Source organism: Pangasianodon hypophthalmus, chromosome 28 (assembly GCF_027358585.1).
Source record: "Pangasianodon hypophthalmus isolate fPanHyp1 chromosome 28, fPanHyp1.pri, whole genome shotgun sequence".
NCBI lineage: Eukaryota > Metazoa > Chordata > Actinopteri > Siluriformes > Pangasiidae > Pangasianodon > Pangasianodon hypophthalmus.
The window spans coordinates 13,741,311-13,856,550 of NC_069737.1; the positions used below are offsets into that span (position 1 = coordinate 13,741,311).

General features: G+C 40.1%; 4 protein-coding genes and 2 pseudogenes across 5 annotated transcripts; 3 read left to right on the forward strand and 3 right to left on the reverse strand.

Annotated features, from left to right (window-relative positions):
• Positions 1-963: 963 nt before the first annotated feature.
• LOC113544322 (CD209 antigen-like protein C) lies at positions 964-8,764 on the forward strand. The gene is made up of 5 exons (XM_034302531.2): positions 964-1,651; positions 5,417-5,767; positions 6,184-6,326; positions 6,436-6,542; positions 6,688-8,764. The coding sequence occupies exons 1-5, from the start codon at positions 1,495-1,497 to the stop codon at positions 6,827-6,829; spliced, it is 900 nt and encodes a 299-aa protein (XP_034158422.1). The 5' UTR covers positions 964-1,494; the 3' UTR covers positions 6,830-8,764.
• Positions 8,765-22,970: 14,206 nt separating this feature from the next.
• Positions 22,971-27,686, reverse strand: LOC117596660 (C-type lectin domain family 4 member E-like). Its single transcript, XM_034302295.2, has 5 exons — positions 27,537-27,686; positions 26,424-26,597; positions 24,143-24,285; positions 23,603-23,715; positions 22,971-23,510 (listed from the first exon to the last, which is right to left on the reverse strand). Exons 1-5 carry the CDS (start codon positions 27,673-27,675, stop codon positions 23,348-23,350), a joined length of 732 nt encoding a protein of 243 aa, XP_034158186.1. The 5' UTR covers positions 27,676-27,686; the 3' UTR covers positions 22,971-23,347.
• A 5,924-nt stretch (positions 27,687-33,610) lies between these two features.
• Positions 33,611-114,388, reverse strand: LOC117596657 (C-type lectin domain family 10 member A-like; annotated as a pseudogene).
• LOC117596659 (CD209 antigen-like) lies at positions 46,830-56,053 on the forward strand (annotated as a pseudogene).
• Positions 73,163-83,944, forward strand: LOC128317641 (CD209 antigen-like). The gene is made up of 5 exons (XM_053230855.1): positions 73,163-73,319; positions 81,626-82,201; positions 83,308-83,432; positions 83,555-83,667; positions 83,779-83,944. Exons 1-5 carry the CDS (start codon positions 73,163-73,165, stop codon positions 83,897-83,899), a joined length of 1,092 nt encoding a protein of 363 aa, XP_053086830.1. The 3' UTR covers positions 83,900-83,944.
• Positions 95,236-100,691, reverse strand: LOC113547337 (CD209 antigen-like protein E). 2 transcript variants are annotated; one of them, XM_026947617.3, is made up of 5 exons: positions 100,175-100,691; positions 97,374-97,535; positions 97,100-97,239; positions 96,909-97,015; positions 95,236-96,702 (listed from the first exon to the last, which is right to left on the reverse strand). In XM_026947617.3, exons 1-5 carry the CDS (start codon positions 100,314-100,316, stop codon positions 96,546-96,548), a joined length of 708 nt encoding a protein of 235 aa, XP_026803418.3. In that variant the 5' UTR covers positions 100,317-100,691; the 3' UTR covers positions 95,236-96,545. The 2 variants fall into 2 exon arrangements, with proteins under 2 accessions (XP_026803418.3, XP_053086841.1); XM_053230866.1 differs by having other exon boundaries at positions 95,237-96,696; positions 100,175-100,689.
• Positions 114,389-115,240: the final 852 nt, after the last annotated feature.

Here is a 115,240-nt window from a genome sequence, read left to right on the forward strand (position 1 = left end):
CGAAGCTTTTATGCAGCTTTACTGTGAAGTTCCACTGATCTAAGATCAGCATTAAACACTGCTCTCTTTCACACATCAGTACAGGAAAAACGCTCACACCAACAGAACACACACACACGGTGTGTGAACACTGACACAGACTCACACACACAGGCATGCAGTATGGAAGGAGTTTCCCATGTCTGCACTTTGGAACAGAAAGTTTCCCTCATGGGAGAGTCTTCAGGACAGAGGAGTTTGTACTATGCTTTCTCTTTTTTTTAAATTTTTTTTATAGAGCATGTGCGAATGCCTACACTTCCTTACTAGTGTACACTGAATTCAATGTGCTGCTGTCAGTAAAGGAAGTTACAACAGAGGACGGTGCGTCAGTGGCTTCTTGTGGTCAAAGTGTGAAGACATTTGAGCTTCATTTGTGAGACATTTGTGCCCTGACCATGACGGCTTGTCTGACTGAGTAAATACATAAAACTAATGTCTAATATTTGGCATCTCACACATCAGTGACACAGTTTGCTTCAGTGTCAGACAGGGACTTCTATAAACAACCTGCACTGGCTTTGTAAGCTATAGCTGAAGAGGGTGTGGAATCTTTTGGATGATGGAAAGACATAGCACATTTACCTCTGCCCCTGTGTAGAGCTTCAATTTTAATGAAACACTTATTTTGGCTGTATACCATGCACGATCCTTTTGATGGCTCAGGTTATTCACTGCAGCATGTACAACTGTTCCTATGCATAACAGGCTCTCTTCACTTATTGACATTCAAATGATTGCTTTTGATGCATTTGTGACATAGTGCTACAAAAGCTGGGCACTGGTGCAGTCCATGTTTTTTTCCTTACACTTTTTGCAGTGGCTTGCACTGTTTGCAATCTCTTTTGCCAGCTTTTGCCAAGGCTAAAAACTCGGGAAGTTTTCTGAATTGACTTGAACTTGTCTCAGACTTACTAGTGTTTGTATCGCTCAATATGGTCTTGGTCTCTTGGTCTTGAACTTGGGTTTTATTGAGATGGATATTTTAATGACAATGCTGCAAATAAATCCTAATGATATAGCTCCCCAGGGGGAGTCTGAGAGTCATATGAATATGTAGTATCATGTGTAGGCCTATACAAGTTTGTAATTTCAAACATCATTGTTGCTGCACTTAATAGTTGTAAACAGGCCCCAAATGTAAAAAATCTCAAAAATGAAGTGTAGAGGGCACACTAAAAAGGTCTTCTGGTCATGAGGCCTTACTGCTTAAAGTATCTTGACATTTTGTCTGATCTGCACCCAGGAGTCACACATTATTCACACATGTTGCTGGTTGTGAAAAACCTAAGCAAAAATAGTCACACAGGAAATATGCCCACAATATAACACCAATGCACAGACACATAGGCAGTGTTTCTTCAGACAGCCACTCTGAGTGTAGCTTTAGACAAATAAATACCGGTACAACTGCGTCTGTTCGTCTGAAAGCTCAGGATTACTGCAAAGAGAAGAATGGAGATGATTGAGGAGATTTATGCAAATGCAGGTGTTACTCCAGACAACGGAGCTGATTCCAGTGACAGTAACAATTCATATGAAGAAATTGATGTGAACGAGGACAATTTGGAGACCCAGCGGACCGGAAGACTCAAGCAGTCTGAGACCTCAGGTAAAATATACTCACACTTAAAAATACATGTTTATGAAATAGATAGTTTCTGTTTTAAAATCTGATTGGACAAGCTGTGTTCAAAGCTGTTGAACAACCTCAATGTACGCACAGCTGTAATCACATCACAGTAATTTTTATTATTAATGCACCAGGCTTTCAACCAATAAAACTGTTACACTAATGCCTCGTGAACACTACACAGTTGTCTGACTCTGGAAAATTTCTCACACGTAGCAGTGTGCAAACTACATGACTGATTGCAGATAAGGCTCACACACTACCATGATACCACATCATCTTATTTCCAGTTAACAAACCTTTTTTAAGAGTATTATTTTTAATTTTTTGTGAAGCCGAGTGCAACAGCACCACAAGCAGTTGTATTAAGAAGACACAGTATGATAAGAAATGAGGCTGTGGGCTAACTGTAACGAGCACAGTGCTGTAGACTCACGATCGTGTCTATTTATTACACAGAGTGCCACACTCTCCTAGTTTTTATCCATATAGGCTAATATATTTTGGCCTGTTTTGGTGATGCTTCCATTATAAGTCATCAGTAGGCATGTAATGTACTCAGTTGTGGGTGTAATGAATGTGAATGAGGTGGATTATGTAGGTCTCATCATTTTTAAGCTTTTTTTCATTCCGCTTCCGGTGAGAGTACGCTGTGCTCGTTTTTGCTGCCGCTTCTTGCTGGAACTTTTTGTTTGTTTGTTTTGTCCTGTCGTGTTTCGCGTCTATCGTTTCATCTCCTCTCCTGCTCTTCCGGACACCTGACTTTACTGGTTTATAGTTTGGACTTTACTGTTGTCATTTTACTGTGGATTATAACTCTGATTGGATAACCCGTACTCATCGCTGGCTATTCATCCAAATCACACCACTCTGCTGTTGTCTGTCGATCTTCGTGCTCCATTGGGCCTTCTACATAGCTGGCGGGTGAGTCTCCACTCCCTCATTTTTCTATCGTGGACAGTATTTTGGATGGTGGGGCACCCCCTGCCATCTAATTTGACTGACAAGGTCTCCATACTGTGTTGATCGTCAGCGACGTGAGTGCTGCGGCTCTCTTGCGTACTATTGCAAGAGATGTGTGTTCTTCAATCACCAGTGATGTTGTGCCTTCCCATTTAACCATGTCTATCACCGCTCGCAACGTACTAGTACCTACTCTGCTTACAGTTATAACTCTGGGCTTATTATTCAGGATCGTTGTTGATATGGCGCTCAACTACTCGCTATCTCAGCTGCATAGCCTGAAATCGCACCCTCGTCTAGACACGACTACATACTAGCTACTGTGGCTACTGTGCTTTCCACGTTACTAACTGAGAAAGACCTAGACTTTCTGCTGCTTACTGAAACATGGCAAATTCCTAATGACTATTTCCACGTAAATCTCCTCACTCCCTCTGGATACAGCTACCTGGTCAAACCTCGTTTGACATCTAGGGGTGGTGGTCTGGCAGTCTACCATAATAACATCCCAGTCAATACCATCGACTTTCATGTGACTTCAACATTTGAATATCTAGTTCTCAAAATCTCTGGTACATCTCCCATGATTGCAATTCTCTTGTATCGTCCACCTAAATCAATGTCAAATTTTTTCACTGAACTGCATGAACTGTTAACCCTTTCCTGCGCTATGTCTTCTTCTGTTATCTTACTTGGTGATTTCAACATACATGTTAATATTGATTGTGCAGATTCCTGCGAACTCATGTCAGTTTTTGAATGTTTCAATCTTGTACAGCATATTGACTTTCCTACACACTTAAAAGGCCACACACTTGATTTGGTTTGTACTACTGGCCTATGTAATATTTCTGTACTTGGCTCTCAGATTGGACTTTCTGATCACCTCTTCATCGAACTAAACTGTGAAATGCCTCTCCCTCGCCTTAGGGTGAAATCTACCATTACTTTCCGTAACCTCAATTCTGTCAATCCATTACTGTTTACTGAATCTGTACAAACATATCTTTCTGACATTACTGAACACACTAGTGCCCTTGATATCCTTGCCAAATATAATTCCTCTATTTCTACTGCCCTTAATATACACGCCCCCCCTTAAATGCAGACTTGTACCTTCTTCACATACATCTCCCTGGTTTACCCCTGCACTTCGCAAACTGAAAACTACTGGTCGTCGCCTTGAATGCCTCTACAGGAAAACTGGCTTGAACGTGCATCTTATTGCTTACAAGGACCATATCCAACGATATAAATCTGCTTTAAAGCACGCTCCAGTTACTATTCTGCCCTCATTACCAATGCATCCTCCTGTCCTAAAACACTGTTTTCTGTAGTCAATAAACTCACCAACCCTCCTGCACCTGTCATGAATAACTCAGTAGACCTTTGTGAGCCATTCTTACACTTCTTCCAAAATAAAATTAATAGCATATATAATCTCTTTCCAACAATGAACTCCCTATCCACTCACATGACTTCCCCTTTGATTTTGCACCTGGTACTTTTACTGATTTTGACCCTCCAACTCCTGCTTATATCTCTGAGCTACTCAAAAAATCTAATCCATCTTTCTGTCATCTTGATCCTTCTCCTACTGCTCTACTCAAAAACACTGCACGTTATTTCGTGACCTATTTCACTTCTCATTTCTCACCTACTCAGCACTGGTGTTGTTCCTCTTGAATTAAAAACTGCAGCTGTCACACCAGTGTTAAAGAAACCCGGCCTTGACCTCTCTGATATGGCCAATTACAGACCAATTTCAAATCTTCCGCTTCTCTCAAAGCTACTTGAAAAAGTTGTTGCTGCTCAACTTCAGTCATATTTGTCATCTCATAACCTCTATGAATGTTTCCAGTCCGAAAGTGGATTCTTTCTTTTTCAAGACATTTTTCATCAATTTTTCCCTCTTGTCTCAGATTCAAAATGGCTTGCTTTTCTCCCATACACAGCTCTCTGGTCTTGATGTTGGTTTATCCTTTTAACAACAAATGCAGTCTTCATAGGCAAAACCCAAGGCACAAACCAAGAGAAGACATTCAGAGATATTAATTGTTTAAATAATCAATCTACCAGGGCACACCTGGGCAACAGGAAACTCCTGTCAGTCACACGTTCCAGTATTTTTGATCACTTGAAAAATGGGTGCGTTCAAACCAAAGGTGCCATGTTCTAAGCTGTGTAACACATCTAGATATAAATATCAGGAAATGAAAGCTGAAATTCTGATCTATTGTCTCATGTTCATCTTTTCACCTCAAACCAAAACCAGACCTGAAGCTCTTACTTCGATTACAGCCCAGCCAACTGAATTTAACATCTTTAAAACCTTGTAGGTTTACAGTGTTGACATCTTTGCCAGTTCTGTAGCAAAGCCATGTCTTATTCTTTGGTTAGCTGGTAGCTGTAACAGACCCTCAGCAAGTGGTTCTTTGCAGTTTTTTTGTATGTTGCTCATTTTGATGTCTAAACAAATGAATTTACTGATATTATAACTAGCAAAACAACATGAGTGAACAAGTGGAGTGACAGATTCAGTTTTGTTGAAATGAAATTTTCAGCCTGTAGAGGGAACTTGAGCCAATTAATAATAAATGTTATAAATACATTTATTAACGTTATACATTTTAGGGTTTTTTTGTTGATTGTTTTTGCCCATTTTCATGAAGATCTATAGCTATAATTTCTCTGCTGTAAATCTCACTACTCTTCTCAGTTTGGCTTCTGAACAATTGATGTACCAATGTTAAGTTGTTACATTGCCTAATTTCCTTCTAGATACAGGAAACAGCCATGCAGGGAATAAATGTTACAGATTGACTGCAGTGTGTCTGCTGCTGCTGTGTGTTCTCCTGCTGACTGCCGTCACAGTGCTGTGGATCAAAATCAACACCCTGAATACAGAAAACAACCAGCTACAGACCAGATACAGCAACCTGACTATAGAGAGAGACCAGTTGCAGTCCACTAATTATGACTTGAATAGGGAGAAAGATCAACAAGAAGCCAAACTGAAAGAACTGACAAATAAAATGATCAATTTACAAGCCAGTTATACTGACACGAAAGACAAGAGTGAGAAGTTACAGATGGAAAAAGACGCCCTTCAGAAGAAGCTAACTGCTATAGGTGAGCAAATCGATCAAAACAACTGTAAATGGCAAACCTATATTTGAAACTTTTGACTGCTGAATTCTCGATTCTGATTGGTCAGAAGGTATTGATTCATTTCCTAACTTTCTAACGTTAGAGTTTCTATGGAATAATTATAAATGGATAAAATAATTGTTTATTTAACAAAGAAAAATGCTTTATAGTTGATCTTATCTGTGCGGAGAAGCGTATTTAACATTTATCTTTAAGACAGTCAGGAAGCAGGTGTTTCAGCAGGTGTTCCATTACCTTAAAGGTAAAGAAAACATTATTGGCAAATTGCTGTAATATGAGATCACAGGTGGGGAGGTCCTGTGACACCACCACCTGATTATTTGTAATTATGTTTTATGGAAATACACTGAACATGATGTGTCCTACTGTCTGAACAGATTCACAAAGCAAAGAGGGATGGAGATGTTTCTGCTCCGGGGTTTACTACATCTCTACTGAGCAGAAAACCTGGAGTGAGAGCAGACAAGACTGTAGAAGTAGAGGAGGAGACCTGGTGATCATAAACAGCAGAGAGGAACAGGTGTGTGTGTGTGTGTGTGAGAGAGAGAGAGAGAGAGAGAGAGAATGAGAATGAGAATGAGAGAGAGAGAGCAAATCACTGTATATGCATATTGTGTTCTCAATCACAGGAGTTCATCATTAAACAGCTGGGAAACACTAAGGCTTGGATTGGTCTGAGTGACATAGACACAGAGGGGGTGTGGAAATGGGTGGATGGTACACGACTTACCACTGCGTAAGGAACAGAAATTAATTCTGTATTTATTTCCAAATATCTTATTTTAAAGGAAGCACCAGCCCAACTAACCAATGGAAGATTTTAAATGGTGTTAAACTACATGCTAATGATATAAGTCTGATTGTGATTCTGTGGGTTTCAGGTACTGGGGTGATGGAGAACCGAATAATGTAGGTGATGAGGACTGTGCTGAGATGCTGAGTTCTCATATTAGTAAGAGCTGGAACGACAGGTTATGTTCGGCTCAGCTACCATGGATCTGTGAGAAAAGTGCTTTTCAGTAATTAGAGAAAAGTACTGTAAAATGATCAAATATTCCCAATTCAAACTGCATGTACTGAGCAGTTGTAACTGTATTAGTCACTGTTCTTGTATTCTCAAGTCCTATCATGTAAAACTATCTAGTGTTCAGATCTGTGGAAAGGGAAATCCATTTCTACTTTCAAATGTCTCTTTTCAGTGTGTGATCAGTGGCTGGCCTGAATCTCATAAGTCTTGTACAGCATTTTTAATCATTTTTAAGGAAATCATGTTTTAATCATTTTTAAGGAAATGCTTGTTTAAAAATTAAATTTTCACCTTTTCCCGTTTGGCCCAAATGTGACCGAGGATCCAAAGAATGATGATAGATGATATAACAAGTTAAACTGAACCCTGTCACTGATTATTTTTGCTATAGCAGCCACAGCGCCAAGTGTTTTATTCCTTACTTAATTCACCATCTATAATGATTTTTATTGAATATATTTCAGTGTGTTTTTTCTCTAATGAACTTTATGTTTTAATTTTTTAAAAATATGTACTGTTTGTGTGTTGGACTTTGTTTCGATTACATGTATGAGATCAGGAGATTGCAGGTTCGAGTCCTGCTGGGATCGTGACTTTAGGAGCCACAAATCATCAGGTCTGAAATGACATGCTTCTCAAAGCAGTGACGTGTTTGAATCTCTGCTTGAACTGATAGTGTGGTTACAATATACCAGTATTCTTGATGTGATAAATCTGCTGTTTGGGGAAATGAAATAATGGCTTCTGTTCTAAAATGAAGCAATAAAGTTATTTACTGCTTGATGAACGTTTGAGTGGCTCACTAATTAGGACAGCTGTATAATCACTGTGTATGTAATATTTAACCTGTAGCTCTAATAGCCTCTGATATCTGACTCATTACTCTTTTACAAATTACAAAAAAGTTCTCTAATGATTTCACATGAGCGAAATATACAGTATTTCAGTTTACCCTTATTCTGGAGACAGAGGATCATACGCTTGAAACCACTAAGCACACTTTAATTAAATCACAGCATATAAAATTTTAAATACTTCAGACTCAACAACAATATTTTTGTGTCAACCACTGCAGTTGTTTTATTTACCAAACACGTAAATATACATCATAGCTCATTTTTATACTGATTACGGATTTAACATAATGCTTGAATTATGCTACTTTATTAGGAGACATAATATAATAAAACTACCGAGTGTTTGGAAAGGAGCACCTCTAGTGGCAAGACGATGACATGAATGTGTGAGGATGTGTGTCTGTGGATGTGACAGTAGAGCTGCTGACTGAAGGAGATTGTCATGGCCAAGCCAGACCAAAACATAAATCGTCACACTCTAATTCTAATCACACACATCTGTCTCTCATTTCCTTCCTCATCATCTCTCCCCTACTAAAGCTCTTCACTTCTCCCTATTCTCTGTCCGGTCTCGTCTCGGCGATAACCAAAAGAGACCCACGAAAGCCAACAACTACTATTCCTCCCTACGATTCCTCACGCTTCCTACTGTGCCCCCATTTCGTCCGTTTCTCCAGCCAGTCATCACCATCCGGTAACTTCCTTCCTCTCATCTCTTTCTCCGTTTGTTTATTAATAAACACCATTGTTCCATCTACCATCTCTGTGTCTCGAGTCCTACCTGCAGTGTGACACAAAGTAGTGGTCTACAAGCTATTGAAAATCCCCATTTCAGATGCTTTTACTGAAGAAGAATCTGGTAACCTTATTTATGTGAACTACACACAGGTAATTTGCATAATTTGAATGGCGTTCCCAGAAAATTGGTTTAAACAGGTGTGTAGACGAATCTAAATTTGGACAAATCTCCATGTGTAAATATTGATTGATATAAGTCTGAATACAGCCAATAAATTTCACAAAATTACAATGTATTTCAATAGATAAGTTGTCCCACACCATTAGCTGGTCCCAGGATTATTTATGCTTCATAAAAGTGCAGAGGTGGATTTTAAGCTTGTCCATAAAGGCGATGGGAAAGAAACATTGACAGAAAGACAGAGGTAAGAGTTTTTGAGCTTTCAGACCAAACCACTTACCCTATGAGAGCACCAGGAGTGCAATGACAGAGTGCACAATGTTTAAAGAAATAGGAGCGGTGCTGATCCTGAATGAGTGACCAGAGAATTGTTCAGAGTGGTAACTACTTATTACAATTGATTGTAAAAACCTGTGGCATGGAAGCCAATGATGATGGAGCCAGTATCAGAGGTGAGAATTCACTTTTAATATGCAGAGTGATGTTGTTTTTTCCTGTTGGGCAATCTTACTGTGCTTGAAGGTAAAGACCATTGTGTCTTAATTAAAGATGATGCGATGTGGCTTGGATCGTGTGTGGGACCAACATTTTCTGTATGATACATTCAGAACATCTCAGAAGCTGAAGAAAATGAAAAGGAAGATGGATTCCAAAGTTACAGAGACCGCTGGGGGAAAATGCTGAATGTATTGTTTGTAGATATCAGATTAGGATGTCAGTGATACTCATTGGGTGGCCCAGGATGTAAGACAGCAAAGGAAGGGTATGATGTGTAAGGATTTTAAATCGTCTTTATTAATGATGTGTATGATGGCCGAGTTATCAGAGTAGACCAAAATTACATTCCCTGTCCATTCATGCCCTTAGAAGAGGGAGGAGATTGTTATGGGATAAGGTTCCCAGAGCATGGAAGATTCGTTGTGCAAGTGAGTAAATTCAAGAGGCCATGGAGAAGCAAACCAATGATCTCCTGTATATACCAACCGAAACCAGTGGATGGAGCAGCCTCTGGGTGGAGTTGCAAGTTTTCAGTGTTCTGTGAAATAGGCATCACCCAGGGTAATGCTGTTATACAGTGAGGGAACCGATGAGGAGACACTGAAGACGCACCAAATGAAAGAGTGAACATGAGATATGATGTGCATTGCATAGTTGAGGCAGTTGAAAGAAGTTGAATTTTGGTACAATGTGGAAAATCAACAAAGCAGAACATGGCAACAATGATATGGTTGAGCACGCTTGGGGGAGGGAGAAATGGATGGATATTATGTCTAAACAAACACAGAGGAAGTTCAAAGAGGGGGAGGGTTGTAAAATTGCTTTGTATTAGAGGGAAATGTCAAAATCTCTGAGGACCAAGTCAAGAATCAAGAGGCCATGAGAAGAGGAGAGCAGGTATAGTCATGAAAGTCATAGACCATAGAATGAAAATTTCGAGCAGGGCACTAAGGTGTTGATGGAAACAACAACAAATCTTTAAAGACATAACTGTACATAATCCATGGTCTCTGTCAGTTCCTGTCCATGGATCTGTTACAAACACTGACCATCTTTAATGCATGTACTCACCCAAATCAGTCACCTTCTTCTGACATTCATTGTTTTGCTTCTGAAACTGGTCTTTCTCTATTGTCAGGATGTTGTAACTGGTCTGTAACTGGTTTCTCTCTCTAGTCAGGGTGTTGTAACTGGTCTGTAATTGGTCGTTTTCTGTAGTCATGTTGTTGAATTTGATCCACAGCACTGTGACGGCAATCAGCAGGAGAACACACAGCAGCACCACACACACTGCAGTCACTCTGTAACATTTATTCCCTGCACGGTTGATTCCTGTAACTAGAGAGAAATTAAGTAACTTAATACTTTTTAAATTTGTACATCAGTTGGTCAGGAGTCAAACTCAGAAGAGTAATGAGGGAACTCCAGGAAATATATACCACCACCATGGTGTAAGTTACAGATCTTGGTAAAATATGTAGGTTATATACAGTATAAGGGTTAACTCCCTTCAGAAAGATGGATAAAAGCAAACATATATAAAACAAATAACATGCAATTAATGGTACTCTGAGCTTAAAGGGTATGGTAACACCGAAATAAATGTTTTTTGAACTGTAAACACAAATGATTCTGCATTCTTTTTTTCCCAGTGGTTAGTTCAACTAAATATGGTTAATATTAATTAATATATGTATAATATTTTAAATATTTTGATATTTTATCAGTCAAATTATGGCTCATTCTCCCTCTTCAGGTCAATCCCAATTCATGACAAAATAGGGGGAATTTGGCATTCTATTACGCATCAAATTAGTGGTGATGACCTTTTGACTGTTGATGCCTCCAAATGATGAAGCAACTACATGCCTCGAATCTGAGTAATAAATTTACTGATAGCTCTGCACACTGAGCATAAACACACATCACGTTTAGGAAACTGTCTGTTATATTGTAGTGTTAATTAAGGGTCTAAAGAAAAGCCCATTTGAATATCAGACAATTGGTAAAACAGTCTCTGATCCACACCAATTTACAAGCCTAGATCCTGTTCAAACTGAAAAAAGGAACATGGTTAAAAACCAATGTTGCCATCAAAATCGATGCACACAACAAGCAACATATAGTATGGAGTGCCAAAATACATTGTGTCCTGTGTCCTGGATTTAAACTGGAATGGGTATGGTCTGTACCGGAAGGGGTTTTTATGTTAATCCTACCACTATGCCTTGGAAACACTGGAAAACCATCAAAAAAGTATAAAAAGTAATTTTTCATTCACAAATTATAATAACAAATAACTATTTGCAGAACATAGTTCAACTCCTCAAAAAAATTCCCTGTGGAACTTTCTGGTAAACTTTCTTTCTTCTACCTAACGTGACTGAGTAAGTAATCTAACTATTTTTCAAAGCACTGATGTCTTTCCCAAATCAAGAAACTATTATTTAGGCTACTGTTGACAACATTAACCATCTAGTAATATTTGATCAGATTTACTAGTTTGGGTTTGTTATATTCCAGAAAGATCAGAAAAAATAGCTGGACACATCAGAATCTACTGTAAAGCTGGATGCAATGCTGTTGCAAGTCAAACTGGGGTCCTTTAAACTGCATTTCATTATAATGCCTGTATGATTTATGATTGTTTGCTGATTGCCTGACCCGTGCCTGTGTTTGCTCATTCGGATTTTGGATTTGTGTTTTGAATTGTTCATATAACATAGTGTCTTTTTAAAGCAACAAACAAGTCCATTTAGTTCAATTTTACAGATTTTTGCCTTTCTTTTTTTAATGGATGGTTACATTTAACACAGATAAAGTAAATTAAGTAGATCCGTACATATAAACATATTTCTGAGTGTGAATGTATTTTACCTGAGCTCTCAGATTGCTTGAGGCGTCTGGCGTTCTGAGTCTCTAAATTGTCCTCATGCACATAAACATCTTCATAGGAGTTCTCATCGTCACTGGATTCAGCTCCATTGTCTGCTGTAGGTTCCACATTTGCATAAATCTCCTCACTCATCTCCATTGTTCTCTTTGCAGTCCTTATAGATGCACTTGTACCGGTATTTAATTGTCTAAAACTACACTCAGAGTGGTTGTTACTTTGAAAGCCTACTTCCTGGTTTATTCATTTTAAACATTCAACGAGCAGCAAATGTGGTGACTGTCTTATTTTTGGGTGTGAAACTGACACTGTGTGAAGACACTTTATGCAGGAAGTCCTTAATGCAGCAGTGACTCATGTCACTACACAGTCATGTGACTAACAGACTCCCCCTGAGGAGTTTCTGTACATTTTATCAGTATGAAGTTAATCACAGATGATGATCCTAAATGTTTTTCACTGACCTGCATGGATTAATGGGTCCATGCAGTGAGTCCATAAGTGAAGGCAAATCACATTTCTATATTAATGCACTCCTTCTAATAAGTTATTTTTTCTATAGTGTCTTCACACTTTGACCACAGGAAGCTACTGCAGTTTGGCCTCTTCTTTTACTGGCAGTCAATAGTCTTTATCTGCATGCTGAAGCTTATCATTATTAGGAAAGCCATGACCTTACAAGACTAGATTAAATTTAGATTAGATTCAACTTTATTGTCATTGTGCAGCGTATGAGTACAGAGCCAATAAAATGCAGTTTAGCATCTAACCAGAAGTGCAAATAGCAATATGTCTATAAATATATATGTATATATATACATATGCATGGTATGAGGTAGAGAAAGTAGAGACCAGCTCAGTGCACATATAGAAGGTGCATGCAGTAACTAGTCAGTAATGTGCAAAGAGGCAAGTTCTGAATGAGGTGTAAGGGCAAGTTATCATGGTAGTGCAAATGACAAGATACAGATGGCATTTAAGAGTGCAAGCAGCGTTAATATTGTACAGTACAGTGTTTTTTTTTTTCTCTATACAATGACTTCATAACATGGGTCAGAATATGGGTGTACACTTCAGCACCTGAGTTCAGAATTCAGAAGGCTGACAGCTGATGGGAAGAAACTGTTCCTGAGTCTGCTAGTGCGACAGCAAAGACTCCTGTAGCATTTCCCAGATGGTAGAGGAGTAAACAGACCATGGTTGGTCTGTTGAGTTCAACTGCAGTACAAGATGATGCTCTTTAAGCACTAATGTACACATTTGTAAAATGACTTTTTGAGCTGTTTCTTGTAATTTCTTATATTACAATTAAGAAATTGACTATACTTGTGTAACAGCTCATCTCTGGCCACCAGAGGCAGGCACAGGGCCACTCCAAAGTAATCAGGAACGATGAGCTACACCTGTCCTCCTGGCTACTTAAGAGTAGCATGCAGGCTGTCATGCATTCAGTCTTTGTTTCAGAGTCCTGAAAGACTTGGCCGGTAATTTCTGGTGTTTGAAAACTAGATCTATGTTCTAGTCCTTCCTCTGCGCTAGGTTGACCTTGCCTCGTCAACCTAGCCATAGTCTTGAGGTTTCCAGTTCAAGTCCGACTCAACAACGCAACTTAATTTGCAATTTTTTTTTCTGTTCGTTCTCTCAATTTGCTCTGTACTGGTTCTTTGCATGCTCTCCCTGTGTCCATGTGGGTTTACTCCAGGTTCTCCTGTTTCCTCCCACTTTCTAAAAATATGCCATTAGCTGGACTGGCTAAGATAAATGTGTGTGTGAATTTTTTTTTAATTTTGCCTGCACTGTCTCTGGGTTTGTGAGTCTCTCTATTTGCAGCTACACTGTTCTTATTTTGTTGCAGTTAAAAGAAAATGAAAAACTAGACCTGAGCAAACTTTTGGTCTTTTATGATCTGCCATGCCTACTTAGATCAAAAGGTGCAGGCTATTTGTTGGTACCTCGAATAGTGCGGGCTACAGCCGGGGGTAGAGCTTTCTCTTACATAGCCCCACAGTTATGGAACAGCCTTCCACTTAGTGTTCGGGACTCAGACACAGTCTCAGTGTTTAAGTCTATGCTGAAAACATATTTGTTTAGTCAAGCCTTTTGTGAGTAGTTCTTAGGTACAGGGGCAGGTCTGGAGGGTTCACAGGCATAGAGTGTTGTGGTGAACTGGGATGTTTGGATGCTGTCGCCCCCCCACTCTCACACGTTCACTTAGGTTTGTCGACGGTGGAGTGGCTGGCTGATTTATGTCCCAGGACTCCCTCATGTCTGTGTTAGCTTCTGGCTCTCCCTTTTAGTTATGCTGTCATAGCTAGTCTTGCCGGAGTGCCTGCTTGCAAAGTACATTGTCCTTAGCCATTAGAGGACAAAAGCTTACCTAACAATCTCTCCCTCTCTCTCCATCTCTCTCTCTCCCTCACTCTCTGTCGAGCTACACATGCTACTTCTGAGATGCCAGTGATCCTGACCCCTTCTGCTCCCCGGACCTGCCTGACCCATCCTGATGCCCTACTTCTGGTTGGAGTTCTCATTGGTTGAGTTCGCTCGCTGCTGCTGGGGGTGGCCCCATATGGACAGCCTGAAGAACCATTTGGATTGCTGGGGATGGTGCCACCTGGGGGCTGTGGAGATGGCATGGGGATCACATATGGGGAGCTGTACTGTAATGGCTTGGGACTGCCATTGCTGTAGTGGCTTTGGGGCTGCAGTTGCCACGAGCACCTTCGTACTCAGGACTCCATCAGTGGACAGTAGATAAATTTTAACCAACCGGACTTCTTGCAAAAACTGTGATGAATTTACTTGTTGCACATTTGCACTATTTGTCCATATAGTACACAATAATTGAAGGGGTTTATTTATAATTGCACTATCCGTTGCGCCCAGATGAGGATGGGTTCCCTTTTGAGCCTGGTTCCTCTCAAGGTTTCTTCCTCATATCATCTCAGGGAGTTTTTCCTTGCCACTGTCGCCTCTGACTTGCTCATTAGGGATAAAGTCACATATTTACAATATATTTTTTGTGAATCCATTTATTTCTGTAAAGCTGCTTTATGTCCATTGTTAAAAGCGCTATACAAATAAAATTGAATTGAATTGAATTGAAGTTTGTCCATCTCAGCTTGTCCTGCATATCTGATCACACAGTAAGACGTGTGCAGTAACACTCAGCAAATTTCCATACACTTTTTTTTTTTTTTTTACAAAAGCATAACACTGGGGTTTAATGGATTCTGATAAACCATATACTAAAGTAATAAGTAAAAATACCAGGCTGTAAATACTGGAATGTATCAAATGTATGTTTAAAATTCCCGAGCGTACATGGTTCTAATTTAAAGATTTTATTCGTTCATCTCTCTCCTGATGTAACTGCTTGGTTAGGTTTCTCTCTGTAATGAATTTAATCCACAGCACTGTGATGCCGGTCAGAAGGAGAACACACAGCAGCAGCACACACACACTGCAGTCAGTCTGCCCCCTGCAGTGTTGAGTCCTAGAGGGGACTTTTAGCTTTTAGTTCATGTATACATTTAAAGGTAATAATCACACTTTACATCTAGAACAGTCAAACTACTCAATCTTTAAGGATTCTCCCAAAAGGACAACATAAGACTTTCTGCCATAAAGGCAAATTGTAATGTGGATTTTCTTAAAATAGCTGCCCTGCATGACTAAAAATCTTTTAGACAAGACTGGATCCACATTTCCAGGTACTTCTGAATGAAGAATAAAGTTGTCTATCTAAGTGTGTGTGTGTGTGTGTGTGTGTGTGTGTGTGTGTGTGTGTAGCTGAGGTCATAGTTCACTTATGGCTTCTGGTCACCCAAGTCTCCAGAACGTTGAGAGCCACATAAACCACAGGGAGCGCTTTCAGAAGCCCATCTCTGTACATGCTCACTTTAGTGTCTATGTGTATTTACACTGAGGTGTGCATATGGTCTCTGTTTGAGAACGAGATTTCATTTCTCTTTACAGGTTCTGATTCTTTATGCCTGGTTGTGCATGTTCTGTTAATGTTGATGTCCTGCATCTCTGGATCACGGGCTTCATCAGTGTCACCTCATCATCTCCTCTCTTTCTGCTAGACTTCAGAATTCTCTGTTCTTCGTTATTTTAAATAAAAAAAAAGTAATGTTTCATCATATCTAAAGGAAATGTCTATATTACCAAGTAACTGATTAGATCATGAGGTAATATACTTTGTTCTCTGTCTGTGTTACTAGACTGCTGTGTTGCTGTGTTCTCTATTCTGATTGGTCAGAAGGTGTTGATTAATTTTCTATAACAGTAGCTTTGACACTAATTAAAATCTTATATGTTAGTTTCTGTAGGAGCTGCTAATTCACACTTGTATGATGGACACTAAACGTAATCTAAGACTAATAATGAACAGATTAAATAGGAAAGGAAAACATACAAACATTGGTATAGAGAAGTTTTTTTTTGTAACAAGACATTTATTTAACATTTATGGAATGAGTCACCAGTGTCAGGAAGTTTTCCACCACAAGAAAGTCTTCGGGACAAACGTTTTTTTCTTTTTTTTTTTGTCGTATTATCTTAAAGAGCGAGGAAAAAGAGAGGCCGATGATGGAGTAAGTGATAGTTTATACCTGCTGTAATGTAAATGAAAACATGAGGCTTTTTTTTTTTCACTGACGTTCCACAACATTGAATGTAACTATAAATGGATAAAAAGTATGATCAGTCTTTCTTTTATTAATTGTTGCTAAAATTGCCATTGTACAAGAAGAATAAAACACTTTAGGACATGTTGTGACAGGAAAATAATCAGATTTGGGGTGATAGCAGTAACTCTGCTTCAAATCCAGCTGCATCACATGACCTCATCATTGATTATTATTCTAAGTATTTTATTCCTAAATTACTCACTGTTTTTGTTTCTAGTTTCAGCAACAATTCAGCAACAAGTCTGCAGTTTGAATAATGATGTGCATAATTCGGGTTTTAACTCCTCACTCAAATAATTGTGCGTCTGTGTCCATTACCTCCCATAGGACTCAACGCTGCATGGAGCAGGTGCTACAGAGTGACTGCAGTGTGTGTGGTGCTGCTGTGTGTTCTCCTGCTGATTGCCGTCACAGTGCTATGGATCAAATTCAACACGCTGAATACAGAAAACAACCAGCTACAGACCAGATACGACACCCTGACTATAGAGAGAGACCAGTTACAGACCAGATACAACAAACTGACTATAGAGAGAGACCAGTTACAGACCAGATACAACACCCTGACTATAGAGAAAGACCAGCTACAGACCAGTTACAACAACATGACTATAGACAGAGACCAGTTGCAGACCAGATACAACACCTTGATTACAGAGAGAGACCAGTTACAGACCAGTTACAACAACCTGACTATAGAGAGAGACCAGTTACAGCGGGAGAGATCTGGACTGCACAGTGCACTTTTAAAACTTGGTAAGTGAATATTGTACATATGTTGAATGTTAAAAACTCACATTTACACTAAAATCTGAAGAATTATGAATAAATCATTATGTGGTATGGGTTAATATTTATGTAAATACTCCATACAAGGATGGAGATTTTTCAGCTTGAGCATTTACAACATTTCTACTGAAAAGAAGTACTGGGATGAGAGCAGAAAGTACTGCACAGACAGAGGAGCAGACCTGGTGATCATAAACAGTACAGAGGAACAGGTGAGAGAGAGAGAGAGAGAGAGAATAAGTGAGTATCTATATTCATGTCATGCTATTACAATTACAGGAGTTCATCAGTAAATATTTTGGCGGTACTGAAGCTTGACTTGACATCACTGAACTGAAATTTACTCATGATGCAGTTTTTCTCTCAGTCTGAAGCTTCAGATGTTAAATAACAGACATTCTGATTCCGTCTGTGTTTTAAGGTTCTGGCGGGACGGGGAACCCAATGATTATGGACACATTGAGGACTGTGTTATAACAGGCTATATAGGGGCTAAATCTAACATATCAACCTGGAATGATTATCCCTGTAACTTCGGTGTAGTCGGGATTTGTGAGATGAAAATATTTAACTGAGCACACAGGGGTTGAAAAGTTTTATGATTGTTTCATAATCATTCTTTCCTCAGAATCCGTATGGGAAAAAAATCTCTGAGCCAAAGTGTGGAACAGAAAGAAAGTGGAGTTTCATGCTTATGCTGGGTTAAATCTGAATTTGAATGCTGAATATTTTATGCGAATATGAGTCTCAGATTCCATTGTTCGAGTTGCATTCAGTGACCGTGACTTTGTGTAGTAATTCCAGAAGTTTTTGTTGTTGTTTTTTCCTGGGGTGTCAATTGTAGTTAAAGGGATACTCTCTTTTGAGAAAATCAAAAATCTAATATTTGATACATCAGCTGTATATATGCCCGCTTTCCTTTTACAGTGAGACACAGTGGTCTCTACAGCAAGATTTCCCAGTTTCAATAATAATAATAATAACAATAATAATAATAATAATAATGCATTTAAGTGGTGAAAGTGGGACGGGTAGTTTGAATTTGTGAGCAGCTGTTTGAATTTAGTTTATTTTTTTTTTATTTTGTTTTTTGTCTAACAGTACAGTAAGCTACTGCCACGAAGCTGAAAATCTCATTGAAATGTGAGCTGTAATTTTGCTGAGGTCGAGAGAATAAATTACTCCAGTGAAAGAAATGATATTCATAAAAATCTTTTATTTATTATTTTTTGTAATCAGCAGTTTACAACTGAATGTTTAGGGCAGAGTACACCGAACAAAAGAACCGACATTAAGAGCTTAAACGTAATCTTCACTAGAATAAAGCTGGAATACACACAGGCCTAATGAAAACACACACACACAAACACACACACACTTGTCCCGTTGTGTAAAGGATGTAAAATGTTATTGTTTATTCATATCGAGTGTTTGTGATAATGTAGGTATCAATATTTGCCTGATACCAACTAGTCTAGAGGGAAAAGAAAAAAAAAAAAGTTTGTCAGTAATAGGGATTTATCTCTAACTTTTAACACAAATTCAGTTTGGGAGTAATCCTTGTTTCCTTAGATTCCTTTTCAGCTGTATGTTATCTATTTAAATTTTAATTATTTTATATAAATCATTTATTTTATGTCAGGAAACCATGTTTCACCATCACTGGCTGAACACGATGCGTCATAAACGGGAAATATTACATCCATGATTGAGATGCATTGAGATGGAGGGAAGTGGTTAACGGCTGTCTTTTTCAGTATAATATTTACTTCTGCTTAGTTGTATTTGTGGTGTAGATAAATGAATACGTTAAAATTAGACTGTGCCTTACAATAATATGGTGACTCAACTCAATTCAGAGACACACAGAGAGAGAGAGAGAGAGAGAGAGAGAGAGAGAGAGACGCACATGTTTTTATGTTTGTGCTACATTTGTGGTTTCTGTTATGTTTGAGTTGTGTTTATGTAGAAAAAACATTAATTGAGAATCAATTGAAAAAAAAAGATGCAGTGCAAAGAATAAACAATAATAAAACTACTACTTAGAATTAGCACATTAATATAAACCTGTGATTTGTCTTACAGCTGAACTCTGTTAGAGCTGCTATAGAAAAGTAACCCTCCAATGAGATTTGAGATTTCAGCAGCTCCATGGTATAAATAATGATTAATGTGTTGTGTAAAGTGGACACACACCAGGTATGTGAAAGACACCAGTCAGCTAAATTCAGAGTAAAACAGCGATGCCTATGTAGCGGGACCAAGGTACCAATAAGAATTTAGATTACTGACCACGCCACCCAGGGGAGTTATGCCCCCCTTAGGAAAACTAACTATACAAAAACACCCACATTAAGTCCACATAAGGAACACTGGTTCGTACACAAGTGAACAGAGACAGGATTCACACTAAACAATTTCTTTATTGAATTCCTTTCAATGATTTTGTTACAACTCATAAAAAAAAAAAAGAATAGCAAACACCGCAAATATAACCAGGGTTCAGTTATTCTGTAGGCCAACAGGACAGAACACAGACATAAATTAGGATAGGGGCTTACCACAGGGAGGCGATCTGAAAGGAGGGTCCAAAAAGACCACACGTGAAGCGCACACATACACTGCACAGCACACCCAGGTGACACTACACTGCCAGAAAGGTGAAAAACACACACACACACACACACACACACACACACACACACACACACACACACACACAGGTACCCAGCCACCAGGTGCCAAGCCTCCCTGCCAGCGTCCCCCAACTCCTGAAACAGAACACACAAAAAGAAATTAATAATTGTACAAACATCACCACTCTAACGATTTTAGCGCGCGGATGATCTAATTATACAAACTGCGCAACAATTACAAAAAAAAACCTGAATACGCAGTATCACAAACAAAACAATAAAGAAATTCGCTAGAAACAAAACAGCAGCTCGCCGTCAGCAGACGGCCCCAATGGTTTGAAGTCACAGCAGCAAATCAGCAGCAGAAGTCACCTGCTAAATAAAGGACACCAAACGCACCTATAAGCTCATATATAACTAGCTAATTAAAAAAAAAAAAAAAGATAAGAATTAACATAGCGACATACCACAAGCAGCGATGCAAAGGAGCTTCTTTTAAAAAAAAAAGGGGAAACCTCCCAGTCAACCGACCACACAGCCTAATAGGGGCAGGTAACAGTGAATCAAGTGGCATACTAAAGCCAATATACTAATACAGCAAGAAAGCTACATACCGGAACGCAGGAACCGATGCAACACAACCTCAGGCTTACAACACTCACAGATGAGATATACGCACTGTAAGCGCAAACAAGCAGCAACAAACTCCTGGAGCAGGACTCCAACAACTGCACCCTTTACAATCAAGGCACAGACCTCTACAGGCTCCGACTCACAGGAGAAAACCCAGGGTAGACGAGCAAACCAACAAAAACTGCCACTTACCTTAGCATCGCCAACGCCGTGCTTTTAAAGGAGCTCCGAGGCTAACAATTGTTACAAATCAGTCGCATCTAGTGATGTCATACAGGTGCGACACAACACCGTTGCTGTGGCTTAAAGACACAGGCACCTCAACATCTATCCACTACACTTGAGTAAAGAGGTGTAGTTGTATAGTTGTGTCCTCAGAGAAACAGAGAGGAGTAATTCAGTGTTTTAGTGAGTCTTTAACAGATTAGGGATGTTTCAGTGTGTTTAGGTGTGAGTGGAGATGGTGGTAGATATCTATGAAAGTGTGAATGTTTAGAGAATATTGCTGCTATGATTTCAAAATGAAGCATCAAAAGCTTCACAAGACAGCTTCATATGTTTAAGGTGATTTAATGAGCTGTGCTTATATTATAACTAGTGACTATATGTGACATATGTGAAAAAAATAACAAAATTTTAAGTATCTAGTATGAGCCTAAAATCACAAATAACTTTGCTATTCCCACTGGAACTTCTAGGCCACAAAACCTGATGAAAAACAATCAGTAAAACATGGCAAATGTGCGCTTTAACACGTTTAACACTAGAGGGCAGTAAACATACAGATTCAATAATGAAATTTCAGCTCTAGCAGAAACTACACAGTTGTTGCTTGCTATCATGGGGGTATCCAGCTTGCTGAGAATTTTATAAAACCCTGAATTTGTGTACACTACTACTACTACTACGACTACACACACACACACACACACACACACATTAACTAATCTAATATTTTAATTTCTTTATTGCCACACAACAGGATCAGTGGTGCAGGTGTTCAACACAACTCAGTGTATACAAAAAATAGTTGAATGACAAGACAATAAGTACAAAATGAAGTGAAATTCTCTAATGTCTTTTAATAAAATAATCTTGAGTGAAATTCTATAATGTCGTACTGGGTATTTACAGACATGGACCTTTTTTGCAGATCCATCCAAACACTTTAAGGAGCAGGGCAGAGAAAATGTTGGCCATGTTAACATTAGACAACCAATTTATTAAAGGATTCTAACTAAAATAAAGGTAATGTCATGTTTTATTTTTACTGTTTACTATGCATTACTGAAGGATGCCATATACAGTGAGTAGTGACGGATGCAACTGCAGTTTAAGCAATATATACATTTCAATAATAAAAGTGCAATATACTCATGTGCAATATTTGTATATATTTTACAGTGTACTTCTTTTTACTTAATCTTAATTCACTATTTTTAAACTCTTTAATGTTAAGTGTAATGTTTGTGTCCTTTGTTGCTTTCTGAGAGTAGCCACACTAAATTACGTTGTATTGTATACAATGACAATAAAGTATCTTACTCTATTATTATTATTAAAGAGCAACGTTATACATTTGTAGTTACATTTCATGTTGTGGAATGTCCTTGAAACAAGTTACCTGGTGTTATCACTTACGTTATAAGTATATATTTATAAACAATTGTTCCTTCACCAGCATCTCTTTTTTCTTGAGCTTTAAGATAATTGATAAAAAAGCTTAGTTTATCATGTTACCCTGAAACCGGGAAATGCAATCTCCTCTGTCCTGACTGTTTTACCATGTCTGAGAGAGTGCTGACACTGGAGACTCCTTCCATAAATGCTGAATTAACGTCTCCTAACAGTTTCATCATATCAACAATTACACTTTTTTTTGTTAAACAGCAGTACATTTTTTTAATCTAATTATTATTAATCTTAGATTATAGGCAGCATCAGTGCATTACAGGGCAATTTAACACCCTCTGAGGAAGAGCTATCTACAGTACAAACTCTTCCACAAGGACATTCAGCAAGATAATCATTCATATAAGGAACATCTTTTAAGTAAAAATCCATCTAATTACTAATTTACACTGAGGCTTCAACAACTGGCCTACATGAAAATGTTTCTAGCAAACCAATTCCTGAATGAAATAGTTGTTTTTGTACACTAAATTACCATTATTTAAATTATAACAATGATTTAGTCAATCCACTTATTGGTCTGTTTTTGGGAGGAAACCTGAGAACCCTGAGGAAACATGTAAAACTCCACACAGACAGTAACCTGAGCTGAGGATCAAACCAAAGACCCTCGAGCTGTGAGGTAGATTCATTACCCACTGAACCACAGAATTACTTCTTAGTGTTTAGAAGGAGTTACCTACCAAGTCGATCTCGTTAAATTCACATGTCGATTCGGCAAATAAACTATAAATTGTGTTTATTTTTTAAACAAAGGTTAAAAAAAACACAATGCATAAAACATTTTATTTGGATGCGGGCTTTTGAGCAAAAGAAATATATTTTCAAGAGGTTCAAGAAGTTAAAATATAATTCATTGACATGTTAAGTTTAGCCAAGCTACCCTCTGTTAAAATCTTCCATCTAAATAAAAAATTTCTTTTCACATATCCAGCCATAAGGCTCACAGCATTCACCATCATTCCATGTATTTAGGAAATCTATTGTTCCACCTTGTGGAATGTAGCCAGTTATAGCGCAGTCCTCTTTTCCTCCATGATCATTGGGTTCCCTCTGGCTCCAGTACCTGAAAGCACACAGAGAATCAGCACATCTGGAGCTTCAGACTGAGAGAACTGAGAGCATCTTCAGGTCAGGTTCAGGTCAGTGATTTCTTACCCAGTGCCGTTGGTCAGTTCTGTACCGTCCACCCATTTCCACACCCCCTCAGTGTCTCTGTCACTCAGACCAATCCAAGCTGTTGCACTGAGCAGAGTTTTATTGATGAACTCCTGTTGTTTGTAGTAAAATATAAGAATAATAACATTTCAGTAAACTCCTACTGAGGTATAATAACTGGTAGTGCACTTTAGCATTTTAATACATGTAATGTGATTGTATTTTAGGCCCATGTGTAAGAAGAATTAAAAATGCTATCACTTTACTTCTGGTTGAGCTACATGCACAGGAAAACGTGTAGTTATATATAGTAGATCATGTCCAAATTTGACCCTGTAGAGTGTTTTTGCAGATATACACACATATATGCTTTGATACAACTACAAGAAATCCAGCTCATTAAAGCACAAAGTCACTGAGAAGCAGTGAATTGAGAAACAAAAGAGATAACCACTGTAAAGGCATCTTCATTTCTTTATTTTTCTTCAAATATCCCTTTTCAAACAGCACATTCTCTCTCTCTATCTCTCTCTCTCTCACCTGTTCCTCTCTGCTGTTTATGATCACCAGGTCTGCTCCTCTCTCTCTGCAGTCCCGTCTGCTCTCAGTCCAGTTCTTCTTCTCAGTAGAGTTGTAGTAAAGACTGGAGTTGAAGTAGATCCATACACCTTTAATGTCTCTCGCTGGCAGGAAGATATTTTCATAGACACAAGCGCTTTCATTAAAGTAGTGCATTAAGAGGGTAAATATACTCATCCAACAATCAGTCTGTTAAACAGTAACTCCAGTGTCCTTTTTTTTGTTGTTATACCTTTGTGGTCACACACCATCTACGACATGTTATCATAATCACTGGGGAGTGAGTCATTTATAAAGTCACTATATCTTATATATTTGCTGGTATAAGGTTATTTTCACAGCTAGAACACACAACTGACAGAATGAATCTAAAGGAGTCTTTTAATTCCCTGTGTTTCATTATGACTCGATAAAGCCTGTCGTGTTTGTGCCCTCAACAAAACATAACAGCACAACACAGCCTGTGTTGTCTCTCTCTCGCTTCTTCATTTTCACTCAACATGTGTTCTAACTGGCACAGCTTTAGTAAGCACTCATTTAAAACCAGACACATGGAAACTGTAAGATTCGAGTTTTTGATTTTTTTTTCATAAGTTCCTCTAAAAACCTTCAATTAGTCAGTGACCAAGTTCAGGAAGTCTCATCTGGAGCCCATCTCTATCATGCTCTAATTTTTTTCATTCTGTAATGAACCACACCACACCCTGATTTCTGATTACTTAATTCTCAGTCTCTCCTCATAAGTAAGTGTACCAAAAAAGCCTTTTTCACATTCTGCTTGACAGCATTAGTATTGTTTACTATGTTGTGCCAAAATCAGCTAAGCTAGCTAAATTTCTCTGAAGAAGGCAGTGAGGTTGCAGTGACTGCATATGTGACCAATTATGTGATGCGATGTGTTCCTTTTATCACGTCCTTAAGGTTTTCTTTTGTGATTTCTTGGCACCGTAGAAGCAACCAGTTTGAGCCAGTTTTATTGTGCACCTACAGTCCGGTAAACTCATGTCTTAACCCTGTGTTTACCCCTTCTTTTGTTAGATTGATGTGAATAGTTACCAGTAAGATGTAGATCCTCCTTTTCCCCATAATCAGTCATGTGTTAGAATTATAAAGTTTATGAACTGATGTATCTGTGATTTTGATTCAGTCTGTCACTTTTCGCTGAACTGTTACTCTTTGTTCTTCTTCAGGGTGGAATTTTCCCCACCACACATTGAGATATTTTTTTTTTCCAATGCATAAATCACCCGCTCAGTGACTCCCAGTGAAGCTAAGTGTCTGGCTAGGACACAAAATTTTAAAAGTGTGCTGTCCAATGAATGTTAATCTTTCCATTAAAATTAAGTTGACTTGAATCTGTCACAGGATCCCATTGATCGCATGTGTCAGTGGAGCTCAATCAGTCGTGTATCTACTGCCTTCGAGAGAAATTGAGAAATTTGTCTCAATCTCCAACACAACCCCTGGGACCTCATTTGTAAAACCTTTCCTGCATTACAGAGTGTGCAGAGTGCATGCACACAAAAAAAATGCAAATTGCCTCATACGTATCTGAACTGTGGTGAACAGAAAAGCATCTCAGAATGCACAATACATTGCCAGAAAAACTGAACAGTTGAAATTGTATGCAGGAATACATGGCAAGAGGAAGAGCACATGTGATAAAATGTTTATTTCTCAGTTTTGAGGGACTTCTGATAAGAGCATATAGTCAATAACGGACTGGAAACCACGGGATGAGGAAATATTATTATTGTATCAATATTGTTATTATGGGCACAAAGAGATTTAGAATATTTAGACCATCAGGACAAAGTTTTCAGCCTTTGTGTTTTGAAACCATCATCATTTTCCTTTTAAGTGGTAAGTATAGTGACAATAGGTCAGTGCTAAGCCTGTGAACTGACTGCTGAAATGTAATTGGTTGATGGTGGCCATGTTTTTTTAATTTTTTATTAACATTTTTGATTTTGATTGGACTTCCATCTCACTATAAAAACTTTATTATCCAGTCTCGGTGGTGAGATCAGTTATAGATGGGTTAAAGGTGAGACCAGACTAATTTACATATTAATAAAAACATCTCAGAATCCTCCTTTGAATAACAGGAAGTGTATAAAAGCTACACAGCTCAGCTTTTAGATACATTTGGAGGGAAATTATTACATAACTGAGTTGTTAAGGTACTCGACAATGATTCTTCTGAGAATATGTGACAGTTTTGCAGTGAAGTATTACTCACCTAGTTTAGAAAGCCTCTGGAGTTCCTCTCTATCCTTCTGTAACTGGTCTCTCTCTTTAGTCAGGTTGATGAATTTGATCCACAGCACTGTGATGGCAGTCAGCAGGAGAACACACAGCAGCAGCACACACACAGCAGTCACTCTGTAACATCTGCTCCATGCAGTGTCTCCTCCTAATGGGGAATGGCCACAGAGACATGTCTCTTTTCATGTTATGTACAAATTCACAACAACTTAACAGATGTCAACTGCAAAAAATGAAAATAACTGTTCTTGCAAATGTGTAAAATGAACATGCAACTCTCTGCTCATGTACTTTATGCTGACATTCTTTACCGATCGTGCTGCTGTCATTGGAAAACCTTTAAAATATCCAGCAGCTTTGATGTGTATTGGATGTTGAGACATTTCCTCAACAGCTAATAACCTAATGAGTATGTGTACACTATTTATATATAGCATAGTATACAGACTCACAGACCATGGCTACTTTATTAGTAATACATTTGTACACCTGGACTTTCATGCAATTATGTAACTAAGGAGGGTCTTAATCAGTTTCCCAGAAAGCCACGCTTTTTTAATTAAAATGTGCAAAGGTTTGGATACCCTTCCAGTGTCTTGGCAATGCTGGAATTGGCAACGAACTCCAGTTCCCAGACTGCTTCATAGCCTTCAAAAATGGCCACTTCAACACTGTCATGTTCCCATTCGACTCAATCACACACTGACATATCTACAGTATATACAGACAAAACACTCAAAAGACACAAAGTATCACTCCAAGTATCACTCCACCAATACACATTTTTGTAGACCTACTGTCAGAGCTGCAGTTAGAAAATAAACAAGTACTGAAGAATCAGCTTTGAGAATTCAACAGCACTGGGGTATACTTTTGCAAAACATTGAATATTTTTCTTGAGCTGAAAACTGGAATTTTCTCTCTTCCTTCTCTGTGTTACATCTAACAGCATCTGCACTCTCATAAACATCCCTCATCATCTCCACTCACTCAGAAACACACTGAAACGTCTTTAATCTATAAGCGCCTGAATTACTGCATCTCTGCATGTAGATACACGTTTAGCCTTGCAAACCTAAACACTTACCTGTGTGTGGATCTGTGTCTAGGTCTCTCTTTGTGTCACTGCTTTTCTTCTCTGCATCAGGGTCATGACCTCTAACAGCGTCTGCACTCTCATAGATATCTACCACAACTTCTATTCGCTCAGAAGAACGCTGATGCATCTCTAATCTATAAAAGACTCACTAAAACACTAAATTACTGTGTCTCTGCGTGAGCACGAGTGAATGGCTGCACGTCCTTACTAGTGTACACTGAATTAAATATGCTGCTGTATGTAAAGGAAGTTACGACAGAGGACGGTGCGTCAGTGGCTCTTTGTGAAGACATTTGAGCTGCAATTCTCATGCATACTGTAGATATTCATGTTTAAGTAAAGAAGTTATATAAATATCAAAATCACATTATTCTGTTATAATGATGTAGATATTGTACTTGCATCATATTTCTTGCTCATAACATCATTACACAAAGATAGATGAGGATAGATGCAAGTGATGCAGCAAAACACTGGACAATACTTCGCCCCAAACAAGGAAACACGAGGGTTATGAATACACAAATTAATCAAGGGCAAACTGAACACAGGTGAGAATGATCATGACACATAGGGGAGACAACCAATGACAAGACACGGGTAGAAACAGAACATAAACCAAAACAAAACACAAGTGGCAAAGTAAACAAAACATATGACAGTACGGAAGCATGCGCTGTCACGCTATGGGCTGCTTAAGTGCGTTGAGCGTTGAAAGGTTGGTGGTGCAGCCCGCTTTATATCGGGCTGCACCACCAACCCAGTCTCACAGAAAAAACTTCCACCTCAGCACCTACTACACGATGAACATCAACATTTAGTCACAAGCATACATTGCATATCAACATATTAGTCATTCACTCGAATGCTCCATATGCCACTTTCTCTACCAACGTAATTTAACCAATTTCGCCCACTACTATCACTATGCTATTTGAATAAGATACTATATCAATATGCAATAAAGGCTGTTATAGCAGCAAAGTGTGGACCAACTCCATATTAACGCTCATAGTTTTGGAATGGGATGTTCAACAAGCACATATGGGTGTGATGATCAGGTGTCCACATAATTTGGGCCAAATACTGTATTTCTGCATGAATAATCCTAACTGTAAATATCACATCTCAGCCAATGTAGTGTAAATTTACAACACAAATCAGGCAAAACCCCATCAATCTTGTTAAAGAACTGTGCTTTAGCTTTGGCTTCTCATGGTTAGCAAGACTAGACTAGCACCTAAATACTTAGCTACATAAATAACCCTAACCCAGAACCTTCTAGAGACAGTAACTATTATATTGACGGTATTCATTTACTGCTGTTATAAACCATTTTTGTCACTGATATGAAGCAACAGGAGCAAAGTATCCACTTGTGTTGTTTTCTGATTGTGCTACATTCATCCACAAAGGAAGGCCCTGTGGTTTAACATGTCTCTCGAGTGTCTGTCACAGAAAACCACACAGTTAAAAGCACACTCTAAAAGGAACAAGCAAGCATGGGCAAGGGAAAGTGGGCCTTTCAATAAAAATACTGGGTTTCATTCCTTCAGAAGATATCAGTTCACAAATGTGAACTGAAATGTTTGAGACAAGGGGCTTTATCCATCCATTACTGCGTAACTACATTATCAAAGCATGATAATACAAATAATATACATTCATTGGCCACAAAAGAGAGAAAGAGAGGGAGAGAGACTGGCATGTTTTGCTGTGATGAATTCTCTTTGAAAATGAGTATGTGCCACAGATCTTGATATAGGTCTGTCTGTTCCACAGATCTGAGATCAGTTTTTTCATTTTCATCATGGTTAAAATCTCAGACACAATAAATCAGCACCTGCCAAGTGGAGATGCTAGTCTAAGAGCTAAGTTTCTGAAAGACAAGCACAGCCATCACTATTCACTGTTGCTAACAGCTAGTGAAAGTTTTTTAGCTATGAAAGAGCACCACAGATATGTTCTGGTGCATCGTCCAGTATTGAGGCTAAGGAACAGACAGGTGAAGAAAGAAAATTGAGCTAGTTATTTGGAGGCAGCTTCAGGCTTTATCAACTAATTCTGTATAAGAACTGTGTGCAGGGTAAAATGTAAAGCAAAATTAATTAAAGTTGCTTGTTGTATAGCTAGAGCTCCACAGTTCCTTATTATTCTGCAATGCCAAATGGTAATAATGATACTAATCCTCATGATAGTTGAACTTGGTAACTCTAGCTGAAATTTACTCTACAGGCCACGTAGGTCCTGGGGGTGGAGCTTTGTGAACATGAACAGGAATTGGTCATGTTGGTCATGGACAACGAGTAAAAAAAATAATGATAATAATTCAAATGCTGAACCCACCCACCTAACCATCAGAGACTTAATCTTACAGCACGTGAAATTACGGCCTTTACGGGTACCAGCAGCATTAGTTAGGTGTATACCGGGAGCCAGGGCAACAGATGTACAGTACACCCCTCGATTCTCACTCAGAGAGAGTGAGAGACGCAACAAGTAATGCTAGCATTCACAGGTTTTTATTTATTTATTTATTTTCCAGAGCTCGCTACTCCAGACTTCAGCTAGTCAACGACAATAACAACAGCAATCAGTTACTTTACCTCTACAGCGTTACAGAAAATGGTGGATTCACACCCCTCGTGTTAACGTTAATGTAGCTAGTTAGTGTTAGGAATATACTGTAGTTTACATGTTCCAACAGAAAGAGAAGTGTTTGATATCGGGTGTGGTAGGACTGTTATCAGCACATTTGTTTGCTTGTGTGTGTGTGTGCGCTAAATTAGATCGAGTGGATTAAATCAAGTAGAGCAGTAAAGTAGAACAGTAAAGTAAATTAAAAGTAATTTAAAGTAAATGCAGTAGATCAGTACATATACACATATTTCTGAGTGTGAGTGTATTTTACCTGAGCTCTCAGATTGCATGAAGTTTCTGGTCCTCTGGGTCTCCAAACTGACATTCACATCTTCATATGATTTCTTATTGTCAAAGGAATCAGCTCTATTGTCTGCAGTAACTTCTATATTTGCATAAATCTGCTCACTTATCTCCATTCTTCTCTTTGCAGTAATCCTGAGCTCTCAGTGAGGTATGTATCACTGATCCAGCTTATAGAGGGCACTTGTACCGGTATTTAATGGTCTAAAACTACACTCAGAGTGGCTGTCTGAAGGAGCACTGCCTAGGTGATTGTGTGTGTTGCTGTTATGTTGAAAGCCTATTTCCTGGTTTATTCATTTTAAACATTCAGCGAGCAGAAAGTGTGATCATTGTCTTATTTCTGGGTGTGAAACTGACACTCTGTGAAGACACTTTATGCAGGAAGGCCTTAATGCAGCAGTGACTCATGTCACTACACAGTCATGTGACTACCAGACACCCCACCTGAGGAGTTTACTGAACATTTTATTAGAATGAAGTTAATCAAAGTTTATTCTAAATGTTTTGAATTGACCTGCATGGATTACTGGATCCTGAAGTGAAGCAGCTCCACCCCACCCCAGGCTGCTGCATCATCAGAGGTTACATCTGTTCATAAAGTAAAGTGAAAAAGCAGACTGCAGTTTGATAGCATTGTCATGTTCAGAAAAGTAATAAATTAGCAGATTTTTTTTTTGTTACATGAACTAATACAATTTATACTACAGCATTCCTGAATTCTTAAATCTGATTGCTCAGAAGGTACTGACTAATTTTCTGTAACAGCAGATCTGACAGTAATCAGGGTGTTCGGGGGGTCCTGAAAAAGTCTTAATTGAAATTGCATGGTCTTAAATTTAGTTTCAGACAGGTGTCTTTTATTACCTTTTTTTGTCTCGTTCATGTTTTTTAAAAAAAAAAAAAAAACCACCTGACACCATGCATTATTCTGAGTTCAGCTACCATTAACGTGCGCAGGCTCTGTCGACATGAGTAAACATAAATTTGACCCAAAGTGACAGGAGAAGAGCAAATACTCCTGCTGACGCCTGCAGACACCCTAGTAATGCTGGCTGCAAGGCAAATCACACGTTTATACACTATATTACCAAAAGTATTCGGTCACCTGCCTTGACTCACATATGAACTTAAGTGCCATCCCATTCCTAACCCATAGGGTTCAATATGATGTCGGTCCACCTTTTGCAGCTATTACAGCTTCAGCTCTTCTGGAAAGGCTGTCCACAAGGTTGAGGAGTGTGTTTATAGGAATTTTTGACCATTCTTCCAAAAGCGCATTGGTGAGGTCACACACTGATGTTGGTCGAGAAGGCCTGGCTCTCAGTCTCCGCTCTAATTCATCCCAAAGGTGTTCTATCGGGTTCAGGTCAGGACTCTGTACAGGCCAGTCAAGTTCATCCACACCAGACTCTGTCATCCATGTCTTTATGGACCTTGCTTTGTGCACTGGTGGACAGTCATGTTGGAAGAGGAAGGGGCCCGCTCCAAACTGTTCCCACAAGGTTTGGAGCATGGAATTGTCCAAAATGTTTTGGTATCCTGAAGCATTCAAAGTTCCTTTCACTGGAACTAAGGGGCCAAGCCCAACTCCTGAAAAACAACCCCACACCATAATTCCTCCTCCACCAAATTTCACACTCGGCACAATGCAGTCCGAAATGTACCGTTCTCCTGGCAACCTCCAAACCCAGACTCGTCCATCAGATTGCCAGATGGAAAAGCATGATTCATCACTCCAGAGAACGCGTCTCCACTGCTCTAGAGTCCAGTGGCGGCGTGCTTTACACCACTGCATCCAACGCTTTGCATTGCACTTGGTGATGTGTGGCTTGGATGCAGCTGCTCGGCCATGGAAACCCATTCCATGAAGCTCTCTGCGTACTGTACTTGGGCTAATCTGAAGGTCACATGAAGTTTGGAGCTCTGTAGCAATTGACTGTGAAGAAAGTCGATGACCTCTTTGCACTATACGCTTCAGCATCCGCTGACCCCTCTCCGTCAGTTTACGTGGCCTACCACTTCGTGGCTGAGTTGCTGTTGTTCCCAAACTCTTCCATTTTGTTATGATAAAGCTGACAGCTGACTGTGGAATATTTAGGAGCGAGGAAATTTCACGACTGGATTTGTTGCACAGGTGGCATCCTATGACAGTTCCACGCTGGAATTCATTGAGCTCCTGAGAGCGGCCCATTCTTTCACAAATGTTTGTAAAAACAGTCTGCATGCCTAAGTGCTTGATTTTATACACCTGTGGCCAGGCCAAGTGATTAGGACACTTTCTGATCATTTGGATGGGTGACCGAATACTTTTGGTAATATAGTGTATTTGTACACTCATTCTAATAAGTGATTGTTTCTCTAATGTTCTGCTGTCTTCACACTTTGACCACAGAAAGTTACTGCAGTTTCGTCTGTTCCTTTCCTGGCAGCCGAGCAATTAAGTCTTTATCTGCACACAGCACGCTTGAGTAAAGAGGTGCAGTTGTATAGTTGTGTCCTCAGAGAAACAGAGAGGAGTAATTCAGTGTTTTAGTGAGTCTTTAACAGATTAGGGATGTTTCAGTGTGTTTAGGTGTGAGTGGAGATGGTGGTAGATATCTATGAAAGTGTGAATGTTTAGAGAATATTGCTGCTATGATTTCAAAATGAAGCATCAAAAGCTTCACAAGACAGCTTCATATGTTTAAGGTGATTTAATGAGCTGTGCTTATATTATAACTAGTGACTATATGTGACATATGTGAAAAAAATAACAAAATTGTAAGTATCTAGTATGAGCCTAAAATCACAAATAACTTTGCTATTCCCACTGGAACTTCTAGGCCACAAAACCTGATGAAAAACAATCAGTAAAACATGGCAAATGTGCGCTTTAACACGTTTAACACTAGAGGGCAGTAAACATACAGATTCAATAATGAAATTTCAGCTCTAGCAGAAACTACACAGTTGTTGCTTGCTATCATGGGGGTATCCAGCTTGCTGAGAATTTTATAAAACCCTGAATTTGTGTACACTACTACTACTACTACTACGACTACACACACACACACCCACACACACACACACTAACTAATCTAATATTTTAATTTCTTTATTGCCACACAACAGGATCATTGGTGCAGGTGTTCAACACAGCTCAGTGTATACAAAAAATAGTTGAATGACAGGACATTAAGTACAAAATGAAGTGAAATTCTCTAATGTCTTTTAATAAAATAATCTTGAGTGAAATTCTATAATGTCGTACTGGGTATTTACAGACATGGACCTTTTTTGCAGATCCATCCAAACACTTTAAGGAGCAGGGCAGGGAAAATGTTGGCCATGTTAACATTAGACAACCAATTTATTAAAGGATTCTAACTAAAATAAAGGTAATGTCATGTTTTATTTTTACTGTTTACTATGCATTACTGAAGGATGCCATATACAGTGAGTAATGACGGATGCAACTGCAGTTTAAGCAATATATACATTTCAATAATAAAAGTGCAATATACTCATGTGCAATATTTGTATATATTTTACAGTGTACTTCTTTTTACTTAATCTTAATTCACTATTTTTAAACTCTTTAATGTTAAGTGTAATGTTTGTGTCCTTTGTTGCTTTCTGAGAGTAGCCACACTAAATTACGTTGTATTGTATACAATGACAATAAAGTATCTTACTCTATTATTATTATTAAAGAGCAACGTTATACATTTGTAGTTACATTTCATGTTGTGGAATGTCCTTGAAACAAGTTACCTGGTGTTATCACTTACGTTATAAGTATATATTTATAAACAATTGTTCCTTCACCAGCATCTCTTTTTTCTTGAGCTTTAAGATAATTGATAAAAAAGCTTAGTTTATCATGTTACCCTGAAACCGGGAAATGCAATCTCCTCTGTCCTGACTGTTTTACCATGTCTGAGAGAGTGCTGACACTGGAGACTCCTTCCATAAATGCTGAATTAACGTCTCCTAACAGTTTCATCATATCAACAATTACACTTTTTTTTGTTAAACAGCAGTACATTTTTTTAATCTAATTATTATTAATCTTAGATTATAGGCAGCATCAGTGCATTACAGGGCAATTTAACACCCTCTGAGGAAGAGCTATCTACAGTACAAACTCTTCCACGAGGACATTCAGCAAGATAATCATTCATATAAGGAACATCTTTTAAGTAAAAATCCATCTAATTACTAATTTACACTGAGGCTTCAACAACTGGCCTACATGAAAATGTTTCTAGCAAACCAATTCCTGAATGAAATAGTTGTTTTTGTACACTAAATTACCATTATTTAAATTCTAACAATGATTTAGTCAATCCACTTATTGGTCTGTTTTTGGGAGGAAACCTGAGAACCCTGAGGAAACATGTAAAACTCCACACAGACAGTAACCTGAGCTGAGGATCAAACCAAAGACCCTCGAGCTGTGAGGTAGATTCATTACCCACTGAACCACAGAATTACTTCTTAGTGCTTAGAAGGAGTTACCTACCAAGTCGATCTCGTTAAATTCACATGTCGATTCGGCAAATAAACTATAAATTGTGTTTATTTTTTAAACAAAGGTTAAAAAAACACAATGCATAAAACATTTTATTTGGATGCGGGCTTTTGAGCAAAAGAAATATATTTTCAAGAGGTTCAAGAAGTTAAAATATAATTCATTGACATGTTAAGTTTAGCCAAGCTACCCTCTGTTAAAATCTTCCATCTAAATAAAAAATTTCTTTTCACATATCCAGCCATAAGGCTCACAGCATTCACCATCATTCCATGTATTTAGGAAATCTGTTGTTCCACCTTGTGGGATGTAGCCAGTTATAGCGCAGTCCTCTTTTCCTCTATGATCATTGGGTTCCCTCTGGCTCCAGTACCTGAAAGCACACAGAGAATCAGCACATCTGCAGCTTCAGACTGAGAGAACTGAGAGCATCTTCAGGTCAGGTTCAGGTCAGTGATTTCTTACCCAGTGCCGTTGGTCAGTTCTGTACCGTCCACCCATTTCCACACCCCCTCAGTGTCTTTGTCACTCAGACCAATCCAAGCTTTTGCACTGAGCAGAGTTTTATTGATGAACTCCTGTTGTTTGTAGTAAAATATAAGAATAATAACATTTCAGTAAACTCCTACTGAGGTATAATAACTGGTAGTGCACTTTAGCATTTTAATACATGTAATGTGATTGTATTTTAGGCCCATGTGTAAGAAGAATTAAAAATGCTATCACTTTACTTCTGGTTGAGCTACATGCACAGGAAAACGTGTAGTTATATATAGTAGATCATGTCCAAATTTGACCCTGTAGAGTGTTTTTGCAGATATACACACATATATGCTTTGATACAACTACAAGAAATCCAGCTCATTAAAGCACAAAGTCACTGAGAAGCAGTGAATTGAGAAACAAAAGAGATAACCACTGTAAAGGCATCTTCATTTCTTTATTTTTCTTCAAATATCCCTTTTCAAACAGCACATTCTCTCTCTCTATCTCTCTCTCTCTCACCTGTTCCTCTCTGCTGTTTATGATCACCAGGTCTGCTCCTCTCTCTCTGCAGTCCCGTCTGCTCTCAGTCCAGTTCTTCTTCTCAGTAGAGTTGTAGTAAAGACTGGAGTTGAAGTAGATCCATACACCTTTAATGTCTCTCGCTGGCAGGAAGATATTTTCATAGACACAAGCGCTTTCATTAAAGTAGTGCATTAAGAGGGTAAATATACTCATCCAACAATCAGTCTGTTAAACAGTAACTCCAGTGTCCTTTTTTTTGTTGTTATACCTTTGTGGTCACACACCATCTACGACATGTTATCATAATCACTGGGGAGTGAGTCATTTATAAAGTCACTATATCTTATATATTTGCTGGTATAAGGTTATTTTCACAGCTAGAACACACAACTGACAGAATGAATCTAAAGGAGTCTTTTAATTCCCTGTGTTTCATTATGACTCGATAAAGCCTGTCGTGTTTGTGCCCTCAACAAAACATAACAGCACAACACAGCCTGTGTTGTCTCTCTCTCGCTTCTTCATTTTCACTCAACATGTGTTCTAACTGGCACAGCTTTAGTAAGCACTCATTTAAAACCAGACACATGGAAACTGTAAGATTCGAGTTTTTGATTTTTTTTTCATAAGTTCCTCTAAAAACCTTCAATTAGTCAGTGACCAAGTTCAGGAAGTCTCATCTGGAGCCCATCTCTATCATGCTCTAATTTTTTTCGTTCTGTAATGAACCACACCACACCCTGATTTCTGATTACTTAATTCTCAGTCTCTCCTCATAAGTAAGTGTACCAAAAAAGCCTTTTTCACATTCTGCTTGACAGCATTAGTATTGTTTACTATGTTGTGCCAAAATCAGCTAAGCTAGCTAAATTTCTCTGAAGAAGGCAGTGAGGTTGCAGTGACTGCATATGTGACCAATTATGTGATGCGATGTTTTCCTTTTATCACGTCCTTAAGGTTTTCTTTTGTGATTTCTTGGCACCGTAGAAGCAACCAGTTTGAGCCAGTTTTATTGTGCACCTACAGTCCAGTAAACTCATGTCTTAACCCTGTGTTTACCCCTTCTTTTGTTAGATTGATGTGAATAGTTACCAGTAAGATGTAGATCCTCCTTTTCCCCATAATCAGTCATGTGTTAGAATTATAAAGTTTATGAACTGATGTATCTGTGATTTTGATTCAGTCTGTCACTTTTCGCTGAACTGTTACTCTTTGTTCTTCTTCAGGGTGGAATTTTCCCCACCACACATTGAGATATTTTTTTTTTCCAATGCATAAATCACCCGCTCAGTGACTCCCAGTGAAGCTAAGTGTCTGTCTAGGACACAAAATGACATTTTAAAAGTGTGCTGTCCAATGAATGTTAATCTTTCCATTAAAATTAAGTTGACTTGAATCTGTCACAGGATCCCATTGATCGCATGTGTCAGTGGAGCTCAATCAGTTGTGTATCTACTGCCTTCTATGGACATTTGTCTCAATCTCCAACACAACCCCTGGGACCTCATTTGTAAAACCTTTCCTGCATTACAGAGTGTGCAGAGTGCATGCACACAAAAAAAAATGCAAATTACCTCATACGTATCTGAACTGTGGTGAACAGAAAAGCATCTCAGAATGCACAATACATTGCCAGAAAAACTGAACAGTTGAAATTGTATGCAGGAATACATGGCAAGAGGAAGAGCAAATGTGATAAAATGTTTATTTCTCAGTTTTGAGGGACTTCTGATAAGAGCATATAGTCAATAACGGACTGGAAACCACAGGATGAGGAAATATTATTATTGTATCAATATTTTATTATGGGCACAAAGAGATTTAGAATATTTAGACCATCAGGACAAAGTTTTCAGCCTTTGTGTTTTGAAACCATCATATAGATGGGTTAAAGGTGAGACCAGACTAATTTACATATTAATAAAAACATCTCAGAATCCTCCAGTGTTTGAATAACAGGAAGTGTATAAAAGCTACACAGCTCAGCTTTTAGATACATTTGGAGGGAAACTATTACATAACTGAGTTGTTAAGGTACTCGACACTGATTCTTCTGAGAATATGTGACAGTTTTGCAGTGAAGTATTACTCACCTAGTTTAGAAAGCCTCTGGAGTTCCTCTCTATCCTTCTGTAACTGGTCTCTCTCTTTAGTCAGGTTGTTGTATCTGGTCTGTAGCTGGCTGTTTTCTGTATTCAGGTTGATGAATTTGATCCACAGCACTGTGATGGCAGTCAGCAGGAGAACACACAGCAGCAGCACACACACAGCAGTCACTCTGTAACATCTGCTCCATGCAGTGTCTCCTCCTAATGGGGAATGGCCACAGAGACCTGTCTCTTTTCATGTTATGTACAAATTCACAACAACTTAACAGATGTCAACTGCAAAAAATGAAAATAACTGTTTTTGCAAATGTGTAAAATGAACATGCAACTCTCTGCTCATGTACTTTACGCTGACATTCTTTACCGATCGTGCTGCTGTCATTGGAAAACCTTTAAAATATCCAGCAGCTTTGATGTGTATTGGATGTTGAGACATTTCCTCAACAGCTAATAACTTAATGAGTATGTGTACACTATTTATATATAGTGTAGTATACTCACTCACAGACTCACAGACCATGGCTACTTTATTAGTAATACATCTGTACACCTGGACTTTCATGCAATTATGTAACTAAAGAGGGCCTTAATCAATTTGGATACCCTTCCAGTGTCTTGGCAATGCTGGAATTGGCACCGAATTCCAGTTCCCAGACTGCTTCATAGCCTTCAAAATGGCCACTTCAAACTTCAAACACCCAGCCTACACGCTCACTGTCATGTTCCCATTCAACTCAGTCACACACTGACATATATACAGTATACACACACACAAAACACTCACTCATATAAGGTAAAATTTCACCATATCAGTGATTACACATTTTTGTAGACCTACTGTCAGAGCTGCAGTTAGAAAATAAACAAGTTCTGACCAATCAGCTTTGAGAATTCAACAGCACTGGGGTATACTTTTGCAAAACATTGAATATTTTTCTTGAGCTGAAAACTTGAATTTTCTCTCTTCCTTCTCTGTGTTACATCTAACAGCATCTGCACTCTCATAGACATCCATCATCATCTCCACTCACTCAGAAACACACTGAAACGTCTTTAATCTATAAGCGCCTGAATTATTGCATCTCTGCATGTACACTTTTAGCCTTGCAAACCTAAACACTTACCTGTGTGTGGATCTGTGTCTTGGTCTCTCTTTGTGTCACTTCCTTTCTTCTCTGCATCTGGGTCATGACCTCTAACAGCGTCTGCAATCTCATAGATAACTATTTGCTCACAAGAATGCTGAAGCATTTCTAATCTATAAAAGACCCACTAAAACACTAAATTACTGCGTCTCTGTGTGAGCACGAGTGAATGGCTGCACTTCCTTACTAGTGTACACTGAATTCAATGTGCTGCTGTCAGTAAAGGAAGTTACAACAGAGGACGGTGCGTCAGTGGCTTCTTGAGGTCAAAGTGTGAAGACATTTGAGCTGCACTTTTCAACAATACTTTAGATGTTCTTGTTCAGCAGTTATATAAATATCAAAATCACATTGTTGTGTTATATAATGATGTATAACGTCATTACACAATGCTATTATACTTTTTACCTGCTGCTTTTAAGATTCATGCATATATTTTAGCAGTTTAAATTCTGTTGTATGAATTAGTTGACATGTTCCAACAGTAGATCTGGAGTTATTAGTGGAGACTGATGCTTTTATGCAGCTTTACTGTGAAGTTCTACTGATCTAAGATCAGCATTAACCACTGCTCTCTTTCACACATCAGTATGGGAAAAAGAAACGCTCACACCAACCGACCACACACACGTGGTGAGTGAACACTGACACAGACTCACACACACAGACATGCAGTATTGAAGGAGGTTCCTGTGTCAGCACTTTGTCCGTGTCAGATTTAAAACACTGATGCTTGCCTACAAAGCCAAAAACGGACCAGCAACCACTTATTTCAAAGCTCATATCACACCCCACACTGCACCAATTCAATTCAATTCATTTTTATTTGTATAGCGCTTTTTACAAAGGTCATTGTCTCAAAGCAGCTTTACACAAACAAAAGTAAAGTGAAGTGTGTGTGTGTGCCGTCTCTGATGAGCAAGCAGGGCGATGGTGGCAAGGAAAAACTCCCTGAGATGGTGATAGGAAGAAACCTTGAGAGGAACCAGGCTCAACAGAGAACCCATCCTCATATGGGTTTACACTGTAGTGTGCGTGTGTGTGAGCACAATGTGTGTTGGTGTAGTCCATGGAAAACAGCTGAAGCGTTTTCGTGGCAGTATGAAGCATTGCCGGTGGACAGGTCCAGAGTGAAGGGGGGGAGGTCTGGATCACCGGCAGCTCAGGAGTGTAGCTCGGCAGAAGGAGAAGGAAAGTGCACCAGTCTAGCACTGCTCGACTGGTCTCACCATCTCACAGGGTACAAGGAAGGCATGCATCGAGACTCTTCTCTGTTCTGGCACCAAGGTGGTGGAATGAACTTCCCCTAGATGTCCGAACAGCTGAGTGACTGGCAGTCTTCAAATTACGTCTAAAGACTTATCTCTTCCTAAAGTACTTAAATTAACACTTAAATTTTTTTTTTTAATTTTGTTGTCAGAGCGCTTGTCTATTACCTCCCCAACAGAGTTTTTGGACTGATGGTATTCCTAGTTTGTGACCTAGCGAGCCTGTATCAGAATCTATTTCTGATAGACTTCAAAGCACCTTTGTAAGTCATTCTGGATAACAGTGTCTGCCAAATGCCATAAATGTAAATGTAAACGTAATTTAATCAATTTAGCCCACTACTATCACTACGCTATTTGAATAACATACTATATCAATATGCAATAAATAAACATTCCCCCTCTTTTTTAAGCCTCACTAATGCTCTTGTGAGTTATCTATCATCGCCAACTTTTCCTGGACATTGGAGAACAAAGCTCAGGTGGAATAAATGATAGACTGCGGGAAGAGCTACGCGACCTCGGCCTGCTACGCGTACCAGGCCCTGAGATTGCGATATTGCCTGATGTTGCTGGCCAGGAGAGAGGGTGCTGGAAGTGGTGGGTGAGGCAGTGGAAGAGAGGTAAGCTAGCCGGCATCCATGCTAGGCTAAAGGCTAACACTAGTCGTCCGGCTTTACATTCCATTTTCCTCTCCAGCGTTCACTCTCTGGACAATAAACTGGACTTACTCGAACTACAGCTAACTACTCAGCGTGAATTCAGGGACTGTTGTGTTTTCATTTTTATGGAAACGTGGCTCAACGACAGCATTCCAGAAGCAGCCATTCAGCTAACCGCACATTGCACCGACAGAATAGCAGCACTGTGACTCGCGGCGGTGGTCTGTGTTTGTACATGAACAACGAATGGTGCAGGAAATGCCGCTGTGGTCTCAAGCTACTGTTCGTTGCTGGAGTTTATGACTGTGAAAGCCGGTCATACTACCTGCCCAGAGAGTTTAGCATCGTGCTCATTGTCGTGGTGTATATTCCACCTGGCACTAACGCAAGGGAAATGCTAAGTGAACTCTGCGGGGCTATCAGTAACCTACAGACAGTGCAACCCAATGGATCTTTTGCTGGAGACTTTAATCAGGCGGATCTGAAATCAGTGCTGCCAAAATCCCACCAGCATGTTGATTTTGCAACTCGTGGTACAACACTTTAGACCTTATTTACACTAACATTCACGGGGCTTACAAGGCTGTATCCCACCCCGACCTCGACTGCTCGGGCTGCAGAAGTGCGCTCGCTGCTGAAAACCCGAGACACTGCCTTCAGATCTGACAACAAGGCAGCCCTCCACACAGCCAGGGCCAATCTGTCCCCGGCTATCGGAGAGGCAAAGTACAACTGCTGCTTCCCAGTGCTCACCTGGGCTAGTCAAACACCTAGCCCAGTATGACTCAGTACCACTTCACACTGCATCAGACACTTTACAAAACTGCATCAGACACTTTTATATTATGGAACTCATTTTTGCTGCTACACTTGTGCTGCTACATCATACAGTAATATACAGTTTACAGCCCATGTTCTGTGTATTTATTGTCCTGTTCTTTGTGTTTATTACACTGCCTTCAGATCTGACAACAAGGCAGCCCTCCACACAGCCAGGGCCAATCTGTCCCCGGCTATCGGAGAGGCAAAGTACAACTACGCAGAAAGAATCCACAGTCACTTCATAAACACCAAGGACACAACGTGTATGTGGCAAGGCATTCAGGCCATCACAGCCTACAAAGCTACACCACTTATCTGTGATGGTGACACCTCGCTCCCAGACGCACTGAACAACTTCTATGCACGGTTTGAAACACAGAACAATATGTCAGCATGGAAGACCGCCCCAACTCCCACCAACCAAGTACTTTGTCTGTCTGCAGTAGCTGTCAGGAAAACTCTGGACAGAGTTAACCCATGGAAAGCTGCAGGTCCTTACAACATATCTGGCTAGGTACTCAGGGAATGGCTGATCAGCTTCCAGATGTCCTCACAGACATCTTCAGCATTTCCTTGCACAAAGCACTCATCCCTGTGTGCTTCAAAACAACCACCGTTATCTCTGTACCGAAGAAATCATCTGTGTCCTGCCTGGATGACTACTGGCCTGTTGCACTCACACCTACCATTATGAAGTGCTTCAAGCAGCTAGTCATGAAACACATAAAGAGCAGTCTTCCCACCACACTAGACCCATTTCAGCACACCTATCGTCCCAACCACTCAACAGAGGATGCCATATCATCCACCTTTCTCTGACCCATCTGGACAAAAAAGGACAACTATGTAAGGATGCTGTTTATGGACTTCAGTTCAGCATACAACACAATCATCCCACAACAACTGATAACAAAGCTGAGCCTGCTGGGACTGACCACCCACCTCTGCAACCGGATCCTGGGCTTTCTGACTGTGAGACCCCAGGTCATCAGGATCGGCAACTCCACCTCCAGCACCACCAAACTGAACACCACACAGCTCCCCAGGACTGTGTGCCTGGTCCACTGCTGTTTACCCTGCTGACTCATGACTGTGCTGCAAAGTTCAGTTCTAATCACATCATCCAGTTTGCTGATGACACTACAGTCATGGGCCTCATCAGCAAAAATGATGAGTCAGCGTACAGAGAGGAGGTGAACCAGCTCACAGAATGGTGTAGAGACAACAATCTATCTCTTAATGTTGATAAGACTAAAGAGATGATTGTCAACTTCAGGAGGACCCCAGTTGACCACTCACCACTGCACATCAGTGGAACAACTGTGGAGAGAGTCAAAAACTCCAAGTTTCTTGGTGTGCACATGACAGAGGACCCCTCCTGGACTCTTATCACTACCTGCCAGGCCAAGAAGGCCGAGCAGCGCCTTCACTTCCTGCGGAGGCTGAACAGAGCCAAACTCCCCACTCCCATCCTCACCTCCTTCTACAGAGGGACAATAGAGAGCGGCTTGACCAGCTATCTCACCGTGTGGTACGGGAACTGCACAGTCTCCGACCACAAGACCCTACAGCGAATTATGAGAACAGCTGAAAAGATCATCGGAGTCTCTCTATCCACCATCGACACCTCATTGAACAACCGCTGCATCCACAAAGCCACCAGTATTGCGGAGGACCCATCTTATCCCTCTCATGGACTCTTCAACCTCCTGTCATCTGGCAGAAGGTACAGGAGTATCCGTACCACCACCAACAGACTCCGCAACAGTTTCTTCCCTGAGGCAGTGAGATTACTCAACACCCTGCTGCTTCCCAGTGCTCACCTGGGCTAGTCAAACACCTAGCCCAGTATGACTCAGTACCACTTCACACTGCATCAGACACTTTACAAAACTGCATCAGACACTTTTATATTATGGAACTCATTTTTGCTGCTACACTTGTGCTGCTACATCATACAGTAATATACAGTTTACAGCCCATGTTCTGTGTATTTATTGTCCTGTTCTTTGTGTTTATTGTCTTGCATTTGTCTGACACTGTTGTGTATTTGCACTTTATGTAGTCTTGCGTACTGTTCTGTGCTGCACTATGGTCCTGAAGAAACGACATTTCATTCCAATGTATACAAGCTATGTAGAGGGTATAGCAATAAACAATAAAACCTCACTTCAGCTTGATCACTTGATCTTGAAATACTTAGCTACATAAATACCAGAAATCAAGTAACATTAGCACTAGAACCTAATACGTAAATAAAATTGAGTTGAATTTTTATTGGAAAATAATCACAAATATGACGTCGTGATATGTCCTAATGTGGAGAGGATTTACTGTTACCATTCCAAAGTGACAGCACATCTCAACGTGTTTTATTCCTTCAGTGTTTTATTATACCACAGCCACTTTTTATAGTCTTTTTTAATATTTCATATATTTAATGTTTTGGAAAGTCTGCAAAAAAGTTCTAGTTATCACTTATATCATAGCAGCTATAAATAATTGTCCTTCACTATCCTCTCTTTTTTCTCTCTCTCTCAAAGTTAAGAAGACAAAAAAATGCAGCTCGTCATGTTACTGAGAAGCCACAAAGCTTTTCCATGTTAGAAAACTTAGTTATAGCTTTACAGCTGTCACTAACACAGTGCTGACTCCTTCCATAAGTGCTTAATAAACATCTCCTCATTAAAAGCATTGCCATATCAATGAATACACATTTTGTACACCTACTGTCAGAGCTGCAGTTAGAAAATTAACATGTTCTGAAGAATCAGATTTGAGAATTCAGCAGCACTGGGGTATTTTTGTGAAACATTGAATATTGTTCTTGAGCTGAAAACTTGAATTTTCTCTCTTCCTTCTCTGTGTTACCTCTAACAGCATCTGCACTCTCATAGACATCATCATCATCTTCACTCACTTAGAAACACACTGAAACGTCTTTAATCTATAAGCGCCTGAATTACTGCATCTCTGCATGTAGATACACGTTTAGCCTTGCAAACCTAAACACTTACCTGTGTGTGGATCTGTGTCTAGGTCTCTCTTTGTGTCACTCCCTTTCTTCTCTGCATCAGGATCATGACCTCTAACAGCGTCTGCACTCTCATAGATATCTACCACAATTTCCATTCGCTCAGAAGAATGCTGATGCATCTCTAATCTATAAAAGACTCACTAAAACACTAAATTACTGCGTCTCTGTGTGAGCATGAGCAAATGGCTACACTTCCTTACTAGTGTACACTGAATTCAATGTGCTGCTGTCAGTAAAGGAAGTTACAACAGAGGACGGTGCATCAGTGGCTTCTTGAGGTCAAAGTGTGAAGACATTTGAGCTGCACTCTTCAACCATACTTTAGATGTTCTTGTTCAGCAGTTATATAAATATCAAAATCACATTGTTGTGTTATGTAATGTATACATTAGACCAGTTCATCTTATTTCTAGTGTATAACGTCATTACACAATGCTATTAAGCTTTTTACCTCTTGCATTTAAGATTCATATATATATATATATATATATATATATATATATATATATATATATATATATATATATATATATATATATACATATCAGTTTAAATTCTGTTATATGAATTAGTTGACATGTTCCTACAGTAGCTCTGGAATCATTTGTGGAGACCGAAGCTTTTATGCAGCTTTACTGTGAAGTTCCACTGATCTATGATCAGCATTAAATACTGCTCTCTTTCACACATCAGTACAGGAAAAACGCTCGCACCAACAGAACACACACACGGTGCGTGAACACTGACACAGACTCACACACACAGGCATGCAGTATGGAAGGAATTTCCCATGTCGGCACTTTGGAACAGAAAGTTTCCCTCATGGGAGAGTCGTCAGAACAGAGGAGTTTGTGCTATGCTTTCTCTTTTTTTTTTTTTTTATAGAGCATGTGCGAATGGCTACACTTCCTTGCTAGTGTACACTGAATTCAATGTGCTGCTGTCAGTAAAGGAAGTTACAACAGAGGACAGTGCATCAGTAGCTTCTTGTGGTCAAAGTGTGAAGACATTTGAGCTTCAAATGTCAGACAGGGACTTCTATAAACAACCTGCACTGGCTTTGTAAGCTATAGCTGAAGAGGGCGTGGAATCTTTTGAATGATGGAAAGACATAGCACATTTACCTCTGCCCCTGTGTAGAGCTTCAATTTTAATGAAACACTTCTTATTTTGGCTGTATACCATGCATGATCCTTCTGATGGCTCAGGTTATTCACTGCAGGATGTACAACTGTTCCTATGTATAAGAAGTCCTCTTCACTTATTGACATTCAAATGATTGCTTTTGATGCATTTGTGACATAGTGCTGCAAAAGCTGGGCACTGGTGCAGTCCATGTTTTTTTCCTTACACTTTTTGCAGTGGCTTGCAGTCTGCTTTTTGCTATTCACTGTTTGCAATCTCTTTTGCCAGCTTTTGCCAAGGCTAAAAACTCGGGAAGTTTCCTGAATTGACTTGAACTTGTCTCAGACTTACTAGTGTTTGTATCGCTCAATATGGTCTTGGTCTCTTGGTCTTGAACTTGGATTTTATTGAGATGGATATTTTAATGACATTGCTGCAAATAAATCCTAATGATATAGCTCCCCAGGGGGAGTCTGAGAGTCATATGAATATGTGGTGTCATGTGTAGGCCTATACAAGTTTGTAATTTCAAACATCATTGTTGCTGCACTTAATAGTTGTAAACAGGCCCCAAATGTAAAAAATCTCAAAAATGAAGTGTAGAGGGCACACTAAAAAGGTCTTCTGGTCATGAGGCCTTACTGCTTAAAGTATCTTGACATTTTGTCTGATCTGCACCCAGGAGTCACACATTATTCACACATGTTGCTGGTTGTGAAAAACCTAAGCAAAAATAGTCATACAGGAAATATGCCCACAATATAACACCAATGCACAGACACATAGGCAGTGTTTCTTCAGACAGCCACTCTGAGTGTAGTTTTAGACAAATAAATACAGGTACAACTGCGCCTGTTCGTTTGAAAGCTCAGGATTACTGCAAAGAGAAGAATGGAGATGAGTGAGGAGATTTATTCAAATGCAGGTGTTACTCCAGACAACGGAGCTGATTCCAGTGACAGTAACAATTCATATGAAGAAATTTATGTGAACGAGGACAATTTGGAGACCCAGCAGACCGGAAGACTCAAGCAGTCTGAGACCTCAGGTAAAATATATACACACTTATAAATACATGTTTATGAAATAGATAGTTTCAGTTCTAAAATCTGATTGGACAAGCTGTGTTCAAAGCTGTTTTAACAGCCTCAATATCCGCACAGCTCTAATCACATCACACTAATTTTTAGTATTAATGCTCCAGGCTTTCAACCAATAAAACTGGTTGCCTCGTGAACACTACATCATTTTCAGACTCTCAGAAATTTCTCACACGTAGTAGTGTCCAAACTATATGCAGATGAGGCTCACACACTACCATGATACCATATCATCTTATTTGCGGTTAACAAACCTTTTTTAAGAGTATTGTTTTTTTAATTTTTTGTGAAGCCGAGTGCAACAGCACCACAAGCTGTACTAAGAAGACACAGTATGATAAGAAATGAGGCTGTGGGCTAACTGTAATGAGCACAGTGCTGTAGACTCACGATCGTGTCTATTTATTACACATAGTGACACTTGCCCTAGTTTTTATCCATACAGGCTAATATCTTTTGGCCTGTTTTGGTGATGCTTCCGTTATAAGTCATCAGTAGGCGTGTTATGGACTCAGTTGTGGGTGTAATGAATGTGAATGAGGTGGATTATTTAGGTCTCATCATTTTTAAGATAAAATGTTTTTGGAGGAGAAGCTAAAAGTTGATAGACTGAGCACACCTGGTCTAATTGAAGTAGAAATTACTCAGTGGGACACACAACAAAAAATATTTCTGTTTACTGTGTTTGCTATTCAGGGGAAATGCAGCATGAACCCAGTAGAGCATTAGACTACTTTCTGACTGTGTGTGTGTGTGTGTGTGTGTAATAATTTCACCACCCCCCCCATTTTTTTTTTTTTTACATGTATAACATTTAACAAATGCACTTATCCAGAGAGACTTACATATTGTTGCTGCTGTTGTTGTTATTGATGTTATCATCATCATCATCATCATCAATGAGACTTCTGGATATAATATATTGGTCAACTCTAATAGTTTAATTGTCAAGCTACTGATAGCTTTTAGCCCTCCCATCTACTATCACCACCAGCTGCCACTGGACGTACATAAATAAACTGAACCTAACCCAACCAAACTCTTGGTTCTTTTGGTTAACACTAACAAACTACCTTAACATTAACTCTGGGCTGGTGAATGGGGCGATTATCCTTGCAAGTAAAGTATCTGACTGCTTTGGGTTATTGTATTTGACTGGCTAGAAGAAATTAGACTAGCATTACCTGTTGCAGCTTTGGCTGTCTCTCTGTTTCCCATGCATGCACCCGTGAAAAAATTGGGGAGTGTACATCAACTGTCTAGTTGAATTGTTATGTAAAACAGGGCATTTAAATAATTTAAAACATTACTGCATTTACACACCTGTCCAGGAGCAACGTTGCTAAGTCTGTGTCTAGCTTCATCCTCTCCACCAGTAATACACTACTCCACAATTTCAATAATACTCAAGTTCCCTATCAAAAGCTACTGTCGATGCTGCGTTTCAATAACGCTTATGAGAACATTCTTTGTTCAACCAGTTGTGAAGCAAGTGTGCCACACACGCCAAGAATTGGCTTAAATAACCTCAGTGGGTGACATCATTTGATTACGTGCACGTGCAGGTTATAAATAGACGTGAAACGGACATACCCTCAGGTTTTCTTGTCTTCAGAGACTGCATTGTGTGTGTGTGTGCATTGATTCCAGTGTTGTTTCTTTGTTTAAAAAAAAAGAAAATAAAAAAAGATCATGTCTAGTTCGTCGGTTAGGAGATGCTTGCCACTCTGTGTTCAAGTAATCCCTGATGACAATCCGCATGATTATTGCCTCGGGGAAGAGCACGCAGCTTGTGCCCTCGAGGACCCTCAGTGTGAGCACTGCGAGTTGCTTTCTATCGGAGTGCTCCGCTCGAGGTTCACTTCCTTTCAGGAGGGGCGACCTCTGCGTCCTCGTTGAGATCGTGGGGCTAGCGTGTCGAGCTCGCTGAGAGACGAGGTGGCCAGGGGGGGAGAGATCCCAACATCAATCTCTCCATTTTTTCCCAGATCTCCATGATGAGTTGTCTCATTCATGGAGTAAGCCATACTCCTCGCGCATATTTGTGCCCACGACGTCGATTTATTCCACTATCGTGGGTGCTAAGGCGCAGAGGTATGTGACGACGCCTCAGGTGGAAGAGATGCTCGCGGGCTATCTCTCCCCTGGGAGTTCATCGTCACTTAAGAAGCCAACCCGGCCCACGAAGCCTTGCAGATTAACATCCTCGCTGGTGGGGAAGGCATTTCAAGCAGCGGGTCAGGCTGCTGCTGCCCTGCACACCATGGCGGTTCTGCAGGCGTATCAGGCTGACCTGCTGAAAGGCCTGAGCACAGGTGAGAGTATTAGTGAGGAGGCGTGTTCAGAGCTGCGCCGAGCCACGGATCTGTCTCTTTGTGCGACCAAGCAGACGGCCCGCACCATTGGCCGTTCTATGGCTGCTATGGTTGCCACGGAGAGATACCTGTGGCTCAACCTCACAGGCATCAAGGATAGGGACAAGGTGTTCCTCCGGGAGGCCAAAAGACACATGGAGGCTTTTGCTAAGTTTCTCCCCCTCAGGCTTTGGGGCTGTCAGCCACCCAGCCCCGACCCAGTCCGGTTTCTCTGTGGCGAGAGTCGCAGAAGGAGAGTCTGGTGAGCCGTGTGCCCCCTCGTAGGGACTGGGGAGCGGCTGGCCGCTCTCAGCAGCCCAGCAAAAGGCCGGATCTAAGGACGATCATTTCGTCCAAAAGGAAGAAGTCCTGAGGGTCGAGCGCCCGGGACCGTGCGGGTGTGCCCCCCTGGGCAGGGGTGCGAAAAGTTCCAACAGAGAGTAGAGGCTCCTTCCTGGCACCCTCAGGGCACCGCTGTACAATCTCCGCCGCCACTGGTGTTTCAGGGAGCAGCGGCCTCCAGCTAAATGTTACGTGTTTGGTTGCCTCCTGCCACGTTTCAGGATGCCGGACATCTAACATCCCCCCAACAGAGCGAAGTGTCAAAACTAGTGCCCCTTTCAGAGAAACTGGCAGCGTGGAAGCTACTGCCAAATATCTCTCCATGGGTAGAAAGGACTGTAGGGAAGGGCTACAGGGTTCAGTTTGCATATCGTCCTCCGTGTTTCAACGGTGTGGTCTCCACTTCCGTGAAACCAGAACAAGCGCATTTGTTCACACAGGAATTGCAAGCTCTGCTGGACAAAGGGGCCATAGAACGTGTTCCCCTGCCAGACAAGAGAGTCAGGCTATTACAGCCGGTATTTTCTGGTTCCCAAGAAAGATGGGGGGTTGCGTCCAATTTTAGATCTTCGCGGGTTGAACAGCTACCTCAGAACATATAAGTTCAAAATGTTGACAATCAGGATGATTGTGTCTCAGATCCAATCAGGCGATTGGTTCGTGACGATCGATCTCAAGGACGCATATTTTCACATAGAGATCTTGCCACAACACAGGAAGTTCCTGAGGTTCGCTTTCGGGGGCGAAGCTTACTAGTATCGGGATCTTCCATTCAGCCTTACCTTGTCGCCCTGCATATACACAAAATGCATGGATGCAGCTCTGGCTCTTCTACGACTCCAGGGCATCTGCATTTTAAATTACATAGACGGCTGGCTGATTTTGGCTCAGTCTCAGGAGCTAGCGCTTTGACATCGGGATGTCGTCCTGGCTCATCTCGAATCTCTGGGGTTGAGACTCAATGCCAAGAAAAGCATTCTCTCTCCTGCTCAGAGGACAATGTATTTGGGGGTTGTACTGTATGGTATTCAATCACGATGCAGGCACAGATATCTCCTGCATGCGTCGAGTCCATTATAAACACCCTAAAGAACATCAAGGTAGGCCAGAAAGTTACAGTTCATTACTTTCAAAGGGTTCTAGGTCTCATGGCAGCTACATCCACGGTGATACCTTTGGGCCTCCTGCATATGAGATCGTTTCAGTTGTGGCTCAGAGCCAGGGGATTTCATCCAAGGGCCAATCCCCAGAGGCAAATAAGGGTTACACGCCAGGGGCTTCGTATCCTATCTATGTGGTTCAGATCGCGGTTTCTGACTTTGGGTCCCACTCTAGGCACCTGTTGTCGTCGCAAGATGCTAACGACAGACGCTTCCCTCATGGGTTGGGGTGCGGTCTTAGATGGCCCTCCAGCCCAAGGGATCTGGAGAGGTCATCTTCTCGACTGGCACATCAATTGCCTCGAAATGATGGCTCTATTTCTGGCCCTGAAATACTTCCTCCAGCAGTTAAGAGGCTACCATGTCCTAGTGCGGGTGGACAACACTGCGGTAGTCTCTGCATTCATGCTGCCTGAACAGGCTAGCGCAGAAGGTTCTGCTTTGGGCACAGGACAAGTTCCTGTCCCTCAGGGCGATTTACATCCCCGGGCATATGAATGTGGGAGCAGACTTGCTGTCTAGACAAGCTGTGACACACAGGAAATGGAAACTCCACCCCGAAGTAGTCAGTCAAATCTGGGAAAGATTTGACAAAGCAGAGGTGGACCTCTTTGCTTCACAGGAGAGAGCACAATGTCCCCTCTACTTCTCTCTGACTCCTCCAGCTCCCCTCGGTCTGGACACGATGGCCCATACGTGGCCCAGACTGCATCTTTACACAGTTCCCCCGATCGCTCTGCTCCGGGAGTCCTGGCCAAGGTCCGTCAACAAGGGTTTCGCCTCTTACTGATAGCACCCCGTTGGCTGACCAGAGTGTGGTTCTCAGATGTAATATCCCTCCTTAATGGCTCGCCATGGGCAATTCCGGTCAGGAGGGATCTTCTCTCTAAGGCACAGGGGACAGTGTTTCATCCCTGGCCCAAGCTCTGGAACCTTCATGTCTGGCCCCTGAGGGGGACCAATTAAGAGAGGCTGCCGATGTAGTAGAGACTATTCTAAGTGCTAGGGCTTCCTCCACTAGGAGAAGTTATGCCCTCAGATGGAGTGTTTTCAAAAGTTGGTGTATGGCATACCATGCAGACCCAGTTCACTGCCAAATTGTTTTAGTGCTGGGGTTTCTGCAAGAGAAACTGGCACATGTCCTGGTACTCTCAGAGTCTATGTGGCCACTATTTCGACTTGCCATGCTCTGATTGATGGGGTTTCTGTGGGAAGGCACCCTCTAGGTGCCCGCTTCATTCGTGGAGCCAAGCGGTTGAGGCTGCTCACTACAGCGACAGTCCCTTCGTGGGACTTAGCTATAGTGCTCGAGGGTCTGGTTGACACCCCTTTCGAACCACTAGAGTCAGCGCCTCTCAGGTTTCTGACCCTAAAGATGGTTTTTCTAATGGCTATTACTTCTCTGAAGAGAATTGGGGATTTGCAGGCTCTGTCAGTCTCGCCATCCTGCCTAGAATTTGCCCCTGGGCTGGTCAAAGCTATTTTGCATCCTCACCCTAATTATTTTCCGAAGGTTCCATTTTCGACCATACATCCGATCGTTCTTGAAGCCTTCTGCCCTCTGCCGTTCATGACACCGGAGCAAGAAAGACTTCACTTACTCTGTCCAGTACGTGCTCTTCAGATTTATGTCCACCGCACTAGCCAGTGGCGTAAGTCGGAGCAGCTTTTCATATGCTATTGGGGCCGCAACCGGGGGGCGGCTGCCACTAAGCAAACAATGTCACATTGGGTGAGGGATGCTATTGCCCTAGCCTATGAGGCACGTCGTCAAGCTTCGCCTCTAGGAGTAAGGGCCCATTCAACCAGGGGGGTTGCATCTTCTACGGCTTTGGCAAGAGGTGTCCCCTTGCAGCAAGTGTGTGATGCGGCAAGCTGGTCCTCTCCACACACATTTGTCAGATTCTATAGTTTGTATGTCCATGCTACTCCGGGCTCGCGTGTCCTTGAGTCAACATCCCAGAGTCATGTCTGAGACCTCTTCAACGATTGTGCGCACAGACTACACAACCTTGAGGGGTCCAGACACTTCCAGTGTGGCGGCGTTGGTATTCTCATTCCCATAAACGTTATTGACATGCAGCATTGAGAGTAGCTTTTGATAGGGAATGTCTCGGGTTACTTGACTCTAACCCTGTTCCCTGAAAAAGTGGGAACGAGATGCTGCGCCTCAATGCCGCACTGTTGGCATGACTGGGCGTCTCTTCAGACAAGGTTTAACCTGAGGGTATGTCCGTTTCACGTCTGTTTATAACCTGCAGGTACACGTAGTCAAATGATGTCACCACCGAGGTTATTTAAGCCAATTCTTGGCGTGTTTGGCACACTTGCTTCACTACCGGTCGAACAAAGAATGTTCCCCTAAAAAAAAAGGAAGACAAATTTAAACCAACATTTCAAAGTCATCTCTGACATTTATCTTAATTTTATAGATGTCAGGCTGCATATTTCAATAAAGCTGATGAAGCTTCATGATATTCGTAAGTAACAAAAAGTCTCCAAACTGTACAACAGTAGTGTATGTCCAGAAACCAGCACACAAACTCAACACAAATGGCCCTTTCCTACACATTTACTTATGAAACTTTGTATTTTTTTGTGTGTGTTTTGATTGCTTTATGAGGATTTCTAGGTATTAATCTGGACACACACATGTCTCTGTATCTGTTCTTCCATTAGGATTCAACACCACGGGAGGCAGATGGTACAGACTGACTGCAGTGTGTGTGCTGCTGCTGTGTGTTCTCCTGCTCATTGCTGTCCCAGTGCTGTGGATCAAATTCAACAACCTGAATACAGAAAACAACCAGCTACAGACCAGATACAACATTCTGACTACACAGAGAGATCAGTTACAGACCAGATACAACATCCTGACTATAGAGAGAGATCAGTTACAGGCCAGTTACAACACCCTGACTATAGAGAGAGATCAGTTACAGACCAGTTACAACACCCTGACTATAGAGAGAGACCAGTTACAGACCAGTTACAACACCCTGACTATAGAGAGAGACCAGTTACAGACCAGTTACAACACCCTAACTATAGAGAGAGACCAGTTACAGACCAGTTACAACAACCTGACTATAGAGAGAGACCAGTTACAGACCAGTTACAACAACCTAACTACAGAGAGAAACCAGTCTTGTTACATGTTGGCTATTACAGGTGAGCAAATAATTTAAATAAATTCATAGTTCATCAAAATTCATTAAAAACCCAGGGATGTACATTTAAAAATGGTTATTAAAGAAACACCCTGAGTGTTTTGTGTCCTATGTGATCAGATCAAGGATGGAGATTTGTCAATGCAAGTCTTTACTACATCTCTACTGAGAAGAAGAACTGGACTGAGAGCAGACAGGACTGCAGAGAGAGAGGAGCAGAACTGGTGATCATAAACAGCAGAGAGGAATGGGTACGTGTGTGTGTGTGTGTATGCTGGAGAAAGTCTAAACCAGTGTAATCTTTAAGGCCCAAGCACTGAAAGTGCTCAGGGCCATATTGTTTTCCTATGGATTATTAGGGCCCAAGCACTGCAAGTGTGCAGAAAAGACATATACAATATAGCTTAAATGCACCCCTTAAATGCATGTGCCCCCTACACATTACTTCACTACAATTAATTAATGGCTAATAAGGATAACAACATATATCTCTTATCTTCTTCATGTTATCTCACTAAATATGAGCTGTATGTTTGGATATGGGAGCTGTTGTAAAGCCTTAGACCTGGGCTTAACCTAAAACATCAGCGCAAAACAAGTTACTCTACAGCGCTCGCTTCACTATGCATTGTTTTCATATACCCACCGGGTGGTGATGGCACCTTAGTGATTGGGCCCATCATCGCTGCTTGCAGCTATATTTTCATATTGTGCTCTCAATCACAGGAGTTCATCATTAAACAGCTGGGCAACACCACCTGGGCTTGGATTGGTCTAAGTGACAGAGACACAGAGGGAGAGTGGAAATGGGTGGATGGTACACCACTGATGAACCGCACTGGGTAAGAGACTGAAATTAATTCTGTATCTTTGTCTATTTATCAGACTGTCTCACTTCCTGTGCACTGCAGCAGATAGATGAAGCCATGCTAACCTTTATCTCCTGTTATAGTCTTATTGGTCAGTGTTATGGAGTTGTTAAAACTGTTATAAATCTCAGTGAGTTAAATGTGTGGAATTGAAGATAACTGAACACTGATTCTGATTCTCTGGCTTTCAGATACTGGTATAAGGGGGAACCGAATGATCAAGGTAATAATGAGGACTGTGCTGAGATCTTGAAGTTTCCAGATAGGAAGGCCTGGAATGATAGACCATGTTCATTTAAAATACAGTGGATCTGTGAGAAAAATATTTTTAAGTGGTAAATTTAGAACCGACAGCAAAATTATAAAATGCTTGCAAACATATCAAATTTATGTAATGAGCAGTTGGACCCTTTGTATCGATCATGTGAAGATCATGTGACCCTCTCAGTTAACCTGCTCTCAGTGTAAATCATTTGAGATATTTCACTGCAGAATAAAAACTAGTCCACAATGTCCTTACAGGTTCCTTTGTTGTTCTTGTTTTTCTTAGAAAGAGTGTTTGGATGTTTTTTTTTTTGTTTTGGTTTTTTTTTGCTGAAGATGCTTATTGGATTTGAGATGATTCTTGTCTGCTCACACCATGCCTGTAATTCTAAATTAAACTGATCCTTGTCATTTATTGTATCTTATAGCTTGTATCTTATAGCTCTGTCATATTCACATGTTTGTGATGTATGAAACAAATGTAAATAAGACAAGTCTCCCTCTTTGTTCAGTAAGGCTAAGCTTCAGGTCAGGCTGTGTCATGCTCATGCCACATCAGATTGAAATTTATTTTCCTTACAAAAACCCAGTCTCTGTAGTGAGAGAAAAACTAAGGGCGTGTAAATAGACTTAGATCCACTTCTAGATTTTACTAGAAATGGACAATAAAAAAACTGATTGGAATAATTGATCAGATAATGTAGGGTGGGAACATAATATCAAATTACCACGAAGTGATTTCTTTTTGGTTTAAATAGGTCAGAAATAGTAAAATCTGAAACTGAACTGAAAGCTGAAACCAATGAGCCTAGAGAGAAAGAAGAATGACTTTAAAGCCTAAACTGTTTTATTGTCATGATGATGATCATAATGATGATGATGCTTAAATTTCAATGCAGTACTTATAAATAAATCTGGATCTGCTTCTGTGGCACTGTGTAAACTTTTTCAATTATTCTTATCCAAATAACCCCACATCTTATTTGGCTCCCCCACATTCAATTACCTGAAACCCAGAGAATCAGAATTAGACTTTAGCTCATTTGCCTTTACTTACACATCTTTCTATTACACAACAGTTCTATTGGAGCCCCTGAAAATGGAAGTACTTTGTTTAAAATGGCTGTAATTCCTAAATGGTAAATGCCATATTTTTTGTGGAACCTCTTAAATTAAGGCTGAAAGTGTACATTTTGGTCATATCTTGATTGTTTTATTTCAAATCCATTGTGGTGGTGTATAAATGCAAAATCACAAAAACTCCGTCACTGTCCGAATACCTCCGGACCTGACTCTGTATATATATATATATATATATATATATATATATATATATATATATATATATATATATATATATGTATATGTATGTATATTTAAATTAAAACCTTATTTAGCATTGTAATAGTACCCAAAAAGGCCAAAATCTAGAGATGAATTACAGAAAATGTGAGTTGTGTGTGAATTAAGTGGAGTGAGGAGAAAATGATTTGACATGAAAGGCGAAAAAAAAAAAAAAAAAGATGCATACTCTGTTCCCAGGTGATCATGGACACCAAGCACATCACACAGGGAAACTCTTTCTCTCTTACTTTCAGCAACCATAGGCTTACAGGTTTACAGCAAAGAGAAGATCATATTCCTTTTTTGATATTTCACATTTGTCTGGGTAATTGTAATTTAAATTTGACAGTATATTCCATACGTAAAAGTGCAGTCAATTATTAGATTACAAGATTAAAGATGATCAATCAAGTGTTACTTGATCAATTAGTTAGTCTTACGCGTAAATTCACACACACTCAGGAGCTTGAGTAGAATACAACTGTTTTTCTAAACTTACAGGATAAGATTTTCATGAATACCAAGTTTCTCCTGTAAACGTTCCTATGAAAATTTACGGGTGAATTCATTTGTACTCAGCTTCATAAATGAGGCCCATTGACAGGAAAAGAAAAAAGTCTGGGTTTACTTCTTACAAATGTTGCATGCCTAACAAAAATAAAGACATTAATTTCACAAGATATATGCATGTAACTGAAAATCCATGTGTTTTTGTAAAGAGGACGGAGTCCATGGAGACAGATGCAGGTGCATGTGAAGTTCTTTATTAAAAGAACTTCTTTAATAAAAACACAAATGAACCAGGCACACAGAAATGAACCAGGGACACAGGGAAACCAGGAACTAGGCCACATGGAGCTAGGCTAAAACTTAAATACTATGCACAGGGCTTACAGTAACAGAAACCTCCCCCTGTTGCTCTACAAGGAAGGTCAGGGTGCCCTCTAGTGGCCCAAGATGGAACTACCCCTGGGGGCCATGACAAACAATTCTTTATAGATATTTGGTTCGATTTAAGCTTCTACCTTTGACTTTTTGTATATCAAAGCTGCAAACTTACAATGAAATATTATTTTCTGTTATTAAATACATCCCAACATTTGTCTAGATTTTTTTCTTTTGTAAGCAACACAAGACCAAGTTTGCAAATATCAATATCCACAGCAAACTTTAAAGGAAAACTCCACCCTGAAACATAAACAATGACAACAAAGCTGTAAACTCTTAACTGTACATAATCCATGTTAACAATGTTTGTTGTCAGACTCAGAGTAGTTCTTGTCTGTGGATCTGTTAATCTGTTAATCTGCTAATTAGTCAAGGTGTTGGATGTGGTCTGTAACTCGTCTCTCTCTTTAGTCAGGTTGTTGTAACTGGTCTGTAACTGGTCTCTCTTTAGTCAGGGTGTTGTAACTGGTCTGTAACTGGTCTCTCTCTAGTCAGGTTGTTGTAACTGGTCTGTAACTGGTCTCTCTCTTTAGTCAGGTTATTGTAACTGGTCTGTAACTGGTCTCTCTCTATAGTCAGGGTGTTGTAACTGGTCTGTAACTGGTCTTTTTCTGAATTCAGGTTAATGAATTTGATCCACAGCACTGGGACAGCAGTCAGCAGGTGAACCCACGGCAGCAGTACCACACACACTGCAGTCAGTCCCCCTTATTCCTTGCACGGTTGATTCCTGACACTACAAAGAAATTAATAATGTTATTGTTAAATGTTAAAGCCACACTGCGAAGAGGGCAAATAAATTAAACCACCACCTTAGTGTTAGCTGTTCCACCACAACCCTGATCAAGATAACACGGTTACCAGGAGCGACTGGAAACGTCTGAGGAGACGCACTCATGTTTTATGTTTGCCTTATGTTTGTGTTTTACATTCTGTTTATGACTAAACTTTACATGTGAGTTCACTTGGTTCCTGCCTCCTCCTTGCCCATTTGTTGGAGTTTGTTACATTGGTGTCAAAATGGGCAAGGAGGAGGTGGGAACCTAGTGAACTCAAACGTAAAGTTAATCAAGTGCCAGGCATGCATCCTCCCAGCCTGGTCCCTCCGTCCTCCTCATCGCAATCCTCTGCAGCCAGAATCAGGCCTCCAGCCTGATGTACACCCCCTCCTCCCCCTTCAGGAGGAGCGGTGCTGCCCTCTCGGCTACGTCCTTCCGCTGGCCGGACCCACATTCTGGGAGCGAAAGGAGAGACAAGAGGGGGAAAAGGGGAGAGAGAAGGAGCAAGCAGGAGAGTCAGAGCAAGAGGGAGAGAGATGAGAGAGAGAAAAGGAAAAACTGACTCCCAGGTCCTCAGGCACACTGTCATCTGGTCCTCAGCCAGCCAGGAAGCAATCCCCCAAGATGCCGGGAGCTGGCACTGGACCTCCTGGTGGACGGCTGCGCCCCTCCCCCCTTTCCACTCCGCCTCCTGGTGGATGGCTACGGCTCCTCCCCTTTTCAGGTGAATGGCAGCACCTCCTCTGTCCTCCAGCAACCGCACCAGCATCACACTTCCTTGGCAGCACTATTCTCATGCAGCAGCGAGGACTCTATGACAGCACGTCCCTCCTCCCTACCTGGTTTCGGCACCAATGTAACAATCGTCAAAGACGGGCAAGGAGGAGGTGGGAACCGAGTGAACTTAAACATAACATTTAATAATAAACAGAACTCAGACATAACAGAAACAAACATAGCACAGACATAAAACCCGCTGGCATCTCTCTCTATCCCAGGCATCTACAGCCACTCCTTTATTACTCTCTCCCACTGATTAGACAACTCAGTGCCAGGCGTGCATCCTAATCACACACACACACAAACACACACACACATATATATATATATATATATATATATATACACCAATCAGCCATAACATTAAAACCAATGACAAGTGAAGTGAATAACATTGATTATCTCATTACAGTGGCACCTGTAAAGGAGTGGGATATATTAGGCAGCAAGTGAACAGTCAGTTCTTCAAGTTAATGTGTTTGGAGCAGGAAAAATTGGCAAGTGTAAAGATCTGAGCAACTTTGACAAGGGCCAAATTGTGATGGCTAGACAACTGGGTCAGAGCATCTCCAAAATGGCAGGTCTTGTGGGGTGTTTCCAGTATGCAGTGGTTAGTACCTACCAAAAGTGATCCAAGGAAGAACAGATAGTGAACCGGCGACAGGGTCATGGGCACCCAAGGCTCATTGATGGGCTTGGGGAGCAAAGACTAGCCTGTCTTGTCCGATCCCAAAGAAGAGTCACTGTAGCACAAATTGCTGAAAAGGTTAATGCTGGTTATGATAGAAAGGTGTCAGAACACACAGTGCATCACAGATTGCTGCATATAGCCACAGACTGGTCAGAGTGCCCTTGCTGACCCCTGTCCACTACCGAAAGCGCTTACAATGAGCATATGAGCAATCAAAAAAGGATGAATCACATTTTCTTTTACATCATGTGGATGGACGGATGCGTGTGTGTCGCTTACCTGGGGAAGAGATGGCAACAAGATGCACTATGGGAAGAAGGCAAGCCAGTGGAGGCAGTGTGATGCTCTGGGCAATGTTCTGCTGGGAAACCTTGGGTCCTGGCATTCATGTGGATGTTACTTTGACACGTACCACCTACTTAATCATTGTTGGAGACCAAATACACCCCTTCATGGCAATGGAAATTCCCTAATTTCAGCAGGATAATGCACACTGCCTCACTGCAAAAATTATCCAGGAATGGTTTGAGGAATATGACAAAGAGGTCAAGGTGTTGACTTGGCCTCCAAATTCCCCAGATCTCAATCTGATCGAGTATCTGTGGGATGTGCTGGACAAACAAGTCCAATCCTGTGATGGGGCAGAGCTGTTTTGGTGGCACAAGGAGGATCTACACAATAATAGGCAGGTGGTTTTAATGTTATGGCTGATCGGTGTGTATGTGTACATACAGCCACTTCTCCCCTACACACTTGGCTCTTTAGCAGGGAGCGGTGAACATAGCTTACTTTGGCCAGGTCATCCATAGGTGCAATGGTATACACCACCCCCCCTTTCATTGGTGCTCTTACCACTTGATACACCACTGGGCTTCACAGGTCCTGGATCTTATGGCAACCTTTTGCCTCATTCTCCCAAAGCTACACCAAATGACCCTCCACCAATGCAGTATCGTGGCACTGTGCTGATCATGTTGGGCCTTGTGCCTGGTCTTGTGCCTGGCCGCTATGACCTGCAACTGTTCACATGCCCCAGCAAAGGCCACCTGCAACCTGGTCTGGTGTTCGAAGACCCAATCATGCACACGTCCTCCGTTTCTTGATTTCAACAGGAAATCAATTGGCAACCACAGGTCCTGGCCAAACATCAGGAAAAGCAATGCGTCACCTGTAGCCTTGATGAGGAGTACTATTGTAACTGAAAATTATCTGAGAGAGGCAGGCCACCCAATCTTGCTTTCTAGAGACTGGCAAAGTGCGCAGCAAATTGTGCAATGTGCGGTTGAAATGCTCGCAGTGGCCATTACCAGCCAGATGGTATGGAGTAGTGCAAGACCGTAAAGCCCAAACAGTTGGCAAATCAGCAGTGACTCAAAATTCCGACCCTGATCCAAATGGAGGCGACCTGGAATGTCAAACTTATAAAACCACTTGGTCACCAGAGGCTGAGCCACCTTCTCAGCCCACTGATCCCATGTTGGAACAGCCAAAGTATACTTACTGCAAACGTTGGTCATCACCAAAACATGAGCACAGCAGCTATGCTCATAGTTACATAGGAATAACATTCATGAAATGTATCAGTCAGGATTTAGGCCTCATCATAGCACAGAGCACTGGTAAAAGTTGTAAATGACTTACTACTGGCCTCTGATCAGGTTTGTGTCTCCTTGCTTGTGCTGCTTGACCTTAGTGCAGATTTTGATAGCATCGATCATGTTATTCTCCTCGATAGACTGGAAAATGTAGTAGGCATTAAGGGAACGGCCCTTTCCTGGCTCAGGTCTTATTTGACTGATCGTTATCAGTTTGTAAACATAAATGGTGACTTCTCATACTAAGGTAAAGTTTGGTGTCCTGCAAGGCTCTGTTTTAGGCCCACTGCTCTTTTCTTTATATATGCTACCTCTGGGCAAAATTATTCGTAAACATGGTATTAGCTTCGACTGTTATGCTGATGACACACAGTTTGTTTCAGCAAAGCCAGATGACAGACACCAGCTTAATAAAGTTGAGCAATGTGTAAAAGACGTTAGAAACTGGATGCTTATTAACTTTCTCTTACTTAATTCTGACAAGACAGAAGTACTTGTACTAGGACCACATGCAGCTAGAAGTAAGCTTTCTGATTACATAATAATTCTGGATGGCCTTTCTGTTTCATCATCTGCAGCAGTAGAAGACCTTGGTGTGATTATCGACTCTAGTCTTTCTTTTGTAGCTCATGTAGATAATATCACTAGGATGGCTTTCTTTCATCTCAGAAATATTGCTATAATAAGAAATATGTTGTCACTACACAATGCAGAAAAATTAGTTCATGCTTTTGTTACCTCTAGGTTGGATTATTGTAATGCCTTACTGTCTGAATGTTCCAGTAGGTGCATAAACAAGCTCCAGTTAGTCCAGAATGCAGCAGCAAGAGTCCTTACTAGAATCAGAAGATATGACCACATCACCCATATCTTATCCACACTGCATTGGCTCCCAATCAAATTTCGCACTAAATGGACTCGCGCCACAGTACCTGAGCGAACTTTTGGTCTTTTATGATCCGCCACGCCTACTTAGATCAAAAGGTGCAGGCTATTTGTTGGTACCTCGAATAGTGCGGGCTACAGCTGGGGGTAGAGCTTTCTCTTACAAAGCCCCACAGTTATGGAACAGCCTTCCACTTAGTGTTCGGGGCTCAGACACAGTCTCAGTATTTAAGTCTAGGCTGAAAACATATTTGTTTAGTCAAGCCTTTTGTGAATAGTTTTTTCTTAGGTACAGGGGCAGGTCTGGAGGGTTCACAGGCATAGAGAGTTGTGGTGAACTGGGATGTTTGGATGCTGTCACCCCCCCACTCTCAAACGTTCACTCAGGTTTGTCGACAGTGGAGTGGCTGGCTGCTTTATGTCCCAGGACTCCCTCATGTCTGTGTTAGCTTCTGGCTCTCCCTTTTAGTTATGCTGTCATAGCTAGTCTTGCCAGAGTCCCTGCTTGCACTCTGCATGCAAAGTACATTGTGCTTAACCATTAGAGGACAAAAGCTTACCTAACAATCTCTTCCTCTCTCTCCATCTCTCTCTCTCCCTCACTCTCTGTCGAGCTACACATGCTATTTCTGAGATGCCAGTGATCCTGACCCCTTCTGCTCCTCCTCGCTGCCTGACCCATCCTGATGCCGCTTCTGCTCCTCCTCGCTGCTTGACCCATCCTGATGCCCTACGTCTGGTTGGAGTTCTCATCGGTTGAGTTCGCTCGCTGCTGCTGGGAGTGGCCCCATATGGACGGCCTGAAGAACTGTTTGGATTGCTGGGGATGGTGCACCTGGGGGCTGTGGAGATGGCTTGGGGATCACATATGGGGAGCTGTACTGTAATGGCTTGGGACTGCGATTGCTGTAGTGGCTTTGGGGCTGCGGTTGCCACGAGCAGCTTCGTACTCAGGACTCTATCAGTGGACAATGGATAGATTTTAACCAACCAGACTTCTTGCGAAAACTGTGATGAATTTATTGGTTGCACAATTGCACTATTTGTCCTTATAGTACACAATAATAGAAGGGATTTATTTATAATCGCACTATCTGTTGCACCCAGATGAGGATGGGTTCCCTTTTGAGCCTGGTTCCTCTCAAGGTTTCTTCCTCATATCATCTTGGGGAGTTTTTCCTTGCCACGGTTGCCACTGGCTTGCTCATTAGGGATAAATTCACAGTGATAAATTCAAATATTTACAATATATTTTTGTGAATCCATTTATTTCTGTAAAGCTGCTTTGTGACAATGTCCATTGTTGAAAGCGCTATACAAATAAAACTGAAATGAATTGAATTAAACAAAACATATGACAATACGGAAGCATGCGCTGTCAAGCTATGGGCTGCTTAAGTGCGTTGAGCGCTTCTTGCACTCACTGCTGAGTGTCAGGGGGAAATACCTGACAATAACAGGAATGCATTCATTTCTGCAGATATTCAACAGTATTAAAGGTGTAACTATATACAGATGATTTTGTCAATACAAAATCATTGTTGACAAACGTTGACAAATTGTTGTGGTATATGAGGAATAAAACACGGAATTCACTGTTACTGGAAAATAATCAGTAACTCCGCTTTGTATCGGGCTGCACCACCAACCCAGTCTCACAGAAAAAAACTTCCACCTCAGCACCTACTACACAATGAACATCAACATTCTGTCACAAGCATACATTGCATATCAACATATTAGTCATTCACTCGAATGCTCTGTATGCCACTTTCTCTACCAACGTGATTTAACCAATATCGCCCACTACTACCACTACCACTACTACCATACTATATCAATATACAATAAATAAATATTTCCCCTCTTTTTTTAACCTCACTAATGCTCTTTTGAGTGAATGGAGCACAACTTCTCACATCCACCTTCTAAATCTAGTGGAAATCCTTCCCAGAAGAGTGAAGGCTGTTATAGCAGCAAAGCGTGGACCAACTCCATATTAACGCTCATCATTTTGGAATGGGATGTTCAACAAGCACATATGGGTGTGATGGTCAGGTGTCCACATAATTTGGGCCAAATACTGTATTTCTGCATGAATAGTCCTAACTGTAAATATCACATCTCAGCCAATTTAGTGTAAGTTTACAACATGGCTTCCATTCTCATTATTTAACAGCACTTGATCTTTTTTTCCCCATTGTGCACTATACTGAGTTGGAGTATTAACAGAATAAAACTGATGCTTTTGTTAATTTAGTGCACAAAATGTGAGACTTTTTTCCTTATGCTAACATTTGTATCTGCATGTGAATCTTGGTATAGTATATGTGGTAATGAGGCCCTTAGTTTCACAATGTGCTTACTAGTCTTCTGAGCATAATTAATACAGTACCACAGACGAACACAAATCAGGCAAAACCCCATCAATCTTGTTAAAGAACTGTGCTTTAGCTTTGGCTTCTCGTGGTTAGCAAGACTAGACTAGCACCTAAATACTTAGCTACATAAATAACCCTAACCCAGAACCTTCTAAAGACAGTAACCATTATATTGACGGTATTCATTTATTGCTGTTGTAAACCATTTTTGTCGCTGATATGAAGCAACAGGAGCAAATTATCCAGTTGTGTTGTTTTCTGATTGTGATACATTCATCTACAAAGGAAGGCCCTGTGGTTTAACATGTCTCTCGAGTGTCTGTCACAGAAGACCACACAGTTAAAAGCACACTTTAAAAGGAACAAGCGAGCATGGGTGACTACCAGACTCCCCACTTGAGGAGTTTGCTGAACATTTTATTAGAATGAAGTTAATCAAAGTTGATTCTAAATGTTTTTCATTGACCTGCATGGAATACTGGATCCTGAATTGAAGCAGCTCCACCCCACCCCAGGCTGCTGCATCATAAGAGGTTACATCTGTTCATAAAGTAAAGTGAAAAAGCAGACTGCAGTTTGATAGCATTGTCATGTTCAGAAAAGTAATAAATTAGCAGATTTTTTTTTGTTACATGAACTAATACTATTTATACTACAGCATTGCTGAATTCTTAAATCTGATTGCTCAGAAGGTACTGACTAATTTTCTATAACAGCAGATCTGACAGTAATCAGGGTGTCCTGAAAAAGTCTTAATTGAAATTGCATGGTCTTAAATTTAGTTTCAGACAGGTGTCTTTTATTACCTTTTTTGTCTCGTTCATGTTTTTTTTAAAAAAAAAAAAACAAAACACCTGCATTATTCTGAGTTCAGCTACCGTTAACGTGCGCATGTCGACATGAGTAAACATAAATTTGACCCAAAGAGACAGGAGAAGAGCAAATACTCCTGCTGACGCCTGCAGACACCCTAGTAATGCTGGCTGCAAGGCAAATCACACGTTTATATTTGTACACTCATTCTAATAAGTGATTGTTTCTATAATGTTCTGCTGTCTTCACACTTTGACCACAGAAAGTTACTGCAGTTTCATCTGTTCCTTTACTGGCAGCCGAGCAATTAATAGTCTTTATCTGCACACAGCACGCTTGAGTAAAGAGGTGCAGTTTTATAGTCGCGTCCTCCGAGAAATAGAGAGGAGTAATTCAGTGTTTTTGTGAGTCTTTAACAGATTAGGGATGTTTCAGTGTGTTTATGTGTGAGTGGAGATGGTGGTGGATATCTATGAAAGTGCAAATGTTTAGAGATTATTGCTGCTATGATTTCAAAAAGAAGACTCAAAAGCATAACAAAACAGCTTCATATATTTAAGATGATTTAATGAGCTGTGCTTATATTATAACTAGTGACTATATGTGACATATGTGAAAAAAATACCCTTTCCCAGAACCACTGAGAAATCCAGTATGAGCCTAAACTCACAAATAACTTTGCTATTCCCACTGGAACTTCTAGGCCACAAAACCTGATGAAAAACAATCACTAAACACTAGAGGGCAGTAAACATACAGATTCAATAATGAAATTTCAGCTCTAGCAGAAACTATACAGTTGTTGCTTGCTGTCATGGGGGTATCCAGCTTGCTGAGAATTTTATAAAACCCTGAATTTGTGTACACTACTACTACTACTACTACTACTACGATACACACACACACACACACACACACACACACACACACAAAAAAAAAACACCTTAACTAATTTAATATTTTAATTTCTTTATTGCCACACAACAGGATCAGTGATAAGTACAATAAGTACAAAATGAAGTGAAATTCTCTTGAGTGAAATTCTATAATGTCGTACTGTGTATTTACAGACATGGACCTTTTTTGCAGATCCATCCAAACACTTTAAGGAGCAGGGCAGAGAAAATGTTGGCCATGTTAACATTATACAACCAATTTATTAAAGGATTCTAACTAAAATAAAGGTACTGTCATGTTTTATTTTTACTGTTTACTATGCATTACTGAAGGATGCCATATACAGTGAGTAGTGACGAATGCAACTGCAGTTTAAGCAATATATACATTTCAATTATAAAAGTGCAATATACTCATGTGCGATATTTGTATATATTTTACAGTGTACTTTTTACTTATTCTTAATTCACTATTTTTAAACTCTTTAATGTTAAGTGTAATGTAGCTACACTAAATCACATTGTTTTGTATACAATGACAATAAAGTATCTTTCTCTATGTTATTATTAAAGAACAACGTTATACATTTGTAGTTACATTTCATGTTGTGGAATGTCCTTGAAACAAGTTACCTGGTGTTATCACTTACGTTATAAGTATATATTTATAAACAATTGTTGATTCACCAGCATCTCTCTTTTCTTGAGCTTTAAGATAATTGACAAAAAATGCTTGTTTTATCATGTTACCCTGAAACCGGGAAATGCAATCTTCTCTGTCCTGACTGTTTTACCATGTCTGAGAGAGTGCCACTCGAGACTGGAGTGACGCTGGAGACTCCTTCCATAAATGCTGAATTAACGTCTCCTAACAGAACATATCAACAATTACACTTTTTTTTGTTAAACAGCAGTACATTTTCTAATCTAATTATTATTAATCATAGATTATAGGCAGCATCAGGGCATCACAGGGCTACTTAACACCCTCTGAGGAAGAGCTATCTACAATACAAACTCTTCCACAAGGACGTTCAGCATGATAATCATTCATATAAGGAACATCTTTTAAGTAAAAATCCATCTAATTACTAATTTACACTGAGGCTTCAACAACTGGCCTACATGAAAATGTTTCTAGCAAACCAATTCCTGAATGAAATAGTTGTTTTTGTACACTAAATTACCATTATTTAAATTATAACAATGATTTAGTCAATCCACTTATTGGTATGTTTTTGGGAGGAAACCTGAGAACTCTGAGGAAACATGTAAAACTCCACACAGACAGTAACCTGAGCTGAGGATCAAACCAAAGACCCTCGAGCTGTGAGGTAGATTCATTCCCCACTGCATCACAGAATTACTTGTTAGTGCTCAGAAGGAGTTACCTACCAAGTAGATCTCGTTAAATTCACATGTAGATTCAGAAAATAAACTATAAATTGTGTTTATTTTTTAAACAAAGGTTAGAACATAAAACACATTTTATTTGGATGCAAGCTTTTGAGCAAAAGAAATGTATTTTCAAGAGGTTCAAGAAGTTAAAATGTAATTCATTGACATGTTAAGTTTAGCCAAGCTACCCTCTGTTAAAATCTTCCATCTAAATAAAAAATTTCTTTGCACATATCCAGCCATAATTGAAAGAGCATGGAACATCATTCCATGTATTTAGGAGATCTCTTGTTCCACCTTGTGGGATGTAGCCAGTTATAGCGCAGTCCTCTTTTCCTCCATGATCATTGGGTTCCGCTTGGCTCCAGTACCTGAAAGCACACAGAGAATCAGCACATCTGGAGCTTCAGACTGAGAGAACTGAGAGCATCATGAGTTCAGGTCAGTGATTTCTTACCCAGTGCCGTTGGTCAGTTCTGTACCGTCCACCCATTTCCACACCCCCTCAGTGTCTCTGTCACTCAGACCAATCCAAGCTTTTGCACTGAGCAGAGTTTTATTGATGAACTCCTGTTGTTTGTAGTAAAATATAAGAATAATAACATCTCCGTAAACTCCTACTGAGGTATAATAACTGGTAGTGCACTTTAGCATTTTAATACATGTAATGTGATTGTATTTTAGGCCCATATGTAAGCAGATACGTCTGGTTTAGCTACATGCAAACGACAAACATATTTTAGTTCAGGAAAACGTGTAGTTATATATAGTAGATCATGTCCAAATTTGACCCTGTAGAGTGTTTTTGCAGAAATACACACATATATGCTTTGATACAACTACAAGTAATCCAGCTCATTAAAGCACAGTAAGAGACTATAAACAGAATCACAGTCAAGACTCGGCTAAAGAGCTGAGGAGTTTCGTCACTCCATCACTGTGGAGATCACTGAGAAGCAGTGAATTGAGAAACAAAAGAGGTAACCATTGTAAAGGCATCTTCATTTGTTTATTTTTCCTCAAATATCCCTTTATAAACAGCACATTCTCTCTCTCTCTCTCACCTGTTCCTCTTTGCTGTTTATGATCACCAGGTCTGCTCCTCTCTCTCTGCAGTCCTTTCTGCTCTCAGTCCAGTTCTTCTTCTCAGTAGACTTGTAGTAAAGACTGGAGTTGAAGTAGGTCCATCCAATATCTCTCACTGACAGGAAGATATTTTCATAAACACAAGCGCTTTCATTAAAGTAGTGCATTAGGAGGGTAAATATACTCATCCAACAATCAGTCTGTTAAACAGTAATTCCAGTGTCCTTTTTTTCTCGTTTTTATACCTTTGTGGTCACACACCATCTACGACATGTTATCACACGTTATCATACAAAAACGGGCAGGCTGATTGGAGCTGACAGGAAGGCTACAGTAACTCAAATAACCACTCTCTACAACTGTGGTGAACAGAAAAGCATCTCAGAATGCACAATACATTGCCAGAAAAACTGAACAGTTGAAATTGTATGCAGGAATACAAAGCAAGAGGAAGAGCAAATGTGATAAACTGTTTATTTCTCAGTTTTGAGGCGGCACTGGGACTTCTGATAAGAGCATATAGTAAATAACGGACTGGAAACCACGGGATAAGGAAATATTATTATTGTATCAATATTGTTATTATGGGCACAAAGAGATTTAGTATTAATATTTAGACCGTCAGGACAAAGTTTTCCGCCTTTGGGTTTTGAGACCATCATCATTTTCCTTTTAAGTGAGTAAGTATAGTGACAATAGGTCAATGCTAAGCCTGTCAACTACCTGCTGAAATGTAATTGGTTGATGGCGGCCATGTTTTTTGAATTTTTTAATAACATTTTTTATTTTGATTGGACTTCCATCTCACTATAAAAACTTTATTATCCAGTCTCGGTGGTGAGATCAGTTATAGATGGGTTAAAGGTGAGACCAGACTAATTTACATATTAATAAAAACATCTCAGAATCCTCCAGTGTTTGAATAATAGGAAGTGTATAAAAGCTACACAGCTCAGCTTTTAGATACATTTGGAGGGAAATTATTACATAACTGAGTTGTTAAGGTACTCGACACTGATTCTTCTGAGAATATGTGACAGTTTTGCAGTGAAGTATTACTCACCTAGTTTAGAAAGCCTCTGGAGGTCCTCTCTATCCTTCTGTAACTGGTCTCTCTCTTTAGTCAGGTTGATGAATTTGATCCACAGCACTGTGATGGCAGTCAGCAGGAGAACACACAGCAGCAGCACACACACAGCAGTCACTCTGTAACATCTGCTCCATGCAGTGTCTCCTCCTAAAGGGGAATGGCCACAGAGACATGTCTCTTTTCATGTCATGAAATTAAATAACTATTTTGCAAAATGAAAACTATTTTGCAAATGTGTAAAATGAACATGCAACTCTCTGCTCATGTACTTTACGCTGACATTCTTTAACGATCATGCTGCTGTCATTGGAAAACCTTTAAAATATCCAGCAGCTTTGATGTGTATTGGACGTTGAGACATTTCCTCAACAGCTAATAACTTAATGAGTATGTGTACACTATTTATATATAGTGTAGTATACTCACTCACAGACTCACAGACCATGGCTACTTTATTAGTAATACATCTGTACACCTGGTCTTTCATGCAATTATCCAAGCAGCCAATCCTGTGGCAGTAGCGCAATGCATTCAGATGCAGGTCAAGAGCTTCAGGTAATGTTCACATCAAACATCAGAATAGGGAAAATACTGTGATCTCAGTGACCTTGACTGTAGCATGGTTGTTGGTGAATCTGAGGCTACAGTGGACACAGACTCAGTGAAACTACTTGAAGATTGGATAAACATGGCCTGGTCTTTGTGCTCTTTTGTGGAAAAAAGGCAATGTTTTTCCAGTCATTTCTAACCAGTTCTGCTCTACCTCTCTAAGCTTCAGGCACATTTCTTCACCCAGAACTGCTGCATGTGTTTAGTTTTTTTTTTTTGCAACACTTTGTGTAAAGTCTAGAGACATTAAAATCCTAGGAGTTTCTGAAATACTCAAACCAGCACGTCTGGCACCAACAACCATGCAACAGTCAACATCATTGAGATCACATTTCCCCCATTCTAATGTTTGATATGAACATTAACTGAAGCTCTTTGTTTATCCATTTTCTTTCTTGCCATGATATATTCCTTTACTAAGGAGGGTCTTAATCAGTTTCCCTGAAAGCCACACTTTTTTGTTTAAAATGCGCAAAGGTTTGGATACCCTTCCAGGGTCTTGACAATGCTGGAATTGGCAACAAACTCCAGTTCCCAGACTGCTTCATGGCTTACAAACATGGCCACTTTGAATTGCAACACCCAGCCTACACACTCATTGTCATGTTCCCATTTGACTCAATCACACACTGACATATATACAGTATATACACACACAAAACACTCAAAAGACACAAAGTATCACTCCACCAATACACATTTTTGTAGACCTACTGTCAGAGCTGCAGTTAGAAAATAAACAAGTACTGACCAATCAGCTTTGAGAATTCAACAGCACTGGGGTATACTTTTGCAAAATGTTGAATATTGTTCTTGAGCTGAAAACTGGAATTTTCTCTCTTCCTTCTCTGTGTTACCTCTAACAGCATCTGCACTCTCATAGACATCCATCATCATCTCCACTCACTCAGAAACACACTGAAACATCTTTAATCTATAAGCGCCTGAATTACTGCATCTCTGCATGTAGATACACGTTTGGCCTTGCAAACCTAAACACTTACCTGTGTGTGGATCTGTGTCTAGGTCTCTCTTTGTGCCACTGCCTTTCTTCTCTGCATCAGGGTCATGACCTCTAACAGCGCTTGCATTCTCATAGATAACTATTTGCTCAAAAGAACGCTGATGCATTTCTAATCTATAAAAGGCTCACTAAAACACTAAGTTACTGCGTCTCTGCATGAGCACGAGTGAATGGCTGCACTTCCTTACTAGTGTACACTGCAATACATGTGCTGCTGCCAGTAAAGGAAGTTACAACAGAGGACGGTGCGTCAGTGGCTTCTTGTGGTCAAAGTGTGAAGACATTTGAGCTTCATTTGTGAGACATTTGTGCCCTGACCATGACGGCTTGTCTGACTGAGTAAATACATAAAACTAATGTCTAATATTTGGCATCTCACACATCAGTGACACAGTTTGCTTCAGTATCAGACAGGGACTTCTATAAACAACCTGCACTGGCTTTGTAAGCTATATCTGAAGAGGGCGTGGAATCTTTTGAATGATGGAAAGACATAGCACATTTACCTCTGGCCCTGTGTAGAGCTTCAATTTTAATGAAACACTTCTTATTTTGGCTGTATACCATGCACGATCCTTCTGATGGCTCAGGTTATTCACTGCAGCATGTACAACTCTTCCTATGTATAAGAAGTCCTCTTCACTTACTGACATTCAAATGATTGCTTTTGATGCCTTTGTGACATAGTGCTGCAAAAGCTGGGCACTGGTGCAGTCCATGTTTTTTTCCTTACACTTTTTGCCAGTGGCTTGCATTCTGCTTTTTGCTATTCACTGTTTGCAATCTCTTTTGCCAGCTTTTGCCAAGGCTAAAAACTTGGGAAGTTTCCTGAATTGACTTGGACTTGTCTCAGACTTACTAGTGTTTGTATCGCTCAATATGGTCTTGGTCTCTTGGTCTTGAACTTGGATTTTATTGAGGTGGATATTTTAATGACTTTGCTGCAAATAAATCCTAATGATATAACTCCCCAAGGGGAGTCTGAGAGTCATATGAATATGTAGTGTCATGTGTAGGCCTATACAAGTTTGTAATTTCAATCATCATTGTTGCTGCACTTAATAGTTGTAATCAGGCCCCAAATGTAAAAAAAAAAATTAAAAATGAAGTGTTTAGGGCACACCAAAAAGGTCTTCTGGTCATGAGGCCTTACTGCTTAAAGTATCTTGACATTTTGTCTGATCTGCACCCAGGAGTCACAAATTATTCACACATGTTGCTGGTTGTGAAAAACCTAAGTAAAAATAGTCATACAGGAAATATGCCCACAATATAACACCAACACACAGACACAAAGGCAGTGTTTCTTCAGACAGCCACTCTGAGTGTAGCTTTAGACAAATAAATACCGGTACAACTGCGTTTGTTCGTTTGAAAGCTCAGGATTACTGCAAAGAGAAGAATGGAGATGATTGAGGAGATTTATGCAAATGCAGGTGTTACTCCAGACAGCGGAGCTGATTCCAGTGACAGTAACAGTTCATATGAAGAAATTGATGTGAACGAGGACAATTTGGAGACCCAGCGGACCGGAAGACTCAAGCAGTCTGAGACCTCAGGTAAAATATACTCACACTTAAAAATACATGTTTATGAAATAGATAGTTTCTGTTTTAAAATCTGATTGGACAAGCTGTGTTCAAAGCTGTTTTAACAACCTCAGTGTACGCACAGCTGTAATCACATCACAGTAATTTTTAGTATTAATGCACCAGGCTTTAAATCAAACTGTTACACTAATGCCTCGTGAACACTACACAGTTTTCTGACTCTGGAAAATTTCTCACACGTAGCAGTGTGCAAACTACATGACTGATTGCAGATAAGGCTCACACACTACCATGATACCACATCATTTTATTTCCGGTTAACAAACCTTTTTTAAGAGTATTATTTTAAATTTTTTGTGAAGCCGAGTGCAACAGCACCACAAGCAGTTGTATTAAGAAGACACAGTATGATAAGAAATGAGGCTGTGGGCTAACTGTAACGAGCACAGTGCTGTAGACTCACGATCGTGTCTATTTATTACACAGAGTGCCACACTCTCCTAGTTTTTATCCATATAGGCTAATATATTTTGGCCTGTTTTGGTGATGCTTCCATTATAAGTCATCAGTAGGCATGTAATGGACTCAGTTGTGGGTGTAATGAATGTGAATGAGGTGGATTATTTAGGTCTCATCATTTTTAAGCTTTTTTTCATTCCGCTTCCGGTGAGAGTACGCTGTGCGCGTTTTTGCTGCCGCTTCTTGCTGGAATTTTTTGTTTGTTCGTTTTGTCCTGTCGTGTTTCGCGTCTATCGTTTCATCTCCTCTCCTGCTCTTCCGGACACCTGACTTTACTGGTTTATAGTTTGGACTTTACTGTTGTCATTTTACCGTGGATTATAACTCTGATTGGATAACCCGTACTCATCACTGGCTATTCATCCAAATCACACCACTCTGCTGTTGTCTGTCGATCTTCGTGCTCCATTGGGCCTTCTACATAGCTGGCGGGTGAGTCTCCACTCCCTCATTTTTCTATCGTGGACAGTATTTTGGATGGTGGGGCACCCCCTGCCATCTAATTTGACTGACAGGGTCTCCATACTGTGTTGATCGTCAGCGGCGTGAGTGCTGCGGCTCTCTTGCGTACTATTGCAAGAGATGTGTGTTCTTCAATCGCCAGTGATGTTGTGCCTTCCCATTTAACCATGTCTATCACCGCTCGCAACGTACTAGTACCTACTCTGCTTACAGTTATAACTCTGGGCTTATTATTCAGGAGCGTTGTTGATATGGCGCTCAACTACTCGATATCTCAGCTGCATAGCCTGAAATCGCACCCTCGTCTCGACACGACTACATACTAGCTACTGTGGCTACTGTGCTTTCCACGTTACTAACTGAGAAAGACCTAGACTTTCTGCTGCCTACTGAAACATGGCAAATTCCTAATGACTATTTCCACGTAAATCTCCTCACTCCCTCTGGATACAGCTACCTGGTCAAACCTCGTTTGACATCTAGGGGTGGTGGTCTGGCGGTCTACCATAATAACATCCCAGTCAATACCATCGACTTTCATGTGACTTCAACATTTGAATATCTAGTTCTCAAAATCTCTGGTACATCTCCCATGATTGCAATTCTCTTGTATCGTCCACCTAAATCAATGTCAAATTTTTTCACTGAACTGCATGAACTGTTAACCCTTTCCTGCGCTGTGTCTTCTTCTGTTATCTTACTTGGTGATTTCAACATACATGTTAATATTGATTGTGCAGATTCCTGCGAACTCATGTCAGTTTTTGAATGTTTCAATCTCGTACAGCATATTGACTTTCCTACACACTTAAAAGGCCACACACTTGATTTGGTTTGTACTACTGGCCTATGTAATATTTCTGTGCTTGGCTCTCAGATTGGACTTTCTGATCACCTCTTCATCGAACTAAACTGTGAAATGCCTCTCCCTCGCCTTAGGGTGAAATCTACCATTACTTTCCGTAACCTCAATTCTGTCAATCCATTACTGTTTACTGAATCTGTACAAACATATCTTTCTGACATTACTGAACACACTAGTGCCCTTGATATCCTTGCCAAATATAATTCCTCTATTTCTACTGCCCTTAATATACACGCCCCCCTTAAATGCAGACTTGTACCTTCTTCACATACATCTCCCTGGTTTACCCCTGCACTTCGCAAACTGAAAACTACTAGTCGTCGCCTTGAATGCCTCTACAGGAAAACTGGCTTGAACGTGCATCTTATTGCTTACAAGGACCATATCCAACGATATAAATCTGCTTTAAAGCACGCTCCAGTTACTATTCTGCCCTCATTACCAATGCATCCTCCTGTCCTAAAACAATGTTTTCTGTAGTCAATAAACTTTTTGATTTTGACCCTCCAACTCCTGCTTATATCTCTGAGCTACTCAAAAAATCTAATCCATCTTTCTGTCATCTTGATCCTTCTCCTACTGCTCTACTCAAAAACACTGCACATGTTATTTCGTGACCTATTTCACTTCTCATTTCTCACCTTCTCAGCACTGGTGTTGTTCCTCTTGAATTAAAAACTGCAGCTGTCACACCAGTGTTAAAGAAACCCGGCCTTGACCTCTCTGATATGGCCAATTACAGACCAATTTCAAATCTTCCGCTTCTCTCAAAGCTACTTGAAAAAGTTGTTGCTGCTCAACTTCAGTCATATTTGTCATCTCATAACCTCTATGAATGTTTCCAGTCCGGTTTTCGCACTCTTCACAGCACTGACACAGCTCTTCTTAAGGTTGTCAATGACCTTCTTATGGCCACTGACTCTGGCTCCATTAGCATTTTAATTCTGTTAGATCTTTCCTCTGCTTTTGATACTATCTCTCACAGTATTCTAATCTCACGACTCTCTGCTCTTGGTATTTCTGGAACTGCCCTATCTTGGTTCACTTCTTACCTGTCTGACCGCCAGCACTACATCTCTGTCCGCCAGGCTAAGTCCTCTACTGCTCCTGTCTCTCACGGTGTTCCTCAGGGTCCTGTTCTTGGGCCTTTACTCTTCATCATCTATATGCTCCCTTTAGGTAACATTATTCATCATCACGGGTTTAACTTCCATTGCAATGCAGACGACACCCAGCTCTATATCAGTTCTCAACACAACTCTCCTTTTCCCACCAACTCCATAACAACTTGTATTAATGATATAAATGCTTGGATGACCAGTAACTTTCTCAAACTCAACACTGATAAAACAGATCTACTACTTGTTGGTTCACCAAAAAATGTTGCTCCTTTCTGTGCTGATAATGTTAACATTGCTGGAATTTTGGTTTGACCTTCCACCACCGTTAAAAACCTGGGTATAATCTTTGACTCCTCTCTCTCCTTCCTGCCTCACATTTCTTCACTCACCAAATCTGCCTTCTTTCACCTCCGTAATATTGCTCGTTTACGTCCCTTCTTAAATATCAATGGCGCTGAGACACTGGTTCATGCCTTCATCACTTCTCGACTAAACTACTGTAATTCTCTTTTCTATGGTCTACCAAACACAACATTAAATAAGCTCCAATATATCCAGAACTCTGCAGCTAGGGTTCTCACTTTTTCAAAGAAATCCTCTCATATTACTCCCATCCTACACAGACTTTATTGGCTACCCATTCATTTCCGTATTCAATACAAGTTTCTCCTTATCACCTTCAAAGCACTTCATGGTCTCGCCCCCCCATACATTTCTGATCTCATTCATACTTACTCCCAATTTCGCACATTACGCTCGTTAGATACTGGTCTACTGTTAATTCCACGCCACAGGTTAGCATGTTTTGTGGGGTTTCTCCCTTCAGTCTCCTCTTCTAAAACTTCCTCTTTTTTCCCCTGATGAAGTCCTTTGTTGTGTTAACAGTGTGTTTTGGGTCATTGTCTTGCTGCATGATGAATCTCTTCCCAATTAGATTGGATGCATTTCTCTGTAAATTGGCAGACAGAATTTTTCTGCAGACTTCTGAATTCATTCTGCTGCTACCATCATGAGTTCCATCATCTATGAATATTAGTGAGCCTGTTTCAGAAGCAGTAATGCAAGCCCAAGCCATGACACTACCTCCACCATGCTTAACCGATGAGCTTGTATGTTTTGGATCGTGATTAGATTCTTTCTTTCTCCACACTTTGGCCTTTACATCAGTTTGGTAGAGGTTTATCATGGTTCCAGAACTTTTGTTGCTCATCTCTGTATTTCTTTGTGAATTCCAATCTGGCCTTCCAAATCTTACTGCTGATAAGTGGTTTGCATCTTGTGGTATGGGCTCTATATTTCTGCTCTCGAGGTCTTCTTCAAATGGTGGATTGTGATACTTTCAACCCTGCCCTTTGGAGGTCTCACAATGTTTCGGTCATCAACTGCAGTTGTTTTCCTTGGTGGACCAACTGCAGTTGTTTTCCTTGGTGGACCAGTTTGATGTCTGGTTGTTAGTACACCAGTGGATTATTTCTTTTTGGGGACATTTTTCTTTGATTTTTCCTCTTTTCTCAGCTTCAAAATCCTGCTTTTCTCACATAGACAGCTCTCTCGTGTTCATGCTGGTTTATTCCTTTTTAATGACAAATGCAGTCTTCACAGGCAAAACCCAAGGCTCAATCCAAGAGTAGACATTCAGAGCTGGGGTGTCAGGGTTGTAACTGGTCAGTAACTGGTCTGTCTCTCTATAGTCAGGTTGTTGTATCTAATCTGTAGTTGGTTGTTTTCTGTACTCAGGATGTTGAATTTGATCCACAGCACTGTGATGGCAGTCAGCAGGAGAACACACAGCAGCAGCACACAGGCTGCTGTCAGTCTGTAACATCTGCTCCATGCAGTGTTAGCTCATATGGCAGAACAGATACAAACGTGTGTTCATTTTTATTAGAACATTCATAACCAGTATGAATCCAAATAAGTTAATATCTAGAAAATCTCATAAAGCAATCACAAAAATACAGTTGTGGTCACATAAGTCCACAAACTACAGAACTCCCCAAAACCTCAGATGGGTACTGTACAACTGTATATGCGTGACAATGCGTCTAACGACTCTTCTATTCTGGGTAAGGGATGGGCACCATGGCAGGTCTTCGCATTCAGCTGTCAATAGTCAACACAGAGTTGAAGGCTACCATCTTTTTTAACCACCAAGACGATAGGAGATATATATGGTAGATATGAATAAGGACTTCTGCTTTCTCTGATAATTTGGCTGTCAAGAAGCTGCTTAATGTGTGCCTTCACTGTCTCATACTGGGAGGGTGGAATCACCCAGTATGAAGCACTGGGGCATGATCCAGCAAGGAAATTTCATGAGCGATTAAATTAGTGCAATCCAAATCTACCTGGCTACACATAAGTCCACAAACACCTTGTTAGTGTATGGAGTTTACTGTGCTTTCTTGTTCAACAGCGCTTTATATTTTAACACACATTAGCATGCCAATGCCAGACATAAGAGAAATATTTACAAAGTATTTAAAAGGAGTATAAATAAGAAGGAAAAGAAAAAGGAGCTGGACCATGGTGGTGCTAAAGGAAAGACCATAATATAACCAAAACCAAACTTCCCTATTCTCAAATTTACACTCACTCCCCTAGAAACAAACCAAACCAAAGATGTCTACCTACACTAGGCTTCCCTCACGTTCTTAATGTGTTTAGGTATCTTGTTACCTACGTGTGGTGTTATGTATGAGCGTGCCCTTTCTTACCTGTCCAAGCCTTGTTAAACAAAAGAAAAACAGACAGCGTACATAGTCTGGGTCTTGTTTGAGAAATCACAAAAATCAAACAAATCAGAACACAACTCAGTAAGTCAATTACAGACAACACAAACATTCACAACTTCTTCTTCATTTGTCACACTCTCAGCTCTTTCGTCTCTCTGTACTCTCCTCTTCTGGTTCCGGTTCCAGAGCAGCTTTTATGGATTGAACTTCCTCCTCTTCGCAGCCTGGATTGATTGAGGCAGTGAATGAAGGCAACATGCTCCAACGAACAACCTGTAACATCTATGAAACTTACAACACACAGTTACTGATTAAAACGATGTGCAGTTGCACATAACAATCCCCATTTCATTTTCTGCTTCGTTCTTTTTTTTGGAATAACCACATTTAAACTCCCTCTAATCTTCAGGCCAGTCTGAGAGAGTCCCAGGTCAGAATTTAGTAATATTTTTCAAGACTTGACGTATAACAGTGGCCATGATATAAGAAGCCGAGCAGCTTTAAAAGTAGCCTAATTGCATATAACCGACATTAGCACACCACTATGGATCAGTCCTTCGAACATGATCCTCTGCGTTCACTCTAAAAACTCTTGACTTGCAGGAGTTCTCAAATTTGCTATTTTATGAATATTATCCAACTATTCAAACATTAGGCACATTTTTCAAATGTGTTCAGTAACATTTTGTCTGTTTATGAAAGCCATAGAGCTTTTTCTTTCTTGATTAGAACATTTTTTTTGTTTAAACTTTCCTAAGAATGAAATTGATATATAAGCTACATGGTTTTGAGGCTAACACATGCTTCCTCTCAGACACGTGAAGCCAGCTGATGGCATCTTTTTGAAATGCTGCTAATGGGGCAGGCATCAGGGGGCAGCATAACACATTCGCAGTAAAGCACTATCCGCCCACTTCCACATACTTGAGCTCACAGATGCCCATGACTGGATAGTGTCATTGTGATTGACAGGAGAGAGAGTGCCATCCCTCCCACTCTAAGAGCATGGCCAATTTTGCTCTCTTGGACTCCCAGCCACAGATGGCTCTAGCATCATGGGGATTTTAATGCACAATCAGACATTGATAGCTTTTTTTTTTTTTTTTACATTAATGAACTCTAAACCTTCCCCATTTACCGTGCCAGAAAACATGGGAGCCGCATCAGCTGGTGTTTAAAACCCCTGCACAACTGTCAGTCATACTGTTTCGTATTCACATGTCACTTGGCTCATCTGCCAGTTTTATTATGTAATAAAAAAGACATTTTTGTGTTCTGTTGTGAAAATGTGAAGCTCCTACACAAAATGTGCAAAGGCTGGCAGCTCTTAAACGATGATTTGCATATTTATTTTTGGTAGGCATATTTTCCATCTCACTCCCTTACCTGCAACCCCTGTAGCTGTACCTGTGTGTTGAATTTGTTGGTACTCTTTGTGTTGGCGTTGTCTGTCTCTGTGTCATAGTCTTCCAAATGTATAAATGTGTTTTTATAAGCAGTTTATTATTAGGGTCAGATTTTTGTCAAGTATCGCAAATTATTGTGTTCTATGGGGTTTTTCCGGAAAGGTAAAATTCTAGATTCAAAGTGCACAGGACACACCCGAAAAAATTCTTCTGTTCGTGAGGCCTTTCTGCTTATAGTTTGTCATGATAGTTTGTCAGGTCAACGCCCTGAGATCACACATTTTGCTTGCTTGTTATAAAACACATAAGCCAAATGCATAAAACAGGAAATAACAGCAACACAAGCAGTCAAGTAGGCAATGTTCTTTCAGATAGCCACTTTGAGTGTTGTGTAGTTTTAGACAATTTCATACTGGTACAACTGCATTCAGGATTACTGCAAAAAGAAGAATGGAGATGAGTGAGGATATTTATGCAAATGCAGAAGTTGCTGAAGACAACAGAGCTGATTCCAGTGACTTTGACAACTCCTATGAAGATACACTCACACTCAGAAATATGTGTATACGTACTGATCTATTTGTTTTATTAATTTATTAATTTCCATCAATTGAAGATATCTGGGTTTGAGATCAAAAGATGATTATGAGACGATAGATCAGAATTTGAGCTTTCATTTACTGATATTTACATCTAGATTTGTTAAACAGCATAGAAAATGGTGCCTTTGATGGTAGACCACCCAATTTTTAGGTGAGCAAAAGTATAGGATCAGATAGTCTTAGAGTAAATTAAAGTAAATAACACTTAATATTTGGTTGCATATCCCGTGCTTGCAATACCAAAACCAAACACAGACCTGAAGCTCTTACTGAGGTTAAAGCCCAGCCAACTGAATTTAACATCTTTAAAACCTTGTAGGTTTACAGTGTCGACAGCTTTGCCAGTTCTGTAGCAAAGCCATGTCTTATTCTTTGGTTAGCTGGTAGCTGTAACAGACCCTCAGCGGGTGGCTCTTTGCAGTTTTTTTTGGTATGTTGCTCATTTTGGTGTCTAAACAAGGTCATTTACTGATATTATAACTAGCAAAACAACAAAGGTTTTTTTATTGTTTGTTTTTGCCTATTTTCAAGAATATCTATAGCTCACACCAAGGTGCTGGTATATTTTGCCTGCTGTAAATTATATAATTTCTTTCTAAATACAGGAAACAACCATGCAGGGAATAAATGTTACAGAGTGACTGCAGTGTGTCCGCTGCTGCTGTGTGTTCTCCTGCTGACTGCCATCACAGTGCTGTGGATCAAATTCAACAGCGTGAATACAGAAAACAACCAGCTACAGACCAGATACAGCAACCTGACTATAGAGAGAGACCAGTTAAAATTAGAGAGATACCAGTTACAAACTAGTTACCACAACCTGGCTAAAGAGAGAGACCAGTTACAAACCAGTTACAACAACCTGAATACACAGAGAGACCAGTTACAGACCAGTTACAAGAAACTGACCAAAGAGAGAGACCAGTTACAGACCAGTTACAACAACCTGAACACAGAAAAAGACCAGTTACAGACCACTTACAACAACCTGAACACAGAAAAAGACCAGTTACAGACCAGTTACAACAACCTGAACACAGAAAAAGACCAGTTACAGACCAGTTACAAGAAACTGACCAAAGATAGAGACCAGTTACAGACCAATTACAACAACCTGACTAAAGATAGAGACCAGTTACAGAAGCAAAAAGTTGAACTTCAGGAAAAGTTGACTAAGTTGGGTGAGTACATGCTTTAAATGTGGTGAATGATTGTAACAGTTCCATGGACAGGAACTGCTCTGAGTCTGACAGAGAACATGGTTAACACAGATTATGTAGGCTACAGTTAAGAGTTTACAGATTTGTTGTTTTAAAAGCCTCTTGTTGCACAAAAACACTTAGAAACGTGACACATTATTAGTTATTAGTTTACATTTCTCAAAAACTGTCTGTCCGATCTCTGATATTTTCTGACATTTCTGAGATATTTTGTCACTTAATTACCATGCCTCAAGTTATTCCAGATAGATCCCAAATACCTGATGTTGTTACAACATACTCTTTAAAGTCTTGAACAATAGTTTTCTTTAAGCACTGAATGCTTTAGCAATGGAATTTAAGGTATGTGCAGGTAGAATCATTTGAAGTCATGTGGTCCAGTTTCTCTGGAATTTCCATAAGTACTAAATCAACTACATACAGTAGATGGAGTTATGAAATAAATGAAGTTTGAGAGAAAGACCATGTTTGAAAGCTTTACTAGTCAAGCTGAAGTTTCTGTAGCACATTGAACACTCCATAATACTGAACAGACTTTAAACCATTCCTGCTGGTAGACTTCAGTGTGGAGCTTTTAGCCGTAAGCAACCAAGCAAGAAAAAAAGTTTTCAGACATACATCCCCTTCCAGTTCCACAATCACACCTCACACCACCTTACGTTAAAGACTTCATCTGCTGCTTGCACAATTCTCCATTTCTACAAACCTCATGTCCTTCAGCACTGCATTCCTGGTGCTCCCATAGGGAAAGGAATTCGGATTCAAGGCTCCAAAACACTTTACTTCTGTCTCTCTGTCAGTGTTTCTTTCTCATCTTCTTTACAGCCGAACTTCTAACTTATAAATGAATTCTGGGACTTAGTGTAGGAAATGGTTCTGAAGAAAGATAAAAACAAAAAATCCAAGCAATGAAAAATACCCTGATTCTTATTTCCTCTTTAACTCTCACAGGCAACTCATTTACAGCACTGAGATATTTTGGTTCCAGAGTGATTTAAAATTTAAACACATTTTGAAACCAAATCATTCAAATTAAAATTGGAACATTTTAATTTATTGGCTTTTAGGATGGACATTTTTTAGCTCCAAGCCTTACTACATCTCCAGTGAGAGGAAGACCTGGACTGAGAGCAGACAGGACTGCAGAGAGAGAGGAGCAGACCTGATGATCATAAACAGCAAAGAGGAGCAGGTACATATGCATATTATAGGATATGTGTGTGCAGATTATGGAACCAACACACTGAGTACATTTAGTTTCTACGTTACATTCATTTTAGCACTGTGCTAATCAGGTTTCTAACACCTCAACAGGAGTTTGTGGATAATTTGAGCAAGAGCAAGAAACCTGGCGTTTATATTGGTCTGACTGACCTTGATAATGAAGGAGTGTTTAAATGGGTGGATGGAACATCACTGACCACTGCGTAAGAGATTATACATTAATATACATTACACAGGATTGTACATTATTCGTTGGGATTTTATTCATTTACTCAGTGTGTCCAGTGCAATAGACTTTTTCTCTGTTGTTTCAGGTACTGGTCATCTGGAAATGTTTTTTCAGATAGTGAGGACTGTGTTGTAAACAGGTATGATGGAAGTGATGGATGGTATGACAGACCATGCACAGAAACTTACTACTGGATCTGTGAATAACTCGTCTCCACTAACAACATAAGACCATCATTACAATTACACACATACACATAAAGCAACTGTAGCCATACTATTGCATTTATGATTGTTTTATGAGTAAAAATGTATTATCGCCTTTGCAAAAAAAAAATCCAGTCACCTTCAGAATTATTGGCACCCACCATAAAGAATGTCAAAAGACTGGATTAACCTCACACTAGAACCATGAGAGAAATCTAATATTTAATTAAAAATAAATACAAGGAAATATATATATAAATGAAATAATGAAATTAAATGTTTCTACCTTAAATAATGCCATAAAAAGCAGTAAACAGTAATGAATGAAACAAAGTCAATATTTGGTGTGACGACCCCTTTGCTTTTAAAAAAATAGTATCTCAGGTACAATTAGTGCAGTTTTATAAGGAAATGAGCTGTAAGTGTTACTGAGCATCGCAGAAGCAGCCACAGTTCTTCTGGAGACTTTCTTCTTATTTTTGCAGCAAAACCCAGCAGCCTTCATTACGTTTTTTTGTCTGAAAAGTGTCTCTTATGTAATTTGCTGCTTTCTTTTCCAACATACAGACATTTTTCTGTAACATTTAATTTTGTGCTGGATAACTAATGTTTTTAAAATTGAAAATTGAAAATGCTTGATAACGTAATGTCTTGATAACATAGAAGTCATAAAATAAAAATCAATAACAAAGTTTATACTAAAAAAATACTATAAAGTACTGTATATATTAACAAAGCCCCATGTGTCACAATTATTGGCACCTCTAGAATTTTTTATGAAGAAAATGCATTTCTATTTTTATGCATTTTATATTTTTTTTAGAATTGAATTGGGCATTTGCATTTATATTTACATTTTCCAGTTCACCTGAGTGTTTAGGAACTCTTAAAGAGGTTGCCAATTACTGTTTCACTGGGATATAAATATGAGGAGACAGAGGCCAAAATCAATTATTCGTCTACATGGCGAAGATTCGAGAAATGAAATAAAATGTGTTGACCTTCATAAACCATGCAATAACTATAAAATGAAATACATGCCTGAAAATGCCCAATGCTTCTGCATCTGACTGTAAAAAAAAGCACAGTTTTCATTTTTAGAATGATTTTTGCTTTCAAATAAAGTCAAGATGAATTTTTATATTTCAAATGTGTGTACTTTCCATTTGCCTGTGTACTGTTTGCATGCAATGTTTTAAATACATCTAAAGTGATATTTATAAGATATTGCCAATGATCATGGCACATACTTCTGCATTGTGTATATATAGTGCTTGTGAATAGCTTTATTTAAATATCCTTAAATAATGTAGTGCCTTCTTTGTTTTGCACTTATTGTACTGCCATCCAATGATAAAGTAAATAAAGTATTGAATTAGTGTATGATTATTATTATTATTGTATAGAGGTATACACAAATTTAGAGTTTTATAAAATTCACTGCAAGCCGTATTTTCCCTGTCATTGCAATCAGTATACTTTGGAATATTTGCTCAAGTTGAAGGTACTCAAGGAACCAGACAACTCAGTGTGAACTTTGATCCTGAGCTTTATTTTGCTGAGAGAGAGGTAGTTTAATCAGAATTAAATAAATAAAGAAATAATAAAGTGAGCAAATGCATCAATAAATATATAACCGAATCAATGCATTGTGAAATAATTCAAGAAATAAATCATACTGCACTTATTATTAGAAAATATTATTTCATCAAACTCTTTTTCACAAAAAACATTGTCAGATTTTGGTTCAATGTTAATTCCATAACATCTTTTTTTTTTTTTTTTTTGAAAATGCCCTTTTTCATTTCATAATGCCCTTTTTCTTTTCCATAATAAAATGTTTATTCCCTGCTGACAATTTTTATTTTGTTGTAAAACCATCAAATTTCCACCATCTTATTAAGATCATGATAAAAGCCATGATACAGCCATCATATTAAAACCATGAAAAGTCCACATGTGAAAAGTGTGTGAAACATAACAAGATAAACATAACATAATAAAATTGTGTTATTGAGTGCAAACTCCTCTGTCCTGAAGACTTTCCTATGGCTTAAAACTCACTGACTGTTACATAGTGTTGACACTGGAGACTCCTTCCATAAATGTTAAATAAACAGAAATCTCACAATGGAAAACGTCATCATATCAACAATTACACATTCTCCTTTGTTAAATAACAACACATTTCAACCTGTTTATCTGTTTATTATTAGCCCTAGATTATGTAGATCACATGCCATACAAGTAAACTGTTACTATAGTAACTATATCATATTAGACACACATAGTATTGCATCAGAGCCATCATTGTATCATTAGAATGATCTTTATTAATTTTTGTAACCAATAAAAGTAACTATACCCCTGTACATTGTTGTTGTCCTGTTTGTGCAACCTTCTCCCGCATCTTCTTCTGCAGCAAGCTCCTGTAACGCTCTCACATACGTTGTGTAGCGCTTCACCTCCTGCTCCATATAAGCTAAAGATAAAGTACCATCCCAAAGAGGCAATGTCAGATAGTAATCTATATGTTCTGAAACCCTCTGTAACTGGTCCTTGTGGTACTCGAGCTGCTGCTCTAGAGACAGAGTGGTGGGGAATGAAGGTAGGACCTGAGGGTGATGTGTCTTGATGCTGTGTGAAGCAGAAGTGAGTGGAGGAGCAGAGTAACGGGCGGCGATGCGGTTAATGATCGCAACCCATGATGTCTGCTCTACTTCACTCTCGGCCTGGAAGTAGAAGAATCTGGAGTGTGCGGTCTTGAGGCACAGCACATGGGGCCTCTTTTTGTAATCTACAGGGTATGCCATGGCATGATGCAGTCTAATGGCATTCTTGTTGTCTGCCTCGCACAAGTCAGATGTGTCTTTTTGTAAATGCAGAACCATGCCTTTTAGAACTGCAGTAAACTGCTTCCATGCTCTCTGGCACTTTTTGGTTTTTCTCCCGTTCTCATCTGTAACTCTTTTGCAGATGAGATTTCCTGTTTTGTGGACAGTAGTGGTAGGGTTGTTGTCAGTCCCAAATGATGACTTACAGCCAGAATCCTCTGGTATCGATGTTTCCTTTCTGCCCACAGACCGACATCTAGTTTTAACTCTGAACGCTTTAAGCGGCTTCGTTTTGATCGATTTATAGATGTTCTTCAAATGTTTCAGAGGATACTGAAAGTCGCAACTCGCACTACTGAGGTTTGCTAGAAATTCTTCACAAGTCATTTTCCTCCCTTTGTGACTGCCATTAAGATCAGCATTCAGTATGATCATGGCCCAACTCAGGTTGTACACTGCAGTCTGTAAGCCGAGCGGTTGTCCAGTACACATAAGGTACCAATGAGAGAAGTGTGTTATAAGGAGATGCTGAATCTCGAGTTCATCCTCTGGCCAAAGCACTTTGAGGAATGTTCGGAGAGCCTCGTTCAGAGACATCGACCCAAACTTAAAGTACGTCACGTACGCTTTCACTGTTACCTCGGCTAATTCCAGATCCTCACTCAGCTCCCGGATAGTCTTCGGACATCTGAACTCCTCCTGGTGGTAGAGCTGCCTGGCAAGGGTCTGCCCTTTCAAACGGGTTTCTTTGTTCGTCAAAACGCAGAGTTTCACTTGCTGCATTTTACCACAGATGTTCTCATGGAAGTCTCTCTCAACTTCTTCCTGTTTTGGTAATTCGGTCGCAGCATCTCCCTGCTCCGTTGTTCCAGATCCAACTTCTTCCTGCTCCATTGCTCCAGGCGCAACTTCTTCCTGCTCCGCTGCTCCAGACACAGCATCTTCCTGCTCCGTTGCTCCAGGCGCAGCATCTTCCTGCTCCGTTGCTCCAGGCGCAGCATCTTCCTGCTCCGTTGCTCCAGGCGCAGCATCTTCCTGCTCTGTTGCTGCAGGCGCAGCATCTTCCTGCTCCGTTGCTGCAGACGCAACTTCATCCTGCTCGGCAACTTCTTCCTCTTCTGTTGCTCCGGCTGCAACTTCTTCCTCTTCATCACTGTCTGGCGTTGTTAGCCAGTTTTTAAGCACTGATGGCAGAAAATAATACAACTTCTCCATCGTTTAGTCCGTCGTTCTGCAGTGAGACTGTAGTAAGAAATCAGCTGTAAATAAGAAAGAAAGCTCGTGCTGTCTGCAGCCTCTTTAATATAAGCGTCCCCTTTGTGACGTCACACATATGTCACAGTCCCATGGCGCCGCCCCAAATCGAACCGTTCGATGACGTCATAGCGGGGTGCGCGAGCGAGCATTTGGAACAGTCCCCGAGACTTCACCACAATCCCGCACGCTGCCCGCGGTGTTCTCGCGAGGCAGAGAGTCACGTGGTCACGGTGTCACGCCTCTCAGTGTGGACTGTTGCTATGAGCTACGAGCTGAAAACAATTAGAAACAATCGGCTGCAGTGCGATGAGCAGCGAAAACTTCAGCCTCATTTTCCCCTTTTCACAGGGGGATGGAGTTTATTATCATTTCGTCAATGCCTTCAGCAAAAAAACATCAAAATAAATTCAGATGATGTGCAATGGTGAAAGCAGCTGTGTGCATGCAGCAGCTGTGTATAAAATCTTGTGTATGTGGATTAGAGACATTAATCAGCTCATTATCTCAATCAGACAATTGATCCTACTGGGTTTAATGGCTTCTCTTTAAACTGTGACCTGCACTCTCAGAAATAAAGGCACCAAACTGTACTTTTCCTTGTTGCTGAATCTGAGAGCTATTTCTGTGTAATGCTGCAAATATCATCATCATCATCATCATCATCATCTTCATCATCATCATCATCATCATGCATTTGATTATGGCAGTTTGATTTAATTTACTAGTTTCATGGACAAACCTGTTATGGAAATAAATCCCACTAAAGACATTTTTTTGAGTAGCTGCTGTTATTACTAGACATGACACACTCTCAAGGTCTGTTTAATAAAAAATAGAAAAATGATGAAATGAAAAAGGGCATTATGAAATAAAAGTAGGCTTTTTCGGTGGGAGGCATTTTGAAAGAAAATAAATATTTTATAATATAATATTTTGTAATAATTATTATAAAAGTATTAAATTATTTCACAAAATATGGACTTTATATATATATATATTTATTGCTGCATTCTTTATAATCATAGGCATATTTATTTATTAATTTTGACTAAACATGTTGTAAATAATGGGCGTGGTTTCTGCACAGCACAATGTAAGGAGCACCATAACCCTGTAAGGGCTCTTCACATCTAACACCTGTCTGGAGGGATGTGGAGCTCAGGGATTGTGGTCTACTCAAAGTCATACTGCCCCCTGCTGTTCATCTAAATGTAGTGCAAATGCCATTCAAGCATAAAATCCCACCATGGCACCCTGTCTTTCATGACTGAATCCCAAATGCACAGAGCTGTTACTGTATTTATGACTTGGAGGTGAGGTATGTAGCTGATTCCTTATTTGGGGGCATCAATAGTTGAAAGGTTACCACCAGTGACTGTATATGTGGTTGGAAGTCAGAACAGGGATTCAAAAGTGAAGCCAAAATGTCTCTGAGGCCCTCTAGTTTTTTGGGGATAATGTTCAGTTGACCTTCATCTCCCCCAGTATTTTTCCTTATGATAAATGCATTTAGTAGGAGTTATTTGATGACAGTTAAAAGGGCGTGGTTGATGAGGTCATTGACAGTTTTTTAGTGAGATTACATTTAACATCTTTTTCTGTAGTAAGGCCATGTCTTGTTCTTTAGTTAGCTGTTAGCTGTAACAGACCCTCAGCAGGGAGTTCTTTGTGGAATCACAGAAGTTGTGTAAGCACAAATGAAAAAAAAAAAATCCAAATTTGATTTTGTGTCTCTTCTGTTTGTTCTTTACAGCTGGCATTTGCTTTGTCATATCCTATACTACTTTAAATATAAATATAATATGATATATAATAACATCGTAACATTAGTCCACTGAGGCGAGCGTAGTGAAAAGCCCAAGTGCAGCTTTTAATTAGCAAAGTGAAATCCACAATACAAATAAAGACTTGCCTTGACTTGAACAGACTTGACTTGACTTGAACAGACTTGACTTGACTTGAACAGACTTGACTTGACTTGAACAGACTTGCCTTGGCATGAACAGACTGCAGGTTACAACATCAATACACGATCCGAGACAATGGCTACATGAGGGCTTTATACACCAATCAAGGACACATGACTTAATCAACCAATCAGAACAAGACACATGAAACCAAGGAAACAATCAGAACATGACACAAAGACAAGGATAACACATGACAAGATCACAGGAGGGGCAAGGAACACATGGGAAATGGAGTCCAGAAAGCAATGGCAAGAGTCCAGGGTGGAGTGCCCTCTAGTGGAGTTCACTCCGTGATTCCTGCCCCAAAGAGCAGCTATTATTACTTGTTGTAGTTCCCATTTTGACCACTAGGTGCAATAAATAAAACTAGGAAGGTATTTTGGGAATTAACTATGGAGGTATTTTCTTGATTAAACAATAAAGAAATGGTTTGGCAGCAAAATATTTTGTAAAAGGATTTCTCACGAGAGCGTCTTCACAAAACAATAAATTTTTGGTTTTATTAAATAAACAAATTTATGCATATTTAATTAGATGCAGTCTTATTTTTCCTAAATCAATGTAATTGAAAAAGTTCCACTATCAGAAAAAGAAAAAAAAATCTGTAAGAGCAATCAACTGCCAAAGATTAACTGTGAAATCTATTATTTATTTATTTATTTATTTATTTATAGATTTTTAAAATCCTATTCACCTGTAGCGTCTTGCCTTAAAAATGAATGAAATAATTTCTGGTGTAGATGTGAGTTTTTAACATTTCACATAAACACAGTATTCACCTACCAAATTTTGAAATTGCACTGTGCAGTTCGGAGTTCTCCATCAGGTTGTTGTATCTGATCTGTAGCTGGTCTTTTTCTGTACTCACGTTATTGAATTTGATCCACAGCACCGTGATGCCAGTCAGTAGGAGAACACACAGCAGCAGCACACACACTGTGGTCAGTTTGTAACATCTGCTCCATGTTTCTCCTAGAGATGAATGAACACAGATGCACACTTATTATCTTTTAAGCTTATCACTTGTCACACTGTACAAAATGAAAAACCCAAATAAAATTCTATAACAGACTGTGCGATAACTGTGTTCTCCATGTAAAGATCCTCTAACGATAGACCTACAAGTAAAGAAAATGACTATGTTCCCTCTTACGATTTCTGCTGTAACATGAAGATGGAAAGGTCAGAGCTTAGCATCACCAGCATGAATCCATGAATCCAAACTGCCCTGTGTGAACAGTTCAGGCTGGTGGTGGCGGTGTAACGGTGTGGGGAATGTTTTCTTAGCACACATCGGGGCCTTTAATTGCCAGTTGAGCATTGTTTGAATGACACAGCCTATTTGAGCATGATCATGAGAAAACAAGGAAATGAAAGTATTGTCTTTCTTTCTCATTTCATTTCCTTCCTCATTTTAATGGCAGATATCTACCTTAAGCAATCCAGTACTTCTACAATGTACTTCTCCTTTTCCTTTCTTCTTAAAACTATAAGAAATGGAGTGGTTATTTCATAACATCTCATAGTACATATTGGGATGCATATGATTTGTTTTGGTGATGCACTGATTTGGTGATCTGCTTTATATTCAACCATTGTAAAGATATTTTAAATAACATGTGCTGTTACATCTGAATGGCATATCAATGCAATTAAAAATGAACAAATTTCATATTCAGTTTTTTTTTCTTTTAATTTATTACATTTAGCATTTTACATTTTCTTTTTTTTTTACAGTATACCTAGCTTACTTTTGTTTCATTTGCTTACATAACCACATACAAAGCAAATAATATGATAACACAGAGAGAGAGAGAGAGAGAGAACATGAATGCATTTCTTAATATTTAACAAAAATTGTTAATTTTTTTTTAAAGAGAATGACATTTTTTTAAAAATCACTTTGCTTATGTTAACAGTTAACAGCTATAAACAGTCATTCCCTCACTTTCTCTTGACTTCAAAAAGAAAGAAAATTGCAGCTAGACATGTTACCAAGAAACCGTAAAGCAAAATGTAATTTATTCTTTGATAATAATGTTTGGAAAACTCAAAGTTGCAGTGTTACGTATGACTGTGACAAAGCGCAGACACTGGCGATTCCTTCCAAAAATATGTTAAATAAATGTTTACTGACAGAAAACCTTACCATATCAACAAGTAGACATTTTTATTTGTAAATAAAATAAATTGCTTCCATCAACCTCCACTTTGTGTGTATAGGTTGTAACAACACAGGCCACTTATTGCGCTGGTGAATAGTGAAATCATAATTGTGTAATGCTGTTAAATGAGGAAGTCATCAGGTGTCAGCAGAACTCAATGCAATTCTTGTCCCATGGAACGTAGTGTAAATATTTCTTAAAAAATGTTTGGTACTTCAGTGTTATAATAAAATCCACAAATTTTTAATGTACATTTCTACTGTATAATTCCAGAAGAATTGTTCGTGTATTATTGGGTACAGGATTGTCATTGATGTTATGTCAGCACCGGAGTAGGCCCTGAACTCCAATTCCCAGAATCCTTCACAGCCTCAGAACATATTCTGAGTCTCATTCCCGTCACCCACATCCACTATCACATATACCTTCACCTGATTACTGATCTCACACACACCTGGATTCAGTCTGCACACACACACATACACACACACACAGCGTGAAGTTTCTCTCTGAGTTCATGCACAGTGAAACTAAGTCTTCCATTCTGGTTTTGTCTTTGTTTGCTGATCACCTGATTCATGCCTGTTTCTCACCCTGCTTTTGATTGACTTATTGGATCAGCTTACTTCTTGGTCTCAAGTCTGCCTTCATTTGCAACTGTCTCTGCTCGATTGTAATCGCTGACAAAATGGTGTGGTATAAGAGGAACAAAACATGTCAGGATGTGCTATAAATGTTAAATAATGAACTTTGGTGTGATACGTGTAACTCCACTTTGAGCCAGGCCACATCACATTTCCCTCTTGTTGATTATTTTCCTATAACCGCATGTCCCTAAGTATTTCATTTCTTATGTAATATTATATAGCTATTTACAAAAAAGGAAACAGTTAGGATTGGTGTTATCAAGTGAGGAGTAATGAGGTGATTTGAGCTTATTTTAATGCCAATGTATAACAGTAGCACAAGACATAGCTCTCTGATGCAATTCATTGCTTAACCTCAGTTCTGCTGGTGACTTCCTTATTTACCATGCCTCGCAATTGTGCTTCTCTTTTTAATAACCACATTAGTTAAAAAAAATCATAGCCTACCCAATCAAAGTGCTGCTTTACACAGATAGATGGAAAGTCCATCTTCATTTTTGAGGTTTTTTGTTTTAAATAAAAAGATGTCTTCTGATTATGTAATAATGTTTAAGGAGAGAGGAGGATACATAGAGAGGGTGGTGCAACTCTATGAGAGTAGTGCAGATCCCAAAACAGAGACAGAGGACAGCAAGACAAAGGGAAATCTAAAAACGTGACACAAAATTTTAACATTTGACCTAATGAAAGAAGGTGAGATAAATTGTGTGATGAACTAAAATGAGAAAGAATAATGTATGTAATGCAACATACAGTATCTATCATAAATCGAAGATTAATCAGAAATCTATTGATGTATATCAATAATAATTGTCATGGATTATTTCCAGGCATTATTTAAGGTAACTGACATATCATTGTGAAATAATTTTATATATAGCTTTTAATCTACATGTATATACACTGATCAGCCATAAAATTAAAACCACTGACAGGTGAAGTGAATAACATTGATTGTCTCGTTACAATGGCACCTTTCAAGGGGTGGGATGTATTAGGCAGCAAGTGAACAGTAATTTCTTGAAGTAGATGTGCTGGATGCAGGAAAAATGGGCAATTGTAAGGATCTGAGCGCATTTGACAAGGGCCAAATTGTGATGGCTAGATGACTGGGTCAGAGCATCTCCAGAACAGCAGGTCTTGTGGGGTGTTCCCAGAAAGCAGTGGTTAGTACCTACCAAAAGTGGTCCAAGGAAGGACAACCGGTGAATCAGCAACAGGGCCATGGACACCCAACGCTCACTGATGTACATGGGGAGTGTAGGCTAGGCTGTCTGGTCTGATCCCACAGAAGAGCTACTGTAGCACAAATTGCTTAGAAAGTTCATGCTGGCTGTGATAGAAAGATGCCAGAACACAGTGCATCTCAGCTTGCTGCGTATGGGGCTGTGTAGCTGCAGACCTGTCAGAGTGCCCATGCTGACCCCTGTCCACCACTAAAAGCACCTGCTGTTGTTGTTAATTCATGCATTTGTTTTATGAACATCAGATCTGGATCACAGAGCAATGGGAGAAGGTGGCCTGGTCTGATGAATCATGTTTTCTTTTACATCATGTGGACAGCCAAGTGCGTGTGTATCACTTACCTGGGGAAGAGATGGCACCAGGATGCACTATGGGAAGAAGGCAATCCAGTGGAGGCAGTGTGATGCTCTATGCAATGTTCTGCTGGGAAAACATGGGTCCTGGCATTCATGTGGATGTTACTTTGACATGTACCACCTTCCTAAGCATTGTTGCAAACCAAGCTCATGCCTTCATGGCAAAGGTATTCCCTAATGGCAGTGGCCTCTTTCAGCAGGATAATGTGCCTTGACACATTGCAAAAATTGTTCAGGAATGGTTTGAGGAACACAACAAAGAGTTCAAGGTGTTGACCTGACCTCCAAATTCCCCAGATCTCAATCCGATCGAGAATCTCTGGGATGTGCTGGACAAACAAGTCCGATCCATGGAGGCCCTACCTCGCAACTTACAGGACTTCTAAAGTCTTGTTGCCAGATACCATAGCACACCTTCAGAGATCTTGTGGAGTCCATGCCTGGACAGGTCAGAACTGTTTTGGTGGCACAAGAGGGACCTACACAATATTAGGCAGGTGGTTTTAATGTTATGGCTGATGAGCATAGATCCCCAAATTTAATGTTAAATTTAACCTGTTATACAATTGTCCTTATAATGTATAAAACCTTCACACATTACATTATAGATTTTAAACAGTATATTATTCTGCTTCTATACCTATTTGTGCTATAAACAACATCTTATAAAATGAATATTTTCCTATTTACATTTATATAAATTTATATTTTCCTGATTTTAACTGCTGTGTTGGTACAATTCAAAGGGACAAATCAAGGAATTTTAGAACTTCAGATATTTATTATGTAACCTGTGCAGGTCATTTATGAGGATTGAGTAAAGGAATTTCTATTAATAATAAAAAAAAAAAAAATTCAGAGACATAGTGTGAGGTTTCATGTTTGATATATGAGTGAGCTGTGATCCTGATTTTAGCTCAGTAGCCATCAAGCAGACTCCTCACTTTTTCATACCATTCTGTATATTTTTCTTATGACTGCTGGTGGTGCTGTTGTGCTCGGTTCCACAGAATCCAAAAGAATCCACATTAAGACATATTTTACAGCAAATAATCATCTTTGAAAGACAGGGGGCGCTTTAGCCCAGCTAGCCCATTTATGCCAGCCACTACTGATGAAACAGGATTAAAAGATAGTGCTAATAGTAAAGTAAAAACTTTATTTTGAGTGGACTGTAAAAAAAAAATTATTATCCACTAGTTTTGTTTTTATGAACTGGATCTGGAGTAAAGAATTTGATTGATCTACACAAAGGATGTGTTACTAGAACAATTCCTTGCATAACTGAGTAATAATCACAGAGCAATACACAAATATTCAGAAGTTCTTTGCATGGCTGATGAAGATCCATCTGATAACACGATCTTGTTTTGCTGAACATTAACAACATTAAATGTAACTATAAACACATAAAATGTATTTAATCAATACATTTTTAAAATTTGTTAATTGAAAATTGTTGTGGTATAAGAGGAATAAAAAAAAGTATGTTTTTGGAAAATAATTAACTTCAGACTGCATCCCACCACCCTGTCATTAATCGTTTTCCTATAACAGCACACTGTGTTTAATAAATATCATTACTAATATATAATAATAAACAAAACTTCTGATCAATCAACAAATAATAAACGATGATCATTTTTATTCATAGATTAATTTGATAAAGAATTTATTGCCTGTGAAGTTTTGAAAGATACTCATATTCAAAATAGTGAAGTAATAAACATGAGTGTAAACAAACAAACAAACAAACAAACAAACTTCACATTTCAAGCATGTAAGTAGAGGAGTTAATATAATGTGAAAGTGTGAGCAGGTCTGTGTGAGCAGGTCAATTTAGAGGGTCACATGATCATAACTCATCTCAGGTGGTGAGATCTATTACATAATATTGGTGTGGTCATGTGACTTTTTAGTACAGTGTGTTTACTAAGAGTCTCTGATAATTCATTCCACCTAATGGATGAAGTACTGGACCCTAAGCCTGATGAGAGAGAGAGTGAGGTTTATATCATCACAGCTTACAGATCAAGCTGTACAGCTGATTATATAGATGCCAAATAATATTGCTGTGCACCGTAATTGTGCTTTAATGATGATGACAGTTGTAACTCCTCCAACTGATAAATACATTCAGCTTGATTTATTTGTGAACATGTTATTATTTTCCTATACTGTTCTGACAGATCCAACACTCTTCTCACAGATCCAGCCTTGTTTATGAAAGCATGGTCTGTCGTTCCAGCTCTGTCTATCTGGAAACCCAATCTCAGCACAGTCTTCGTCACTGTAATTATCTGGTTGGTGTTCAGCCCAGTACCTGAAACTAAGACATCTGATTTAGTATTCAGTTACCTTCAATTCCACAACTTTAACTTGACACTCTTAGTCTGTGTTCACTGAGATTCCTAACAAATCATAACAGAATGATCTCTGACAATTAAGAATATAACAGGAAATAACATTTCTCTGGGTTTATTCATCTGATGCAGTCTCAAATGTACAAGAAAAAGATTATGATTGTTGATATACCCAGTGGCCAGTGGCATACCATCCACCCATTTCCACTCTCCCTCTGCTTCTCTGTCACTCAGACCAATCCAAGTCCGACTTCCTTGCAGCTGTTCAACGATGAACTCCTGTGCATGTGATAACATAATAAGAGAACATGAGCACCTCTCTCTCTCTCTCTCTGTCTCTCTCTCTCTCTCTCCCTTTCTCACCTGTTTCTCTTTGCTGTTTATGGTCACCAGGTCTCCTCCTCTCTCTCTGCAGTCCTGTCTGCTCTCAGTCCAGTTCTTCATCTCAGAGAAGTAGTACAGACTGGAGCTGAAGTTTGCCCATCTCAGCTTTTCCTGCATATCTGATCACACAGTAGGCCATGTGCAGTAACACTCAGCAATGAGGTTTATTTGATAAACAATGTATTAATGTTCCTGGGTTACTTTGGTTTCTAATATATAGATCCTAAATTTGCAGCTTTCAATATTTACTCACCTAATACATCCAACATTTTCTGAAGGTCATCTCTCTCCTGCTGTAACTGCTTGCTTAAGTTTCGCTCTGTATCGAATTTGATCCACAGCACTGTGATGGCAGTCAGCAGGAAAACACACAGCAGCACCACACACACTGCAGTCAGTCTGTAACATCTGCTTCCTGCAGTATTGAGTTGTAGAAGGGGAATGAATGCCCTTCAGTTCATGTATACATTTAAAACTAATAATTACTCTTTACATCTAGAATAGTTGTCCACAAACTTTTTGCAACCAGGGAACCCTTTGACTGTGAAATAAATTTCATGGTCCCCCTCAGTATAGATTTTTTTTTTGAAAGTAATCCACCTTCCAATTGTTTTTGTTTTCACATACTTACATTAACAAATTAATCAATTAGGATGCATGTAAATATGTCTTAATTTAATACAAAACTGCATTTTGTTTCTAACTCTTTTGGCTTTCCATAGTCACAGCTCTAGCTCACGGTCTCAGAACATGCCATGAGGAAGACTCTGAGGTGAGTGAACAGCAGGAAGGCAGCGGGCCCAGACAATATCCCCAGAATGGTTCTAACAACCTAGCCCTACTGCTCACCACTATTTTCAACCTGTCCCTGACAGTCTGTTGTCCCTACATGCTTTAAGAGATCCACTTTTATCCCTGTACCCAAGACATCCATTCCAGCTGAGCTGAACAATTACCGTTCAGTGGCTCTGACCTCTGTGGTGACTTATCAAAGACCTCATCCGCTCCTGTCTCTCCAGGACACTAGACCCACTCCAGTTCACTTACTGATCAAACAGAATGATGCCAGCCTTCAGGACATCTACACCAGGCGGTGCAGGTCCAGAGCAGCAAAGATCTTCAAGGATCCCACACACCCCTACAACAACAGACTATTCTGGTGACTTTGGTCTAGGAAAACTATTTTCAAGCTCAGGAGTGGTCCAGAGAATCGGTCCCCAGTCCCCATGGAAAAGGTGGTCTGGGTTATGCTTTAATCAAACTGCAGCACAGTCTATGAGGTGTGGAATCTGTCTATGCTTGGAGTCCTCATGCTGAGTAACATAATTGGTTCAATTTGTCATGTTACCACTTTTGTGATGCTGGGGAAAGAGTTGTTATGGTTAATTTATATACTGATATATAAAACCAGGCATTCATAGGACTGGGGCACTGTAATTATTCACTTTTGGCCCAAAGGAAAATAATAAACTGCAAACAGATGAACATAGTACTATAGAGAGAGTAACCATTAAATTGACGGTATTCATTTACTCCTGTTATAAAACAGTTTTGTCATTGAAAGGATTAGCAATAGCAGCAGATTGTCAAGTTGTGTGCTTGCTGTGATTTGTGCTAACAAAAGCCCTGTGGTTTAACATGTGTGTTGAGTGCCTGATAATACAACTAATGTGGCCACTTTGTTGACACATTATTGATCACTATGCTGCTATATATAATCTATGTACGTCAGAAAAAATAGTTGAAAATGATCATCCATGATTAACTTGCCCTGTAATACCCATCCATAGTGTATTCCCGCCTTGTGCCCAGTGTTCCCTGGAAGGGATCCGGATCCAATTGATTAAACCATAAGTTTAGTGTTTTTGGATTGATCAAAACAGCTTTCCTGTTTATCGTGTTTAGTAATGAGAGGAAAACATGGCATGGAGCCAGTAGGACATTACAGACTAAAAACACTTGGTACTTTTCACACTTGCATTAATTTTCCTGACTCAGAGCCATTTCAGACCTGAGTTTAGTACAAGTGTGAACACTGTTTTCAAGCCCAGGTTTTATCACATGATGACATATCATGCATCCAAAAAAAAAAAGCACTGTTCTTTGCTGCCTGAGTAAAAAAAAGCAAATGGATGGACCTAGTGCCTACCATTTTGCAATAATCAATTCCACATGCTAATTTAAACGTTGCTTGTCTGAATGTGACTTCCAGTAACTTTTCAAAATATTCTATATTAATTTGTAAAATAGTTAAATGAAAAAATGGGAGATTGAGTTTCTCTCGTGACCCCATTTGTAAATCAAGACCCTTAGTTTGGGAACTCCTGCCCTAGAGACAGTAACTATTATATAAACTGTATTCATTTGCTGCCATTATACATTTTTTTCATTGAAATCATTAGCTACTCCAACAAATTATTCCACTGTGTTTTTCTTTTTTCTGTAATACATTTGTCTGCTAATGAAAACCCTATGGTTTAACATGTCTGCTGAGTGTCTTTCACAGAAAACCCCACAGTTAAAAGCACAGCTTAAAAGGAACAAGCAAATTTAAGAAAGGGGAAATGGGCCTTTCAGTAGAAAGACACATTTTCATTAGTTCGCTCTTGACTCACAGTGACGGTAATGCCAAGTAGCACACAAAGGAAGCACTGTTCGCCCTGTTCCTTTGGCCCAAAGGAAAATAATAGTAATAAAAAGCAAACAGACAAACATAGTGCACGCCTTTTTGCAAGCCTGAGTGCACAAAAGTGATGTATGGATTGCGCAATTCTCGATTCGATCGATAACAGAAGGAATGTGAACGCAAACCTGCAATTATGAGCATATTATATATCATTCTTATTATGCCGTTGATGAGGCCTCATGATATAATACATTGGTCAACACTACTTTTTTTATTGGTGAGCTACTGATAGATATGGGAACAAATACTACAAACCTAGAGAGAACAACATTAATAAATGTTATCAAAGCTATTGAAGTGGCCTTTGCAGGCAGCAGCAATTAACGTAAAGCGTGTGTGTGTGCGTTTGTGTGTGTGTGGGTATGTACCTGAGGTACTTTTCGTACGGATTCTGGTCACCCGAGTCTCCAGAACATCTTCATTCACATAGATAGCTTCGTATGTGTCCTTTAAGTCAGCTGATCTGTTGTCTGCTGAAGTTCCTGAGTTTGCATAATCATTTCTAGTCATCTCTGTTTCTGTTTTCCCTGATCAGCCTTCAGTCTGTGTAATGTGCAGGTCTGTTTTGTCTCCGCTGCAGCTCGCACAGAGTAACTCTGTATATGTGCTGTTGTTGAACATATATTTCTGTGCTCTGTTGTCCGGAAAGGAAGTAGAGAGCCAGATAAACCACAGACAGTGCTTTCAGAAGCCCATCTCTGTACATGCTCACTTTAGTGTCTATGTGTATTTACACTGAGGTGTGCATATGGTCCCTGTTTGAGAACGAGATTTCACCTCTCTTTACAGGTTCTGATTCTTTATGCCTGGTTGTGCATGTTCTGTTAATGTTGATGTCCTGCATCTCTGGTTTAAGGCCTTTATCAGAATCACCTCATCATCTCCTCTCTTTCTGCTAGACTTCTTTAACTCAGAGATGATCACATTCAAGCTAGGGTTCATTTGTTACATTTTATGTATTTCTGATGGTGATAATTCACCCCCGTGCTGCTTGCTTAATGTCAGTGAGCCAGTTAAAACTCTGGTGAAAAGGAACCGGAAACTCAGTGTGGTTTCCTTTGTAATATGCAACTCCCCCAACACACACACTCGCACACACACACACGCACACACACACACACACACACACATAGAGCAGAAATCCAGTGATACATTGTAAATTATGACCAGCAAAGGGCTCAGAGGGGACAGTTAACATTAATAAGGAATAAAACATGACAGGGTGTGCTGTTATAGGGAAATAACCAATGAAACTTGATGAATGGCAGTTGATGATTTTCCTGTAAGAATACATCCTGAAAACCCATCAGTCTGTCCCCTGTGTGTAGCCAATGATGCCATGTCTATTTTATGATAGACTTTTATAGTCAACTCAGCAAAAACTCAAAATAAAATCCAGCAACTTCTAGACCTTGTTTGCACAACTACTGTGCATCACTCAACACTTTGTGCCCCACTTGTGGTTGATGTAAAATACCACTGTGGATTACATACAACCCTAGCACACTCCTTAATGGTTTAAGGAGTTGCTGAAAATGTTGCAGTACTAGTCACACAGGTTTCATTTCAGGGATGTCTATATGCTGAGATCATTGTTCCATTTTAATTTCACTTTCAAGTTTTTCCACACTTCCCTGAAACATGATGAAGTGTCCTAATCAAAGAGGTGTCTGTAAAAGGCCACAATCCAGAGACATTTGAAATCAACCGAATGAGTAACATCAACACTTCTGAGACTGTTATGCATGTGTTCTTTGTGTACAAATTTGCAATTTTATTTAATGTAAAGAATTCAGTGTCTACACAATGTCTAACTCTAAAGAGAGCAGGTACAGAGGGGAGCTTCTGAAAGTTCCATGTGGTTTGTGTGGCTCTCACCTCAACTGCCTGTACTGAGAACAGAGCATATATTTAACGCTGAGAGCTGGAAACTTCAGTTGAGATAAGAGAACTGGACATAACAGACTGCTAAGGGTTCCAGTATTACAGAAGAAAACAGAAATGGAGATGTCAAAGTCAGGAATTTCAGGAGACAACAGATCAGCCGACGTAAAGAACAATGATGTATGTGATGTATATGTAAATGATGATTTATATGAAGATATGACCGGATACCATAAGAGAACTCTGACTTCAGGTACACACAGACATGCACATATTCACACACAGTTGGACACTTTTGTTGGTTTTTTATTTCTTTTACTTAAATGAAGGAATCAATCATCAGTAACAATAGGTAGATAACCCTAAGACTGTGTTACTTTCTAGCTTCCAAAACAAACACTGCATGGAACAGATTTTTACAGAGTGACGGCAGTGGGTGCAGTGCTGTTGTGTGTTCTCCTGCTGACTGCCATCATGGTGCTGTGGATCAAATTCATCAACCTGACTACTGAAAACAACCAACTACAGACCAGATACAACAACTTAACTAAAGAGAGAGACCAGTTACAGACCAGATACGACAACCTGACTATAGAGAGAGACCAGTTACAGCGGGAGAGATCTGGACTGCACAGTGCACTTTCTAAACTTGGTAAGTGAATATTGTACATATGCAGAATGTTAAAAACTCACCTTTACATTCACATCTAAAGCATCATCACTAAAGCATTAGCATTAAATCATCATAGTGTCAAAATCCTTTTATGCAAGTGAATGAATATCTATGTAAATACTATAAACAAGAACGGAGAGATTTCAGCTCGAGCCTTTACATTTCTACTGAAAAGAAGACCTGGGATGAGAGCAGAAAGTACTGCACAGAGAGAGGAGCAGACCTAGTGATCATAAACAGCAGACAGGAACAGGTGAGAGAGAGAATGAGAGAGAGAGAGAGAATAAGTGAGTATCTATATTCATATTGTGCTATTACAATTACAGGAGCGCATCAGTAAATATTTTGGCAGTACTGTAGCTTGGATTGGTCTGACTGACAGTAAGACAGAGGGGGAATTAAAATGGGTGGACGATAAACCACTGACCACTGTGTAAGACATCACTGAACTGAAATTTACTCATAATGCAGTTTTTATCTCAGTCTGATGCTTTAGATGTGAAATAACAGACATTCTGATTCTGTCTGTGGTTTCAGGTTCTGGTGGGACGGGGAACCCAATGATCATGGAAGCAGAGAGGATTGTGCTATAAAAGGCTTTAGAAAGGCTAAATCTAACATATCGACCTGGGCTGTCGGGATTTGTGAGATGAAAATATTTAACTGAGCACATGAAGGTCAATAGCTGAAATTGAAACATTATATCTTAAAACCTTGACTCACAATAGTCATGTCCATGTGATCAGCCCCCATGACCAAACATACAGCTCAAACTTGATCTAAATCACTCAGTGCATGCAGAAGATACGGGACACTTCCTGTTTCCCTTTGTTCACCATAAATTTATGGCCATGGCGAAACTGCTCGAGTTATCAAAAATCACTTCATAATTTAGCATCATCAATGTCTTGGTATAATGGTGACCAAGTTTGGTGACAATCGCATGAATCGCCTAGGAGGAGTATTTTAAAAGTTCAGAGCCTACAATTTTCAAAAAATCCACATTAAATCCAAAATAATCTACTTCCTGTTGGGTGGAGCTAATGACATGTTGAAAGTTGTCCAGCTCGATGAGAACAAAATATGTACTGACTTTGGTGACTGTGGGTGAAACTGACCCCACCACTTTAGTCAAAAGGGGGCAATACAGAGCCCCCCTCCATGCCCGTGTATTAGCTTTTGCCTACGCCTAATGGCAGACAACTCTGACGTGTACCAGCTTTCATGAAATTTTAAGCATAATAAGAGCCTCAAAATCACCCAAAAAGAGTATTAATGTTTGTGTTACCATGGCAACATTATTTAAGATATCAAAAATCCTTTCACAATTTTCCATCAGCCATGTCCTGACATTATTCTGACCATGTTTGAGGCAATCCGGGTAAATATAAGAGGATTATTGCAAAAGCTGTTGTATGTCACACACTCCCTGCTGCCAGATGGTGGGTCTATGACCGTGACTCAAAATAGCCACATCCATGTGATCAGCCCCCAGTATCAAACATAAAGCCCAAGTTTCATCTAAATCACTTAATCCACACAGAAGATATGAGACACTTCCCGTTTCCCCTTTTTCACCATAAATTTATTGCCTCGCCATGGTGAAACTGTTTGAGATATCAAAAATCCCTTCACAATTTAGCATCCTCAATGTACTGGCATAATGTTGAGCAAGTTTGGTGACAATCATGTGAATCCCCTTGGAGGAGTATTTAAAAGTTCACCGCATTCACTGTTCACAAAATCCAAAATGGCTGACTTCCTGTTGGGCGGAGCTAATGATTGTCAGTGCGAAAGTTATTAGGGTCGATGAGAACAATGTGTGTACTGAGTTTCATACACATACATACAAGTTTGTACGAAATATGCACCAAGTTTATGTACTGTCTCAAAGGGGGCGCTACAGAGCGCCGTTTTTGAGTTTTCTGAAAATACCACAGTTTCCATGCTTCAATTTTATCAGAAAGAGTGACGCAAGACAATCCCCAAAAAGGGAATGGTTTTGCAGGTGGTGGCCACAGACAATTGCTCTCTCCTTATCCTTCCTGACTGATTTGTCTTTAGTTTTGTGTTTTGTTAGGGCCCTTGTCACTACTTGTAGCATGAGGCAGTACCTGCAACCTAATCAAGTTGCACAAGTAGTCCAGCTCCTCAAGGATGGCACATCCATACATGCCGTCGCAAGTACGTTTGGTGTGTCTCCCAGCACAGTTTGAAGTGTATGAAGAAGATACCAGGAGACAGGCCGTTACACGAGGAGAGCTGGACAGGGCCGTAGAAGGGCAACAACCCAGCAGTAGGACCGGTATTTGCTCCTTTGTGTGAGGAGAAACAGGAGGAGCACTGTCAGAGCCCTACAAAATGACCTCCAGCAGGCTACTGGTTTGCATGTTTCTGACCAAACTGTCAGAAACAGAGGACATCAGGTCCTCCATGAGGGTGGCATGAGGACCCAATGTCCTCTCGTGGGACCCGTGCTCACAGCACCGCACTGTGCAGCTCGATTGGCATTTGCCAGAGAACACCAAAATTGGCAGGTCCGCCGTTGGCGCCCCTTTCTCTTCACGGATGAGAGCAGGTTCACACTGAGCATATGTGACAGACGTGAAAGAGTCTGGAGATGCCGTGGGGAATGTTATGCTGCCTGCAACATCATTCAGCATGACGGTTTTGGCGTGGGTCAGCGATGGCCTGGGGAGGAATATCCTTGGAGGGTCGCACAGACCTCCACGTGCTAGCCAGGGTTCCTCCTGGTACATGACAATGCCTGGCCTCATGTGGCCAGAGTGTGTAGGCAGTTTCTGGATGATAAGACATTGATGCCATTGACTGGCCCTCATGTTCCCCAGACCTGAATCCAATTGAGAACCTCTGGGACATTATGTATCGGAGCATCCAAAGTCGCCAAGTAACACCACAGACTGTCCAGGAGCTCACTGATGCCCTGATCCAGGTCTGGGAGGAGATCCCCCTGGACACCATCCACCATCTCATCAGGAGCATGCACAGACGTTATCGGGAGTGCATACAGGCATGTGGGGGCCATATACACTACTGACTTACATTGAGTTGCTGTGATGAAATTCATGCAAGTTGGATCAGCCTGTAATTTCAATTTTTATATATATATATATATATATGTACAGAAGTATTTGGACAATGACAGTTTTTGTGATATTGCCTATTATGTATATATGTATATATAATATTGTGATATTATACACCACCACAATGTTGAAATAAAACAATCAAGATGTGATCGAAGTGTAGACTTTCAGCTTTATTTTAAGAGGCTCCACAAAAATATGGCATTTACCATCTGGGAATTACAGCCATTGTCAACAAAGTACCTCCATTTTCAGGGGCTCAAAGGTATTTGGACAAAGTGACATAATTGTAAATATAACCATAATTTTAATGCTTGGATGAAAATCCTTTGCAGTCAATGACTGCCTGAAGTCTGGAGCCCATGTTGTCAAAACACAAATTCTGAGTTCCCTCCCTGGAGATGCTTTGCCAGGCCTTCACTACAGCCACCTTCAGTTGCTGCTTGTTTGTGGTTCTTTCTGCCCTCAGTCTTGTCTTCAGTAAGTGAAAACCATGCTCTATTGGGTTGAGATCAGGTGACTGACTTGGCCATTGAAGAATATTCCATTTTTTTTGCCTTCAAAAATTCTTGAGTTGCTTTCGCAGTATGTTTAGGGTCATTATCCACCTGCACTGTGAAGCAGCATGCTATCAGTTTTGTAGCATTTGGCTGAATGTGAGCAGAGAGTATAGCCCTATACACCTCAGAATTCATCTTGCTACTTCTGTCAGCAGTCACATCATCAATAAACACCAGTGTGCCCGTTCCATTGGCAGCCATACATGCCCATGCCATAACACTGCCTCCACCATATTTGACACATGATGTGGTATACTTTAGATCATGAGCTGTTCCTTTCTTTCGCCATACTTTTCTCTTCCCATCATTCTGGTACAAGTTAATCTTGGTTTCATCAGTCCAAAGAATCTTATTCCAGAACATGGGAGGCTTTTTTAGATGTTTTTTGGCAAAGTCTAATCTGGCTTTCCTGTTCTTGAATGTCACCAGTGGTTTGCACCTTGTTGTAAACCCTCTGTATTTGCATTCATGAAGGCATCTCTTGATTGTAGATTTTGACAATGATACGCCTACCTTCTCCAGAGTATTCTTGATTTCCGTTGATGTTGTGAAGGAATTTTTCTTCACCAAGGAAAGGATTCTGCGATCATCCACTTTAGTTGTCTTCTGTGGTCTTCCAGGCTTTTCGATGTTGTTGAGCTCACCAGTGCTTTCTTTCTTTTTAAGAATGTACCCAACTGTTGATTTGGCCACAGCTAAGGTTTTTGTTCTCTCTCTTATAGATTTACGTTGTTTTTTCAGCCTAATGATGGCCTCCTTCACTTGCATTGAGATCTCCTTGGACTTCATATTGGTAGCTCCAGTCGAACAGCTGCCAAATGCCAACTCAATACCTGATATCAACTCCCGACCTTTTATCTGCTTCATTTGTCTTGAAGTAATGAGGGAATGGACCGCACCTGGTCAATTAACTTCTTGTCAGTCAATTGTCCAACTGCCTTTGAGCCCCTGAAAATGGAAGTACTTGCTTAAAATGGCAATAATTCGTAAATGGTAAATGCCATATTTTTGAGGAACCTCTTAAAATAAAGCTGAAAGTCTACACTTCGATCACATCTTGATTGTTTTATTTCAAATCCATTGTGGTGGTGTATAAAGGCAAAATCACAAAAACTTCGTCATTGTCCAAATACTTCCGGACCTGACTGTATATATATATATATATATATATATATATATATATATATATATATATATACATATATATATATATATATATATATATATGTATAAAAATAAAATCTCACACCATGTGTGCAGCCGTTAGCCAGCAAAGCATCCTCCATCACCCATGGTATGTTGTCATTTGGGACAACGTGAGCTTCCACCGGGCTGCTCTGGTCCGCAATTGGTTCATCGACCACCCACAATTTATTGTTTTATACCTCCCACCATATTCCCCATTATAAAGATATAAAGTCAAGGGGGATACAGAAATGAAGAATACAAAAATACAAAAATGCAACACAATAACGAGGGTAAAACAATACTAAAGTGCAAGAGACCATGGTGCAAGATGAACATGCTATATATAAATATGAAATATGTAAACAGCAGACAAGATAGAATATATTAAATTAAAAATATAAATAGTTATGTACAGAAAAAGTGAGTGTACATTGGAGATAGAAAAAATATTGCAGCTTCAGAGGGGAGAGTGACTGTCAGTAGGTTGGGGGGGGGTCACGTGTGGGGAATTGGGGCACTGTTCAGCAGGCTGACTGCAGTGGGGAAGAAGCTGTTCTTGTGGCGTGAGGTCCTGGTCCTAATGGACTGGAGCCTCTTGCCAGAGGGGAGGGGCTGGAAGAGTACATGTCCGGGGTGAGAGGGGTCAGCTGCAATCCTGGTTGCACGTCTCTGGGTCCTGGAGACGTACAAGTCCTGGAGTGATGGGAGGCTGCAGCCGATCACCTTCTAAGCGGAGTGGATGACGTGCTGCAGCTTGGCCTTGTCCCTGGCCGTGGCAGCAGCAAACCAGACTGTGATGGAGGAAGTGAGAATAGATTCGATGATGGCAGTGTAGAAGTTGACCATCATCTTCACAGGGAGGTGGAACTTCTTCAGCTGCCGCAAGAAGTAGAGCTTCTGCTGAGCCTTCTTGGTGAGGGAGCTGATGTTCTGCTCCCACTTAAGCTCCTGGGTGATGGTGGTTCCCAGGAGTGTCACAGAGGATGACGGGTGGGAGGGGGGCTGGGTTCTTCCTGAAATCCACTATCATCTCCGCTGTCTTGAGAGCGTTGAGCTCCAGGTTGTTCATGCTGCACCATGACACCAGACGGACCATCTCCCTTCTGTAGGCCGACTCGTCTCCATCAGAGATGAGGCCGATGAGGGTGGTGTCATCTGCGAACTTCAGGAGTTTGACAGACTGGTGTCCAGATGTGCAACTGTTGGTATACAGGGAGAATAACAGAGGAGACACAGCCTTGGGGGGATCCAGTGCTGATGATCCGGGAGTCCGATGCATACTTCCCCAGCCTCACAAACTGCCGTCTGTCTGTCAGGAAGTCTGTGATCCACCTGCACAATGAGTCCGGCACGTTCAGCTGAGAGAGCTTGTCTCGGAGCAGAGATGGGACGATAGTGTTGAAGACAGGGCTGAAGTCCGTCCACAAACAGTAACCTGGCATAGGATCCTGGGGACTCCAGATGCTGGAGGATGAAGTGGAGGGCCATGTTTACAGCGTCGTCTACAGATCTGAAGTCTCTGTAGGCAAACTGCATGGGATCCAGAATAGGGTCTGTAATGTCCTTGAGGTGGGACAAGACGAGGCGCTCAAAAGACTTCATGACCACAGAAGTCAGGGCAACGGGTCTGTAATCATTAAGTCCTGTGATCCTCGCCTTTTTAGGGACTGGAATAATCTCTGAAGTTTTAAAACAGGCTGGCACATGGCAGGTCTCCAGTGAGGTGCTAAAAATGTTAGTGAACACCGGAGACAGCTGGTTGACACAGTGCTTCAGGATAGAGGGGGAGACAGCGTCCGGGCCCGCGGCTTTGCGGGGGTTCAGTCATTTAAACAGTCTATTCACATCTCCCTCTTTGATGGAGAGAGGTGTGAGGGGCGGGGGAGAGGGCGACACTGAGGTGTGAGGCTGTGTGGGTGATCCAGGTGTAGCATCAGAGGGGGGGCTGCTGCAGATCAATGACTGGTGGGGGGGGTGGGGGATATCAGGTATGTCCCATTGTCTTTCAAAGTGGCAGTAAAATTCGTTCAGGCTGTTGGCCAAGCGCAGGTCGTTCACAGAGTGGTGGGCTCTAGGCTTGAAGTTGGTGATTGCCTTAAGCCCTTTCCAGACAGAGACAGAGTCGTTGGCTGAGAGTTTCTGTTCCATTCTCTCACCATGCTCTGATTTAGCTCTTCTCACCTCCTTGCTAAATCTGTACTTGGCCTCTTTGTATTTGTCTTTGTCCCCACTTCTGAATGCAGCCTCTTTCTCTGACCTCAGCTGTCTGAGTTTAGCTGTGAACCAGGGTTTATCATTGTTGTAACTCACCCTGGTGCGTGATGGAATGACGCTGTCCTCACAAAAGTTAATGTAGGACGTCACAGTGTCCATGTACTCGTCCAGACTATTGGTGGCAGACCTGAAAACTTCCCAGTTTGTACAGTCCAGACACTCCTGCAGTTCCCCCACAGCCTCAGTGGTCCACTTCTTTGAGGTCCTCACAGTAGGTTTGCAGAGTTTTAGTTTCTGCCTGTATGCCGGAATCAAGTGCACCATGATGTGGTCTGACTGACCCAGTGCAGCGCGAGGGACAGCACGATAAGGTAAGATGGTGGTGTAGCAGTGGTCCAGTACATTCCCCTCTCTGGTCGGGCACTTAATGAACTGTTTGTATTTGGGGAGTTCGCGGGAGAGATTACCTTTGTTAAAATCTCCTAGGACAATAACCAAGGCGTCCGGGTTTATCCGTTCCACACACAGTATCTCGTCAGCCAGTGCGCGGTGCACCCCACGTGCATCACCGTGCGGCGGGATGAAAACACCGACGAGAATGAATGAGGAGAACTCATGGGGCGAGTAGAAAGGTTTGCAGTTAATGATGCAGACCTCCAGGTCTGGGGAACAGTGCTGAGACAGTACAGCAACATCATTGCACCAGCCGCTGTTGATATAAAAACAGATTCCACCTCCTTTTTTTTTGCCGGAAAGCTCCGTGTGTCTGTCCGCTCTGTAGAGTTGAAATCCGCTCAGCTGGAGCGCAGAGTCCGGTATAAGATCACACAGCCACGATTCCGTGAAGCACAAAACACAGGACGTAGAAAAGTCTCCATTTTCATTCAGCAGCAGTGTCATCTCGTCTATTTTGTTGCAAAGTGAGCGCACGTTAGAGAGGAATATCCCGGGAAGCGCGATGCGTAATCCGCGCCGGTGGAGACGCACAAGCACACCTGAGCGTTTACCTCTTCTGCGGAGCCTCACTTTGTTACGAGCGTCCTTGATCAAAATAGCCAGTAAATCAACGGTAGAAGCCAGAAAAGTCGGAAAAAGGTCCACAGGGGTAGGAGCTCTGATGTTCATGAGCTCTTCCCTGGAGTAGGAGCCACCAGAGCAGTTGCAGAAAACTAAATTAAAACACAAAAAGAGACATAGTAGAGTGCACCAAAACACAGAGGCAGCCATCCGCGGCGCCATCTTGAAAATGGATTCTAATTCTAATGTTTGATATGAACATTAACTGAAGCTCTTTGTTTATCCATTTTCTTTCTTGCCATGATATACTTCTTTACTAGGGAGGGCCTTAATCAGTTTCCCAGAAAGCCACACTTTTTTATTTAAAATGCACAAAGGTTTGGATACCCTTCCAGTGTCTTGGCAATGCTGGAATTGGCAATGAACTCCAGTTCCCAGACTGCTTCATGGCTTACAAACATGGCCGCCTCGAACTACAACACCCAGCTTACACAGTATACACACACAAAACACTCAAAAGACACGAAGTATCACTCAGGGTCACTTACCGCCTGATGTTCCAAGCCTGGTTCATTGTGTATGATTATATGGTTCTTGATCTCGTTTTGTACTCTGGTTTTCGTATTTTGCCTAGTTTTATCTGCTGATTGCCTGACCCACTGCCTGTTTTTTTTTTTTTTTTTTTTTTTACTTCGACCTTGTCTTACATTTTGCCTGCAACTGCAGCTGTTTCTGCCGCCTGACATCCAACTGTCCACTTCATTAATTTGTTAGGCCTTAACTGAGTGATGGTGATTCACTAGGCAGGTCAACAATTGTCATTAGGAATGGTCAGCTGATGTAAATTCCACAGCATAATAATTTCTCTGACTCTTCAAACCTTGTGCTATCATTTAATATTTATATATAAGATAAAACATCACCATATCAGTGATTACACATTTTTGCAGACCTACTGTCAGAGCTGCAGTTAGAAAATAAACAAGTACTGACCAATCAGCTTTGAGAATTCAACAGCACTGGGGTATACTTTTGCAAAACGTTGAATATTTTTCTTGAGCTGAAAACTGGAATTTTCTCTCTTCCTTCTCTGTGTTACCTCTAACAGAATCTGCACTCTCATAGACATCCATCATCATCTCCACTCACTCAGAAACATACTGAAATGTCTTTAATCTATAAGCGCCTGAATTACTGCATCTCTGCATGTAGATAGACGTTTAGCCTTGCAAACCTAAACACTTACCTGTGTGTGGATTTTCTTCTCTGCATCTGGGTCATGACCTCTAACAGCGTCTGCACTCTCATATCTACCACAACTTCTATTCATTCAGAAGAACGCTGATGCATCTCTAATCTATTAAAGACTCACTAAAACACTAAATTACTGCGTCTCTGCGTGAGCACGAGTGAATGACTGCACTTCCTTACTAGTGTACACTGAATTAAATATGCTGCTGTCAGTAAAGGAAGTTACGACAGAGGACGGTGCATCAGTGGCTCTTTGTGAAGACATTTGTGCTGCAATTATCATGCATACTGTAGATATTCATGTTTAAGTCTAGCAGTTATATAAATATCAAAATCACATTATTCTGATATAATGATGTAGATATTGTATTTGCATCATATTTCTTGCTCATAACATCATTACACAAAGATAGATGAGGATAGATGCAAGTGCAGTAAAAGCATTTTATTAGAGATACATCAGGCGATATACAAACAGCTATGGGAAGGAATATATATAAAACATGCAAAGTAGCGAACAGAGCAAGGTCAAAAAACAGGAAGTGAAAAACACAGAACAAAGCTCGGTATGAACAGGCAGCAAAACACTGGACAGTACTTCGCCCCAAACAAGGAAACACGAGGGTTATGAATACACAAATTAATCAAGGCCAAACTGAACACAGGTGATAATGATCATGACACATAGGGGAGACAACCAATGACAAGACACGGGTGGAAACAGAACATAAACCAAAACAAAACACAAGTGGCAAAGTAAACAAAACATATGACAATACGGAAGCATGCGCTGTCACGCTATGGGCTGCTTAAGTGCATTGAGCGCTTCTTGCACTCAGTGCTCAGTGTGAGGGGGAAATACCTGACAATAACAGGAATGCATTAATTTCTGCAGATATTCAACAGTATTAAAGGTAACTATATACAGATGATTTTGTCAATACAAAATCATTGTTGACAAACGTTGACAAATTGTTGTGGTATACGAGGAATAAAACACGGAATTCACTGTTACTGGAAAATAATAAGTAACTTCGCTTTGTATCGGGCTGCACCACCAACCCAGTCTCACAGAAAAAACTTCCACCTCAGCACCTACTACACGATGAACTTCAACATTCTGCCACAAGCATACATTGCATATCAACATATTAGTCATTCACTCGAATGCTCTGTATGCCACTTTCTCTACCAACGTAATTTAACCAATTTCACCCACTACTATCACTATGCTATTTGAATAAGATACTATATCAATATGCAATAAAGGCTGTTATAGCAGCAAAGTGTGGACCAACTCCATATTAACGCTCATAGTTTTGGAATGGGATGTTCAACAAGCACATATGGGTGTGATGGTCAGGTGTCCACATAATTTGGGCCAAATATTGTATTTCTGCATGAATAGTCCTAACTGTAAATATCTCAGCCAATTTAGTGTAATTTTACAACATGGCTTCCATTCTCATTATTCAACAGCACTTGATCTTTTTTTTTCCCATTGTGCACTATACTGAGTTGGAGTATTAATAGAATAAAACTGATGCTTTTGTTAATTTAGTGCGCAAAATGTGAGACTTTTTTCCTTATGCTAACTTTTGAATCTGCATGTGAATCTTGGTATAGTATATGTGGTAATGAGGCCCTTAGTTTCACAATGTGCTTACTAGTCTTCTAAGGATAATTAATACAGTACCACAGATGAACACAAATCAGGCAAAACCCCACCAATCTTGTTAAAGAACTGTGCCTTAGCTTTGGCTTCTCATGGTTAGCAAGACTAGACTAGCACCTAAATACTTAGCTACATAAATAACCCTAACCCAGAACCTTCTAGAGACAGTAACCATTATATTGACGGTATTCATTTACTGCTGTTATAAACCATTTTTGTCACTGATATGAAGCAACAGGAGCAAATTATCCATTTGTGTTGTTTTCTGATTGTGATGCATTCATCTACAAAGGAAGGCCCTGTGGTTTAACATGTCTCTCGAGTGTCTGTCACAGAAAACCACACAGTTAAAAGCACACTCTAAAAGGAACAAGCGAGCATGGGCAAGGGGAAGTGGGCCTTTCAATAAAAATACTGGTTTTCATTCCTTCAGAAGATATCAGTTCACAAATGTGAACTGAAATGTTTGAGACAAGGGGCTTTATCCATCCAATTTTTTTTTTGACGAGAAGAAAGAAAAGAAACCACACATGCTGCTGGTTGTGAAAAACCTAAGCAAAATTAGTAAAACAGGAAACAGTTTTTCAATATAACAGCGATGCACACAGTCACATAGGCAGTGTTCCTTCAGACAGCCACATACTGGTACAACTGCACGTTTGAAATTAAATCAAGTGGATTAAATCAAGTAGAGCAGTAAATTAAAAGTAATTTAAAGTAAATGAAGTAGATCAGTACATATACACATTTCTGAATGTGAGTGTATTTTACCTGAGCTCTCAGATTGCTTGAAGCTTCTGGTCCTCTGGGTCTCCAAACTGACATTCACATCTTCATATGATTTCTTATTGTCAAAGGAATCAGCTCTATTGTCTGCAGTAACTTCTATATTTGCATAAAACTCCTCACTTATCTCCATTCTTCTCTTTGCAGTAATCCTGAGCTCTCAGTGAGGTCTGTAGCACTGATCCAACTTATAGAGGGCACTCAGACTGCACTACACTCAGAGTGGCTGTCTGAAGGAGCACTGCCTAGGTGACTCTGTGTGTTGCTGTTATGTTGAAAGCCTATTTCCTGGTTTATTCATTTTAAACATTCAGCGAGCAGAAAGTGTGATCATTGTCTTATTTTGGGGTGTGAAACTGACACTCTGTGAAGACACTTTATGCAGGAAGGCTTTAATGCAGCAGTGACTCATGTCACTACACAGTCATGTGACTACCAGACTCCCCACCTGAGGAGTTTACTGAACATTTTATTAGAATGAAGTTAATCAAACTTGATTCTAAATGTTTTTCATTGACCTGCATGGATTACTGGATCCTGAAGTGAAGCAGCTCCACCCCACCCCAGGCTGCTGCATCATCAGAGGTTACATCTGTTCATAAAGTAAAGTGAAAAAGCAGACTGCAGTTTGATATCATTGTCATGTTCAGAAAAGTAATAAATTAGCAGATTTTTTTTGTTACATGAACTAATACAATTTATACTACAGCATTGCTGAATTCTTAAATCTGATTGCTCAGAAGGTACTGACTAATTTTCTATAACAGCAGATCTGACAGTAATCAGGGTGTTCGGGGGTCCTGAAAAAGTCTTAATTGAAATTGCATGGTCTTAAATTTAGTTTCAGACAGGTGTCTTTTATTACCTTTTTTGTCTCGTTCATGTTTTTAAAAAAAGAAAACACCTGACGCCATGCATTATTCTGAGTTCAGCTACCGTTAACGTGCGCAGGCTCTGTCGAAATGAGTAAACATAAATTTGACCCAAAGTGACAGGAGAAGAGCAAATACTCATGCTGACGCCTGCAGACACCCTAGTAATGCTGGCTGCAAGGCAAATCACACGTTTATATTTGTACA

Coding starts and splice junctions, on each gene's coding strand:
- LOC113544322 (XM_034302531.2), top strand. CDS start 1,495: ATGGAGATGATTGAGGAGATTTATGCAAATGCAGGTGTTACTCCAGAC. Junction 6,327..6,435: donor TAAACAGCAGAGAGGAACAG/GTGTGTGTGTGT, acceptor TCTCAATCACAG/GAGTTCATCATTAAACAGCT. Junction 6,543..6,687: donor GGTACACGACTTACCACTGC/GTAAGGAACAGA, acceptor TGTGGGTTTCAG/GTACTGGGGTGATGGAGAAC.
- LOC117596660 (XM_034302295.2), bottom strand. CDS start 27,675: ATGCATCAGCGTTCTTCTGAGCGAATAGAAGTTGTGGTAGATATCTAT. Junction 23,716..24,142: donor TAAACAGCAGAGAGGAACAG/GTGAGAGAGAGA, acceptor TACAAACAACAG/GAGTTCATCAATAAAACTCT. Junction 23,511..23,602: donor GAACTGACCAACGGCACTGG/GTAAGAAATCAC, acceptor GTGTGCTTTCAG/GTACTGGAGCCAGAGGGAAC.
- LOC128317641 (XM_053230855.1), top strand. CDS start 73,163: ATGGAGATGATTGAGGAGATTTATGCAAATGCAGGTGTTACTCCAGAC. Junction 73,320..81,625: donor CAAGCAGTCTGAGACCTCAG/GTAAAATATACT, acceptor TTCTAAATACAG/GAAACAACCATGCAGGGAAT. Junction 83,668..83,778: donor GGAACATCACTGACCACTGC/GTAAGAGATTAT, acceptor CTGTTGTTTCAG/GTACTGGTCATCTGGAAATG.
- LOC113547337 (XM_026947617.3), bottom strand. CDS start 100,316: ATGACTAGAAATGATTATGCAAACTCAGGAACTTCAGCAGACAACAGA. Junction 97,016..97,099: donor TAAACAGCAAAGAGAAACAG/GTGAGAAAGGGA, acceptor TCACATGCACAG/GAGTTCATCGTTGAACAGCT. Junction 96,703..96,908: donor GGTATGCCACTGGCCACTGG/GTATATCAACAA, acceptor CAGATGTCTTAG/TTTCAGGTACTGGGCTGAAC.